Raw genomic sequence first — 144179 nt, 5'->3', positions numbered from 1 at the left:
ATTTGGAAGCAATATCAGCAGTTGATGTAAATGTACTTTGTAGACTGCAAGAACAATGAAGATCTAAGTAATATATTACCACATACTAATATAGGTATATGTCTATTATGATTATAATTACATTACATACATTTTTTTAATCGCTGTTTTAACCGTTGTTGTGGGTAATGATGTACCATTCTAATTGGGCTTGAAAACTGAGAGGGTTGCCTGGGAACTGTACCAAATTACACTTGAAACTTCAAGTGGAAACTTGCAATTCATGCTGAACTTTGTGAATTATTTTCCATTGAAAATGTAGCTGGCAGAAAATTTCCAGTAATTTACCGGTACTCACATGACTTCTGCATCCACTCTCCCCCGTTGGCGTGTGTTGAATTAGTAAACTGGATTTGCACAGATCGTAAGAAAACTTTGTGGTTTTTTTTCTTTGGAGCTAACACTGCAATCTTTTTGTGAGGAATGAGAACAAGCAGTGTAAAATTGGGCAAATTTTCATGTCATGATTTTTTTGTAATGAGAATGGCCCTTTTGTTGAAATCTTCTCAAAATTCAGACAAACATGAAGTCCTTGTGGGCCTCATTGTCTCTGTCTTTCTCTCTTCTTCTTCTCTTTTTTTTTTTTCATGTTTTCTTTAGCAACCAAAGATACCACAAGTCGGATTTATTATCTGGGGGTGTCGTGGCCGCGTGGATAAGAGCGCACATCTCTAAATCACATGATTGTGATATAGGTTCTTGGGTTCGAGCCCCACGAAGCCCGACACATTTGCCCTTCAGCAAGGCACCCTCTCCCCACTGCTGCTCTCCACCCAGGAGTATAAATGGGTACTCCGTAGGGTGAGAATGTTTATGTTGGTTGATCAGCATGTGCGTGCCTGTAAAATGGCGACTGGCTGGACTGCTCCCCAGGGAGTGGAGAGTGAGCACTGTCAGTGCTGGCGGGAAATAATGTATCAAGAGACCGCGATAATAATAGTATGTATGTGCTTTGAGCACTCTATAGAGTGGACTTAGCACAATATAGATTCATATTATTAGTAGTAGTAGTATTATTGTTATACCAGCTCTGTCATATGTGTGTATATACTTGTGTAGTATTTCCAATGTGACATATTGTTTGTTTGTTTTGTTGTTGTTTTTTAAAGTACACAAGTAAAACAGAATCCAGATGATTTTCATAATTTCTCTTTGTGTAGTACATAAATGACAGCTACATGTATAGATTTATGGAATTTATTGTTGTCCTCGAGAAGAGAAACCAATACACGTACTCTGAAAAACCCCAAACAAATTACACCAAACAATGGTGATGACATAGGAGCCTCGCATATTTTAGAAGTGTACCACTAGTTTAACAAGTTAGCTGTGTAGAATTTATGCATGCTTTCTTCCTTCCCCACTAATGCATTCTTATTGATGCTCCTTATTCATATTTGACCGTGCAAGAACTGTGTCCCGAGAAATTAGCAAAACTTCAAAATGTCATATTTTCCTTATTTTTCACCCGATTTCAATCAAAATTTTACTGTTGAACTCATAATATTTTACTCCTTCTTATCAGATCAACTTATATTTGGACTGGATTTCCCCTTGAATAGCTCGAATGTTTTAACGGGTCAGCAGTTGTATGTATAGCCAGGCATGTCAATAGCTGCCACAAAACAAATTTTAATATTCAGTAATAGATCGATGGTGATGCATGTGTCAAGTCTGCTTGGGATAATCAATTTCAGGTTTTGCAATGCCCCAAAGAGAGACCCAACCATTGTGAAATTTTTTTCTTCTCTGTCCTTGTGTGCATGTTCTTTAGCAGAAAGAAGAAAAGATGTTGTTTATTGATTTTGTCCTTTATTCAGTGACTAATCACATCCTTGAACTCTTCCTGAATCTTTGCCAGGAAACAAAGTTAGCATTTTTGTCGCTGTTTGGAAGTGTTGATTTGGTGTCATATACTGTACATTAAAGTTGTCTTGTGCAACGCTGAGAAAAGAACCCCAATGTCGGTGAGATAAAGATAGTGAGATTTATTGCTGAAGTGCAAAATTACATTTGCTGTTGATAAGTTATGGCACAAATCTAGGTACAATGTATCCGTCTTGTTACTGGTGTTGTGAAATGCTTCTTTTTCCCCCTTCATGTCACGCACCCCATGAAGAAAAAAAAAAATAGCTGGTAAATAAAGGTTCTGCATACCATCCAACAATGTGATAGGACCTAATCAAGTTAAACTGTTCAAATATTGTTGTCACGTAGTACTAGCAAACAGTCAAATTTGAGTTGAAGGGACTGTACAGTACTGGTTGAGGTGGGGATTCATGTTTTGAACATTCCCAAGTGAGATAATGAAAAGCCTCTTATGAAATATGAAAGAGCATGTAATTTTAAGAAGGATTCAACGTTTATTTGATGAAAATTGGTTTTCAAATAGCTGAGATATCCAAAAAAGTGCTAATGATAAAAGGTGACATGCCACAACTTTATTAGGATCTCTTTGTTTCACCTTATTTTTGTTTTTGGATATCTCAGCCATTTCAAAACCGATTTTCATCGAATAAACTTTTGATACCCCTTAGAACTGCATGCCCTTTGACATCTCATAGAGTGGTTTCTGAATATCTCGCAGAACATTAAAAGCTAAATCCTCACCTCGACCAGAACTGTATACACCGTTTGATATGTGTAGTAGGTTGTAAATGAGGCCCCTTTAACTAAAAAAAAAAAAAAAAAGGGGGGGGGGGGAGTAAATATATCAAAGATTAAAAGTTTGTCACCAGACCCGAGTTTGATGACTATAGAATGATAGACATGTGTGACTGCTGCCACTATTTTGTACATTTGAATAAACCATTTTCTCTGAATAATGATAATATATATTGTGTGTGAATGAATCTACTGTATACTAGTACCAGACCATTTTTGTTATAAAATGGGCTTTAGAATCTCTGCAATCTGATTGGCCAATTGTCATGCATTGATTTTTACTGATCCACATTGAGCCATGCGTCCGGTAAAATCCGAACGCATGGCTCATGAATGCACCTTTTCACTGAGATTATGTATGAGAGCTGCTGTATGATGTCACAGTATAGGGAAATGAAGTTGCGGGGGGGGGGGGGGGGGTGTTTAGCCCAAGGAGTAGGGTTAGTTTTTGCATGTGACTCTCAGTTGTGTGTGTGTGTGTGTGTGTGTGTGTGTGTGTGTGTGTGTGTGTGTGTGTGTGTGTGTGTGTGTGTGTGTGTGTGTGTGTGTGTGTGTGTGTGTGTGTGTGTGTGTGTGTGTGTGTGTGTGTGTGTGTGTGTGTTTGTATGAAATATATGTCCTCACATTCTTCTTGGTCACTCATAAAGAATGCGATCACTAATCTGACTGTCCGGTGCTTTGTTTCTTGAAACATGCACTCCAGCTTCATCAGGATTGAGCGTTATACAGTGCACTCCCGTTATAACGAAATTCTGGTTACAATGAAGTAAAAATTCAGGCCGCAACACTATCAGCTCTATGTTTTTTATTACTCATTTGTTCACTTTTAACGAAATTTCGATATAATGAAAGAAAGCTGCCTGTCCCGAGGACTTCGTTATAAAGGGAGTCCACTGTAATACGATTTTAGGTTTTTATTACGGAATGACGTAATAATCCAAGGAAATATTAATAGTATTATGTCACCAGAAATAGGCCTGTATATGCGTGTACACTTCCTTCTGTAATTATACATACTACACGGTGATATCGAGAATATTATGTTGACATGATAGGGAAGTGAAAAGACAAATACAAGTTAGATGAATGGATTTGCTTACTTATCAAAGCCCAAACTACGGAATATTGTCAAAATATCCTTCACTCTCATTCCGCATTGTATATTCTCAGCATGCCAGAGAATAAATGCACCAAAACATCGAGTTCATTGGAGCCAAAGACTAACATGAGTTAAGCTGTGGTGACCGCCTTTTGCTCACCTTCCGTCACGTGATTTTAGCTCATCTGCATGAGCCAAAGGCTCAAGTGAGCTACATGTATCCAATGAGCTTATTCATCGTCCGTCGGAAGTCGTACGTAAATTTTTTTGTTGTTGTTGTTGTTGTCATTTTCAGCTTCTTGTTGAAAAAAAAAATCACATTTTCATTTTCTTTAAAAAATACATGGTCAAATTTTCACCAGGCCTTGCCGGCATTCTGTTACGGGACAATGGAATATATAGGCCTATTTGTACAAATGTGCACCATGCCCCCCTTCATGACCCCCAGGGGGCCCATACTCCCTCTTGAAGAGATCCTCTGTGAAACCAGAAATACTTGAGTAGATACAGATAATGCATACACTATAGTGAATTTCTTTCAGGTTTCTGAACGGCAGGCCCAGGAGTGGCCTCCTTGGTGCAGAGATGAGTTTTCATATTTTGTTTTTTTTTTCTTTTCTGTTTTTGAAACGCATTGTCAACATTTTCACAAACAAACTTGACAGGGATTATTGCCAGCGTAACAGAATGGAGTCCATCAAAGTTCCCCAAATAGTCTGCAAGAATGTGTGGAAGGTGAACTTGCGATACTCAGGTGAGCGCGAGACCTCCAGACAATTTATATAGGCCCTTCTGTATTATCTATGATCAACCGATGATGGTCGATTGTAAAACCAAACTCGATCAGCCGGAATGATTTTTAGGAGCTCGTGGATAAGGGATAAGAACCACCACTGGCTGTATGTCGGGCGGAAGCTCGGTAGTCTAGATCTATGGATACAATGCCTGTGTAGTAAAGATCAGGAGCTCGTTGATTCGGGTCCAATCAGAAGTTATACTTCTCGAGCACTTAATCCTGCTAATTTACGTCGAATGAAGGGCAGTTTGTCAATCATTATTGCAATAAATCTACTTTCTTAATATTCAGCTCTATTGTCACATCGTGTTATATTTGAAAGCTGTCACAGAACAGGGAGGTGGGAAGAGATCTCTTCCACCTCCCTGTACAGAATAAGAACGCAAAATGCGTTAGATGCTCATGACGATTACATTAAATGACCGAATATAATGGCAAGAAATGGCTAATTCAATTCTTATTTATAAATAATCAGGTTGCAGGTAAGTATGTTTCCCAAACTTGGTTTACAAGCAGGGATACAAAGCAGTGAGAAGTAAAACATGTCTTCCTAGATATGAAAATATATTTGTCACATCCTCTGCAATTATATACCCTTATCAGAAGTCGATAACCTCTCAACAAACCTGACATCCACCCACACACACAAAAAAAAAAAAAAAATCAAAGAATGACTTAATAAGAAAATTGTATAAAGTGCGCTCTGTGAGGTCAGCTTTGGTGTTGAATAAACACATTCCAGATATTAAATCTATAAAATTGGCGGCACAAAACATCATGAATGGTTCCAATGGGAGAGCATGACCTAGGGACTGAAATCAAATCATTAACTCTCGTTTCTCTTTTTTTGCGTGTGTGATCGATCAGTTCATGAGATCAAGTTCTAGGCCTATAGCATTGCCAAAATTAAGTTTAGATCCTCAAATTCTGTACAATCGGATCATGATATCGGCGTGTGATGCGCAGAGTTTAGTAAACCCATGAAGATTGAAGCACGCTTTATGTCAAGAGCGAATTAATGATCAGTTCACCTTCATATGACCCCCCACATGATTGTGACTTGAATAAAAATACATGTATTCTCCCCAACCAGAAGATTGCATTGCCAGCGCTTTGAACAAGTTTAACCCTCGAGGTACGGAGGTCACGTCATGGGAATATTACCAGAAATTGTCTGGTCCGCATGATAGAATACAGTATAAATCGCCATTGGAGCGTGAAGCCATCATTGTGCATGTGATTCAATGACAATCTTAGAGGAATGGTGTAGTATTGGTGTAGGTGAGGATTCAGCTTATACCTGACCTAGGAGACCACGCTTTGTAATGCTAAAGAGTATACAATTCTAACAGAAATTCAAAGTTTAGTTGAAAATCCGCTTTGACATGGCTGAGATATCCAAAACCAAAGTAAAACAAAGCTATCCTTATACAAGGTGGGTCCCACCTTTTACAAGCATTGTTCTGTTTTGGATATCTCAGCCATATCAAAACCAAGTTTCATGATATAAACTTTAATTTCCTCTTGTATTTATATTTTCTTTCATATTTTATAAAAAGGTTACTCGGTTAATATCACAAATAATCCGAAGCATCATCTCAACCGAAACTGTGTACCACAACCCTTTAATCTCTCAATCTTCTCGAAAGCCAGAAAGAATTTGAATGCCAACGTTTCCGAATGAAGAAGATTAAAGTCTCCAAAATGGTCACGGGTTTGTTTGGTTTTTTTTTCCACGTGTAAGTCATGCAGTGTATTTCTATATTTACCCCCCCCCCCCCCATTCGCAGAGGTGTTACGTGTGATTTGAGCTAGAACAACTTGAAATAATAAGCTCCGGCCTTCACTTTTTTACAATATCAGGTGACACCATGCACGAAGACAGAGAAAACAAAAAGATAATGGAAGAATCCCACCAAGCTCATGGAAGAAAAGTAGAGTAAACGGAGTGTAAAGTAAATAGATTATATCATGTTCGGTCTTCTTTCATGCCGGTCATATTATTCCCTTGACATGGCACAACTCTGTTTACCACATCGAAGGGGCCCTTGTCCATTGACCCAGAAACCAATTTCTCCTTTTTTCCCCTTTTGTTATGTATAATCGAAAGGACGGTCAGGAAGTGAACAATATTATTTTCCCTTTCTATGGACGATTCTGATTATCATAGTTCGGGTTATGTAAATACAGTGAGAGCAAAGAAGTCACTACAGTAGTGGAAATCCGATCAATTATATGCTGTTACTTTCAACAGCTACCCAATATCATATAGGCGTATGGCTTATACTGAAAAAGTGGGTAGCGTCGCATCGCGTCGCGTCGCGTCGCGTTGACTATCACCCACGTTCTCCATTTCTTCTTTGCTTTCCCCTCTTCTGGTATATTATTCATTATTATGAGTATCATTGTTATAATGATTATGAGTATTATTACTATACCGCGGCCCAACAGTGCTATGTAAGCAGTAATCAAACCTTATAATGATATTCCACATCATGTTGAATTGAATAAAGTATAATTTAACAAAATTTAGAGGTTTGATCAAAATTTTGCCTATGTAATAAATTATAGAACGAGAGAGTTACTGAATATTACAATTTGACATGTTCAAACTGGATGAAATAATGCGAATGTCTTTATAGACCCGCAAATCTCACATTGATCATAATGTATTGTCTGCACACAAATCTTCACTGATTTTGCCGTGAAATCAAATACATAACATTTTGCATTTACGGCATCATTTTTTTTTTCTTTGCAGTAGCGTTAAAGGTGCCTGATTACTAACGGGGAGGTCGTTGGTTTTTGTTGTTTTTATTGTTGTTCTTGAGTATTGACCACAAACATGATATCATAGGGTACAGACCAGTGAGTTTTTGACGTCATTTCTCCGTCTTATTTGCATACAGTAATGTTATGCAGCTGGAACTAATTTTGATTATTCGGTGAATATGCATGCGTGAACTTGTAGAACTTTATTCTATCCTTATGTTAGTTTTAATGTCTTTGATTTTGACAACACCTGTGGCATTCAGTTCGCCTTTTTTTTCTATCACTGTCGGTATCAGGTCATGAACATAATGAAGTTAGATCTTACAAAAGTCGGTTGTCTGAACATAGCAGAAAGGGAAGTCTAAAAAAGCATCTCTTTAAAACAGCACCAACTATAGTGACGACGCATTAAAGGGTCGATTGATTCAGCTGCCACTAAATTGAAATACGTGTCAGTCTTTCCCATTTACAGAATCAGTATCAAATCCATGTCTCTGGGTGACAATACCGGATACCGCTCCTATCTATGATACTGTATATCAGAAACATGGGAGATCGAAAGTGAAGAATGTATAGTCGAGTCTTATTTCTTGCTCGATTAAAATTCATTGAACATAGCTAACACACCACCACTAAACTTTGATGTAGTAATCATTTGCAATGGTGTCATTGTACGTCATCATTGAACTGATCATACAGGAGAGGGTGGGCAATTTCTTGAGGAAAAAAAAATATGAAGAAAGCATTATTGTGTAGAACCCGCAGAACGAATAACTTTTGTCATTATCTCCCTATACTGACAGCGAGACATAGAATAGGAAATTTGTTTATTATCTATCTATCTATCTATCTATCTATCTATCTATCTATCTATCTGTCTGTCTGTCTGTCTGTCTGTCTATCTATCTATCTGTCTATCTATCTATCTATCTGTCTGTCTGTCTGTCTGTCTATCTATCTTTCTATCTATCTATCTGTCTATTTATCTATCTATATATCTATCTGTCTGTCTGTCTATATATCTATCTATCCATCTATCCATCTATCTATCTATCTGTCTGTCTGTCTGTCTATCTATATATCTATCTATCTATCCATCCATCTATCTATCTATCAATCTATCTATCTGTCTGTCTATCTATCAATCTGTCTATCTATCTATCTATCTATTTATCTGTCTGTCTGTCTATCTACCTATCTATCTGTCTATCTATCCATCTATCTATCTGTCTGTCTGTCTATCAATATATCTATCTGTCTGTCTATCTATCTATCTATCTATCTATCTATCTATTTATCTGTCTGTCTGTCTATCTATCAATATATCTATCTGTCTGTCTATCTATCTATCTATTTATCTGTCTGTCTGTCTATCTATCTGTCTATTTATCTATCTGTCTAACTATCTGTCTGTCTGTCTATCTATCTGTCTATCTATCTATCTATCTGTCTGTCTGTCTCGGTATCTATTCATTTACACATTCATTTATTCATTCATTTGTCTACTTCTTTATTCATTCATTCCATCTCCTGTAAAAGCGGGACATAGCAGTCCCATCCAGACCCGCAAAAGCCTGCTTTACAATAAAGGGAGCCCTGCATGTGTATTGTCTTATTACAAAGTGTGTTTATACATGCAAAGAAATAAAATAGATAAGTAAATAAAACACGAACATAAATACGAGTGATACAGTTTAATAAAGAATCAAATTTGTAAGAGCATAAAAGCGAACAAACAATCTAAAACGAGAACTTTTTGGTATCTAATTTGTCACTGGATGTTGTTATATCAATGGAGATTGGTGTTTTATACGTTTCTTGAATGTCTGCAATGAAGCGACTGTTTGAATAATATAGGTATTGCGTTTATTAGTTTGCTTGCATTGATAACGGTGAGCATTTCTTGCATTTAGGTCCCACCAGGTTTAGGTATACGGTATAACGTAATTTGCAAGAGATGACAAACGGAGTGGTAATCTGCAACAGAACGTTTGGTCGCGAGGTTAACAGTGTATGATGGAGCTAAATTTTGTAAAAAAAAAAAAAAATGAACACCAGCAACGCAATAACGGTATTGTATCGCATTTTGTTCGAATACACCATCTGCATTGACTACGGTGACAACACGCAGGATGCCTGTACAGATCTGCTGTATTCCTGTCAGCGTTTTTTGCTATATTTTTGAAGAACTTCACATAACTTGGGAAAGCTCTGACTTTCGGTCAGCATTGAAAAGATCGACCGACCACATGAATGGATTATGAGTTGAAGCGTGAATGGAACTGAACAGTCATGTGATGTGCATGGCTGGTCATCATGGACAGCGTTTCTCATGCGTATTACACTTCGCTTTCTCATTTGGAACCGCCTGAAAAGTCTTGTGATTGTGGCCAGTCGCTTGGAAAATTTCTCTTTTTTCTCCGCTCTCTATAATCCCAAGCATAAGGGGAGACGATAATTGAGTTTTCTTTGATGATAAAATGACGTACAAGTATTTTTCTCACGTGGAGAGATGTTTTAAGGGACCACTAGTTAATTCGTGGATTTTTAGGTGTATTTTTTTTTTGTCTGACCGTTGTTTTGTTTTTGTTTTGTTTCGTTGTATTTGGGGGTGTTTTTTCTTGTGATTCTCTTCAAATACTGTTTTGTCAGTCTTTAAAAAAGTTTCAGAGGACTTGTAAAACTCCGTCCCGTCTCCACATCCTTATGATCACACGCCGTGTGACGGTGTTACATGGCTATAATACGCCTCGTTAGTGTCTTTCCTGCTATAACTTTCAGTGCATGTTCAAAGAAATTCCAGTTACGTAACCAAGTAATGGTCGTGATCATGACAACATGATACTCCCCCTGCTTGCGATAATTATCTATACCCGTGATTATGAAACTATTTATTCCACTAAGGAGGAGAGGAAGGGGCAGGGGCTGCATTTTGCCTTAGTTTTTATCCATTTCGTGACTTTCAATATGGGGCCTGTTGTGAAGCAGCGTAAACGTGCAATTCAGTGAAAGAGATTGGCAGGTAGAACGTAAAATCTGAGACGTGTTATGACGCATTAAAAAAAAAAGTGCCTGGATTTTGAAGTCAATGTTTCGAAGATCAAAAGTCTATTATTGCAGTGCATGCACACGTTTGAAATTGTTCGCGGAGTGCCCATGCATGTCATGTGAAGTTCTATGTGAATAAGCTTGCAGTGATGCACTTGAGAGCACAAGTTATTGCTTTGTGTTTCAATGATTTGCAGCAAGAAGTTCAAGGTCAAAAATGTAGAAAAAGATTGGTACAATAATTCAACGATTCAAATTTTATTTTCGCTTTTTTTTTTCAACAGAATGTACAAAGAAATATGAGATATTTGGCATGCGTGTCGTTGAAAATATGCATAACCCACCAGAGATAACAACATATTCATGGTCATGTCTATGTGATTAGTCCCCCAAAAAGGGCATACAGTCGTATTTATACAATTTGCGGAAAATAAAAATTGGAGGTACCCACTAAAAAGACTACGTTAAAGATTTCGAAATTGAGTTTTTTAATGTGAAAACGTTGCACACTCATTTACTGTATGAACACTTTTCATTGTATTCATTTTTTTTTTTTTGGGGGGGGGGGCAATTAGGCCTATAGTGGCGTACCACTGTTGCGCGAAACAAAAGAAGAAATAGTTGGTTATCGCTTGTAAATAGATGGCATTTTCCTCACGAATTAGTAGACGTCTACAGTAATGTTAAAAGTATGTATTGAAAAGATTTTCAGAATAGTTTTCTGTACAATGAAATGAGCTCAAATCCAGAAAGCCTTTATACGTACATGTGCGATTCATGCCCATTGCACAAGTTAAACGAAAATGCGTTGAAATGACCAAAACTTGATAATGCAGCGAGATTCTTTTTCTTTTGTTTAGTTTGTTTCCTTTTCAGAGTAGACAAAGAGCTTTTTTAACAACATGTACGGCAAAGTGAGTTATCAAACCTCGCTTGATCGATAGAGCATCAAAATCGTTGTGCAATGAACGTTTTCACGAAGGTATTGTGTGCTGCCACTCATTACACCCTCAAGTTTTTGATTCTGTAAATTTTGGTCAAACTTATTCAGCACTATAGCTGGTACATTCAAATGTATGTTCTTGAAGGAAATGTATCCAGCCGGCGAGGATAAAGATAGATACATAAAATATCTGATGAACAATATCCGTTATTGCCGAAAAATCAGATACTGGTTAACTTGATTGAGCATATAAATCAGAGAGAAGTTGTCTCGAATTTGAGGAGGAAAAACAGGAATATTTCAGTTTCAGTTTCAGTAAGTTTTATTTCTCCACTTGTACATAGCAAAGGATAAGTATAACAATATCGAATATATTCAAAAGTCATGAAAATATAAACAAAATGTCGCATTACAAATATACAATCATGTGAAATAATACATAAATATCATTTCAGATCTTTAAGTGTACAGGTGGAGGAGACCGTTATCAAAAAGCAAAACGCTTGACTTAGACAACGGCCTCTGAACATAATATGCCTTGTGACAAATTTTTTTTTTATTTATCTGAAGGAAGGAACAGAACAATTATACACACGTAGAACAAATAATGTAGATCTTTAAAGTATTTTAAATATCCTTTGACCATCAAGGACAACATAAGGTGGAATGTATAAAGACGAAAGAAGGACAGAGCAAAACAAAACAAAACCCGAAAATAAGGTACCCAAATAGGAAGAGTAGAGGAAAGATAGAAGAGAAGAGAATATTAGTCTTCTAAAATGCGTTGCCAATTTAAGGAGCTGTTTTGATTCTAGAACGTAAAAGGTTTTTGAGATTCAGCAAATGAATCAAGCAATAATATACAATGAGCATTAGAGTGCTCACGTGAAAGAGATTTTTTTTAACTTCTCCTTGAGAGACAATTACTCTCCTTGCTGAGACACACACGCATCAATGACCTGCAGATACTTGCTTTTACTCCTTGGTCAGTTCAAGGGCCTGTTCTATTAGGAGCAGACAATCTTATTTCCTTCCCCACCCCACCAACACCCAAAAAGATATTAACTACAAGAAATAAGATAGATCAGAAAATCGTCTCGGAAACACCCACTCAGTATCACGCTGTTAACTTGTGCGTTTCCGACAGTCATGTGTCAGCGTCTGTGGTCGTTCGATACAATTCTTTTCCAGAGCTTTCAACCATGGTATTAGTACTCCAACAGTCAAATAACAAAGGACTTTCGTGGGAAAATAGGTTGACCTCAAATGAAACGTCAGCTCGAGAAAAATAGAAATACCGGCTCCTGCTCATCCTCGAATAATGAATGAAGAACAAAACATTTTCTACCTTCCATGTATCCAAATATTCGTGATAGCATCAATCTTCGTGGCAAATGTATTTTACACAGCTCGCTCAGTGAAATACCCCCTTTACTGACCTCCAAATTATGCGCGCGCGCGCAAACACAAACGCAACACACACACACTTTTTGTTCATTTCATCCAATTTGCATGCTGCAATCATGCAAAAGTATATAATGAACAAATGATCAATCAGATATTTTATGTCTATTGTTACTCAAAAATAACTAAGGCGCTTATTGAAGTGATGAATATGCAATGAATGAAAACAATATACCAAATGAAATGTATTATAAAAACAACGAAAGTAAGAATCTCCCCTCCCCAACATCTCCCTTTACACCCACCCCCCCCCCCCGATCTCTCTCTGAGGAACTTTTGATCCTAGGCTGTCTCCCCCTCCCCGTTCTGAAATCCCATGGTTCCCTGCTCATGTCAGATATCTAAAACATCAATAAAAACAAAGAAATAACCAAATCAAACAATCAGTGGAAATACCCCCAAGAAATTCAATACCAATCCTTTATCTTTTAATCGTTTTCACTCTGTAACAAAATGTAAAAAAGTGATTTCAAATATCAAATGTATAACACGACTAAACTCTTATACACGCACACACGCGCACACCCGCATACACACACACACACACACACACACACACACACACACACACACACGCAAGCATTCTCACAAAGTGAAATGCCTTGAATAGTTATCATAATTTTCCTATATGTTTATGACAAAGATCTCTTCTCATATCCCTCACTATCAAAGGTCAGAGGGTAAAAATTCATGCAGGTATCGCGCCTTACCCGTTCTTTTATCAAGATATCATTTTGTCATCTCCTCGCATCTTAACGCCTGATCCAAACCCTGGGAAAAATACGGGGACATGCCATGGGGGAAAGTCAGTCTCATTCGGCAGGGCAGTGCGTGGACTCGCACTCTGAGGGCCCATCACTCAATTGGCATTCAGTCATGCCTGAAACCGAGGGCGCAATAACTCTATTTTTCTATATTTCTTTCTGCCCCCTTGATTTGTATACAAGCTAGGCGCCACAATCACCGTGCGTGAGATACCGTTCTTGAGACGGTTTAATCAAAGGATTCTGCTATTATGCTGCAGGTGCTGTAGGACCAGGGATGGGCTCCTTGCCCCTCCCCACCCCCCCCCCCCCCCCAAAAAAAATACATTTTAAAAAAACAAACACACAGAATTCTTTACTTTCCTCGGATACTGGCTAACCGTTTAGGGTTCAAATACAGTGTACGGATGAACACTGACACGCCATTTTTGTAAAGTTTCAACGCCAAACAGTATTGCAATGGATGTCGACACTATACTGATTTTTTTTATTCGACGTGCTTGCTGTTGAAGTTAATGGAATTCTCAGGCCACAAATGTGATAGTCTTGATATCATTCATCAGCAGCCAAAGTAGATTCCAATAATGACACCGTATTTGTATCAGACAGTACTCTTCAAAGTTGTAAACACGATTCAGTTTCCTTATAAAGGGCTGCGTCGTATGTCTTCTTTCACTTGCTCTTTTTAATCGCAGAATTCATTGTTGGAAATGTTATTGCACTATAAATATAAATGATTTTGAAGTTATGAGGGTTTTCGTTGTCTGATCTGCAGCTTTTATGCCCTGTCACTTATCCTGTAGAATTTGTATTTACTCCTCCTTTACCAAAGACTTTAGCCCAAAGCATTTTAGACGGGAGATTCTCTCGCCTAGACCCTCGGCATACTGACGACTGTAACTGCACGAACATGCGAACAACGTAAACGTATAATCTGTTGAACAATATGTGTTCACGAGCTCACAACGTGACGTTCCTCGCGGCCGGGGACCGAAAGCGGGCCCTGAAAGCTCCGGGGCTTTGAATACTTCTTGATGCTATTCTAGCCCTATTTTTTTAACAATCATGTATGATAAAAACTAAAGTTGAGCAGGAGAAGGCTACATTTCAAAAGCGGGAGAAAAGTGGGAGATACATAGCTAGAGCGGGAGAAATTCAAGCTCAAGCGGGTGGCAGGACATTTTGAGAAAAATGGCCTCAAAGTGGGAAATCTGATGGAGTCTCTGCTCTTCCTATTCATTTTCTTCTTCTTTCCCTGCTCCTCTCCTTCCTTTTTTTTTTCATTCAATCTTCTCTTTGTTGTTTCCTCTTGTTATACACTCTTCTTCCTTTTGCATTTTGAATTCTTGTATTCTTTTTTCCCTCCATATTTTTCCTTTCCACTTCGTCTGTTTGTTCTGCTTCTTGTATTCCGTCTTTTTGTTCGTTTGTTTGTTGGCTTTTTATTGGTGTCCGAGTACGAACTGCGCTTTAATCCTAACTTCTAGAATATTCCTTGTTGTATATATATATATATATATATATATATATATATATATATATATATATATATATATATATATATGAAATGCATGCATGTCATTAATGACACCTTCCCCGTCAATACCGGGCGGAATAAATCAATAAGGGAACTGCTGTGGCTGTCAGAGGCTGTCAGTCATGATATTCCCAGTTCGAGTCCCCTGGCGGCTTGTGTTTGTGCCCCTGGACAAGGCATTTTATCCTCATTGCCTAGTCCTGTACGGGAGGGGACTAAAAGCACCGCTTACTGATGCGATCATACGTTGCTTCCCCATGTAACGGCCACGTGCAACAAGTCATATACTTCAAATCAATCGGAGTCATGTCATACTTCAGTTGTTCATAATCATTCGCCAACACTATACCCGCCGGTTTCATACAATGATTTGCACGTTTGTATACTTTTGCAATGACCCGGTGGCCCGGGGACACTAAAATGTGATCTTTTGGAGACCCGATTAGGCCACTTGCGATTCAAAATGGAGTGTTATGTTTCCGCTTAATTCGGGCCACTACCTTTCTTCTTTTTTTTTTGGGGGGGGGGCACAAAAATTTCAGATTTAAAGATTTTAGTGGCCCGAACGGTCCACCAGAGGAACAAAAGAATAGTGTTGAGCCGTGTTATATATTTATATGCATAATGAAAATTCTGTTCCCTCTTTGCGTTCTTCTCGCGTGTAATTTAAATAGCTTTTCGAAACTCTGTGCCTATACATGCATGTATTTTCAAATCTTTTCCCCAGAAGGAATTGTGACTAATTTCTGTAGGTTTGAAAAGAAAAGAAAAGAAAAAATACGCGTGTGAAACGTCTTCTCGACACTATCACACCTTATTGCTAAATAATGAAAAACCGTTCAACTTCGGTAGTCAGTAGTTAAACTAAGGTCGATTTGTGCTTTCGAAATGTGGAGGGTGTGACCATGTGTGGACTACTGGCGATTGTTCGCAGCTTGTGTCCTTTTTATTCACTCATATTTACGTCTCGTTGCTCTTGACGGAACAAAACACTTGCCTTGAAGCCTGACTAATTTTTCATATAAAAGAAATAAAATGAGAATATAAAAAAGAAGAACAGAAAAAAAGAGAATCGATGAAGGGTAAGATGGATCATGAGTTAGCAGCAAGGTCGACGGGTATTACACTACGTATGAATGATCGTCATAGAGTGCAGAGATGGTATTTCTTGCGCTATGTAGTCACTTCGATTGAGGCCAGGCTGAACCAGGTAGTGAGACAACATTTGCTCCTGCGACAATAATTCGCTCAGGGCCCTGTTTCATAAAGCTATTCGTAAAGTTACGAACAACTTACGAGTGACTGGTGATCAGTTCTGATGTGCTATACTTATCAGAATTTCCATGAATCAGCACAAGTTACTGATCGCCAGTTGCTCGTAAGTCGTTCGTAACTTAACGATCAGCTTTATGAAACACCCCCTAGTCTGATTTCCTCCAAGGAATTAGGGTTAGGGTTATAGGGTTGTGATAGGGTGATAAGGCCCTGTCACACCTTTCTGGGCAAGTCTTGCGTGTGACTTGCGGGGAACAATTTTTGCTACGCGGGTGCGCACGCAAAGTTTTGAGCACGCTCAAAACTTGGCTGCGGGTAAATCGGACTTGCGTGCGCATCTACGGGCGGCTACGTGCTAGGTGTTATCACTGTGTAGGCCATCTGTGGGGAACTCCTGGTAGCAAAAATTGTTCCCCGCAAGTCACAAGCAAGGCTTGCCCGGAAAGGTGTGACGGGTCCTTGAACATGCTCAAACTTTTTCCAGGTCATGAGTCGATGGGATTGCCCGCAGACGTCCACGCAGAACACTAGTAGAAGGGTCGTAGCGGTAGCACCTCGCAGGCAACTCCCACGCAACTAGCCCATAACTATATAACGCGAGTAGAACGTAAGTAGCATACGTCCAGCAGGTAAGACGCACGCGAAACTCGCCCAAATCCTTGTCCGCCCGCAGAATGCGTGCTGGAAAATCCATACACGTAACAAGCCCGCGTAGCTTGCCCGGAAAGGTGTGACAGGGCCTTTACGTTTGGTGAAGTTCACGGTGCTGTTACTGTACATGTCAATACCAGCGTTGCCACATTTCGGTGTGTCGCACTCAGGAGTGGGTGTGGCGTACACAGATTGTTTACTCTAACATCACGTCATAAACAAATGATTTGCATGAAAATCTTGATTTTTACTCCCCCCCCCCCCCCAAAAAAAAAAAAAAAACAACAACAACAACAACAACAACAACCCCACATTCTCCCTTAAAATGTCACACGTATACTTGGACATGCACACATACATACACACAAACACATACAAATCACGAGTATCTGATAACTTGACTACATTTCTTCGATCAAGCTATTAAAAAAAAAAAAAAAAAAAAAAACTTATATTCGTGTATCGTGCTTTAAAGGCATTTTTTACCATTTGCATATGACACAAACACCCAACTTCAGTGCTTCAAAATAGTTCTAAAATGTGCGTTAGAGATAGAAACAACCAGTGTGAAAATTTGAATCAGTATAATCAGTGTTAAGTATTGTTAAATATGCAAAATATGAACAATAATTATAATTTAAAAAAAAAACGTTTCTAGACAAAACCGTCTACAGTTATGGCTTAGTGGGAAAAAACAGTGATATCTCCTTGTATTTTAGGCTTTATTACGAAACTTGTATAATGGTAGGATGTTTTGTGATACAACTGACCTACACATATGCATCAAATGTGATATCTCGACCTTTTTTTAAACCACTGCTCCCAATGGTAAACAGTATACCTTTAAGCTGGGGAATATGACTGATCTTGAACGGAGTTTTATCGCCGAAAGACTGCTAGAGTCCCTTTTATTATGCTACATGTATTTAGGTCTGTAATGATGAGTATTTCGCATTCACGATATTGATAAATGTATCTAAGATAGAGATCTATTTTACCATTTCCGAAGAAAGGCAACTGCGAGGAATTTTACACGGGATTTGTTCGTCGTTGCCCTGATTGTAACAATTTTGACAATGCATGTTGAAGCTGAGGAGCAAAACCCAGTATCTATCCAAACATACAAACACCGCCCACACATGCTGAATGCCTGACTGCATGCATTCATACAAATCATATAGAAAACACAGAACGTCTCTCTACGTAGGAATAAATCTCACCATTCCCAAGAATGATCGACAATGCCATTGGCACTGAGTGCCTGGGATTTCATTTACTTCATTTTCTTCTCCCACACCAGAAAACACAATGGGGAAAAATCACAAAAATAATGATCTTGTGTATAGGCCTACATACGAGTCGACCGTATCATGAACATAAGAGGTAAAGCACACATACATAGTTACATAGTTACAAATCAACATTGTTACATGTTCCATTATCCATGCTCTGACGAAGAAAAAGAGATGGCAAGCACTAAAAAGCAGAGCTAATACATTGTGATCAACTTATACAACCGACTAAAAAAACAACAACAAACAAACAAACAAACAAACAAACTTGCTAAAGAAAAATATATATAAAGTATAATTCTGAACAAGACAGATATTACAGCACAACACAGACAGGACTGAACGAAGTGGTAAGCACAAAAAAAAAAAAAAAAACCAACAACACACAAATACAAAATCACAAGAACATTAACATGACTGTATAATGCCTATACGAGCTGATATCGAGGAAACGGAACAGCGGTGATCAAGAACGTTGCTTGAATAGGTGTAAAACTGTGCTGATAAAAATGAAAAATGTATTCAAGTCTTGCATAGATACATGTCTCAGTCTTTGTCTAATCTGAAAGTGGAGAAACCGGAGTTGAGTAGTAGCGAATAGGTCAATATTTCTGCAACAGTGCAGTATCAAAATCATGATTACTAATTTGATCCCGCATATCAAGAGGTAATAACGTTTTCATGAAAAAGAAAAGATAAACGCTTCAAAGCTTCACAGTGTTATCAAATTTAGCTGGTCATCTGAAGATCAAGATAAGATTGTGCTGCGACTTCTGATAAAGTACCTGATTGAATATTACGACGAAACGATTTTGATTATTGATTTGAAAATGTGATTATCACTGTATCATTACCGCGTTTTGCTCTTTTCTCTTTCCATGTATAAAATGAGAAATTGCATGTAATGATTTGTTTAAAAAATATTTGACACAGGATTTCTTCGTACAAAGGCACTAAAGCTATAAAGTATAATGAGCATATGTGGTTGCCATTACCACTTCCACTAGAATTTAATTCTTCTCCATTCTGACATTTCCTCATTCTAGAGGAAGCACTGCTAATTATTTTCATTTACTAGTATGCAAATTATTTTCATCATTCAATTTGATCTATAACTGCTTCTATAGGCTGCAGTAATATACTATGTGCTACTTCTCTCTCTCAACGGCTATACGCTGTGTCAAAGCTTCTCGGTGTCCTTGCATCAAGTCTGTAAAGCTTGAGTATAGACGGGTTGTTTAAAGCTTTTGTGTGAAATTGTTCTAGAATAGTCGAGGCTATAGAGATTCATCCCCCCCCCCCCCCGCCCCGCCCCGCCTTCCACCATGCCCACACACGCGCACACACACATGAAGACATGAAGTTATTTACTGGAAGGACCTCACATACAACAAAAGTTAAGTTACAATTATTTGTTACATTCGTTGTGTGGTTATTGATGGTAAGCAGAAGGACAATTGATATAGCAGATCGAGTTTCCTCGGTAGCGCGTCCCGTTATAGCTATTGCGACGAATAAGTTTGGGGGCGAGCCCTAATGATAGACCTATAAAGAAGAAACGATCATGCTTTTTCCTCTTTAGAACCCAGTACAAACTTCGATCATGCTGTTGACATGGACTGATCGATAAAGAGGGAGATTTTCACAAACATGGGTATGCTATTCCAAAAAGGTTGTTTAAGAACATATTATTTTTAATACGGACTGGGGGTGTGGTCTAAGTTTTTCTATTATCATGTAAATGTGGGAAAGACTTCCTCAGAGACGTGAAAAACACAGATTATCATGTGCCTTTCACACGTGCACCGGAGCGTTCCATGGGTCTCGGGTATAACTGAAGGAACATGTCGCAGGTTGACTTGTCCACTTTTGATCACCCCACCAGGTAGAGCTCCGAGTCGAACCCACCTGCTTCCAAGACGTTTTCAACGTACATCGTCGCGTCGAGGAAGAAAAGGTCTCTCGTACAGGAAATGGCTAGCCGTCCCGCGGCGTCGGCCGTTTCACTTTTTAATCGATCGAGAGCTTGCGTTCACAGGACGACCTGGTCGGGTGTGGATGGACGGGGCAACAATGGGATCCATCGACGCTGGTCGGGCTCTGCGAAGTGGACGACGAGCACGCAGGGAAGGAGACTGTCCGGAGCGACTCTCCCGGGGGAGGATCCCATAAGGACTGTGTCCACCAAGGTAATTATGTCATGGGCAATATTTTCAGCTCAGGTTGTTTAGTGTTTGAAGACAAGGGAACTATCCGGTTCTCGAAATTTTGTCGCAGATAGTGAAATGAATCACTGCAAAACGTACCAGGTCAGGAAATTAGATTTGAATGACTGTTTGTTAAGTCTTATGGTTGATGAAGATTAATTTCCCCTCAGTACCACTCGACCTGAAGAATTTAAATGTGTCCGATTAGTTCAGCAGGGTTTCGTTAAGCCATGGAATGTAGAAACAATGCAATTTTAGCGAAAATAAAATTATTAGTCTCGCTATGGCTTAAAATTATGATCCCATGAGAAGGTCTTAAATGAAAACCTTCCCTTTCAAAAACATAAAACAAAACAAAACAACAAAAACAATTCTTTTTTTTTTTTTGTAATCCATTCCAGGCATGAATTCGCAGTTTATCTCTAGTATATTCCCATCTTTATTGTCGTTCTACAACACCTAAGATTTGTGTGGAGTTTATTTCGGACAGGCATCAGACCTTTATAGTGATGCAGCTATATATGCAAAATAAAAACGACAATAGACAAAGTTCGAAGTGAGTTGATGTAGAGATAGAGTTAAGGGTAGCGGTAGTAGCAGACCCCCCTGCCCCCCCCCCCCCCCCCCAAAAAAAAAAGGAGAGATATTCAAAACATATAAGATATGCAAGGAACAAGTGGTAATATCGGAGAGTTTGGAAGATTTTGTCATGTATGTAAGTAGAGAGCGAGAGAGAGTTAGATAGAGAGAGAGAGAGAGAGAGAGAGAGAGAGAGAGAAGGGGAGAAATCTTACAGTTGTATGGGTAAGGATGGTACAGCGCCGCAACAGTTTTGAATTCAACTTATATGTTTCACCTATTTTCTTCCTGAAAAATCTTAACGTAGATTAATAACCATCACAACATATTATTGAGAGCTGATTCATCATAATGATAGCGTATCATAACTTCATTTCACGTCTGGTAAACGTGCTGTAAAGTCTGAAGAGTTATAATGTTGCCTATAATGGTAACCTAATAGTTAATTTACAACGGAAATACTGTTACGACCAAATTCGGAAACCATCCGTATGGGAAGTCAGCTGCCCAAGCCGAATAAGCTGTGAGCTACGAAAGACATGGCGTGATTTTTTTAGCAGATGAGTTGAGTTGAGTTTATTTTATTTTATTTATACACGGAAATAAAAGCCTGCTTTCAGCTGGACAGCTGTTTTTCAGCAAGGCCGTGTTTTACATCGAATAACAAAGTATACATACCCACGGCGAAAATGCAAACGAGACAATCTCGCTTGACCCTTTTCAAGTCCCGTCCAGTCCCTACCAGTGGACATACAAACAGGTGTGTCTATTGTCAGTAGGATTTTATATACTAGTAGCCGAGTGGTCCTGAGGGTTTACTCCCTGAAAGATTTACTCCCTAAAGGAGAGGACATGCAGTGGACAGGGTTTGTGGGACGACTCATGCTGCGTTTACACCATGTTCCCGGCGGCCACGGCAGCCCCGTTTGCCCGAAACGCAATGCGCCGTGGGTAGATGAGACATTCCCCTGTTTTTCCCCCTCATCGTATTCTAGTCTTGTTCGTTCCAGTCCTCGCCCCGGTGAACATATAGCTATCAGACGCTGTTCTCACGACGACTGGTCAGGCTAGACTATCAATATTTTCCTTTGCGTTCCACCATACGGACCGCCTCCAAGTTTTGTTTCGGCCTATTACGTGCTGTCGTATCTTGTTGCGTTCACCCCGTTTTATTACGGCATGCAAGGTTTCTCATCAGCATCGGGACTGCCGTGGCAAATATTTTGACAGTCTAAAAATCTGACACAGCATCCACGGTAATCACGGCCTGTCACGTTTGCCTATCCCGTCTCACCGCGTGGTTTCATGTCCATCCTGTTTCGTCCACGGTGGCCTGAAACGTGACTGCCTTGACCGCCGGAAACATGGTCTAAACAGCATTAACAGAGAGGCGGGCAGAGCTGTGGTGATGACAAGGTGCTCGCTGGACTTATATTCAGTTTTTTTTTTCAATCATTCTCTTACCACCTTATCAGAAAAAAAAAATCCAAGTTAACATACTATCGTTCACCGTGGCCATCCCCCTTCCTCACCATATGCCCTAAACCATTGTAAAACAACAAATGACGTTGTGACGTAGATACATGTAGGCGTATACTTTTTGTATTAAAATTGTGTTTTGTCGCTTGTTTGTTGGGGTTTTTTGCGTAGGTTCCAGTTCCTTTATTCTAAGAGCAAATTGGGTTTCAACTGAAAGAAAAAAAAAGAGAGAAGTCACTGGTTAATGAGCGTTCTGTGTTCGATCGACATTTTTTTTTCTTTCCGATAACGTGGGAAAAGTGCTATCGAGGTGAAACCAACAATACCCTGAAATTTATCCCCGTTTCATAACTGTGATTCTAAGATGTCAAAATCAAAAGCAGTCTGAACATTTTGTTTGGATAACTCATAAAACTCATTATCATTGTGTCTATCACGTTTACATTTAAAATCGTCTGTAGATGACGAATTTTGCACGTTTTTTTAACTATCAGTATTGTTACATCTCTTACCGAGAACACTTAGATCTGTCAGAATTCGCACATCGTTGCCTTACCCATATAGCACGGAAGGTGTGCATTTAACAAGATATTTGCAATGGCAGATAGAGAGAGAGAGAGAGAGAGAGAGGGAGGTGGGAGAGAAAATGAAAGAGATTACAAAAAGCAAAAACAAAAAACCGAGGAGACTGATATTCAGATGGCGTGTGGAATGATGATTGTGAATGAACAGGTTTGTTTGCCTTTGCTTGGTTTTTTTCTCTCAGCTCGTTGCTTGATTTATTCCAGGTCATTCAATCATGAAATGCAAAGAAGTAATAAACTTCATTGAATCACTGAAGGATCCACGTGTCACGGATTCGTTTGTATTGTTCGGATGACTTGTTTTATATAATCAACCCGTGATCACGTCTGTACGGTATGGAGTGTACTTGACTGAATTAAGCTAGCAAATACCGTGACGAACATTGATTTCTTGCTTTTCTTTTGTTTGTTTTTTTCTAAACGATGATGCATCTGAAAAAAAAAAGAAATAAGCATGATCTTTTGGAGAGGTTGTATAAGTGCAATATATCTAATAGCGACGTTAATGTAAAAGATGTTTTTGTTTGTTTGTTTGTTTGTTTGTTGTTTTTTCCCCAGTGGAGACAATTTTGGTTGACTTGCCTTGGAATTCGAACGCTGTTCCCAATAATCTTTCTGTAATGCTTAAGCACGAAGAATACCACTTGAGAAGTCAATGAAAAGAGCTTTGATTCACTTACTATTCTGTTGTCATCACATTAAACGTTACTTTTTTTCCTTAAACATCTGTCATCGTGCACGTAACTATTATTATCATCATGACATTCATGTTTGTGCGTGTTTTTGTTTCTTTTACATGCTCTCCTCAATAGATGCTGCCAAAAACCCATGGGCCTGTCAATGACGTCAACGTAGAAAACCTGAACCAACTGCTCATGTCTAACAAGTTCGATTACGTGCGCTTCGAATATTCAGATATGCATGGCCTGGGCAAGTGTAAGCTCGTCCCAATCCATCATTTCAAGGGAAAAATAGACAAAGGAGTCAAATTCTCTCTCAGTCACATGATCAGGGATCCAACGGGCTTCAAAGTACCCAGGACCGGGCTCTGGTACGAAAGGGGCATGGGCGACGCAGTTACGTTCCCGGATCTGACGTCATTCCGCGTACTGCCGTGGCGTGACAACGCGACCCGTGTGATTGTCGACGTCACTGTGGACGGCGCGCCGCTTGAGGCCCATCCGCGCAACATCGCCCTCCGACAAATCCAGCAGCTAGAGTCTATGGGGATATCGTTGCTGGGGGCCCACGAATTCGAATTTGTCGTGGAGGAAGCAGCCTCGAACGATCCCATTTTCTTTGGATCTAACTGCGGCCACCTGCTGAACCTGTCTCGCGCAGAATCACTCGTGCAGCAATTTCTGCAGTACTTGCCGCAGATGGGCCTGAACGTGGAGACGGTCGAAAGCGAGGCAGGACCCGGTCAGCTCGAGGTGACCTATCAACCGACAAACGGCTTGAACATAGGAGACAATGGCTACACGTTTAAGACTTCCATCAAGGAAATCTGCCAGAAGAATGGCTTCAATGCGTCTTTCCGTTCTAAGCATGCCGAGACCGTGACGTCGTCGTCTCATTTCTGTCACTCGCTCTGGGATGCGAGAAACTCGACGCCGCTGATGAGTGATCCGGAAAACCTATATGGGATGTCAGCTCTGGCGCGGCATTGGCTGGCCGGGCTCCTCCACCACGCTCCTGCAATGACTCTCCTCATGTGCCCGACCATAAACTGCGTCGACCGACTCGGGACTTCGCCGTCCACACCAACCACGGCATCGTGGGGCATCGACAATCGCTCCTGCGCCTTCCGCCTCCATCTACCTTCCGATCCCAGTAACGGCGGTGGCATGTTCCTGGAGAATCGCATCGGCGGAGCAGGCGGAAACCCTTACCTGACTATGGCTGCCACCTTAGCCGCAGGCATCGACGGGATAGTGAAGCAACTCCCTCTATCCACGCCGACGGAAGGCGTGGTCCCTGCCGACTTCATGTCCACCCTCCCGACAAACATGTCGGATTGTTTGGACGCTTTTCTGGCCGACGACGTGATTTGCAACGCGATGGGTTCCGACTTCGTTCATTGTTTCACTACCTTGAAGCGCCACGAGATGAATCTCCACCGGGAAGCAGAAAGAAGTGGGGACTCCACGTGGCTTCACACTTTCTTCGAGCACATCTAACAACAGACTTACCCAGATATAATTTCTATGATTTATTCTACGTGGATAATATAGAATAAAACAAAATTCAAACTGGACACGTGGATTGCAAAGTGCATTTAAAGTGATATGTATAGGGTTGATGATTTAGCATTTTATGTTGATGATTTAATAACATCAGATGCAACTCAGGGAGGTGAAGGCGGTGCTAGAGGTCACACAGCTAAAGGTTACATTTTGAAAGATAATTTCAATTTCACAACTTTGAGATTTAGTTGTGTAATTCCATATTTTTTTTTCACTTTTTTATAGATTGTTTTTCGAGAATTAGATCATTAGAGAATTCTAATCCATTGACAATCACATTTGGATAGCAATTTTCTAATGAAAAAAAAAAAACACACACACACACAAATCACTATGAGACATATGAAAGAGGTTACAATGTACGAGCCTCTTTTTGAGTGAAAATTATCAGATCTTTTCCTGTTTCACGTCTGCAATAGTGAATGATGGTATTTGTGAACGAGTTCCCATCACCACTCCTGCATTAATTATTTCAGTTTATTCATTGCCTGCTGTGACCTGCGCATGCTCAGTTGACATCAGGTGATATATCAACTATGGAGTGATATCATCTCCATTGAACGATTCCTAGATTTTTGAATCGATGGTTATCCATCTCAATTTCCACGCGAAATACACAGAAAGTGCGGGAAAATCATGCGTTACTGAAACTGATTAACATATGCCAGGGCCCTGTTTTAACAAAATATATAATCGATTTTAAATTTCTTGACACACAGGCTGCCATAGACTTATGACAGAAATCAACTTTATAATCAATTTTAACTCTTCATGAAACAGGACCCATTTGTGATGAAGGCTTTACGAGACATTTCTGCCTCTTGGTCTTTCAGTCTAACTACATGCACAATTTTTCTTGTCATGCCAGGGTTGGGATTGGGTTGAGGCCTCATAAACTCTCTGTAAGTGGAACAGCGTGAAAGATATCTTATAGTCATCAATGATTATTGTCCATCTTGCCTACCACGATTGCGGGCTTTCAAACTTGCTTCAATGTTCTATTTTGCATACTTATATCAAGGTATTATATAAACAATTATCGTTACGTAATTACTAACTTATTATGTATTATAGCTAATGGTATACAGAGAGATAAGATGTATCTTTTTTATCCGGGAGATTTTATGTATTGCTTTTGTATTCTTGAATAAAAGTTTATACATATATCATATCATTATCAATACTAGAATACCAATAAAATTCTAAGCTATACATTTTATATTTTCATAATCCGTCATTTTCTTTTTATTAGCTTCCTTTCAAAGAACACTGACATTCTTTATTACAATGAACCTTCCTTTGTATGCAATTTTGACACACAGATGAATACAGTAACACACGCACACACACACACACACACTCACACACACCAATATGCACACACACATTCACAATTACATTTGATATATGGAATGTCAAAGTTTCATAATAATATACGCAAATGAATATAAATATATATATATATATATATACATATATATAGTATAATAAATACATTAGTGAAGATCATTCATGAAATCATGATTCCATACGCAACATAGACTACTGTGGCAAAATTAATGACACAAGCTTTCAAGCCTCCTGTTGGTCTATGCGTTGCAGATGATCATGAAATTGTGTTTTCATTGTCTATGTTTAGCATCCCCCTCCTCTAGTAATGAAACTGTTGAGTTAAATACAACTACGGATACGCTAATTTACACATGATATATATGTATGTATGTATATGTATTATATATGTACATATATATATATATATATATATATATATATATATATATATATTTGATTTGATTTGATTTGATTTATATAGATATATCCTTGGTAACACGGTTGCAATATATTGTTATGGCTAAATTTTGTTATTGTTCTGTCAGTATCAACACTTGAGAAAGGGTGCAGAAATAAACCGTTGGTGAATACAGCATGAACTTTGTTCCAGTTTTGTTACTTATCTTTTTATCTTGCCAACACGTGGACAACCTAATCAACATATATCTATATATATATATATATATATATATATATATATATATATATATATATATACATACATATATGGATATATCTCAAAAAGTATTTTACCGATTTTCATAATTCAAACGGGAATGGATAGGGAATTTGATTACTCATAACATGAATGGCATTTCATTGCCACCAGATATCATTAATTCAATTCAATTCAATTCATTTTATTTCCATACTTCTCAATTGTGGACATTATAACAGAAATCAAACAAGTTCTTTCACCTTGTAAACAATGTGCAAAACACAACAATATACATGGTGATAACACAGTAATGTAATAACTGGTAAAATTCGAAATCGAGATGGGGTTGATCAAAGAAAAGTATGGCCAGATATCATTATTGGTGTGAAAAAAAAAAATGTCAAAATGCATGGGAAAAAAGTTGTATATATATAATATATATAAAATCATTATACGCGGGAGGAAGAATTGATTGTCACGTCAACATTTATGTGTGTGATCGTGCGTGTATGTTAGAGTTTGCATGCGCGCGTGCGAGTGTGTGTGTGTGTGTGTGTGTGCAAGTACGTGCGGGGATGACAAAAACATGTCTTAACCAGGCAAGTGCTCTGCAGGGCCAGCATGAAATCTCGTATGTAAAACATTTTTCATCAGAGCAATGTAACAGCCAAAGTATTATTCGTCTTACTATCATAATCTGTATTATCATTATTGTTATTATTGCTTTTATTATTATTATTGTATTATTATTATTATTATTATTATTATTATTATTATTATTATTATTATTATTATTATTATTATTGTTATCATTATTATTATCATTATCTTTTTATCATTATTATTGTTGTTGTTGTTGTTATTATCATTATCATCATCATCATCATCATCATTATGTGTAATATTATGACCAAAGAGGAAAAGAGTGGAATGAAACCGTGACACGACATTATGCTCCACAGACATGATAATCATGCGCATGCTCGGCCGGCAATTGCTGCATCGGCAATAATTGTTCCACCGACAAGCGCTCCGGCGATATAGCATGCCCAGAAGATCCATATGAAGAGTTTTATCGCAAAACGAGCTAACTCCTTTCTTGTCACCTGTAGATATTTAAGCTGCTAAAAAAAAAAAAAAAAAAAAAAAAAAAAAAAAAAAAACGAAGGAAATTGATAAGAACATAAGGAGCTTTTTTAATAACTTCCTTCATATTTTCCTTGTTAGGTTACAAGTTAGATGCCATTGGAAAGACTTTACTTTAAAATGTTTAAAAATGGCGCTTAGCCAACCCTCTATTTGCTAAGGTGAAATTATTGCTCCATCTGCAATTGCTCCCCTGACATCTATACTCGACGGACGTTCCTCCGCCAGCAATTGTTCCGCCTACAATCGGTCTGCTTATTCATTCATTTTTTACTCGTTAAATTTTATCATTTCTGTAACAGGAACATTCGATGTATGTATGTATGTATGTATGTATATATATATATATATATATATATATATATATATATATATATATATATATATATATATATATATCAAGGTTGAATGCATAAATGACATTACAATGTACATATTAAACGAAATTTGTAAAGTTTGCAAAATATCTAAAGTATACAGAAATGCTGGAAAAAAGGAGGATGCTATAAAAAGCAATGGTTGTAGGGTGGATTTCCGTACACGAAGGTAATACAATACATTACATGATTGAATGACAACACAAACTAACTAAGACCGAGATTTGCTTAATTTGAAACAAGCAAAGTAGAATCGTGTTTCAAATTAAGCAAACTTGAGGTGTGAATGGACACTGGAATCACGGAGGATGATTTGAAACTTAATTAAAGTGGTGTTCTAAATAACGGTCCGGAGGTGTTTTTTAATCACGCATTGCCAGAATTAAGCAACGAAACTAGCGTGTGAACATAACTTAAGTGGCATCGTGTTTTGGGGGCGGAGATTTGAAGTAATAATTTTCTTCTTCTGTTTTCTTTCTTTTTTATGTCCCTGTAAAATTCTAAAATTATTTGTCAACAAAGGCGCTTGATGTACCACGTATAATGTGACCAGGAGGTAACAAAGAAAAAATATTGAGCGATGAAATAATGTTATGAAATATTTATATAGTAATTATAAAACATGAGGATAATGTGAAAATTGGCATATATTGATTAAGGACTTCAAATACCACATACTGTGACTAAGTTCACAAAGTCTATATATCCAGTATTGAATTAGACATAAACATGGTTTTCTATGACACCACGTAGTCATGATGATTATGATGAATATTGTGATAGACCGGTGGTATGATGAAAATGGCGTCAACAGGGCGTAGTGCCCGGCGCGCCGGCCACTGCACCCTGTTTAACCCCCCCCCCCCCCCCCAACTTCGATGGGTTCCATTATAGGATAGCAACAGTGTTACTCATAATGCTGGAATAGCAACTTCCAAAAGCAACAGCCAATCAGGAAGCTGGATTCGTGTCATTACCATGACTACCATGACAATTGGATTTATAGCAAGAGTTGCTATCATTTCAATTCTTTTATGAAATGGGGCCCCAGATGCTAATCCAAAAGAAAATCTGTGGATCACATATACAGCGCCCTCACCAAAGATCGACCGACCATCAGGGAGGGTTTGATCCACTTCATTATCACCCAAGAAAGACTGCATGGTCTCTACCGTAGTCTAGCTCTGGACCCTTTTTATCGATCAGGCGGGCAGAAGTTCTCGGGATCGCGCCATCACTCGACTTAACGCTTATAGTCGGCAAAAAAAAAAAAAAGATAAAAAAAGGGTCCATCATAGTAGAGGTCATATTTCTTAATTGAGTTTTTAACATCATAAATGTGTTTTTGATGATATTTGCCCCTACATCATAATGAGAAATTGCGCATTGAAGGGTTGTAAAGCTTCTCAAATGGACACTTTTGAAAATGACGCCCTGTGGGTATTTAAAAAAATAAATCTTGCAGTGTTGATTAGTTCTTCAGAAGATGAATACATAGATGCAGGCAGTTATCCTCGATTAAGGGGGTGTTATCATCACCTTATTGCCTACTTATACCGTAAAGATTTTGATTTATCAAACAGATTAACTTTATGTGTTTTGAGTTGTTTCAGTGATAGCCAAAACAAAGAAATACATTAGAATACCACAATCATACAAAGTTGTGTGATACTGATTATTACTATGTACTAAGATCTAGCACCACAAGAACATAATAAGAAAGCAAATTGTAGTTAAGCAGAGTTGGGGGTAGCGGAGGGGGTGGTGGCAGGGGGGGGGGACGAGAGGGGGGTAGAGGGGGATGGAGGGAGGGATTTGACAGAATAGATCAACATAAACCAGCAGAACTCGTATGGGATGGATACTTCCCATTGAATTGTGTGCATTACATACTCTATAGGGCTCACACAGGTAAATGATTCCCCATGTATAGAGACGTGTGTTAAAATTCAAAATTGAAAAAAAAAAATTCTCTAAAATGGCTAGGAGAAATGTGGTGTACCATCTTCACTAACCTGGATAACTGAGATATACCCTTTCATCCATCAAACTCCCAAGGCAGGTTCTTCAGCTCAAATTCTGTCCAAGGGTCCGCAATGCCAGACTAGGGGTTCTTTTCACTCAAAAAATCACCTATTTTCTGTACATGCACCCAATGAAATATAGTCCCTTGAGAAATTCCATGAGAAAAGCTTTATCTTCCAACCAAAATGCAGTTTGTAGAGGAATTCATACTCAATATCTGCAGCTATGCACTTTTTTTTGCCAAACTGCATTATTGATTTTTGGTTCTTTTTTTTTCCATAATTTATTTAGGTATATTTGGTACGAATTTGTGAAGGGGTCTGGGACATTCCATTTTATTTACAGGTGTGAGCCCTATACTATCTCTACCGCAACTGTGCCAGGCAGGATGAACGCCATCATCGGTAAGAGAGGGGTATTCGCACAAAAATACTTAAATTTCGTGAACTATACGTGACATTAATGATTCTTGAAATGATACATTGCAAGAAGATGTGCTTATTCTGCAAATCCATTGAAAACAACACTTTTCATATGCGTATTATAAATTGCCTCCTATATACATTCTCTCCGGAGACTTTTCATGTTGTACACCAACAGTTTATTTTCAATTTACAAATAAAGTATAATTCTGGACACCTTTTTCCTTTGTCAAGATGATCTATACGATTTGTTTATATGTATAATCAACATGAATCTATGCTTTACTGACGGCATGAAGAATCTTTGTAGGAAGAAAAATATGATTTCAATACAGAAGATATGTAAAAAAAAGTCAAACTCAGTATAGGAGATCGGATTATGTTTAGTATGGACATAATTATGGTAAGATGCAATATGTTTTCGTAAATGGGAGTACATTGTTACACTAATGAGTTTGAGTATGTGCGTAATGACTATGAAAGTTATGCATGGCAACTGATATGTATCGAATAGAACAAGGACAGATGTGCAAAACCTAGAAATTAAGCACAATGGTAACGTTAATATATCTGACACTAAAACCGTTGTTTTTACATTCAATATTTCTAAAAGTATTATAAGATCCAAACTTGCATACAGTTTACCCTAAGCTTATAAACACCAAGTTTAACCAGTTTTTTGCCACACATAGCAAATCGCGTGTTCTTTTTTCTTTCAAACCAATTCATATAAACGAAAATAAAAGTTATACTGTATATGTGAGTTGAAAACAGATAAGAGTCTTTTATTTGATGACATTACTCCTGCGTTTGTAAAGAAGTCCATAGAATCATTTTGTAACACCATTGTGACATACGCAAATATTTGTTTTTCTATGGAAAAAGGTATATTTTCAAGTGATTTAAAAGTAGCTTAAAGGGAAGGTAAACCCCAAGAGCAATGTGGATTGAGTGAAAGCAGCAGCATTAGTAGAACACATCAGTGAAAGTTTGAGGAAAATCGGACAATCGATGCAAAAGTTATGACTTTTTAAAGTTTTGATGTTGGAACCGCTGGATGAGGAGACTACTAGAGGTTATGACGTATGAGTGGACAACAATACCAAGAAAATATAAAGAAAATTCTGCAAAAATCCATTTTTCATGAAAATTACAAATTCCATCAACTTGATATTGACATATGTTAAGGGTAGCAATTATTCCCCCTGCTTTCTGAAAGCGGTTGGTCCATTGCTCTTTCATAATTCTAGAAAAGTGAATTTTTGCTGAATTTCCTTTATATTTTCTTTGTATTGTTGTCCACTCATACGTCATATCCTCTAATAGTCTCCTCATCCAGCGGTTCCAACACCAAAACTTTAAAAATTCATAACTTTTGCATCAATTGTCCGATTTTCCTCAAACTTTCACTGATGTGTTCTACTAATATTGCTGCTTTCACTCAATCCACATTGTTCTTTGGGTTTACCTTCCCTTTAAGTTATACCAATATGTATGAAGGGGGGGGGAGAAGAGTATTATATGAATTTATGGACCCTTTTTTTTTCAATGTCAAATTTTCATTTTCAATGTCAAATTTTCATTTTCAAAGTTTATTTCATTTTTCGACAAAACATATACATTTTACTTCTCTTGATAACAGAGAATAAGGTAAAGAGAACATTGTATAATGAAAAGACTGTATTTTATCTATTTTCTAAAATATTTGAAAAACATGCTCGTACACGTCTTATGGCTTACCTTTCTCAAAATAGCAACTGTATCCCTCAATAAACAACATGTATTTTAACAAACTTAAATGGCATTAAATTGTATTGATAATATTACAAATTACAAGTGTCAATTATGTACGTGAATGGATGCTGCTAAACAAACTCATGCTAAATGACAGTAAGACTGAACTGTTATTGATTGGCACATCCAAGCAAATATCTAAACTTTCTTTTGATGGGATATCGGTTGGAAGTTCTGTCATAAAGTCATCTTCCACTGTTAGGAATCTTGGAGTGTGTTTTGACACGCATCTGAACATGGAAGCACACATCACAAATGTGTGTAAATCATCATACCATATGATATATAACCTTAGACGTATCAGGAAATATTTTGATGAGAACAGTATGAAAATGATTGTCCAAGCATGTATTGTTAGTAAATTGGATTATTGTAATGGGTTATTATATGGACTCCCTGATTCTCAAGTTGGGCGCCTGCAGCGAGTCCAAAACTCCTGTGCAAGGCTTATTTGTAACAAACCTAGGTTTTCAAGGATTACTCCTCTTCTGAAAGATTTACACTGGCTTCCGATTCGTAAACGAATATTGTTTAAGATTTTGTTGATTGTGTATAAGTCACTTATCGGTCAAGCCCCCAGTTACATATCCGAATTATTAGTGTTTAAATCTCATCGACATACTCATAATTTGCGCAGTTCTAAGGACACTTTTCTTTTACAGATTCCAACATGTAAAACAAAAGTAACATTGGGAGACAGAGCATTTGCCTGTGCAGCTCCCAAACTCTGGAATGATCTACCACTAGAAGTCCGAAAATCCCCAACAGTAGCAGTCTTTAAATCACGACTCAAAACACATCTCTTCTTTTAACTGTTCGTTATTATCAAGCACATCAGAAGCTTTTGCAGCGCAGAAGAATATATGTCTATAGGTTTTGCGCTTTATAAATTGATATTATTATTATTATTATTATTATAACTACGATTGAGAATACACAACTGCTGGTAGAAATATCTTTTGATTTGCTGAAAGGTTTTGATTGTACATGTATTAACCATAAGATATTGTTGAGTATTCATTGCAGTTTTATGGGAAAAGATAAAGAACTTTTAGTTATTCTAAGAGTTATCTTTCAAATAGCGTGCAATATGTAACATTAAGTGGGTTTTCTTCCGCCCCCCCCCCCCCATTATCATTGTAAATATCCGTGTATCTCAGGGGTCTGTCTTAGGTCCATTACTTATTATTCTGTACATAAATAACTTACAGCACGCTGGTAAATACTTAGAGTTGATTTTATATGCAGGTGACACCATTTTATTTTTGATTAATTCCACGTAAAGATATTGCAGAATACTTGTGCAATCTTAAGTTGCGAGATCGAGAAAGTTAATCAGTGATTCTCAGCCAATAAATATATAAATCAAATGCAGATAAAACATCATTCTTATATATCTGAACCAAGAAGTAAAGTGATATGTACTGATGATTTTAATACCAAGATGGCTGATTTCAAAATTCAAGTAGTTAATTCTAGAAAATTTCTCGGAGTTATCATCGATGATCATTTAAAGGGATCGTATAGTTTTTGTTGAGCCTTAACTTCAGGTTTTTATCATTTTGTGGTGAGATAGTGAGAAACCTCTTATGAAATATGAAAGAGCATGTAATTCCAAGAGGGATTCAATGTTTATTTGATATATATCCAAAACAGAGCGATCCTAATAAAGTGTGGGACCCACATTTTATTACGATCGTTTTGTGTTACATTGTTTTTGGATGTTTCAGCTATTCCAAACCCGATTTTAATCAAATAAACTTTGAATTCCTCTTAAAATGGTATGCTCTGTTCTATTTCATAAGTGTTTTCTTGGTATCTCACAAAAAAGTTAAAGCCCAATTTTCATCTCTACCAATACTGTATAACCATCCCTTTAACATGGTAATATCATGTCTGATATTCTTTGCACGTACTTTTTATCAGTCCCAAATTAAATGTACATAATAAACACAACGAGGTTGGTAAAACATAAACTCAGAAACGCATTTCACATATCTTGGATATCACCGCAAAGATTTAGGCATACATTATGGATTATAGTTATACACAGGGCTTTCTGCCGGGTTCTTCTGTATAATTGCACATAGAGATTCCAAAAGCCAAAGAACCAAATAAAGATTGAAATAAACCTTTTTTTTTGTGTGGCGAGGTGAAATTAGGCAAACCAACATCCACACTCACACACACACACACACACACATACACACACACACGGAAAAATGGGACATTTACGTCCCCGAGTGCTCAGAGGGGAGGGGAGTGTTTGGTGGAGGTTGGCTGATCTCGAAGGCAGAAGGCGTCACGGAATTCGGAGGTGGGGCGGGAATCTCCTTCAACTGAGGGTCATCGTCTTGTGCCCAATTCCTCCACTGAGCAGGTATCGAGGCATGAGACTTGTCAAAAGGACTCCACATCTGCGCAGCACGGTTTTCAACATCATACTCCTGAGACGAATGATGTGGCTCCTTCTCAAGTCCGCTTGACCACCAGTGCTCACCGGAAAAGACTGGTGCTGGCCGTGAGTTTATGCCGGTGAGCTGACCGGAAGTTTCACTCTGCATGAAGTCCGGGGTATAGCCCAATCGAAGTGGTTGTAGGCGGTGGCGTTTCCGGTTAACATGTTCTAGCTGCACGGGGCCGTTGATATCAACATGCGGACTTTTAACATTCATCTTCTCCGAGTGGATGAGTTTGTACTTGGAGTAGATCTGAGTTGGGCTGTATCCGCCGTGCTGAGATGGGCGTGTCCGATGAGAAGACGCTGGCCTCCTCGGGTGTGGTCCTGGAGGATCTCGCGTCGAGCTGACGAGTGGTTTCGACGGAGGCATGGCGTTCTGCTTCGAAGGTGGCGGCGGAAACCTCTCATGACCCCAGTAGAAAACCTGATCCACACGTTTCTTCCCCAAAACGCTCTCCATTTTCTTTCCTTCGTTTTTCTTCTCCAGCGGGCGCAGTAACCTCTTGCCCTGATGCCTACTCCGTGACCACGTTAAATTGGTAGAATACGCCGCTCTGTCAGGGCCAAATGCGTTCCAACTAGTCGCTTCTTTAAGTTTGACCTTGGTGGTCATCACCTCCGACAGGGTTCCAATATGCTCCTCTGGAGTCTTGAATGGGGGCATTTGTACTCCCCTTGGTCTCAACATGACGTTGGTCTGCATGTCAGCTCGACGAAAGTCTGACTGATACCTGGGTGGCAAATCCTGAAACCTACTACTCCACCAAGACAGGTGTTTACGTGGTTTACGTGGCATTCCTCGCAGAAGTGTTCATCTTTTGATCCTGCATGAAGTTTATCTACAGAGAGACAATCAAGAACGGAGTCAATTTAACAAACCGAAGCGGCATGTTAGTTAAGTTGTAACATTTCTTCATACTCTATGCATAATGAAATGCTTGTGTGATTTCAAGTAGAGGCCTTTCTTTCGAATAGAAGTCGTGAGTGAAGTGGAGTTTACATACTCATCAAAATTATTGATCCAGCACAGGCATGAACATGAATGATGAGAGGTGAAAACAGAATGCTGACCAAAGATCGCTTTTCACTTATATCCTCTATAGATTACCCCCCCCCCCCCCCGCCACCAAATTTGTCTACGACTGTTTGTGAATCTGTTTGCACCTGCCGGAGCATGGTTCGCATTTCAGAAATATTCCTATTTAATCCTGTGTCCAATGCATTGGCAACGGAGGCATGAATTTAATGATAATATCGATTGACGTCTCCCATTCGTGCAGTCGTTTACGGTGAAGAGTATGTAACATGGATACGACTCCGCCTCTGCAGGCATAGACGACAAGGGTCGAAATGATTAGCACACTCTCATCTTCACGATCATCTAACGACAGGTCGACAGACAGGGTGTAATTGTTGAAGCATTGTATGACCATTAAGCTGAGTTTGTCTTTACTCTGGCCACTGTTAGCCATATTACGTAACGTTTTTATACATGTAGTGTGGATCATGTTGGTTCACAAATACATGTCCGTCTGCTCAAACACGACCACCATCGGTAATAACAGCCATGCATGATAATTCTTTAAGCAAGAAGTGGCTCCTCCGTTCAATTCTAATGCGGGCAATTTCCGTATCGAACATCGCTATCTTGATACCTTTCTTTTCTCTTGAACGCATTTAGGGTTTTGCTTTGCTTCCTGTCGGAACAATTATCAATTTAAGCTTCGCGAAAGAGAAATATCATCTGTTATCAGATTTGAGTTGTCGATCATCATAATATTCTTGTTAATTACGTGAAGTATTTTTATCATCACATCTCAATTTATATCAAATAACTGTTAAAAACTATCTGCTGTGTTTATTTCTTTCTCACAAAATGTCTATACATTGGCATCTCAAGAAGCAATCACCCTCAGGATAACTGGGCAAGTGACAATTGATAAACAGGACGACCATTTTGAAACGATTTTGAGAAGCCAGCAGGACAACATGAAGACTACTTAATATCACATAGTGACAGATATACAGTGTAATACCCCATCAGATTAAGTGCGAGATTGCATTAATTTGATATCCCTTCTCCAAATGAAGGTTGAGAGTGAGCCGTTCAACTTATAGTTTTGGTCCCACAACTGAAGACATAAGTATTTCCTTACACGACTCAGCATGTCTCAGGACAGACGTGACAATTCTGTTGGTGTAATCGACAGAGGCGATGTTCGATTTAGCTGATATCATATCATGGAAAGAATTGCATCTACATAATTATCACAACGTGTGTATGCAACCTCGTATTGATTCGCCGATTACGAATGTTTTATCTAAGCAGTGATGGTGACATATATTCATATGCATTGTTCATTTCTCTATTTCATCCCTTAGCTGTTGGCCTCGCTGAAAACTCAGTAGTCTCCACCGAATTCAAATAACTGAATGAAACAAAATGATTAAATAGGCTGATAAACTGTGTGTAACTACGTTCCTGTGAAAGCAAACGTGATACGAACATGAAGGAGACACCGGCAGCGAATCGAATACTGATAGGTCCAGACAGAGAAGGATAAGACATGAAAACGAGAAGATGGACAGATGGACTGACAAAAAATGGACAGAATAACAAACATGCAGTTGCGCGATGAGAATGATACGACACTGTGATGATTTAAGTTGAAATTGTTTGAATCTTGATGCACTTACCATTGAAGAGGTCGGACGTCGATGATGGTAGTCAAATCATCCGGATTGGTATCAAACCGCGAGGACTTTTATAATTAGTTCAGTATCTGCTTTCTTCCAGCACAACAAAAACCTGCATTTAAACATGGAATTCTGTAATATAACGGAGACAAGGAAGAGGAGCGCATCTTCATAATCAGTTAATCATTACGAGAGAAAGCGTTCTCTGCCCGGTCGTTTCGGTCATTTTCTACAGGTGAGGCCTGGTCTCCTATCAAAGCCAGGGAAATCCGATTCGCATGTGGACGCCACAACGGAATTTGCCCGTAACACCACTACGGCGCAGCAAGGATTCGCATGTTTCTTTGCAATGTATTGAAATCCACTGTGCAAACACAGTTGTTATGCAGACTACAGACGCCATGCCGGACTGAAAGACGCTTGTATGGCAGCCAAGGGCCTGATCATATTTGCTCACTGTGCTCGGGACATCTCGGGCTATTGTATGAGTCCTATAAAGTCTTCATGTTACATTTAATTACCAACCAACATGACATTTAAGTACCATAAGCAGACTTTCAGTCAGCTAAGTTTACAGTTATGTGAACACATCATGACACGTATTTCGTCATTTACACTATAACTTGAAGGGTGTTCTGTGTGAAAGCGGCCCAGTGTCCATTAACGTTTATGCACTGGTCATCTTGGATAAGAACAGTGCATGGTAGAGTGATCAGACTCTAGACTTGAGTGCAGTAGACCTCTAGTTCGAATCCTTGAGCATACAACCTCTCAGTGGATTCACCGACTACACGTTCCACGTTCTCGACTCTGGTGAAGTAATGGATATCTGCAGATAACTGAGTAACAAAGGTACTAATGTCAGTTAAATCTATTAATGAGAGAAGAGTGCTCGCTATGAAGACGCTACCCTGAATTAACAAGACTGTAATATTATCATCATCCTTTGTTGTTATATACTCATTCCCAATTGTCGAAATAATGGAAACATTATAAAGCGTACGATTTTAACTGATGTAAGTGAAGGCCAATCCACAGTATTTCTTCAACAAATATGAGTCGCAGTGTCCAGAAGTTAATTTACAGGAAAACTATTTCTCTCCGTCCTCCATGGTCCTGTACTTTCTTCGAAAACCAGACATATCCGGGTAAAGGTTTATATCACCATGACCATCTGGAATACAAACAGAGTCTTTGAACATTACCAACAGTTGGCGCGTTTTGGCCCCTGTTGGCAAAATTGCAAATATGTGTAAAACTGAGAGTATAAAAATGGGTAAGAGGGGTATTTTAGTCTCTCATTATCCCATCCCAGTTTATCAACAGAGTGGTCAATAAGTGGTGTCAGATATAACGAAATGCCATGTGTATTCTCGCAATATTCACTGAAAGGATAATGAATTTGAGTCATACTGGCTCTCAAGATGTTTCGCTTTTATAGCCATTCACTCTAAGTCAAGACTCAACCGTGCCGACGAAGCGGGAATGGGGGGGGGGGGAGCTATGTTCAACTTATCAAGTTTTATTTTTATGGATTTTTCTTTTATTTTTACAAAATGTGAAATATAGCTTAGCATAGCTGAATATGGGCTATCCAGCAATCTTCCATTCCATTCGGCCTCCACTAATAGGCATTGTTTAATGAACAACGTTGTAATCAACTCTTTTGCATAAGTACTCATGAACACGTATATACACAAACATATTATAACATGTACAAAATATGAGAACAATAGGGTCTACTTCAGTTTAATGGCCTAGAATTGAAATGTACAAAAACAAGGCAAGGAAAACAATTACATTGCTGAAAGTACCATAGGGCCTACTAAGATGTGCGTAAACTTTCTTCTTCTTTTTCTTTTAACCTGTTAGACTCAAAGACTAACAGAAAAAAAAAAGAAGAAAACCCTGCAGTGAAATGCGTGATGACATGAAGTGCAATCAAGATTAAAATGAACCAAAAAATTGAATTCTACATCTCTGTCACCAAACTTTAGAACACCCTCCCTGGATGGAGTAGTAATGTAGATTCTCTATCACACTTCATATATTACCTGAAGACTTGCCTCTTTCCCATATATGCATTATCAACAACGATATTAAATCTTTAACTCGGGATAGTGGGAATTACATATCCCAACATCAGAATATTAACTGAACAGTTGGAGTTGAGACACTCTAGATCAAGCGTCGTTAGCGCTTTTCAAAGGCGGATACCGGCGCTATACGAGAAGCCATTATCATCATCATCATCATCGTCATCATCGTCATTATCGGCATAATCATCATCATCGTCATCATTGTCATCATCATTGTCATCATCGTCATTATCGGCATAATCATCATCATCGTCATCATTGTCATCATCATTGTCATCATCATCATCCTCACAAGAAGTATATGACCAATATTGCCAGAATCCAAAAGATTAAAGTCGTTACTGTCTGGATATCGTCATACTGCATTCTGTGCACAATAAAATGATTTATATGTTTGATGACAGATAGGAATAGACTTTGAAACCATCACCGATATCCATGATTTTCTCTTTCATGACTCAACACTGGTTAGACCTGCATTCACCAGAAGAGATTTACAGAGCAATAATGGAAATGATATGTTTGAGCAGGCCACACAAAGATATTTATACAATGGTTTTATTGTCATCAGTGTGATAACAATTAAAAAGAACAAATTTGTATGAGAGTACAGTTTCTGGGACACCTATTTTCCTACGTAGTAATGGTTTGGCCTGTGAGTATACTCTTGAGCATTTGGAGGTACATACTGTTCTTTCAAGTACTTTCTAGCTCATTAATCGATGTTTACGTGGTGGCTGCATTCACAGTTTTTCACGTAAATAACCACGATGAATCTAAATTGGTTTCCATGTCCATGGAAAGTATTATACAACGTGTATGCATTATCTTTATCATGATTGTATATATATATATATATATATATATATATATATATATATATATATATATATATATATTGTTTGCAAAAACCGATAAGTCAATTTTTGAAGATTTTGAAGTACGATCTCTGTCATAAAGTACAAAATAATACCTTTTAAGTGATATATTGGTCACTACATAAAAAGGTATATTTTTTAAGTTATGGTCAAAAGAAGCAAAAATTTTCTTATTATTCTCTTTATTTTTCTTGACCTTTAATAGCAAATATCTCCATTTGACAAATATGGACTTATCGGTTTTTGCAAACAAACTCTTCATATATATATATATATATATATATATATATATATATATATATATATATTATATATATACCTTTTCTTCTTAATTCTAAGGACAATAAACAGTTCCCCGATGATCATTCCCTCATTTACTACTTTTCTGTTGCAGACAAAGATAGAGAAAGATATAGACATGTATATCTCTTTCTCTCCCTTTCTCTATATATTTTCTATAGTTTCGCTATTTGTGTCTGAGCGTGTGTGAGTTTGTCTATCTTCTTCTGTATACCTGCTCCATCCTCTACCCGTATAGCATGCAATATGATCCTATCCAATAATACACTGCACTCTTGCACTGTCACCTTCATGAATATGCTCATTTTACCAAGGTATCAAAAAGAAATGTACGAAATATTGTTACATGAAATAACCCTTTCTTGGCTGTAGATTTTTGACAGCGCATACAACGCTTTGGGTTTTCTGAGCCAATCTGCTCTCAAAACACACAGAGGGTTAATTGAACAACAGAGTTCTATGAAAACACTGCCCTGAACTATACTGTTATGGTATTGTACGCAGACATAATTTGACATGTTTCCCTGTGACAATGTTGTGACTGCGATTTATCAAACGAAAGAAACAAATAGAAAAAAAAATCGCATAAATTATGTTACTGTTTCTGTGAACCATGCGTGTGAGAGACATCTGTGTGTCGACATTGTTCGAAATATTTTCTTGCTTGGACACCCTGAAGTGGTTATTAAACTATATTTGCCGTTTGCCAGAGCGGTCACGTGAGCATTTATGACGAACGTTTGGTGAGAGAATGCTTCGAACATTTTGATTCTAGATACTTCCGGGATCAGACTTATTCGTCCGTTGCTATAGGCATCGAACCCTTTCTCTTTTTCCGTTTTCAGTCGGCAACGTTGTACCATCTTTCTTAATCATCTTCTTCCTGTGCTATTACACTGCGACTGCAGATATAAAGGTGAGTTTTAAATAGTTACGGAGGAACAAATATTGCAAGCAGTGTTAAGGGGCGTCAAACTAGATTGCATCGTTCGTGGAGACCGAAGCTCGACTCTTGCTATCAACACTTTTGCTGCGTATTCCGTATACCGACAGCGTTCTTTGATGTGCAGTATTCTGAGACTTCCCCCCCCCCCTCTAGTTTTTTTTGTATTGTTTTGTTAATATAGTACTAAAAGTAATAACGCCTCCAACTTTTGCATACTGTCTATGTCTATTTCAACTCATATAGTGATTTCATGAAGATCAAATTATGTAAATTACTTGCATTCGTATGTGCTTGTAGATGCATGTATCATACTTTTGTTAAACCATCGTTTGTATTTGTATTTGATTCGTGACATTTCATCCTCTTGTACAAATCGTTAATGCTACTTTGCAACAATTTGTATAAATTGGATATGGAATTGAATAAATGAAATGAAATGATAATGAAATGTAACTGTATCTTTAGATTGCATTCAAGCTCACTCTCATTTGGGAAGGTCCATAATTTATTGCTATGAACGACAACTTGACTTATGCCTGTATAGGATCATCAGGTTGAGCGATGTCACCATGTAGGGCTCTAACGATGTCGTATGATCTGTTTGTATCTTCAAGGATGAAAACTTCCGAAGTTCTGGTCGTCGTTCTGGTTGCCCTGGTTTCCAGTGCTCATGCAGAATCCAACGGTTAGTGCGTTATGTCACCGTATAGCTGTAAAAACAAAAAACATTACATGACCGAAACTTTCGCGAATTGCCACTGGCATTCAAACCATTATATAGACAAAAACTTTCGCGTGCATTTCCACTTTTGCGAATCCGGGAAGGTTTCAGGCCACGAAAATTTCTGGGGTTTACAAAGTATATCCTGTCTTTAGCAAAGAAATGTCTGAGCAAGAGAGAGAGGAAAATATGATAATTGGAAAGTTATGTTCAATTTCAATTCATTTATTTTGTACTTGTCATACAACAGTATTACATCAAAAGTTATAGCACAAATTCTTGTGCCTTGTCAATAATGTATAAACAAACAAACAAACAAACAAACATTATCACATGAACACAGATGAAAATACAGACTAGTAGAGAAAGAGAGACAGAGAAATGCAATCGATACGAAGGGTCAATAATTTATCTTTGGTAAAGTTGTAGATAGCTTTTCCTTGCAAACTTTTAAAGGATGAAGGGTAGAGAACGGAATGAATTTGTTTGACATCATATAACTTAGGATGTCAGAATGACAAAACGCTTATATATTAATGATTAGGTGATGAATATGCAAATCGTGTATTCATAGTTCAGCCGACAAGTCCATTGTGATGTCTTATGATAAAGTTATTGCAAAAGAAAGGACAGCGCTACAGTTTGAAATTGAGTGATCAAATGTAATGTATAGAGATGTAAGAGATGGGTGGTAAATTGATATGATTTTTCATTCACCAAGAAATTGAGAAGATAACACAGGGTTAAATCTTCTCAACTTGACACTGTTTTTCCTATTTTCTGTGCACTGTTAACAGCAAACAAACGTGTGCATTTTAGTGTTTATGCACATGTACTTGAATTGTACTTAATTGCTCAGCTGTACTGCAGATCGCCAATCACCAATGTTAAATGGATGATATAGGTTTGGTTGAGGTGGGGTATTCAGAATTTAACTTTTTGCGAGATGATTAGAAACCACCTATGAAATACAGAGTACGTATAAATTCTAAGAGGTATTAAAAGTTAATTTGATGGAAATCGGTTTTGAAATGGCTAATATATTAAAAACCAAAGTGTTGTAAATAAAGTAATCCCAATAAAAGATGGGTCCCAACTTTTATTAGGACCTCTTTGTTTTTGAATATCTCAGCCATTTCAAAACCAATTTTCATGAAACAACGTTTGAATTCTTCTTAGAATTGTATGCCCTTTCATATTTCATGAGAGGTTTCTCATTATTTCACAAAAATTTCGGAAACCGGAAGTCAAAACTACACCATCCCTTTAAGCGGAAGGGAAATGCTCAAGCCTCTATTGTCCAAAAGCCAAATGAACTGAGGGAGTGATTGGACGAGCCGTGAAAGTTTTTGGTGAGGAATTTGCATAATAAGTCCCATTGGAAACTATAGTCTTGTTTGACGAGGTTTAATCCCCTTTCTGCTTCCGAACGGAATACGCCCAATTCTCCCGTATAGCTTAAAGTCATGGTTTTATCCTATGGTAGACACAAAAACTTCCAGTGTCTGTTTCTACTTTCAACTTCTTTGTCAGCATAAGGAGGGTTTTCTAATGGGTAAATACATTTATATCATAATCATTAGAACGTATCGTTGGTAACCACGTTATGCCTCTCAAATGTCACTTAGTATTTTCTTAACTTTTTTCTTATACACTAATTTGTTATAAGTCTCCTGAAATCGGATCTTCGACTGGTAATAGTGAATTTCTTTGCAAACGATCATGACGACAGGGCGGTTAATACAAATTGAAGCTCAGTTGTTAGCATAAGTATGTCTTGAAACCAATATAACACAAAAAGAACAAAACCAAAAAATCAAATCCATTCGAAATAAAAAGGGGGAGGACATGTCTGAGTTATAGGTCTACCTGATTAAGTAACAGCAAAGAAGCGCAACAAAACGGAGACCGTTTTCACCCTTACTGGCTCTGGTGTTGTTGGGTTGGTTTTTTTTTATCCTCTATCTCTCACCCTCTTTCTCTCACACTCCCTTTTCTTTTTTTAAATCCATTTCTCTGTCTATCCGATAAAAGTTCACATGACAAGTGTACTGTGTGTCTGTCTGTATGTACATACCTGTGTTTTGATATCTATCGTACGTGTGTGCGTATTTTTTTTTTTCTTATTCCTAATTTTGTTCATATACACTTTTTATTTGGTAAACAACCCATTGTTTGCTTATCTACTAACAATGTGATACTCTCTCTCTCTCTCTCTCTCTGTTTGCCCACAACAGATCGTAAGATCTATATTTCTGCCGGGGTTGCTGCTGGCGTGGCCGCCTGCTTCATGATCGTCGGCATGGCGTTTTTCTTCCGCGAGTTCTCGTACCGCGACTACGATAGCGAACGTCGCAACGACGGCACGCGATACACGGAGGTCGAATTCTCAAAGAGCCCGGTTTGGTGACGAGATGAACTGATGAGTCAAACAAATCATGGACGATCACGAGTCTATGAAAGACAGTGGGTTTACTACCTGATGACGTAGTCATTATAGGCGTGGGGGGTAAACGGTGGCCATGTTGTAGGCCCTAAATGACAAATAATGACGAAGATTTGTAAAAGTGTTTTTCCTTTACAAACACTGATTATCTGAGGCTTACAGCCAAACAAGCTTGCTTCCATGTAGGTCCCATCATACTTCTCTTAATTTGTACAACCCCATTTCGATATCGAGCAGTTATCATTATACTTATTGTGTTAATATCATGTACACATGTATGTATTTGTTGTACATTGTTGACAAGGTAAGAAAAAAGAATTTGTGCTGTTATTTTTGATGTATTATTGATATACGAGAAGTATGGAAATAAAATGATTGAAATTGAAATCGGAATTGATTTTTTTTTCTTGGTGACCTCGACGGCGCCATAAAAAAAAAGAATACGCTTACCATCTGACACAATATGAGTGATGCCACTATCCATACTACCTTCTGTCATAATGATTATTGTAGTACGGTCAGATGGATGAAAATGGGCTATAGGGCAACATGTATACCTCTATAACGACAATCCTTCATAATATTATAATAAGCTTATTACAAACATTCTTCTGAATATATACATTTCCACATACAATGACAATTGTGAAGATGAAATCTCTATATCGCTCGCTGTTTTTTTTTTTCTCGACCTTGCTTTGAAATATGTATACAGATTTCTATCACTATTTTCTCTATATAGTTCTGGTGACTGTAATTTTGTCTTATCAATCAAATCTTGCCATCTGTTTATCTTTCTAATTAGTTTGATATGAGAGGAAATTAATGTAACGGTGAATCTGTAACATATCATTGTGTTATGATATACATTGTACAATGAAAGTCGTTTAAATTTATGAATAAAACACTTTAGATAAGTTCAACATTTCAATGAATTTTAGACTTATAGTTTCAAATTATTGTTTGTCACAGCTTTTCTTGAATTGCTTGTTGGCTTTGTGACCCGTATGTTTCTTTCGTACCAAAATTCACTGAGTGGATGATCCTATGTATCCCGTGTACGTTCTTCATTTGAATGACTTTAAACTCTTTGGGTAATTCTTTCTCATTATTCGTCGGCACAATAAGATAATGATCCCACCGCACATCTTTTGATAAAAATGAAATTTGTCGAAGAAAACACTCCCAAATACTTTCGACTGAAGGTACGATAATTGAAACATAAAAGCAAACATTAAAGAAGTAGGCTTTCGACACACAATATTTGTAACAAAATTACTGTGAGCAGGCAACTGAAGCTCAAGAGCGCTACATAGAGACCTCTCACACAATACTAGCCGCAATTAAGTTCAATATAAGAATGATTATCTTATAGATTTATACATATGGTAGAAACGTGTCAATTTCTCGGTTCATTGCTTGAACTATCAACTTGTTCCTGGAATCGCTGGCTTTATAAAGAGAAAGAAACAAAATGCTATAGTATATTGTGATGTTCTGCAACCACTCTGAAAGAGTAAAGAATGGTAGGGCGGGCAGGTCATGCTGCTGGCTTATAGGATTCATTGCGTACCAAACAACTTGCAAGAATATGTTTTCATAGTACATCATGACCAAAGTCTTCTTATCGCTATGTCAATGTGTGATACACAGGAACTCCATGCACTTCAAGTTAGTAGTTTACGTCCTGCAGACTTTGAACCCGGTGGCCCAATATTTGTGAACTTTCCCGCAATCAAACAGTCGAGAGACGAGAGGGAATATTCAGTGGAAGAAGGGGGCTAAGCGAGTCATCAAACTACCCTTTGTTTGGACTTGGAGAAAATAAAAGGCGCTATCGCATATCCTCGCCTCAAAGTAAATCGAGATGTTTGTTATGCTGTAAAACTACCCTCCCAGCATTCTCTAAGCACTCATTGGCTGGATGCAGAGGAGACCTGTAGGGTGCTTCATAAAAAAGGGACTCTGTCTGATTTCTCGGGAGTAAATCAGCCAGATCCCTTCCACTAACATTGATTAAAGACATGCATAATATTCATTCCAATTGCAATGATAATCCCGACTGCCAGAGTAACACCGAAAGAACTGTCACATCTTAGTACACTATAAAATTGTGTTTTAATCACTCTCATCATTGCATCTTTCTGAAGTCTTTCTACTTGATAAGAAAAAAAATTTTGTAGATGGTTCATGTCATCCCGCGCCTTAAGAATTACATTTTTCATTCTTTTTATAGGACATTGGACGCAACAATGAACCTTGTTTTTTAGTCGCCGTGGGCGGTAAAATAAAATTCTGGTTATAACAAATAACACAACTCCCATCCCCTTTGATAGAACTAAAAACATTATGAATGACATCAGCAATATAGCCAGTAAAGTGTGGAAAACATTCTACAGACTGTTCTATAAAAGTGTTTGCTGTCCGATCTCAGTCTCCCGGACCGGTCTCACGCATTTCTTAGACACCGTATACAGTTATGACCACCGCCTTAGTGATACAGGTGTAATAGCACTCTTCGTGTTAGTAGATGAAGAACGTCACGGCTCCAAGCGTCCGCCATACACGTCAGTTCCGTGCAGCTCACTTTTCGAGCCCTTTACAGCTGAACTTACGTCTTGGTTCGTATGTCCATCTCTAGCAAGTTTTTAATGCTCGTCATCTCAGGATAACGTCTGTAACATCTCCCCTGATAACTATCGTTCCACCAAAAAGGATTACTTCGCACCACTAACACCAACCAAACATGGTAAGTCAGACATATTTACAGATGCGATTATTATTGACATCGGTCTTGAATATTAATCTCCTGACTTGCCACTTTTAATGTCATGTTGTAACACTTCTCGACGTGACATTATGAAACCCTTTGAATTTTACTGGACGCTTTATTTCTCCTAAATTACAGATGATGCCGATCGAACACGGACTAAAACATTCTTCATAAACAATTCAGAATATGTTTCCTTTTTCAAGTTTTGAACATATACGAATTCATGATAATTCGTAAAAGGTCCATCGAAATAAGAGGTCAGGGGCAAGTGGCGAATACAGAGGGCAAAATTTAGTGTTGTTGTAAAAGATGTATTCCTTATCAAACATAATGACAATAGTTGTTTAGATTTGAGTCGCTGTCTCCACAAACAGATACCATCGTTACGCATGAGCCACAGGAGAGCGAAGATTTTGACCATTTAAATTCACTTTGTGCAAGCCTAGCATATCAGCCTGTGTTCAGGGCGCATGATCTTATGAAAAGATTCAGGAATGTCATGTAACAGAATCCGTCATTGTCCATTGTGCGTCCAAGTTGACTGTACGTCATGGATTTCATGATCTTTTGTACAATGTACATAGATCTTGTTTGCTTATTACTCCTCACGTATAGTGAGAAGTTTATACAGTAGTTCTGAAGAAAAAAAAATCCATCAGTCGCGCGGCAACGAGTGAGGAAAAGGGTGGTATAAAACCACTGACGAAATGTTCTGGTACAAGAACAGCGTTTGCAATGACGGAGACCTGCTTAAGAGACACTAGCTTTTTATGTGCAACACCAGTAACTAGATTAACGCTTTCGGATATGGACTCCATTCGTTTCAAAATATAATAAATTCATTTCATTTTACGAATGTGATTAAAGGGAAAACTGAATTAATTGCGTGTCTGATTTAAGAAATACGTATGCATTTTAACATTATCCCTAACAAAGTTAGACTGGCTGGAATGACGCTGTTGTCAATTTGATTGTTTTATAGTTGCAAAATTGTATACATGCCATTATATCATACGCTAATCACGAGGGTGTGAACTGGCTGTAATTTGGAAACGTTTGATTTTTCTAACACCTAACAGTTTCTCTGACCACGTAAAAAAAAAAAAAATCACCTTGACATTCTTTCACCTGTATGTCTTATACCTATAATCATTATCTGACACGTCTGACTCATAAAATAATGAACAATCTGATATAGCTCAAACTTTGTATTTATTTCATCTTATTTTATCTAACCTCTCTATTTCTTCATATTTCTTTTCTTTCTATGTTTCAATATTTCCGAACATGCTTATTGTAAAAAAAAGAAAGAAGTAGAATATGAGAATATTTCTCAAATTCATAAAATTCTTCCGTCGAGATGTTTTCATTGCAACTGATTGACAAAGTGCCCCACATCGACAAAAATAAGCACTGAATCAATCAGTGCTTAAGTAGTAGCCATGATTAAAAAAAAAAAAATCATGGGCGTACGTACTTGAGCAGGATTCGAACCTACGACTTCCTGATCACCGGACAGGCGTCATCTCCACTAGACTAAGGGATATTTCTCATGCTAAATATTTTCCCGCCCATATCGTTGCAGATGAAGTCGTCACAAGTTCTCTTCGTAGTACTCGTCGCACTGGTCGCCAACGCGCAAGCCGCGCTAAAAGGTAAGCATTATAGTTGGATTATTAGCAGGTGGTAGACAGCTGGGTGAGAGCAGTTCTCCTTCTTTCTCTTCACCAACTTCTTAATATCTACTTTTGATAATGAACTAAAACTCCCCTAGTAGCAACTATACTTAATAACATCTCTTGTAACACAATTATGAAGGCAGCATACTATACGTTGGCATATTATAGTACTTAAGCATGGATGGTAGCTCAATGATTTAAAAAAAAAGAAGAAAAAAAGATGGATTTCAGTGCAGATATTAATGGGCGTTTCTCTGCAGACAAAGTCAGTAAAGCTAGAATTTCTGTATGTATTGTTTGACGAAGTAGGGGACATCCAAAGCTGTTTCTCTAAAGGTCAATAATGATTGTGTATCTCCTTGCGATCGACAGTATAGTCCCAACTGTAAGTGTTACTTCAATTATTATCTGTGTTTGTCCCTGCTGATGTTTCTTAATTCTGTTGCCTGTATCTTCAGTGTACTTTGAATCTTTCCTTATGATCTCCTACCTCAACTTTCTTCCTTTTCCAACACAATCATGGGCATTGTAAATAGATAATGTGTCATAAAATTCATCGGTCACAAAACATAGTGGGTATCAACTAATCATGTGCGAAGTACAATGAATATAATTGTGTATGCTGCTCCGAAATTATGGAATAATCTTCCTCTGTTTATAAAACAAGCAATTACAATGTACAGAGAGAGTTTAAGATCACGTTAAAAATTCATCTCATGACAATTAATTTGTAATGCGCTGTAGAATCCATCGTTGTAAGTACTGTGTAATGTAACTGTCCTTTGTTATTATTATCATCATTCGCTATCATTATTATTATTACTACTACTATATCATCATTATCGTCATCATTGTTATTGCTATCAGTGTTATCCTTACTCTTGTTATCATTGTTATCATTATTATCATTACTGATAGTGATATCATTATCATTAATACTATTATTATCGTTATTTTTATGACTAGTTGCTTGTTTGTTTGTTTCTTTATTTGTTTGGATATTATCTTATTTGTCTTGTTTTATCATCCTAGATCAATCATTCACCTGGGTTGATGTCTCTGCCGGCGTGGCGGGCAGCGTTGCCATCTGCGTCATGTTCGTCGGCGTGGCGTTTCTCACCTACGAGCTGGGTTGCCGCAACTACGCGAAGGAGCTCCGCAGCAACGGGAAACCTTACACGGAGATCGAATTTGCGAACGGCTCCGTGGCCGATCGCCCCATCACGTCAAAGTTAGACATGGTGGTCGACTCCGTGAACGACAACGGTCCCCCATTGTACCCAAGCCTCACCACCAGCAGTGCTCAAGTAGACATGCCCGATCTGGAGTGAGACATTAACAACTACCCGGTACTATCAAGTGCTTCGATCCTCTATAATCAATAGAGTTTAAAACTTCAGCTTACCTCAGTTTATAGATCCAAATGACGGCAGTTATTTTATTTATTATTCCTATTTGAGGTATATAATGGCAATAAAAACATCTTTTTTATTCAGAACTGATTCATTTTATGTATGGAATTAAGAATCAATTCTTTGTCTCTAGCCTAATATGTTAATGAAATGGATGTATGTCTACTGCATGGCATTCAGCTACAGCTCCTTGTAAAGAGTATGCTTAAAAGAGAGTGCTTATTGGGAGGATGAATTAATATAGTGTCCTACTACTATATCACGCGACACTCACGAGAACATTTTTTTTTTTTTAATTTCCTGCACCAGTGTAACGGTTTAAAATCACTCGTTGTAACATTCTATAATGATGTTTTCAGACGACCTTCTGCCGTCGAATGGTATTCGAATGAATTGGAGGTAATCATTGACATCATATTTATTATTGTGAGTGTGCAGGGTAGCCCCATGACTATCCACAGAATGATAAACTTGTCCTCATGACATTGTGTATGATACATGCACAACGTGTTAGCTGCTCCTTCCTCTCTAGCACACAAACACGGGTATATCCATCTGAAGATGCGTAGTTTCAAATAATTATTGAAAACAGCTGTGATCAATCCAGGCTTCTTCAAACCTACGAACAACTTGTTCCACGAAAACTGATCAACTTTCTTTGTAATGTGTCTTTTAGTCGTAGAAAGAAACAAGCAAAATAAATTAGAAAAGAGACGACTAACCTGACTTGTATGTCTTACCATTGGTATAGTAAGGACTTATAGCTAGAGAGAGAGAGTCATGTCTTTGAAATGAATACACGTTGTATCTGTTGCATTCCATTTAGATTAATTATCAACAAGCTGCAGCGAGAAATACAGACATGAGGATTTAAGTTCGTTGTACACGCATACATTGTTGCCTTGTCCCTTACTTGTGATGTTACAGCTGAAGTAACAATGGAGGGCGCTCTTACGCATTTCGTCTTTTAACCCTAAAAAGGCCGGGGGGGGGGGGGGGTTGAATCAACCCCCCCCTCGACATTTTTCGCGACTACTCCGCTGTGCGAAATTTTTTGACCGCGCCGTTCGCTGACTTTTTACTTTCAAGTCTCGCACATCTTTTGACACCATTTTCGCGAAAATCGCGCATACCGTTACGACGCTGCATAACGTTTTATACATGCCTGTCAGACCGAAAATGGCTCAAAACCGTGATTTTGTGTATAAAGTCTATGCAAATGGAGTTTTCTCTTCTTATTCATAAAGATATGATTATTTTCACTTTCATCGACTGAAACTAATTGATTTTAGCGTAATTATGCTTGAAATAGGTTCTGTCATAAATTTTGCGGAAAAAAAGTGATGAAACAAAAGGTCGAAAAAACAAAGAAATACATAAGAAATTCATAAAACAATAAAATACATAAGAAAATAATTTTGATACCGAACTTTTTTTTAAAGTTCTTTATTAGGAATGCTACAAAGAATGTTTTCACCAAAAATTAGGATTCTGGGAGCTTTAACTTCTGATTTAGAGCAAAATGTATGATTTTATGCATATATTAGCATAATTAATTATTTTGACGAAAATTTCCATTTCTTTTTGTATAGCCTGGTAGATTACGCCACAGGTAATGCACATGCCAAATTTCATGGCGATTGCGCGATCGACGGCCGAGATCTCAAGGGGGGGTTGAATCAACCCCTCCCCGGCCACAGAACACCCAAAAAAGCCCGGCCTGGTTAGGGTTAAATGATCAGGCAATGGAACTTATTACACACACACAAAGAAAAAAGGAAAAAGAAAAGATGAACTACATTTAGTTCTGTGCTAGTCGCTGTTGTTGCTTTTTTTTGCAGGAAGGTTGATTATTAACAATGCTGTAATTACACAATGTATTTTAATCTTTAATCTGTAAAAATACCAAGAACATTTGTGTCTGCTGTAACCAAGCACCCCAGTCCAAACACTCTCATCCAATCACATCTGCACAGTTCAGGATACACGTACTGTATTCACATTTTCTGTGATTAAGCTTATTATGAGTGTGACAAATCAAAGAGTTGTATATATTGCATGAATTAACAGTAATCTGTTGATATTTCTTTTTATTCCACTGATTAGTGGTTATGCTTGACAGTGTGATTAGCATAGAGAAAAAATACTGAAAAAATCTTCGGAAATGACCAATTGCTACTGTAAATACAATAGATCTTTATAACATCCATCCATACGATAGCATGATTTGTATATCGATGAGGTATGTGTTACAGGGTAAATGAGTCAAATAAAGATGTGTCTGTAATCAAATATGTCTGTTTTCATCATGTTTTACCATACATATGATTTAGGAGCAAACAGTACTGATGCAACTTTCTAAGAATGACACTTGTACACCTCCTTCACTTTCAAATGCACAAAATGTTTAATGGGTATATCACACACTTCTGGCGTCATCTGTTATTTACAAATGCATTACAACCAGTAAAACCAGAGCCAAATACAGGTAGCAAGCTCTCACAATCTGCATGCAGTTCACATCCAATTTACATGTACATGTATATACATAAGATCCACGCAGTGTCTAGCATAGCATCAGTCTTTGTTATTAACCACACACTCAATATTACATTCTTCATTAGCACTTTTTGAACAATTTCTGAGCGGTTTCCACTGATGCTGCTGATATGTATTATCATTACAAATGACTCCTCACATGCACAGTGTACATATGATACATATATAGTTAGAGGTGAAAAAGTGTCAAAACCTGTACTAAGCATCCCTTTCTCCAATCAAAGTGGTCGAATGGGGGTGGGGGCACTTGAACAGGCACCAATTTGGATAGCAGAACATTATTTCTTACACTTGTCACGCCGAAGCATAGGAATATTAGGCAGAGAAGAAGTGGATTATACATTGTATACTTGTCATTTTTGGGCAGCTCATAAATATTTTCAGAGTGTTTAGCACTGTAAGTACTACACCAGCAAAGTTCAATTTCAGTGAGGAGGCATACACATTAATAGAGAAAGATCATTACAGTATCACTTGAAATAATGCAAGGACGGATAAGCAGAAAGATTTTGCATTTCTCTTTACAGATGGATCGAGTTTTGACCCATGAACATACAGATTCCAAGAAAGGTTTAAGATTAGAAAACCAGCAGCAACATTTCGAAGAAAAACAAACAAAACAACAAAAATATTGCATTAATCCCACATCATATAATACGGCACAACGAATATTCAATAAAGTAATGTCATGAAAATGGTCCTACTTCTAACAAGTTGCTCTTGCTGAGGAAAATAGTAGTCAAACTTGCCTATTATCCAAAGTCAAATCTACTTGGACTGAAGAAAAAGCTTCGGCTTAGAGAAAATTTGACTTATGAGGGATTAAAATTAATAGAAAATAAAGAGAAGAGGACTTGAAAAGACCTTCAACTCAAGCAATCATTCAACTTATGTGAGGTTGGATGCAAGGTTGACTGTATCATTTTTAAGAATGAGGTACATGTATGAATGCAAAAGATTGCAAACACTGGCCAACAGAATGTCTTCAATACATCTAGTTAGATAAAAACTGGCCAAATCATGAATTAATTACATCTTTGAACCATATGCATGGATCACCAAAAAGAATGTGCTACGGTAGAACATATAGACAGATCACATCATCACATTAAGAAAATCAAAGACAACACAATAACATCCATATGTGTTACCTTCATCCAAGATCATTGTACTAACTCCACCAGGCTAATAATTCATGCAGAAATGACCTGCCCTAGATCTGGCCTCATTCATAGAACATGACTTTACCTGCTAAAGATCATGTCATATGCCACAACAAGCAGAGATGATTCAACAATTGCATCAAATCTAATTCATGCAAACAAAGCATATACACTCTGTATTATGTGCATGGTATTTGCCAAGCATTTACATATTCATTCAATTCAATTAAATTCAATCTATTTCCATTTTTTTTTCTTCAACAGAACACAACATAATACAAGAAAATTACAAATGATTTTGAGTACAGAATGGTTGACTGTATGATGAAAATTAGAGGTAATCAGAAAATTGAAAGCATGCACACAGTTTCTGAACCAAACTTATTATCCATGTTCTGTGAGAGAACAAAAAAATTGAGGGTACACTAAAAAGCAGTGCTTGTACACTTTGGACAACTTGTATCACCAAGCAACTTCAAATTATCTTCTTTTTTTACCACATTCATAAAAGACACAGGAAATTTATCACTGATTCTGAAATTATTTGTACAGACCAACAGCAAAGACAAACAATTACAAAATTTTCTAATACAATTCAACAAAATATATGCACACAAACATGTCCTTTCCAGATTGGGTGAGCCATCTGTAGGTGTATGTCAAATTGCTTGAATAAATGAAAATAACATATTTATGGCCCCAGGGCTACAAGAAAAAAAAAAATGTATCATCTTTTTGAAAGCCCATTGATCTTCACTCCATTTGTTCACAATCTTTTATACTTTGGAAGGGTAGACAATGGGTAGTGAGGGTGCTAAACTTAAAAACCACTTGATAGATCTTGTTCTCTTATGCAGTATTTTGCAAGATCTACGGCAGTGACAAACAGACAGATAGGCAGAAACAAACAAACAGACAGACAAACAAATTAAACAACATTTCAGAACATAAACAGTGCTGATATTATGCAGCAAAAGGGCCGAGCCACAGGTGGTTGTGGATTCCAGATGACTTTTGTGTGTCAAACAAACTGTATTTAGCAAATGAGTTTTAGAAAAATGACATTACCTGATCCAGCAATGTACCTGGATGTACTACTACAAGCCTGAAATTAAATCAATGCAATTAATGTGTGCAATTAAATGTAGTAATGAGTATGAACCTCCTAAAGAAAGAAAAGAAAAAAAGTTCAACTTGTATTGCAGGATAATCTTCATAAAAAGAACTTGAAATAAATGCTATCAAGAAGTTATCAGGATTGCTAGCGGATTTACATACTGGCAATTAAACAACTGATGCACCATTGTTCCTTAATTGGAAAACATTTTACTTGAAGTACAAGTAGCATGCCTCTCTATCTGTAATCAAGTCAGAGGCTCTTCAAGCATACAGCTAAAGGCAAGATTTTGAGGATTTTTTGAGGATTTGAGGATATTTGAGGATTTCTGAGGATTTTTATTTGAAATATTATAATGTTATTTGAAATATTATGATGTTTTATGTGTTCAGAGGAATATATGTTTGATGTAGAATAATAAATATCCCAGTGGGGGAAAAAAAAAAGATTTTGAGGAGGGTGTTTTCTTTGTCGCTGGTACATCGTTAGAGGATCATGTCATATCAGGTCAACAACAGAACACCCATTTTTACTGAATCTTTGTACCACATATCAGCTGAGCTATGTTTACCATGTACTTGAATTCACTGTTAAAAAAAACAAAGGTGTCTCTGTAGAAACAAAGAAAGGGTAGGGAAATGGGAGGGGGGAGGGGAAGAAAGGAGACAGGTGGGTCTAGCTGTCATGCTCAGCTTCCGTCACTGCCTGTATGACCTGGGGTAGGGCCTGGGAATGTCCACAGCTGTGCTGGTGGTTGGACCAGTCCTTGCGCTGGCAGAAGCCGCTGCAGTAGCTGACGCGGTGACAGCCGGTACACTCACTGGTGGCCTCCCGTCCACAGTTTGCACAGGACTGCAATGCAAAGTACAAATACAATATGTGCCTACTGTTCAACGTGTTGCCAATTTGGTGGTAAGAAAATAAACAAAACAGGAAATGATCCACTCACTTTCCCCTGGGGTGGACTACACATGAGGTACTACATGTACAAGGTGATCTAAAAATTACCCAGCATCTTGCATGGTTTAAGTGATGATTTATATTTTGTGCATTTTAATCAGTGTTTTTACAGCACAGTCACCTTGCCTGCCATTCCCTTTTATCCGTCGAGGACGAGTCCCAAGTATACTCGGGCGGGGGTCTATGAGAAATGCGTGTTGTAGCAAAATTAGTCCGTCCTCAATGGGTTAAACCTTCTCCACTAATTTTCTCAAATTTCTGTATATGTGTCTGTTCAGTCTGAGTGGATTGAATTTGCACACATTTGACTGTATATTATGCTATCTCTTATGGAAGGGAAGATGTCATGCATAGAGCGTCTCCTGATATTCGAGACTTAAATGACATTTTCTCTCAGTAGGAGAGATGAAAAGACGAAATGCAAACCATGTGTCTTGATCCTCATCTAACCTTCACTAATATTCAAGAAAATTCACTAAAAGTGTCACAATACAATAAATATCACCCTACCTTAATCAGTTGAGATGACTTGGCCTCAGCTACAGCGTCGATCTTCTCAGCACGAGCCTGGGCCAGTGCTTGGGCCACTGCATTATCTCTTTCTGCCTTGGCCTCCATGAGAGCTCTGGACAGTTGCATCTGGGCATCCATCTTGTAGTCGGCAAGAGCCTGTTGGGAGGTACACAAGTTTAAGCATGTCTCTATCAACATCTGGATAGACACTGGATATTGGTGTTGCTATATGTGCTGAATAAATCATCAAGAGTTTGAGCTGTTTTTCTGAGAGTAATCTGATTGGGTTTTACAAAAAGCACAAGATGTCTGTTATTAAGTTATCTAGTGTGTATGCTGAGGAGCGGGAAATATGTGACAGTCTAAGTGGAGAGAAACAATAAAAAAGTGGATTCGGTTGATTAATACAGTGTCTTGTGACAAGGTAAACTGCATTGGGGATCATTCTGTCCAGAACTTTGTACTTTGCTGTAATCAGCAGGACCATTCAGCTTTGCTTTGGAGTGACGATCAATACTTTAATAATTTTTGGTGTATTTGTGTGATGCTATTGTCACCTTTGCTTACGAATCCAGCATTGTCTTGTTTGCCTAACTAGACACATCCAACTGTATTCCAATACTGAGCTTTTTAAAGCTACAACATAGTTCTCACATGGGCTCAAAATTCATCTTCCATCATTTGGAATTTGCTTGCAATATGTTGGCAAGCTCTACCAGGAAACATGTCTGGCTGATGCAGTTTGCCAGGATAATGAGTTGTTATGGAGTATTTTGAGATGATGATGATCCACAGCATTTGTATAGCACCATAAATCTGTTATAGAAACATTCAAAGGCGAATAAATTGATAGCGCCCAGCTGTATTCATCAGATGTGCGCATGTATGAACCATGGCGTCAAACAGCACAGGTCGCCCAAAACATAGATTGCCCCTGCAGCTCGGAGACAGTTGAGATAGTAGTGTAGAGGGTCAGTTGGAAAAAAAGATGAGATCTCTCCCGACTGTCCCTGCAGTGTGGGACCTACAAATGTAGTTTGAATGCCGGTGACACAAGAGTTAAAACTGGAGAGCTCACCTGCTTCTTCTCAGAATCAAACTGGATTTTGGCCTGGGAGAGGGCTGCGTCCTTACTGTTCTGAGCCTGCCGCTTGGCCTGGTCAATCATTTGCTTCAGCTGCTGGGCTTGCTGTATTAACTGATTTGCCATCTGTGTTACAGAATCATAGGAGAGAGAGAAAAAAGAAACACAAATATGAAGAGATTATGTTGCAATCACAAACACGGGAAAAGTATCTTCTATCCACTCATACAGATATATATTTCGATATATGTGTGTATGTGTGTGTGACAGAAACATGGGACAACTACAATACAGGGATAATAAACTCAAACATTTCTTGCAGACAACAAGCAGTTAAACAATGATTAAAAACAAGACATGCTGAGAAAAAGTAGCGGTGAATTAAACGTCATCTCTAAACTGAATTTCAGGTTACCTTAAATATTTGCAGTTGATTCTACCATAAATGTTTTGTGACAGTGTGTGATTTTGATGAAACTTTGGTCATTCTATTTGATTATAAAGCCTATCTATCAATAATAAAGTCATGATCTGTTAACTGTAAACATAACTGTTTTTATGCTATTAAATTTTCATGCTGAGCAGGTCAATAAAATATACATTACTGGAGTTCTTCAATTTGCACTGCGCAACTGCTCACTTGTATGTTTTCAACCAATTCACAAAAAAAGACACACTTTGATTTGACATTTTCATCCATGATAATCAGCACACACCCATGCTTAAGTGATTACAAAGACATACAAATACACACATACTTTTAGTATTTATCAGCTGACGATGGGCAGGATCCAACTCTTGCAACATGTGCATAGAAAATAAGTGACCCGCTGCAACAAAAGGATCCTTAAGTCGCTGGCGGCTGAGCCGAGAAAATCGAGTTTGAAGTCACATCATCAAAATTGGTCATAATCGGATTTCTGTTTTTGGCATAATTCTGTACTCTAATGTTTTGTCTATCATCTGCTGAAATTTCGAAGCTAAATGATCAAAGGAAAGGCAAGAAATTAGCGTTTTTCTGGGCCATGATTTTCCGACTTTCAACGTAACAGAAACGTGTCCAAAGATTTGCATTTAGCGCCGCAGCTAGACTCCGCCCCTAGCAACGAGGGAGTGATCTTATTGGTCAGTGCGTGGCACCCTGATTACTGATTGGTCGTGCGTAGACTGCTGGCGCTAAGCTAGCCTTTAAACAAGGCGACTCGCTCTGCGTGCCCCCGTATAGCGCGTTTACCCCACAAACCTGTTGGCCGGCGAGTGGAGCGAGCCGCCTTTATCCACTCGTTCAGGGATGTGTACTTTTGTCGTTGTTGTTGCTTTATATTCTTTGACAAATTTGCGTACAAATTTGACGCAGAAAATACACACGGCACCAAGGCAAGCCTCGTTAATATTAAGTAACTATTCTTATTCTACATAGTTACTTAATATTAACGAGGCTTGCCTTGGTGCCGTGTGTATTTTCTGTGTCAAATTTGTACGCAAATTTGTCAAAGAATATAAAGCAACAACAACGACAAAAGTACACATCCCTGAACGAGTGGATAAAGGCGGCTCGCTCCACTCACCGGCCAACAGGTTTGTGGGGTAAACGCGCTATACGGGGGCACGTAGAGCGAGTCGCCTTGTTTAAAGGCTAGCGCTAAGCTTGAATGAACATCGTTGAGGTTGCTAGGAGCATACCTTCTATTGTCAAGGGGTGAAATCTGTCTTGCATCCCCTTGATCATGATAGTGTCGGTAGGATAACTTTGAAGGCGTTTTTCTCGAAATTCTGATATCCTCAACCACTTGGCATGCGCTAATAAACTCATCGATATCTCTGCAACTGAGTACTTTTATGACTTGTGCTATATATGAAATCAAAGTAGAAAAGTAAGGGAATGATGTCATGCAATTTTCAGAAAATTGTCCTCCCCCGACTTTCGGATCTTTTTGTTGTAGCGGGTCACCTATTTTTGCAGGTTTCAGAATTCATTCTAGCTAGTATTAGAAAGTAGCACAAAATCTCTGAAAATTACTGCATATGACGTATATTTAGTGAGTCTTATTTATCAGGATCGAGACTTCTCGTGCAATTACGCGAGAGCATGTAAGGTTATATTGTGATCGTGGAGTACAGTAATGAATGGAGTAATGTAAGCATGCACATCACATTCATGTCAGGATTGGAGTTAATACTTTTGCACGAAGTTAAAATCGGGATTAGACTTCTGAAATTCACGAAAATAAAGACTATGTAAAATATATCTATGGTGCATACAGTAATGCACTGCAAATATTTCTGTGTTTGGAGTATGCTGTGTGCTTTCAGTCACTGTACCTCTTCCAAGTGCCACCAGTGCTGCTGCTCAAGGTCAGCTTTGGGGGTGCTAGGAGTTATGGGCATGGCCTGGGTCAGGGTCGGGGTCAGAGCTTGAGGTATGGGTGCTAGTGCCATCTGGTCACCAATGGTCAGCCCATTCTGACTCTCTAGACTCATGGACCGTCCTTCTTCTGCTAGACTGGCCACTGGATACCAAGAGAGATAAGCATGGGAATAGATTTGTGGTAGATGTTTTCACAGTGCATATCACCACAGTTATGTCTCCTGCATTCCACAGCACATACAGCAGTGTAAATTGAAAGATTCTGACACCATATCTGGTGACCTGGTTTGTTATACCACCATTAAAAAAAAAAAAAAAAAAAAAAAAAAATATATATATATATATATATATATATATATATATACAGGGCTCGACACTAACGGTGGCCCGGTGGCCCGGGGCCACCAAAAATGAAAGTCGGGCCACCAAATTTCAAAAAAGGGCAAATTTGGTGGCCCGCCTCGGGCCACCACAATTTTTTGAAAAGTATGTCAATAAATTCGTAACTTTTTGCGCCGGAAATTAGCAGTTAAATTTGTTTAAAGGATGGATGAAAAGGACTGAATGAGTGCCTGAGAGTGAGTGTTGCAAGTTTAATTTATGAGTAGATATGTCCAACTTTAGATTCTTACTATCATAAAACTTAAATATTTGACTCATTAAAAAAAAAAACAGGACTTTTAATGTTTTTTATTGTTTTTTTTTTCCGGGACACCAAATTTTTCTCTCGGGCCACCAAAAATTTGAAATTTAGGATTTTGGTGGCCCCATCAGGCCACCAAACAAAAAAGTTAGTGTCGAGCCATGATATATATATATAATACATTAATAGGTGAAAATACTATACATGAATTGGATAAATATGCGATTGTCTTTTTACCTCAAATAAATATTTGAGATAAACTTCTCTTCAAGGAGAAATCACCCAAAATATATGATGCAGCAAATATAAAAATATGATACAAAAGAAAATTGAAAGAGAATTCTACAATGCTCTACTTTTCATCTTTAAGCAAATTTTTCCCCTATTTGGTGCTGGCTTGAAATACTAGGTAATATCATTCCAACTGCCTCCTACAAGTAAAAAGTCAGTGCTCTTCCATTATGCTAGAAAAAAAAAAAGTTTAAACCAGGTTGAATTTTCTGAATTCCTTTACAGTGCTCCCTACCATGATATTACAAACTGTTGTAGCCTTCTCATCCAGCGATGATACAAACATGGATTTAATCAAAACATTCAAAACAAGAGATTCATTACTTTTATTCATACCAGGGCTCCAATTCATAGAAAGATGCTATGATAACAGCTCTTGCTGGAATGACAAGTGTCATGGCAACAATAAGAATCCAGATTCATGACTGGTTGCTGCTGTGGAAAATTGCTATACTAGCAAGAGTTGTTATCCTGACATCTTTATGAAATGGGGCCCAGATTGTCCAATTTTCCCCATATTTCACTGATGCCTTCTTCTAATATTATCACAGTTACTCAAACTACATATCCATTTTTTTTTTTTTTTTTTTAAGGGGGGGGGGGGGGTATCTGGATTCCTAAAAGCACCAAATAATTACCATCTTTCAGCTTCGGCATTTTCTTAAACGTAGGGGTGGATGGCAGACTTTCACGCTCATCTCTTCTTCTCCGCTTATACGGCACAAACAGGCGTACTGGACCAGACTGCAAGAAAGAGAGAAAGAAACATTAAGATAAAAAGATAAACGAAACACACATTCTATGGAAAAAGTATAGGATTATTGTATTATATTGCACTTTAGCAAGATAATATCATATGAATGTGCAAGACAAAGATTACACATACAAGAATGCACCAAATATGTAAATTTTGTGCTCACTGATCTGCAGCTCAAATCCAGTCATCCAGTTGTCAAAGCAGAACATCATTACTTCTCATTTCAAGTAAACCCCAAAATATCTCAACCAACAGTGCCATTGCCTGGAATAACTCACCACTCCTTCATCATCACAACAAGAGGCACATGTGCAAGAAGCAGCGTGGGGTTGCAAGATGCCTTCTTCTATTAAACAGTTCAGAGTCCTCCCGGCATAACGGATGCTCCTCTTCCAATCTTTACTGTTTCCCCTTCCACAAAGGGACTCGAACTCGGACGGAGTATACCACTGGTCATCGAACTTGACGCATTTCCCTTTTCCTCCTGTTTGAGTGAGCACAAAACACAAAGAAACAAAAATGGTACAGAATATTCATCACAGTTGCACAGTGCCATGCAGACAAGTTGGCAAAATGGACTTTGAGTCACAAGTGTGATTTGTGTTTGGGAAGCCTTAGCTTGGTAGGAGGTAGGATGATGTTTTGGATACTCTTTTCAGCAGAGCTACTATTGTCTACATTGTATAAAATCTGCATGACTGGCTGCCAGTACAGTAGCAGAGTAGGCTGTAAACCAACCCCTTTTTGGCTTTTATCTTTGCAGTTGTGAAGTTGCTTAGCTTATTTCATCTTCTTATTAACAACTCCTACAGTTCTAGAAATACATTGAACAAAGTTTTAATTAGAATTAATTTTCATTTCTCTGCCCCATCAGCATCTCTGTGACCACGACCTACCTCGCCCGCCTGACAATTGACCAGCCGCCGTGCGTTGACTCCTGTAAACACGTTAACATGGTCATGGATTTAACAATGTGTGAGTAGAACTAGTAGTAGGGTAACATCCCCAGTATTCGGTCACTTAAGCTTTTTTGCAATATTTTTCAAACTAAAATAATACATACATACATCATATCTACAGCAATGTATATGAAATATATCAAATTTCTTTAATCTCAACTTTCATTTCGTTAAATATCTCACAGAATTGCACAAAATCGCGAAATATTTCACCTTGAAAATTCCCCAGTATACGGTCATCGGCTCCAGTATTCGGTCACGCGATGTGCGCGTTCAAAGTCAATGCGTGTTCAAGGCAGCTGAAAAACGCGCGCGTGTGCTACCTTGTTGGCGCAAAATTGCATCGGGGAAGTTGCGGCGACCGTTGGTGACCGAATACTGGGGCCTCGGCACTTGCATTCAACCCTTGTACATTGGGACACTGTATCGGCACGTACGGACATTTTGTTTTTCTTTTGCGTTTTTGAGGATACCATTACACTCCAAGCTTGCGATAAGCAAAAAATCCCGCGAGAGAACGGCGTATTTCTCGATTTTTAGCGCTTTTTCGGCGACCCGTACTCTTAAAACTGGGCCTTATCCGCGCGCGCTTTTGGAAAGTAGCGCCGATTCTGCACTTTTGACGGTAAAATTTAGGATTTTGGATGGATTTTTGGAGGGGGCTAAGGGAGTTTCCTGTTGTGAATGAGTGTGCAAGTATGTGAATTAGTGTGATTTGCGTGTGTTGTGACAGTTGAACTTACTGGCTGGTGACTAGTGATAAGTGACCGAATACCGGTGCCTGACCGAATACTGGTGCCCTTACCCTAGTAGTACAGTGACGACAGGCCTGTTTTTTTGTTTTTTTTTATGCATCTAATTTAGATCTTTATTAGTACAAAAGGATAGGGTCTAGAAACTCTAACTGTTAGACCAGTTAGGGTGTCTATAGACTATAGTATGAGACCGATCTACTATTAATTAGAACACGAGTCTACTCGTACTAGATCCTCTAGACATGACAACAACTTACCGGTAGGTTTTGCAAGCTGATAAAGAGTCAATGGCAAATTTTAAATGAGAAAGTGGAATACAGGGGTGGATCCAGGAATTCCGTAATGGGGGGGGGGGCACCTTTAACAGTTACATTACAATCATGGGGTAACGTTAGGCCCTTAAAAGCGCCCCATTTTTTTTCTTTCTCAGGTCTAGATCTAGGGCCTATTTCTTTTTGTTTCACAAAAAAGAGGGGGCGTGCCCGATGTGCTTCCCCCTCCCTGAATCCGCCACTGAGAATATTATGCTTAATTTCTTGGTTCATGAACACACAAAAACCTACCGGAACCAAGTTTGGATTTGAACAATTCAGCAGAGGTGTTACGGCAGCGCACGGGAAGGACGTCCGAGTGCACCGTGTCATCCCACGTATAGTGCCGCTTCTCGCCCGATGGGGACGAGGGAGTGCAGGGGGTCGCCGGTGTTTTCAAACCATCCACAAGCGCGGCTTCCTGTTGCACAACAGCAATAATTCGTGATTTAAGTTGGCCCCCATCTTGCACCTGCACAGGGTGTCCATTTGCGGTGAAGATTCCCGTAGGTGTGACGCTAGCAGTAAAAACATGTTCTGTTACCGCAGAAGTGCTTATTTGACCAGACGAAACAGTAACTGTATCGTTCGTGAAGGCTGAATCATCGGCACCGGGACTCGGTAGTGCTTCGGAGATGTCGGTGATGCCGACAGTCACTTCGGTAACTTCAGTATTTTCCATTTCTTCTCCGCTATCTCCCATTTATGCTGTTTCTGACTTATCGGAAATTATTTAAGTTTTCTATTTCCTCGTACTGGAGGCAAAAAGACACACAATTATACACTGAAAATTTGAAATAAAAACGTCGTTCAATGTCGTCGGGAAATTTCGTATAACACTCGCAACATGGCCACCAAATTCGTAGTAACATCGTTTCTGCACATGCGTAACATAGGCAGTAATGGACAACTCCATTACAAAAATGAGGATTTGAAATGTAAGACCACTTAAATCACCAATTTATTAAATCTTTAATGGCAAATGTAATTGAGAAATATAAAGTAACAAAAAATAAAAGATGCAGAAAATACAGAATATAGAAATAATCGCCTAAAAGTTATCTTTTGGCAGAGGAAAATCTCAACATCTTTCCAGTTTACCCCTTATGTATAATGTGCTAGTCTATATCTTTCATGATATTTCTCATCGGATATGGGTTTCGAGAATTCAGGGATTCCCGTGCCCGCGAAATCAAGATGACAGACACCTTATTTGGATTCGATGCAGATTTACCTGTGAGTATCATATGAGGCAAAAATGACATTTCACGTGGCATATGATGTGCATTCTGTCAGTGGACCGAACTCTGAAACGTACTCACATTCTTTGCGTAAATGTCACTGCATTGTTTATGGTGAAACGAATAGACAGTCCCATATATTCGAATTCAAGTTGTTACGACTCAGGTGCATGGATATGGCATGGATGATGCATGATGACATTATCATTGTGTTTGCAAGTCGATGCAAATATAGAGTTGTCTATTTTCTGTCAGCTGTCTAGATGATGTGGAATTGGGAATTGTTTGAATATTGTGTTTTGCAAGTGTGCTTAATCGTCATAGGTCTGTAAAATTAAACATTATCATCATAATTCATTGACATGCATACTTATCCCCGATTTATATTCAGTGATTGTGTCATTTTGTAAAAATTCAGGAAACCAGAACTTTACTCAGCGTAGATCATCAATGTAACAGTTGAGTTAGATCCCTACTCAGAGTCGGGGTCTCACACTCACTCACAGTGCAGCGTAGAAGTTTAATTTCAAACAAGCACAGACTAAATCTGTGCTTGTTTGAAATTAAAACTTCTAGTTCTACGCTGCACTGTGAGTGTGAGTGTCATTACATTGACAAGTGCATAAGGATCCCCCCGCCTCATGAGATGAGCACCCTGCCTGGCCATGCTCGTGTCGTGCCATGAGGCCTAGCCCCCGGGGCGAGGCTGGCCCTTTCTTGCCTTGGCTCACTTCTTCTCATCCATCTCAGCTCACATATCATATATGACTGTGCATCACAAAACCAACAAAAAGTCGCACCCCTTGATTTCATGTGAGGACTCATGGGTTATTCTTGGGTTTTTCATATTTTCTAGGAGAACTAGACCCTATTCCTCTTCTGCATCATTCTTGTGTTTGGGACCATACAATGAATGGCAAAGTGTGTTTCAGCAGTTTTTCTGCAACCCTTTTTTCTTTGTAGGATAGTGAAATCATAATCGGGTATTTCTTAAAAGGCCCCTTTTCATTTCATGAAAATCATTTATGCACTCTTCATTTTCAACTATTATAGCTTTTGAAATGATACAGCTAGAGTATACTACTTTGAAAATTGGAATTTTGGACAGTAACTTTGTGTCAATAGAGCATGGATAATTTTAGCTTAATCTGATAATCCCTTCAGTGTCATTGCTCCTGTGGTTTACATCCTGTTTTTTTGTCCAATTCATCACACAGCTAGCATGGTTTTGTAAAGATTTAAGTAAAGTGCCTGAATAGACTGTGTACTTCAGAGTCTTTTTTCTCAGTTCACACTTTCCAGAGTGTGTGTGTGTTCCCCCCCCCCCCCATTGTTTAGATAGGTTAGGAGAGTCCATTTGAATTGAATTACATATCACTTTAAAGCTTAGAGTCTGCCCTTACTATCCCACACTGAGAGTAGGTGGGTACTTGAATTTGTCAGCAAACTAATCACTTTGTAGGTATTACGCGGGTTCACTTTCTTCATGAATTCTGCTGTCCACTAGCCTTTAGGCGCTTTTTGTGCAAGTGTCCCACTGCATCCAGTGTAGACAGTGCGCAAGCCATACAATAAAACGCCATGTACAGATATCTCCTCACGTGCGTGCGCAAGCTCGCCCTGGAAATCTCACAGCTTTGTATGGCTTGCACGCTGTCTGCGCTGGATGTCCCTGCTGATCTTATTTCTAATCTATAGAAAATTGATGGGAGTTGTTGCTTCATGCTGCACAAACACTCATTGCAATTGTATCTTTTGATTGTCTTTGCATAAAAGAATTTCATATTTCTACTTGAACACTAGGCATTGATGATGCAATGCACTTAAACTTGCATGCAGCTTGAAAGTTCATTTGATTGTTACAGTATGCATTATTTTGTTGGGACTGTATTTCATATCAGAGTCTTGGGCATAACACACATGTGTACAACAAAGTTGCTTGATTTATTCTTATTATGGTAATTGTTCGATGACATGTGTGGGGGGTTGGGGGTAGATAGGTCTTGATCTAGGTTAATTTTCATGAGATGTCTGTTTTGAAGGATGGTCACTGGTCCTGCAAATGAATTTAATAGAAAGAAAAGGTTATGATCTCAACAGTTTCCACTAGTGTTACTCACATTTCACTGTGTTCATGAACCTGTGCTAGTAACCTGGTGTGACAGTCATGAGTATAACCTTGAGTCATTCAGTTATCAAATATGAAACTTCATGTTGTGCATTTATATGTACTGTATATTTTCATACTTTGAGTGAATATTTTGTCAGAATGAATTGTACAATGTACGTAGATATGCATCTCTTTTTCTTTTTGTTTGTTTGTTGCTGTTTTTTAATCCCTTTTCCTTTGAAATATTTCAGCCTCTGGATGAAGGCCCAGAGGAGGATGAAGGGGATTACTATGACAACGTCAATGATGACACCTTCGGTGCTGGAGCAGATGGTGAGCTGACAGACCCAGACAGAGCTTGTCACAAAGCTTGGAATTTATTTAGGTTCAAATCTAGTCACCTACACCATTTTGAAGTTTTCTGACTCTACCTGGGCTTAATGATAATTTTCATTGTATAGTGCTCTCAATCGCCAGGTATATGTGCACATGGGTATTTGTCGACTACAGACGACGGTGACAATGTTTTTGTAGCATGCTGCTCCATATGTATGCTGTATTTATTCATTCTTTTTCAATAATTGGGATCTAACATACAAATCATGCCCCGAGTACTAAAATCATCTTTGTATGTGCTGGCAGTTATATCTAGTACTTGCTTACCTTGCTGAAACCCAAGGTCGTACATTTGACACAAAACTTTTAAAGGGGAAATCCAGTCCAAATATAAGTTAGTCTGATAAGAAAGAGTAAAATATTACGAGTTCAACGGTATGATTTTGAATGAAATCGGATGAAACATAAGGAAGCTATGACATTTTGAAGTTTTGGTGTGGTGTTTTTTGTTTGTTTGTTTGTTTGTTTGTTGTTGTTGGGTTTTTTTTTTTGGGGGGGGGGAACAGTTCTTGAACAGTCAATATGAATATGCAATTCGTTAACGGGCCATTAAAGGGGAAGGCTAGTAACTGATCAGTGGGAATCAGTGGAAATGCTGGGAGATGATTGTTCCAATTCTTATGGGATTCCTTCAAGAGTTCATTGTATATCTATTGTTGTGTGAAAATGATTTGCTTCAGAACGGTTTCATATTCAAGTAATGTGCAGATTAATGCTCCGTCACTGACCAGGGACGCTAACCTGGAAGCATTAAACTGCACATTACTTGAATATGAGACCATTCTGAAGCAAATCATTTTCACACAACAATAGATATACAATGAACTCTTGAATGAATCCCATAAGGATTGGAACAACAATCTCCCAGCATTTCCACTGATTCCCACTGATCAGTTACTAGCCTTCCCCTTTAACGATCGCTTTGTCACTATACGGGCATGCTAACCTGGAAACATTAAACTGCACATTACTTGAATTAGAGACCATTCTGAAGCAAATAATTTTCACACAACAATAGATATACATTGTATGTGACCCTGCATCACAAAACGAACAAAAAGTCGCACCCCTTGATTTTACATGAGGACTCAACAAAGGTGAAACAGGTCAACCAAATCAATATTGGGTTTTTCATATTTTCTGATAAAGCTACCCTTCTTCTACATTATTTTTAAGTTTGGGATCGTAAAATGAATTGGAAAGTGCATTTTCAGCAGCTTTTCTACAACCCCTTTTTAGTAGAGTGGTGAGATCAGGGGGGCATTTCATGAAGGAACTTGTCTGATAAAATGTCCGACAAGTCAATTATATCCGACAATTTCAGAGAAATCAGCCAATCAGACTAAAGAATTTCTCAAAACTTGTCGAATATAATTGACTTGTCAGATATTTTATCCGACAAGTTACTTCATGAAATGCCCCCCAGGTATGTCTTTAAGAGTCCCCTTTTCATTTCTTGATAACTCTTTGCCCATTCTTCACTCTCGAGTCTAATAACTTTTGATGGGATAATGCTACTGCTTTGGAAGTTGGCAGTAATCATGGTCAGTTTGTGTAAATAGAGCATGTTTAATTTCAGCCTAATCTGATAATCTCTTCATTGTTGTTGCTCCAGTGGTTTATATTCTACTTTTTTTCCCCATTCATCGCACAGCTAGCACGGTTTGGTAAAGATTAAGCACTTGAATAGACCCTCTACTTCAGAGCCTCTTTTCTCAATTCACACTTTTCCAGAGTGTGTGCTTTCTTTCCAGTATTTAGTCCATTTCAGTTGAGCTATACATCATCTTAAAGCATAAAGTCTGCTCTTTCAGAATCCGCCCTAATGCCCCAGTCACATAGACATCCCGGATCACCCCGGACCACCCCAGATCTGATCCGGGGAGAGATCCGTGTTGATGCCGGGAGGCCAACAAGGCAACTTTTGGAGGTCAAAAACATCCGGCGTCATCCGGGGATTGCCGTGTTGGCAGAGCAATCCGGGGTGGTCCATGTGGCTGTCGTGTAGCTGCCGTGTTGATCTGTGTAGATGCCGTGTTTGTCCGTGTAGACGCCATGCTCTTCCGGCCTTATCTGTGTAGCTGCCGTGTTGATACCAAGTGTACAGTCATACCAAAATCCCGGATCTCCCCGGACGTCCGCGGGTCACCGTGTAGATCCTTGAGCATCCGTGTTTATATGTGACCGGGGCATTAACTAAAAATTCATGTCTGACGACTTTTTGCTGGTTTTGTGGTGCAGGGTCACATACATCATGTATAATGTACTCTTATATGAATCCCACAAGGATTGGAGCAATCATCCCCCAGCATTCCCACTGATTCCCACTGATCAATTACTAGCCATCTCCTTTAAATTTGCGTTTGTGGAGTACTGTACTGAACGGAGAAGAGTACAGTTGTACACGCGTACGTCACATTCACATCGGGATCAGACTCAATATTTTAGCGTGTCTTTAATTTCGCGAATAGCACCTGACTCTCGAAATTTGCAAAAATAAAAACCTCGCGAAATAGTCGGCGTATACAGTACCTAAAATGCACTGTACAGATATCTGTTGCAAGCAGGCCTGTTTCTGTGATAGCATCGCTTTTTCACTTACGTGATAAGCTCTTGTCATCACTGATAATTTCTCTCTCTCTGTGTCAGTTGAATCTGGATGACTCATGACTTTAGAACCAATATTGCTCTACTGTACTGATTGTGTTAACTTCTGCTTCTTGTCCAAATATAGTACTGTTTGCAAAAAGAAAGTATGGCATATCACTACCAATATAAATATGGAATCATATCAGCTACAATGTAGTTCTGTCCATTCTGGACCCAACTGTTCCTGCAAAATGTGTTTCCATCTCAAATTACCAGGTAGATTAGATGGAAGAAATTATTCCATTGCCAATTGGAAATGTGTCTTTTGTTTTTGTGTGACATACAATGTACCGTAATTCACACTTTCACAGCCAGTTTCAATGAAATAAGCAGGCAGTCACATGGAAGTACTTCAAATGATGTATGTTTAATCCTTTTAGAGCAAAAGAAGACACAGCTTGACAACATCAGATGAAATGAAGAGCATGAATAGTATCGCTACTCAGTTGCCAACAATCTTCAGTCATAGATTCAATTCTTCCAGGTATATGTAGAAGGAGAGAGTGATGAGCGAGATGATATGTTTAATCTGGTCAACATACACCGGATTTTCTCATGGCAGCTCATTGCAAAATATGTGAATATTAAATCCACTTTGTGACAGTGTTTGTGATTTTCATAGTTGATTCATAGTGGGGATGGACCCCAAACTGGCGAGGGCGAAATAAATTTCCTCTTGCCCTCCCAGAAAGTGGGAACATGTGGGAATCTCTCTCTCTCTCTTGTCATTATCACTCTTGAGCTTTTCTCACAGAGTGTTCACATTTGTTGACTCTTTAATAAGATTTCTTGAATTCTTGTAAGATATTTGTATGAACTCTAATGTTTCTTCTGAAGGAAATGGACATGCATACTGTGATAAACAATTTTATATAATATATATATATATATTTTTTTTAATGTCCATGGACTACAATGTATAATTATTGGTGGGATGATGCACTTTTTTTTTAGCTGGAGACTGGGAGGATGCCCATGAGCGGATGGCAGAGGACTTCCGTCAAGAAGAGGAGATACCTGGAAAAGGAGGACGGCAAGACGGGGTCCATGAGCTGATTCCATTCTTTGAGGTGAGGCAGTCTTTCGTAGAGGTTAATTAACTGCTAGGGCACAAAGCATATTTTGTGAAAATCTTCCCATACTCTTCCATTGATGTGAACTCCTCGTTTTGGCAATTAATCAATGACATGACACATTAAGAATGCACAATTATGTGGCATTTGATTTTTACGTAAAGTTCATCATTTCAATTAAGTAGCCTTTGCATACTGTGTGAAATAGTGATGGAGACCTGTTGTATTGTACTGTCCTTGTTCATCACCTTGGGAACAAGCTACTCATTCCCCCATGACTGCGTTTGTTTTCATCTAAAGTACAACACATGGGGCACAGTTCACCATGATACATTTTTGTATTGCCACTTGTGGAAATAAAATTGTGATCATACATTTACAATGTTGGTATTGATAGTCACAACTACCATAAGGTAAAACATTACTGTGAGGAGTAGTGCGAAACATGCAGAATGATATGGTTGCTCATTATTCCAAGTGAGCGTGCCTAAAAACCAGGAGAAAACAGATCAGCAAGCGCTAGAGATATATCTGATCAAAATAAGACATATATACGTATTGCAAAAAGCAATGCCATTGTGACAATGTGGCAGAGTAGTGCAGAATGAGAATGCTTACCCATCATGAATTCTATCGATCATTTCAAAGTTATGCATGGAAAACTCTCTCGGGACTGCTGAAATGCAATAACTTTACAAAGATGTTATTCAGTAGCTTTTATGTATTATTTATCTTGATATTCTTCTTCCTCACATGTGTCTGCTGTAGCTTTAGTGATGATGCTATGACAGTGCTGTTGCTCTATGAGAACTGCTTTTATCATAATCATCATGTTGTGATCAATTAACCTGCAAGGTAGAAAGTCAGGATTGAATTAAAGAGCTCTGTCATGAGTAGTTATGCCAGGAAAGTGCAGTGTAAATCATATAGAAAACGTGCCAAGAGCCATGTTATCCTTTCGCCCACATGTTTTATACATAGTACTTTTCAGCTTTGCATTGAAGGTAGTTTTATTTATCTATTTATCAATATTGATTTTGTAAATATGTGATGCAGCATCACCAAACCAACAAAAAGTCGCTGGGCAAGAATATTTAGGTAAGGGCAGATTCTGAAAGAGCAGACTCTAGGCTTTAACTGATGTATACCATGTAACTCAATACAACTGGACCATTTTAACCTGTCTTGGTAAAGAAAGTACACACTCTGGAAAAGTGTTTACTGAGAAAAGAGGCTTTGAAGCTTTGAAGCATGACTGTTTCTTGATGCACTATCACATACAATGTATAACATACATTCTCTAAAATATAGTATTGTCATCTTTCAGCAATTGATATGAATGCATATATGCATAAATAGAGCTGTTATTAGATTAAAAGAACCAATGCATTTGCAGAAATTTGATTTTGTCTATTTGCTTCATTTTACAGGAGGAAGATCTTGAGAAAAGTATCACTCAGCTTGTACTTGATGATGATGATAATTACTATGACCCTGCACTCAAGAAGACATCACAGTCCAAACCTATCTCCATTAAAGTAAGTACAATTGATTATTGTATTATAATATTTTGTGTCAAGTGTAAGTGGCTGATTGCTGTAAAACCAGAACTTTTTGCATGCATGAAATTTTTGCGAGTAGCCAAGATTCGTGAAGTTAAAATGCAAGCAAAGGTTCTTGTCTGCCAATGGATGCTGCAAAAAACGCTGACGACTCCAATTCACGAAAATTTTATGCTGCGAATATATCTGGTTTTACATTATCTGTCAAGAGTCCTGATATAACTGAGAGTATTGCCATCGTATCCTCCCCCCTCCCACCCCCAATGAAAGAAACCAAACAAACAAGCAAAAAACAACAGGTAACAAAAACTCTGGTCCTTACTAGGTGTGTGTGTGTGTGTGTGTGTGTGTGTGTGCATGTGTTTGTTGTAACCCTCATGTGTACAGTGCCTCAGAAAACTAAAATGCTTCTATGTATTTTATGCATATTCATTCCACAAGTCATACCTGGTGAGTGCCAACCTAGCTACCAAGTCTTCTTGAAGGTAGCTAAGTTTTAGGAATATCTATGTACCATAGAATGTGTTTCTTGTGCATACTTGCTCTTCAATGAAATGGATTTTTCATTTGGAAACTGGGAAGTTGTATTTTGTTTTTATTGTGGGGAAATCTGTTTTGTTTCTGTTACTCACTGCAGGGTGCAGGAGAATCCAACATCAGTCAGCTGTTTGGGCCCAAGTCTCCCCCGTCTCTTTTTGACCCCACCAACTTCATGTCCCCGACCCGCAACATCTGGGGATCGCCGGAAGTTGGACAGACGGTGGAGCTACCCAGTCGGCAACCCCTCACGGTGACCTCCACCGAAGATCGGCTGAAGGCCATGCTCAACATCGGGCAGGGAGCCAAGAGCAGACCAAGTGATGCGTGGGAGGTGTGTGATGAATATTTTGATGAGACTTTTGTTTAATGTTCTCTACTCAGGGTCTGTTGAATGTAACAGACATTTAGTGTAGTTACAGGTGCTGCTTCAGTTGTTTTGTTTATTCTTGTGTTTGTTTTTGTTTGTATGCAGTTGTAGAATTTGGTAGTACTTGTCACTTGTTACAGTAAACACAATTGCAGCTCCTCAGAAGCACTACCGGGATGCAGATCATGTCATATGCCAATGGAGGTGCCATAGTGGCAAGATTGTGCAGTCTCTCATATGTACAATAAAAGCAAGAGAATTTGTACAAGTGAAAACTGAAAGTTTTTGTTTTGTATATATAGCAGATATCCATCATCTTGAGGTGCTTTAAGCCCTTTGCAACACATCACTACCCCAGTCAAAGAAATGAAAAATGAAGTATCCAAGCCAGAGTATACTGTAACATTGAGCTCTTAACTGGGTGCCCATTTATGCAATAGGACCCCGCCATAGTTCGTGCTGTGGGTGAGGTCCACCCACCCAAAGTGATATCCCTGGCCGAACTGGAGCAGGAACTGACCGGAGGTAAAGGGACATCTAGCAAGGCCTTGCCCGCCAGGTCAGTGTCGCCGGAGATCGGCTCCCCGCCAGCTGCAATACCCCTGCCCATCGGCACCCCGCCCCGGGGTGCCTCGCACATGCACCAAGCCAGACTTCCAGGCACGCAGCCACAAAAGCTACCGCCGGATCAGCACAAGCAGCTGCCCCAGTTTAGCCATGCACCACCACATGCCACGCCGCCATCGCTTGTACCGCAGCAGCAGCAAAATGTAAGTTCTAGTAGTAGTTCCACGGAAGGAACGGATGCCATTATTATTTTATGTCATCCCACATGATTGTTTCTATATGGTGTTGAACAAACCTCATTTATATGTGCTGTGCCACTCTCACATCGTGGGTGTAGAACAGGAGTTGCTGTTGTTTTGGGAAGTAATGGAAAGAGTAGAATGTCTGGTATTTCCGTGGTGCTGACTGGGAAAAATAGCAGTGCAAATTTATGGAAATTTGTTATTTACTCTAAAAATGATCTTGATATCATTAATTAATCTAGGAAATTTGCACTTTTGGTTGTCATTCATTAACAAATCAATGCACAAAAAAAAAGCAGTGTTTTCATCCAAATGAGATTAGTATACTAGTCTGATGATCACTCAATGTTGGTTTAAGCACGTCATTGATACAGTTACAGAGTGATAAAAGTACAAATTATTTCTGTGAGACTGAAATATCAGAGAAGTGAGGGCATTGATGTTTTATATTCCATTTTTCCTTTCCATGCAGCAGTCGCCTATTGTTCCCATCCACCCCCAACTCCTCCAGCAGCTTACTCGCCAAATCCACCAGTCCATCGGAGGGAGGGTATCCCCTACCCAGATCAGCCAGCTCATCATCCGTCTCCATGCCTCCGGGGGCAGAATTTCGCCCAATAGCATCAGGCAGGCCGTCTTCACCACCATTCCCCCTCCCCGGGACATCCCACGACGGGCCCCTCCCCCGGGCCAGCCGGGCAATATGGCGGGATCGCCGGGCTTTGGGGGGAGCCCCAGACCACCGCCGTACTCTGGGTCGCCACGCATGCCGTACTCATCCTCGCCAAGGGGCATGCCCATGGGGCCGGGCCCGGGAACAAGTCCTAGCTCAAACACCCCTCCCATGCATGCAGCGGGTAGAGGGCGAGGCCCCTTTCCTAGGGCAATGCATGGTTTGACGCCAATGAATCCAAGGTTTGTACACCCTCTATGGCTCTGAGGTATCTTGCATCTCGTCTAAGTCAGGAACTGTGTCTAGTATCCATTGCTATAGCAACAACTTTATGATTAATCAACCTTGTTTCCTACTATTCTATATCTTGTCATTGGTAAACATGGAGTTAGTTGTCATCAGTGTATTGTATAAAAGTCAAAGACCAAAAGAAAAGGAGGAAGAAACAGCCTCTGACAAATGAAAATGATACTGTTTAGTTCATGAATATTTTGGAAACTGTTGTTACTTCAGTGAGTGTGTGACTTTGTTGACCTTGATTGCACATTACACACACAAAAAAAGGTGGAAACCTGCAGCACCATCTAAACCAAAACTGTACCATCCCTTTGATAGTGTATTTATTACAATTATGCATTATCTACACAGGTAAAAGGTAGCCCATTAGGCCAGAAAATTATTTCGTGAGAAATATGAAGGGACAGTGTTTTCTCCATCCAGGAGGCTGAAAATGTAACGATTTATGTCGCAAGAAACACTGATGAGAATCAGTTCAGATATGGAGTTCTATGACTTGTGATTTATAACATGTCTTGAAATATCTGTACAATTTATTAGGAAATAGTGATACAAACAGTCGTGTAGCCAACATGGGTGATTTCTCCCGAGGAAAACTCAAGTTGATATAACTTCAGTGATATGATTTGTGTGTTTGTTTGTTTTTTGCTGTGAATAGAATCCCTCCAGTGCACTCTCGCCCAGATCAGATGGGTATGAACAGACGCTACCCGTACGGTTCCCAGCAGAGAGGGCCTCAAGCCAACATGCAGTGAGTTTGTAGATCTTGTCTTCAAATCAGTTAAAGTTTTTGCGTGGAGTTGTGTTTGTCTTTTCAGTCAGTTTTAGTAGACCTTTTCTCCTTGTCAGTCACAGCAAGATGTGATCTGTAATTGCATATTGCAGTGATAACAACCTCCCAACCACTAGTGCATCAGTTTTTGTTTGTTTGTTTTTTCTTATGTACTTATTAATAATACCTATTGATAAGAATATTGTCTAATGGCTGGCAAGAATTAATAGAGTGGAATTTGTGTGAATATTCATAATGCAGACAGATCAGTGATATCTACTCAAGTTATTGATGGACAGTGTTAGTCATACAATTTTTTTTGTGTGTGTGTGTGTGTATTATTGGTTGTAAACAATTAGAATTTTATTACTTCAACCATTAGATCATGATTGTTCTAACAATCTTCAAAATTCGGGTAGATTTGCTTCTACGGTTTGTCGGTGAAGTCATGGCCTCATTTATCCCCCATTTTGAGAAAAATACAAAATGCAAAATGTATGTTCTGTGGCACTTGCGCAGAGATCTATAACTGTAGAGGTAAAATGTTGCATGACTAATCCAAGGGATGCAAAGATGTTGGCCTCCTGTTTCCCGTCAATTCTTGCAAAGGGTGGTCGAATTAAAAAACAGAAAAGAAAAAGAGTGTAAGGCAAGGGTATCAAGGTTTGAAAACTGATTGCCTTTAACACAGTGATACCTTGTAGGAAATGCATTGCATATTCACAGTGAGATCTGGAACTTTTTATCTCGTGCGCTTACTTTCAGGAAATATGACAGGGGAGATGGGCCTCGAGCGCAACGCCAAATCCGTTTCCAGCGTGGAGGCAACCAGCACCGGGGTGGTAACCGTGGCGACTATGATGAATATTCCTGCCTGATGTCGACCAAGGAGAAGGAGTGGGTGATTAAGATCCAAATGCTCCAGCTGACATCCAACAACCCTGCCGTAGACGACTTCTACTTCCAGGTTAGGCGATGGTGGTAATGATGAGGTGGTTGGTGGTGGAGGTGGTAATGATGATGATAATGGTGGTATTTATGCTATTGATAATGATAACGTTGCTGGTGACTGTCATGGTGTTGATGATTATAATGATGATGGCATTTGTGGTAGTGATGATGATAGTGATGGTGATTGTTGTGATGATACTGTTGATTTAATGATTATTATGGTGTTAATGATAAACATAATGATTATAGTAGTGTTCATGATAAAGATAGGAATTATAATGTTTAGGTGATAAGATACTGATAAAGATAGTGATTGGAATGATGTCACTAATAATCACAACAATAATGGTTCAAATGATGTTTAGTTATGAAGATAATAGTTTTAGTGGAGATAAATGATAAAGCTAATGATTGTGATAGTGCTAATGAAAAAGATGAGTGTAATGGCGTTAATGATGATGAGGGGAGTGGTGTGAATGGGAGATGATTATGGCATTGACAGTAGAATTGGCGATAGCGACAGTTAAGGTGATAGTGGTGATGAGAATGGTGTTAATTATTGTGATGATAGTGATTTCGATGGTGATTTGGATGAGGGTAATGTGGTGATTTTGGGAGACAGTGATGATGATGATGATGATGGTGTTGGTGATGGTGATGGTGATGGCAACGATAGTGGTAACACCAACCTGGCAGTCATTACACTACTACTCTACCAGGTTACTTCTCATTATGATCGTTTTGTTTTCCCTTGTGCTTGTTTGGTTTGCTGATATCGCCAATTCCCAAGCTAGAGTCTTGAATTATTCTCAGTGCTTTTCATTCATCTCATGTTCTTTTCTGTCCCTGATCAGAATTACATGCAGAGAAAAGCTGCCAAGGAGAAGGATAGAGAAGAGAGTGGAAAGAGTCAGCAAGAAGGAGGAAAGAAAGAAAAGAAACTGGTGCTGAAGCCTCTGGAGAACAAAGTTTATCAACCTGGTAGGCTAACTCAAGTGTTTTATGAAAACTTCTTTATCAAGCATTTTTTGGTGAACTTCTTAACCTGTTGAGGACGAGTCCCGAGTATACTCGGCAGGTGTCTATGAGAAATGCGTGTTGTAGCAAAATCAAATCACCCTCAATGGGTTAAAAAGTGCAAAGAGCAAAGGGTTAAAAAATCAGTCTTTTTTTGCTTGTTCAGGTGAAAGTGTTGTACGTAATGGTTGACTTAAGATTAGTGTCGGAGTGAAATGCGATGTCTTGTCTTTGTCTCCATACAGCTCAATTTGAGGGCGCTCTTGGCAAACTGACTACGTCCAGCGTAAACAACCCTCGTCAGATCATCGACATCCACATTGATAATGCTGCAGAAGATGAAGAGGTGAACAAACTTTTAATAGGGAAACAAAGAACAGATTTGATTTTAAATGAGTATTCTGCATATTTGTTCAGTAAAAGTATGAGTAATGCATATATGGTGGCACCGGCTCGTTTTGGACAAGTATGCTTCTTCTACCAAAATCATGCATGATATTATCTCTTTTTCTTTCTCACATCAAAGCACTTTTAGTAGTAACACCAGTAATTACCAGTGATCTGCTCTACCTGGGGCTGCGGGATTTTAACCCTAACTAGGCCGGGGGGGGCCTCCGAGGCCCCCCCCTCGACGTTCCGCGCGATGTATCGCTAACGTGAAAAGCTATCACCGCGACGTTTCATGACTTTTTTCTGTCGAGTCTCCCGCATCTTTTGACACCAAATTTGCAATGCCCGGGCGCGCGGTTCCGAAGTTTCGCATAAATATGTACATGCATGTCAGACCAAAAATTGCTCAAAAACGTGAATTCGTGTACAATTTCAATGGAAACTGTGCTTACAGTCAAATTTCATAAAAGCATGATTATTTTGGGGTTTTATTGATTAAAATCAACTGATAACACATTTTCTCGTTCGGAACAATGTCGTGGACAAGTTTCATCGAAAAAACAATGAAAAACATAAACTCGAAAAAACAAAGAAATACATAAGAAATTCAAAAAACAATGAAATACTTAGAGAAATTTTTTTGAATGGCTGAATTTTTTTCTCTTATATTTGCTTAGGACACTAAAAAGAGTATTTACACAAAAAAATGTGCCCATTTCAGGCTTTATTTAGTGATTTATACCAAATTGTCTGATTTCATGCATCATTATGCATAAATTAGCATAATTTAGCATAAATGACAATTTTTCAAAAATCTAACTTCGTAGTACTTTAGATTACATCATAGGCAATGTGTGTGCCAATTTTCGTCGCGATCGCGCGGTCGACGGCCGAGATCTGGAGGGGGGGCCTGGGAGGCCCCCCCCCCCCGGCTCTATGATCTACCTAAATAGCCCGGCCTAGTTAGGGTTAAGGAATTCAGAAATTTATGCCTACTATGTTGAGAAATGCAAAGTCTTTCCAGTAGCTAACGTCTATGAATTTACATATTTATGCAAACAGTCACAACAATGTGCAACAGTGGAAGAATCTTGATATGTAGCATATGAGTGTTAAGCCATGGAGGTGCTGGAGATGGAGATAGAACTACTACTCTCCTTTGAAGTCATGCTCGGCACCACTGAGAAGTTATGCGCTGAGCTACAAGTGGTACCCATTTTCTTTGACAACAGTGAGCATCAATAATCAGGGCTAGCGCTCTTAAAGCAGAAAAGACCTCCCCCTGTTGCAGTTTGCTCTCTTTTTCTATGTGCTGGCATCAATCTATGCGTGTGCTTTGAATTGGGGCAATGAATCAAAATGCAGTGTAAAAATCACGCTTAACAGCAAAAAGCAGAAAAACACACTGGAACATGCTTTAGTGGAGTAATTGAAAGAATACATATGCCAGATTTACAAAAAAACAACAACAACAAACAAACTAAAAACTAATTTGCGCAAATGTCTGCATCATGAAAAAAATGTCAAGTTCTTAGGAAGACCTATTTTCTTTATGCCTCCGCCAACGAAGTGGCCGGAGGCATTATGTTTTCGGGTCGTCCATCCGTCCGTACGTCCGTCCCGTTTTGTTTTTGTTGATATCTCAAGAACCGTGAGGGGGTTTTGCATCAAACTTGGTATGAGGGTATATCCTGGGGGGATAATACTTTGTTTCGATTTTAGGGTCACGGGGTCAAAGGTCACAGGTTATTTTGTGGAGAAAAAGGTTGAAATTTCATGTTTTTCTCCATTTCTCGCAAATGGTTCAAGGTATCTTCATGGAACATAGTATATATGCATGTACCGATGGGCAGTGATTATCTAGGGAAGTTGGGGGTCATGGGTCAAAGGTCAGGGGGTCAAAGGTCAAGGTTAACTCCTCAAAGTATCACTACTTTCCTTATATTTATGCAATGCCTGAAGGATTTTTTTAAAACTTGATGTATGCATGTATATCCCAATATATATTCTGTGGGAAGCTTCTTGCCAAAAGGTCAAAGGTCAAGTGAAAGTGCTAAATTGCACTTCTTCCTCCATATCTCAAAAGTAACTCAAGATATTATCATGAAACTTACATATTTATGCATGTTCTACCTAACAGTGATTTTCTTTGGAACTGTGGGGTCAAAGGTCAAAGGCCAGGTTTTGATTATACTATTTTACCATTTGATACTGAAATTATACTTTTTCTCAATACCTTGAAAATTACTCAATGCATAAACTTGTAAAAGGGTCAAAAGTCAAGTGAAAATCATCAGTTCCCCCAAATACCTACACTCTGACGTTTTAATCATTCATCCAATTGAACCTAGTTCTAGGAAAGTGAACATTCAGCACATTTGTGGCAAACCTGTCATTTTAATATTTTGCCAATTGTGTGAAACTGTCATCACACATTTTCAAGACATTGTACTATAGACCTATTAGGAGAACCATGCATTATGGCGGAGGCATACACCAGTCGCCGTAGCGACATTTCTAGTTTCATTTAGATTTGTGCATTACGAGAACAGGAACACATGTTTATAGCATAGAATTCTTGTCTTAAACTACTTTAAACATATCGTAGTATTTCATTCAATATTTTGCATTGAAGTACAACTTGATGAAATATTCAAAATTTTTCTTGTAATAAATGCAAACAAAGGGAAACTGACCGGAAATGAATGTAATTTATGAGTGGAAAATTGAGCAAAGAAAATGGGATTCCATCGGAATCGTAATCCTGATTGAATCCCATTTTCTCTCCACTAATTAACTTTTTCTTGGTCTCCAAATTTCGTCTGGGAGATAGAGCAGTGCCGAGCATGACTTTAAAGCGAAGAGGAATTTTAGACATCCCATTGTAACGCCTGAGAACCTAAACTTGTGTTTGCATGAATTATGAAGAAGATGCAACTCCATCTCTAACACCTCCCAGGTGAAACATTACAATGTCATCATTCTTCACACAGAAATCTGTCACTTTCATTGGGGTAAACCTGGTGCTGACTGTGAAAAGAATCTTGATATGTACCATGTGCGTGTGAAGCATTACAATGTCATCATTCTTCATGCAAAAATCTGTCACAGTTTGTGATAAATCTGGTGCCAACAGTGAAAAGAATCTTAAAGGGATCATATAGTTCTGGTTGAGACCTAATTTCAGGTTTCTAACATTTTTTTGTGAGATAATGAGAAACCTCTTATGAAACATGAAAGAGCATGTAATTCTATGTGGAATTCAACATTAATTTGATGAAAATTGGTTTTGAAATGGCTGACATATCCAAAAAAGAGCGATTCTAATAAAGTGTGGGACCCACACTTTATTACGATTGCTTTGTTTTACTTTGTTTTTGGATGTTTCAGTCATTCAAAACCCGATTTTCATGAAATAAACTTTGAATTCCTCTTAAAATGGTATGCTCTGTACTATATCATTAATGTTTTCTTGGTATCTCGCAAAAAGTTAAAAGCCCAATTCTCATCTCCACCAAAACTGTACCACCCCTTTAAAGTATGCACTGTAACATGTGAGTGTGAAACATTGCAATATCACCATTCATCAAACAAAAATCTGCCACACGCAGGGGGGTAAACCTGGTGCCAAAGACCACGGTCGTCGACGTCGGACACTTCTTGCCATCGAGCGCCTCTACGGCATCGTCTTGGTGATCGAGGAGCTGGACCAGCAGGTGGGAGGCCTCCCGGAGTCTGACACGGGTCCCCTTCTGGAGAAGAGGAAGGGGCTCATCTCACAGATGTGTGCTATGCTGAGAGGGGAAGGACTGAAGGATAGGTATGAAAAAGGTTCATCCTGAACCAGTTTCCTCCCAAATAAAGAGAATTTTAAGTAAACATTCAAAGAAAATCACCATTTGGCACAAATTCATATGCTGTGTCTATGCTAGAATCCTGGAAAGGACAAAATGTAAGACTTTTGCTCATTCCACAGCAGGGAAAGCAATAAGAGCAAGGAGAAAATTCATACAATGTCTGTAGTAATGCAAGCGCTTCAGATGAATTCGGGAAAACTTGGGGTTTTACTGATTTCATGAAATGGACAGCAACAGCAGCAGACGATGTGTCACAGCTAAAACACAAATTATAAATGCATCCATTAATGTTGAAGAGGAGGTTGAATTACTTTGAATTACGCTAATTGTGATATCATTGATATGGCATTTATGAAATATTCGTTTTTTGATATCTTTGAATGGGCAGTCTAAGTGTATGCACATTGGCATTTGTGGTCAATCCATGAAAAGCTTCCATTGAGCATTAAAATTGTGTAAGTTCTAGAGCGACCCTTTAGGTTTTTGTGTTATACCCTCAGAGTTATTCTTTTTCTTAAATATTTCAATCTTGTAAGTTTTGTTCAGTTTGTTTTGTTCTGATTCTTTTATTTTCCTCTCTCTCTCTTCTCTTCTCTATCACTACTCCTCAATCTCTCACGCTTCTTTTCTCCATCGTCCTCCCCTGTTACCATTTCTCTTTTTGTACTTCTTACGATGCTGCATCATGACGTGTCCAATTGTGATGCGTGTCTTCCAACCTCGTCCTCTCCCACAGGACTGTCAACTCGCACTTCCACCAGATGTTGGGGATCCGGAAGGGGCGCAAGCTGGTGGGGCGTGTCCTGCCCCTCCTGGGCAAGGAGGAGTCGCTACCCTTGCTGCAGTCCTTTCTTGGCAGCCTCTCCTACGTCTTCAAGCAGGAGGCGAAGGACCTCAAGAAGGATGCCCAGGAGAACCAGAAGGGACGGGTGGAGGAGGTGGGTTGCTAGGCAACAGGAGTGGAGGAAGGAGGAGGCTGTCTGCCACTCCCACTTTAGACCCTAGTGTGATGTGACACTTTGTCTAGCGATTTGTTCAATCAATGAACTTAGTTTACATCAAACATGATAAATGAAATTATGTATGAAATAACTCTGCATTTAATTACAGGAATATTTATAGCTTGTAATGCAAAATCATGAAGTATCAAGATTACAACTTTCACATCAACAAATTCGTTGTGCATGGCAAGTTTAATCTTAATTTAAGATTTCAAAAAAAAGTCATCAAAAGCCAATAGCAAAGGGGAAAAAAATGAAACTGTCGTGACAATGTAGAGCTTCAGTGTGCTGTCAAATGTGTACCCGGTTAAGTATCATATCACTGTGTTAATTGTGTAAATTCTGCCTTGTCCAGATGACTTGAAAAAGAAAAAAAAAAGAAAAAAAATATAGCTGCTAGCAGTTGTATTGACCTAACTAGCATTAGATGAATATCCCAGAGAAACATTCATTATGAAATGTTATTGATTTGTTTTCTTCTGTGTAGACACTACCACAGCTCTTTGACCCCATCAGTCAGGTCATCCAGTCATGTGACCTCGGTGACCTGGCCGCTCTTGTGGAGAATCTCGAGTCACAGCTACCGACCACGCCCACCACGCCACAGAACAAGAGCTCGTCATTCATTCTTAATGCTGTGCAAAACAAGGTGAGGTTAAAAGTGGAATCTCAAACCATGTACAAGCTGGCTATGATCAGTTAGGAGTTAAATAGGTACACCAAACAGGAGAGGATATGTGAGATCAGACCTGGAATGAGAAAGTTAAGAAATTTTTAAATTTCATGTTTTCATGACGCAGCAATATTAGTAAAAATAACATTTTACAAATTAGACAAGGTATTCAAGTCATGGTCATACATGTCTCCCTTGCAAATTTCACACAAATCTTTCATTTTCTATCTTTTTTCGCAACGAAATTATCAAGAAAAAATTGTTATTTATTTTTGTTTAGTGGTGATAATGTTGGAGTGGCTATTAACCCTATTTTAACTGGACTATTTGAGACCAAGTTTTTACTGGGGGGGGGGGGGGGTCAATTTGACCCCCCCCCCCCTTCAGATCTCGGCTGCCGATCGCATGATTGCCGCAAAATTTTGCCTGAAGATAGAGCCAGATGTCAACTACAAGATTACATGGTCATACAATAGAAAAATATTGGCTTTCTATTTTTAATAAATTAATTATGCAAATGTATGCATGAAATCATATTTTCACCTATAACTCCATTAAAAAGACTGAAGGATTGCTAAATTTTTGTGTCAGACTTCCTCACGACACATCAAACAACTTTGTTGTAAAAAAATAGCACAATCAAAATCAATTTCTTTTGTTTTTTATTGTTTTGTTAATTTCTTTTGTATTTTATTGTTTTTTCGACCTTTTGCTTTCTATTGTTTTTTCGACCTTTGCTTTCTATTGTTTTTTTGCCAAAATTTGTTGCAGGCACTTTTTCAAGCTTATCTACATTAGAATTGATTAATTTCAATGGTTAAGAGTTGAAATAATCTAATTTTATATCAATTAAACCCCCCCCAAAAAAACCACAATTTGCATTGGATTTACACACAATATCATGAATTTGAGCTGTTTTCGGGTTGACATGCATATGCTAAACATTGGGTAACTTCAGAACGGTGTACCCGTTGGTCTCAAAATATGCGGGAGACGTCAATAAAAAAAGTCATGAAACGACGCAGCAAAATCTTTGCGCGTTGCGGAATCGTGGCGCGAAATGTCGAGGGGGGGTCAATTTGACTCCCCCCCCCCCAGTTAAAATAGGGTTAAAGGAGAATGAAGCCCAAATATATGTTGTGTGAATGGAGGGAATGCGGCAATATTAGTAGCACACATCAGTGAAAGTTCGATGAAAATGGGATAGTTTGTTACAGAATTATGAATTTGTAAGGTTTTGGTGCTGCCATTGCTAGATGTGAAGACTACATCACTTTGTGACGTGTATAGAAAACAATATGAAGGAGATATAATGATAATTCAACCTATTTTTATTTTTCTAGCATAATAAAAGAGCACCTGACTTACCTTTTCCAATAAGCAAGGGGGATGATATTACCCTCAACATATGTCAGTAACAAGTCGAGGGAATGCATGCTTTTCATTTAAAAAAAAAACAGAGTTATTTTTATATGTGACCATGCATCAAAAAACTAACAAAAATTTGCATGACCCAGTTATATGTGAGGACTCAAAATGGGTGAAATGGGTCAACCTAGACAATTTTTAGCCTTTTATATTTTCTGAAAGAGCAATTCTTCTGCATCATTCGTAAGATGGGGATCATAAAAAGAAAGGGAATTGTGTGTGTGTTGGTTTGTTTTTTTCTGGCACTTTTTTTTTTTTTGTAAGTAATATGGTAAGGCATCTCTTATCATCTCCTTTAATCATTCCTTAAAAAACCTGTACATACTCTTTACTTTCAACTACAATAACTTTTGAAAAGAGGATGCTACTGCATTTGAAGTTGGTACTATTCAGAAGTAGAATATGCTTGATGATTATAGACAATTTCAGCTTAATCTGATAATCTCATTATTGTGGTTGCTACGGTGCTGCATACGCCGTTTTTGTCCCATTCATTGCACAGAGTACCGCTGGGTGAGATTAAGTATTTGAATAGACTCTAGAGGTCAAAGCCTTCTTTCTCAGTAACTGCTTTTCCAGAGGGTGTACTTTCTTTCCATTATTTAGATGGATCAGGAAAGTCATATTAAAGCTTTGAGTCTGTACTTTCAGAATTTCTCTCAGAATCTGCTCTTGACTAAAAATCCACATCTGGCAGCTTTTGATGGTTTTTGTGATGCAAGGCCATATATTTTCTTTATACCATTCTCTGTACGTGACATCACAAACTGTAGTAGTCTTCTCTTCCAGCATTGGCTGCACCAAAACTAAAAACTGATTAATTTCAAACGAACTCTCTGATTTTCCTCATACTTTCATTGCTGTGTTCTACTAATCTTACTGCATTCACTCAGTCCACATATGTATCTGGGTTTCATTTCTCATAAAATGGAACAATTTTTGGTGTGTCTTTTTGTGTGCAAAGAGGACACTATTGCCTCTTAGTGTATGTGTTGACATCAATATAATTTTTTTTTTCTGTGACCACAAGAAATGAGATAATTTCATATTATTTTGTGCAGTAAAAATGTTGATTATTATTATTATGAATAATCTGTTAGATGATTTGTAGATTATAAGTGTTTGTGAACTAAGTAAACGAGGTCCGATTCCAGTGATTATCTAGCTATGAACTCGAGATTACATGCTTCAATTGAGAGACCTATCTTGTCTTACAGTTGTGGAAAATGTGTAAGAGTTGGGTTTCCATAGGGCCAGCCCTTCTACTTGCAGGTACTGAAGTGTATACCACAAGCAATATGTGAAACTTGACAGAGGGTTGATTGTTGTGATGGACAGAAAATAGTCTGTATTTATCTGATTTATGTCCACGAGGGAAGAGGATGTTGATTGACAGCTGTCACTTTTGGTATTGATGCAGCTTGGAGTGTCCATCGTCCTGTGTATGATCAACCATGCTGAGGAGCTGTACACGGTGTCCAAGGATGCCTCAGCAGGACATGCCAACTGGTGAGTGGAATGCATCATTTTCCTTTGGGTGTATGACCATATTGATGGGGATGATGATGATGATAATGGCAATAAGGATTTTTTTATGAGAGTGATGGTGTTAGAGACTGTGGTAGTGATGGTGTCAATAGGATGAGATTTTATGGGAGTGATGGTGTTGAAGACAGTGGTAGAATGTTAGATGGTGTCAATAGGATGAGATTAGATGGTCTCAATAGGCTGAGATTTGGTGAGAATGATGGTGATTAGACAGTGGTAGTGATGGTGTCAATAGGTTGAGATTTGGTAAGAGTGATGGTATCAATATGATGAGATTTGGTGAGAGTGATGATGTTAGAGACGATGGTAGTATGGTGATGATGATGATGATGATGATAATGAATAGTAGAGTGATTGTATTTGTGATGATGATAGTGATGGTGTCATTATGATGATGACAGAGATGATGATGAGTTTTAGTGAGAGTGATGGTGTTGATATTCTTGATAATGTGAGTGATGGTGCCTTGATGGTGATGATAATGAATATTGCTGAGAGTGAGATTATGCTTGTGATGGTAAGAGTGATTATATTTCTGATGATGTTAGCAATTATGTCAGTATGATGATGAGAGTGATGGTGTTGATGATGATGAGGTTTGGTAAGGGTAATGGTGGTTAATGTGCTCTATTTTATCACCTGTTAACCCGTCGATGACGAGTGCCGCGTATACTCGGGTAGGTGCTTGTGGGAAATGCGTGTTGTAGCAAACTCAAACCGTCCTGAACGGGTTAAGGTGTACAAGGTAGAGGTACTTGAAGAGTTTTGTTAAATAGCAATATACCTCCACATATCCTATAGCTAGTAGTACTGATTGATTGATAGTCATGGTGATGATGTCGTTGACAGCTATGCCAATTGTGATGTTAGTCATGATCGATCTGTTCAATTAAATGCATAGCCATGAAGAAACTGAAAGCACAGCGTTTCGCCCTCCAATAAACATTCCCTTCTCAGGAAGTTCAACAGTTGGTGTTGATGCCACTGATTGTGAGGAGGGGGATAAGAATGAGGATGGCACTGGTGGTATTGATACCTTGTGTCATATAACTACACCATGTGCATGCTTAAGGATTGAGGTGAAGATGGCAGATTTAGTAATTGATTTCTCGACATCCTGTGTTGTGATTTTATAGCTGTGAGAAGGCCCTCTGACAACTTGAGGATCTTGTTTAGTTTTGATCAAGTTTTTTTTTTTTTTTTTTTAAATTGAATGCCACAATGCATTGGAGGGACTACAAAGAAATAAATTATGTTCTATTTCTGGATGTGTGAACGTCAACCAGATTCATAACGTTGGGACGCACCTTCGAAGAATCACAAGAAATTTAAGATAACTGTTGTTTTTTCTTATAGAGCATGTTCATAGACACCATAATCCCACACCTTAAGGAAGGATTTGCCAAGTAATTTCAGCTAGGATTATTCAGGCAGAGTGCTAGTGAGAAATTTTGTATTTGTTTGTTTGTTTGTTTGTTTGTTATAATAGGTAGTGCAGAGTGTGCTATGGGCCAGAATATTCACTACATGATGATAGCCCTATTGAAATTTTGGATTTGCATATTGTTGAATGTAAGGTTCACTCATGAACTTTGTCACAGAAAATGCTGCCTGTGATGTAAATTTTTGAGACATTATGCTTCTGGCAATTTTCGTCATATGATCTGGATATTGTTAACTAATCATTTTCAACTGCCCAAATAGATGGGAAATTAATGTTTATCTCCCTGTAAATTTTGTTTCTCTTAGGGCTTAATTATCAAGCCTGATAATTTTGATTTGTTTTGAAAAAAAAAAAAAGTTTCTGGAGGATTCATAGCAATTTCCCTTCTCATCAAGAAGTCATAGGTAGGCTGTTCATTTCTGGGGTATTTGGTATTCATTTTTATTTACGTCTTTGAAAAGTAGAGATGGGATAGTTGGATATTCTGACAAATTATTTAGTGTGTTATGAAGATGCTTTCACTATTAAACCCTGTATCTTTTCCCCCCAAGCTAAGATTCTTGGTATTTCTCTCAGCAAATCTGTGGAACAATTTCTTACGTAAACACATCAGAGAGGTTAATTTGTAATCCGCCTTCACATGCACTCAAAAGACCATGGTGCAGATTTAGGGAATTTAAGAGACACCCCCACATGCCAGGTTTATTTAGGGAAAAAGAACCAAATAGACAAACAGCAACAAAGAGGTCATCCATTTTGGTGTATCATCCATCAAGTCTTGGGGTAAGTTAAATCTGGTGCAGATATTGTCGCCAAAAAATCATCAAATTTGCAACTCTGAATTCTACCAAGTAGCCTTTAGTGGAGAAGGATGATATAGAACTGACTACGGTAAAGGGATGGTATAGTTTTGGTTGAGATGGGGATTCAGGGTTTGTTTTTTGTTTTGTTTTTTGTTTTGTTTTTTGTGTTGTTGTTGTTTTTTTTTTTTGTCGGATGAAGTAGGAGCCACTTACTTGAAATATGAAAGAGCATGCCATTCTAAGAGGAATTAGAAGTCCATTGGATGAAAATCAGTTTTGAAATGGCTGAGAAATTCAGCAAAAATATATCTCACTAAAAGTAAAACTTAATCCCCATCTGAACCCAAACTATACCATCCCATTATTAAAGTACCAGGTAAATTAGATTAAAATGAAATACACACACACACACAAATATGCCAGTGTGAGAGAGAAATACAAATTTACATCTTGTAAATTATAAAATCAATTTTAAATAATCGGTGATGAATTTCAATAGTGAATTGTAGGAGGCTATTGAAAATTCTGCAACCAAAACAAATCAAAATGTATTAAACAACAGAGAGCTTTTATGAAAGACAATATCTACTTAACCATATGGAATACTAAAATTGAATTGTGCAAATTATAGATACAGCCCCAAACCACAGACATTGAATAGTTTCTGGGACTGATGGGCGGATAATGGGACAACAACTGCAGTATTTACATCATAACTTTATTAAGCCTACCTATACATGTACATTTTATGTTTGTGTGTGTTTGCATGTGTGGTATTTTCTTTGTTTGTTAAGTTGTGAAAATGAATTTTTTTTATTTTGCCTTGAAATCAAATACAAAAGCCATCTTAAAAATTCCATTTGAAGTATGAAGTAACAAACAAATGAGCAGAGATCAATTTGAAATGAAAAACTTTTAAAATTGTTTTAACAACAGTGACACTTCCAGTGTTAGACAAAATAGAAATGAGGTATTCTCTAACCTGTTTTCCTCACCTTCCTCGTGTCTGTTTTAACACATGGAAAGCGTAGAACAAGAAAAAAAGTGGGTCAGAAGAGAGCAATTTTTGTTAAATGTTGATGAGGCAAGTAACTTGCTGCTGCCATAAATTTTTGTGTCACGGAGGCTAATGAGAGTATGGCAATATAGGATACTTTAGATAGACACATATTACTCATGAGGTTTGTGTTTCGTAATTTCCTGTCATCAGCAAAGGCAGTTTGCAAAACAAGAAAATAAATCATCTGGGTTATCACATCAGCATTTGTTGCAAAAGTACTAGTACTGGTCCCCAACCTCCCTCTTCTCCCCCCCCCCCCCCATATAAGAAGAAAGAAAAAAAATCTCTGAAATGGTCAGAGTAGAAATATATGGTTGGTACATTTATACAGTTACCATTTCTCAGTCCCTAAAGTTTGACTGTTTTGTGTTTCAGCATTTCTCTGTGAGAAGTGGTTTACAAATTGTTCTTTGTTTCTTCGTGATGTAGAAATTTAAGGCAAACTTACTGAAAACTCACATTCACTGGTCATCAGCATTCCATATGGCATACAGTAAGTATGCAATACCCTGTGGTGCTGTTGCCAAGAAATTGGGATTTCTCTACTGAGAAATGATGGCTTTTGTTTTGCAATGTGCAAGATTACAAAACCCACGTTTTGACACACCAGCGAGAGAAAATCTCCCAATTGTGAGGTGCAGAACAAATGACAAAAAAAACCCCAAAAACAAAGCCACCAAAGGCAGTGACATATCTAGGTGAGACTCGAACACATTCCCCAAACAGGATTTACAGAAAGGAGACCCTCAAGCAGACCGTGTATCTGTTGAGCTAAATTGTAAGTTACGCTATCAAGGAGACACCGACAGGCGGTGGCGCTTTCATCGTGAGAGGCTAATCGTGAAGAAAATGAAGACTTTAATGATGGGTAATGAAGCCGTAGCTTTCGGGGATTTTTCTTTTTCTTTGTTGTTTTTGCAAGAAGTAGATAGTTTAAGCAGTGGCTCCGCTACACCAGGTGCTTCCCAACCGAACAGACTTTGATATGACAGCTTAATTATGAGAGATGGGAGAGCGGAAGCGAGCTTGCCCCAAAGCAACAAGATACAGGCTGTCCCATGATCGTGTCTTCATGCCCTGCACACACACACACAAAAAAAATCTATAGATAATCTTCACATTTCAGAATGTCTGATTGTGAACGTTGTGTGTGTGGTTGTGAAACAGAGCGATAGTGTAGTGAAGCATTTTTAAATTTCCGGGCTGAACGGCTCTCCTCTTCTCACGACTGCCACAAGGATGTGTGTTGTTACCATACACAAGACATATTTCTTTTTTTTTCATTTCTTTTCTTATTTCAATATTCTGACTGGCATAACTTGCTTGGAAAAGTTACCAGATCCCACAGGGTGAAATGTGTTAACATGTTCATGAGTGTGAGGTCGAACTGCAGGTTTTCCCAGATGTATATTGAATTATTATTCTCCAGATCGCACTTTGTCCAGCTATCAGTCTTCAGCCCATATTTAAAAACGGCAATGACATTGCCTCATGCAATTTGCATTAAGCACAATTGGCGAGAGCTACATGCCAACCTGTGTGAGAGATGTGACATTTATTACCTCCGCCAAGGGAGGAGTTTATGTTTTCTTCGGCCTTTGTTGGTTTGTTTGTCCGTGTGCAAAGTATGTAACTCAAAAAGTTGCCAACAGATTTGGATGAAACTTACAGGAAAGTTTGAGAATGACACAAGTAACAGTTGATTAAATTTTGATAGTGATTATGAAGGATTTTCAATATTTTTGCAGGTAGGGTCAATGAACTTGGGAGTTCAAGCTGCGCATTTTTGAAGTTTTCATACGCGCACTTAAGTGCATGATGTGCTCTAGTTTTTGCTAAGGCGAGGCGCACCGTGCAGCTGGAAGTTGATGACGTAACAAAAGGCTTCTATATTGCGAAATCAGGCGACCTTCAGAATGTATACGTATGGGTGGAAATCATTGATCTCTATGAAAGAACAAGATCAGTGCTGTAAATGAACTGCTTGGCAGAGATCTGTGCTCTCAGACTGCTTCTCTAGTTGAAGATATTTTTTTACTGAAAGTACAAGGTCTTTCTCTTAATAATAGTCAATCTTTTTGTTGGCTAGATATTCCATAATGGCTGAATGAGTGGTTTCATTACAGTTGCTATGTTCACATCTTTGTTAGATTTATTACTTTTACAAAAGTACAAGTACTTTCTAAAGGTGATATAATACATAACAAAACTAGCATTGCAAGTGATTGACAAATTGCCCTACATCAACATAAATAAATGATTGCTGTGAATGCTCATTATTCAGTGTTATAGTTACGTAGCCATGATAAACAAAAATCATAGGCATATACACACATCTTTGTTAGATTTATTACTTTTACAAAAGTACAAGTACTTTCTAAAGGTAATATAATACATAACAAAACTAGCATTGCAAGTGATTGACAAATTGCCCTACATCAACATAAATAAATGATTGCTGTGAATGCTCATTATTAAGTGTTATAGTTACGTAGCCATGATAAACAAAAATCATAGGCATATACACACTCAGGTTGGTTCAACCAACTACCTTCTGATATGCTGGACAGACGTCATATCCATAAGACTACCAGCTTCCGCCCAATAGCTAGTGCTAATTCTGATCTCTTACAGCAGCGGTACTGCATATTTATTCAGATTTGTATTGATTCTTGTGTCAACTTGTTTTTATTGCAACTGATTGGTAAATTGCCCTACATCAATGTAAATAAGCACCAATTATTCATTGTTTTTAGCAATAGCCATGCAGATGGCAGAGTACAAAATGCAGTTTGGCTTCTAGTGAAATACTGAATAATTTATCTTTATTTATTAATGTGTATGTAGAACAATTTGTGAGTCAGTTGCAATGAAAACAGTTTGACCCAAGAATCATTAATTCCAATAAAACAAACAAACAAACATTCCAATGATATATGATTTGCCTGTTCAGTGTTTCAACAAAATGCAAGGAGAGACTCTGTGCAGCTTTGCATGGTAAAAAAAAAAACACGTGAGCACGCCAGGGAGTTTTGAGAAGGCGTGATTGGGCATAGAGCTTGTATTAAGGCTTGAACATACAAGATTTTATTAATGAGGTGGTGCAGACTGTCTGATGGAGCCCTGATTGCACCGTATTTGAGTTAGCTTTGAGAGTGTGTGTTACCCATGACAACTGGGTTAATCGCCATTTTCCATGCACCTCAAGCCAAAAGTGCGCCTGCCCGCCTCAGTCAACACTCCAATTCTCTTGCTCGTGAGGCTGTACGGAGTCAAGTCTCCCTCTCTCTATCTCTCTTCTCTCTATCTTTCATTTTACTTCCTCCCCATGTGGCTGACAAGCTTACCCCCGTGCCGAACATTCTCGGAAGAGAATCAATGCGAGCCCGGGTGCTGGATAAACTTCCGATTCGGGGCATCGTCTCGCTGTCCCACCGACAATCTCAGATTGCACACGATGGGCAAGAGGTGCGGCGGGGTATTGATCAAACCTCACCTGCCTGTGGAGTCTGGAAGAGGAATGCTTTTATTTTTCTCTCTCCGTTCCTCCCATAGCGTTGGTTCGATTGTAAACAGGAGTTTGCCAAACAAACCCGTGAAACAACCCACCCATACAGAGTGAGGCTGTTTCCAAAGGTGATTTACTGCTGCCCATAGTGATTTGTTTTACCTCAAAGGTAAACTGTAATCTTAGAACGGGAAGAGGGGGCGGTACACTGTACTCCCCTTACTCAATATTGATCTGGACGCCCTGGTTCCCTATTGCTTGGAGAGAAGATCTAATTAAATGGTGACACACCGTATAAAAAAAAAAGGTATGATAGTGACAACCAATCAGCTTTCAGAATGTCTAATCGTGATTATTTCAGCTGAACTTTAACACAAGCAAGTCTGTTCAATGCTGAGGGTTTGTGGAATACTGAAAAGAAAAGAAGGAAAAAAAAACAAACCTCCTGTTAGTATTTGCCATGATACTAAATGATATCATTACTGTAACTCCAACTATTGACAACAATTGACCCTTCCCCCACGCCCCCCCCCCCCCCCCCCCCCGCTTGTTGCACCTGCACCTTCCTCCTTTGCCACAACATACTGTATACATACGCCACGTATTTCGAGAGTTTTGTAAACGTTTCAGGGTATTCGAACTTCTAAGTCAATTTCGCTAGTGGTGGAACTCTCAAATGAAAACCACTGCGACAAAATGGGAAATGGGTAAATATACCCTTTTCAGTGATTTAATGAAAGTTTCCCATCTCAGAGACAACACACAGCACATTTGTGTTACCAAAGGCAATAGCAAGCTTTAGATCAGCAATGTGAATGCTAAGATGAAACTACCTCCGGGTTAGACTTTAGAAACAGAGGTCTTGTGCATGTTCATAACATTATATTTTGCCTAATTAGCATCGTCTTAGTGTTTATGTTGCGGATCTAAAGCTTGCTAATATTGTCGCAAATCATCAATGTTGCAAAGACAATGTGTCAGTGGGCTTGCAGAATTCACAAAATGACAACACCACAAAGTAGATCTTGTGTACGTCAGTAAACGAGGCTCAGACAATAGCAAGCAAAAGAGCAGGACACTGTATACATCATATGTCTCCCAGGATTTAAATTCTCACAAATTTTGCAAGATGGGTGCTGTACATATGTGCGAATTTATCAACACAAAAGAATATCAACTCTAATCCTGACATGATTGTGACGAGCACATACAATATGCATTACATTTTTCATTTCTCCGTCCATTGCTGTACTCCATGCTTGTGAACTTTTAACCTGCTGAGAACGAGTCCCGAGCATACTCGGACAGGTGTCTGTGGGAAATGCCAGTTGTAGCAAAATCAGCCCGTCCTCAATGGGTTAAGCTAGGATGGAAACTTCATCACCATGAAGAGTAAACAGCTCTACACAAAGCTTAACCCGTTGAGGACGAGTCCTGAGTATACTCGGGCAAGCGTTAATGGGAAATGAGTGTTGTAGCAAAATCAATCCGTCCTCAATGGGTTAAGCAAGGATGGAAACTTCATCACCGTGAAGAGTAAACAGCTCTACACAAAGCTTAACCCGTTGAGGACGAGTCCTGAGTATACTCGGGCAAGCGTTTATGGGAAATGAGTGTTGTAGCAAAATCAGTCCGTCCTCAATGGGTTAAGCTAGGATGGAAACTTCATCACCATGAAGAGTAAACAGCTCTACACAAAGCTTAACTCGTTGAGGACGAGTCCTGAGTATACTCGGGTAAGCGTTTATATGAAATGAGTGTTGTAGCAAAATCAATCCGTCCTCAGTGGGTTAAGCTAGGTTGGAAACTTCATCACCATGAAGAGTAAACAGCTCTACACAAAGCTTAACCCGTTGAGGACAAGTCCCGAATATACTCGGGCAAGCGTTTATGGGAAATGAGTGTTGTAGCAAAATCAGTCCGTCCTCAATGGGTTAAGGTGCACTGCACGGTGTCATAGCAAAACCCATCATTTCAGGTCTCCTGCTCTTGCCTCCAATACCCACATGCTCACGTATTCAATGCTGAACTAATGACAGCTTGAAAATCTTCATACAGCATACATTATGTATTGAGATTGGTTGCACACTGTTTAGTATTGCCTAGTGGAGAAGACATTTTAGTCTGCCATTGACCAGCTGTGATTTGAAAATGACGTGTTGGATTCAACTAGAGGAGACCTCACTCGTTTGTATTGCCAAATTTTTCAGTGACTGCTGCAATTTGGACCCTATATCTGTGAAAAAAAGAAACCCCTTGCCTTCCCCTTACCGAAGGTACATTGTGCCAACATTTAAAAATTAGAAAAAACAAGATTTATAAGAGGACGAAAACGGTATTTCCGACCCCCAAAGTGTTTTGTTAAAAAGGAAGAGATACACATACACACACACACACACACACACACACACACACAAACACACACACTTTTTTTTCTTTTGGTTTTCCAATAATCTTTATTTGATTTTTATAATTTCACATGGCAAAACATTTATCTTGAATATATATAAACACAATCTACAATCGGCAATTTTTTATTTAAAAAGAGAAATTAATCTGTGCCTGACATGATGTTTAATAAACACACACACACACACACATACACACACACACACATCATTCAAATATCATTTAACTTGTTCCATACTGAAGTCTGAAATCCCAATAGACTTGACACACAGGTACCCAGGTTCCTGTGGGGAACGGGGTTAATGCTAAAACACAATCTACAAAGCAGACATTTTCAGATACAAAAGATGTATTAGTAAATGAATATAGATGACAAACTTTATGATGCATCCATCATTGTCATCACTTATTGAAGGTAATGGCTCTCACATACCTGAAAACAATCTTGCTTTAATAGTAATGATATTGTTCTTTCAATCCAACTTGATACAGCAATGGGGGGGGGGGGGGGGGCTGGAGACAAGATACATGTATGCAACCTTTTTAAAAACAAAGACTATCTGACAGTTCAGTCTGATGGAATCTGCAGTTTTACAGTTTTAGCACATTTTACAGTTGCATAGTCCCTTGCATCATTTTAAAAGAGAACTCTAATAGTCCACAAGGCTTTGATCAAACTCATGAATGTTTACTTATGAGCCAGTTTGGGGTTTCAATAGACCATTTCTGCATGGACCTACTATGCAAATGGACTTGACTGATAACGAAGGTCTTTCTTTGATCCCATCATTGCCATTGCCACCTGATTATGTACATCTTAATGAGTGCATTCAGATGTTTGGACAATGATGATTGTGTAGTTGTCCATCATCATTTCCCGGTCTTATTTGGCTGAAGTGCCTTTTTAAACTTGACTGCCTTTGAAAAAAACACCATTGACACTAGGGAGCAGCAAACTTGAAAACATGACAAATTTTGTGTCACAAAATTGATAATTACTGAAGTGGACACTTGTGGACATGCATGTAACGTTGCCTAGTGGTTAGACATACATGTCGTCTACGGCTACTGCTTATGTTAACTACAAAACAATGTGCGAAAAATGGGGAAAATGAGATTACAAATCACAAAACAACTGCTAAAACATTTGTTTTTCCTTGTAAAGTATGTGCATTTGGCAAATGAAATTGCTTGAGCGATGATTTCCCAATCTATGCCACAACTGCACAAAGTTTGTAGCTGAACCACTGTCTGAACGTAACTATTGAAAAAGATGGTTAATACATTCAATGCAAAATAATGAAATGGATGTATACTTTCTCCAGAATGAATAATGACAAACAATTCTGGTCATCTGGTCTATGCAAGTTCATCCTTGTACTTGAGCATAAAAAAGTTGAAAATGAACTTTATAACTTGTTATGTCAGGCAAGTTTATACATCGTGACGCTTTGAAAACGAGCGAAGTGCCTAACCGACTGAGAAGAAAGAAAGATTATTGGTACCCATGTGCACATGAACTAAACTCCGAACTGACTTATTGAAGTGGGCTGCTGCCTTTTTACAGCAATCAAGAACAGATTTGCAGGAAAACTGGTTTGTTAGCAACCAATACCTCACTGATGCTATCCGAGTTAGGGTGTGTGATGGTATGGCATTGGGCAATTCAGGTATAAAATAAGTAGCAGGCCTCCTTATAAGGCTATTAAAACAGTTTCTCATCTGATGCGTTGCTGTGTGCAATGTAGAAAGCATCGGGAGCATGACTTTGGGAAGATAACACATATATTTCTGATTTAGCAATGCACCCTTGATGTTAGCGAGTTCTATGTCTGATCTATACCCTCGAGGGAGATTGCATGGAGAGGGTTTGTCTGTAAGTATGCGAACTCTTAGCATCCAGTGGATCTTCCAAGAATTCAAACCTCCTTTGGACAGAATAAGAGACATCAGCAAAACTAGTCCTCATCCTCATCCTAGGATTTGCAAACATGTGCATACCGAATTACATCGTCCTAGATGTAAAGGAAGTGTGGCCAGAACATACATGTACTGCACACAGATACAAAGTGCTTTTGGATGGATGCAAAGAACCCTGTCTTTTCCTCTATTAGTAAGCTTCCCCCAAGGCAAGAAATACTCGGACGGCATTTTCCAGAATAGATTCTTTGTTACTTTTCTAGGTTGTCTCCGATTGTAGTCCACCAAACTGATCATAGCTCTACTACACCAGATTGGATAGTACAGTGTATAAAGCTTGAGAAAACAAACTACAATGCATGATATCAGATCATGTAAAGAAGGCTCTGTATTAAACTTGTCAATACAGCGGAAGGACTTTTGGAAACCTTCCACTTGAAGTTACAAATTCAGGTGATTGAACAATGGGATGACATTTTGGATGAAAATGCAGCACAGTTTATTCCTGCCTTGAAACTTGTCGACGATTTCACCAGTCTCGTTTTTGTGTTTTTTCGTGAGGACCCTGCATCTTTCACTCACGGCTGAAATTCAAGAGCCAATATGAATGCGGCATTTACTGTAAAACATGATATTTTAGCGGCATGAAATTTTCACAAATTGGAGCCGACGGCCTTTTTCACTACATGAAATTTTCGCGAGGTGCCTTTGGCATTCAATGCTTATAGTGTAGATGATATCCTTTGCCTGCATTTTAGTTTCGCAAATCACGGCTTTCGCGAAATTTGCGAAATTTACGAAATTCAAATGCATGTGAACACTCCTTGTTTTACAGTATCTTGTTTGTGCTTTGTTGTGATGACCCTGCAACTTTAGTCTTGCTCATTGATGGCATAAATCACCTTGCTCAAAGAGTCCAGCAATTCCGAACGAGAACCTAAATGATCATGAAATACGCGTTTACATTTTAGACTATTAATGTTATGTAATGTCTTCCGTATTCATGTATTCTTATACGCTATATATTTATTTTTAGTGGTGGTGGTAGTTAAATGATACTGGTGAGCTTTGAGAGTATACAGTTGTATAGTCTGCCTATCATTAAAAGTCTCACAAAGTTGCACTGTATTCAACCATTTCTTGATGTGTATTAAAAGTGTCAGAATTTTGTTGAAAGAGTTGAGCAAGTCTTTTTTATTTTTTGGTGAATTTCCAAGAAATTGTCCATAACAAGTAGTATGAACTCATGCCTGTATGTGCAATGTGCAGTTGTTCCCCCCGAGGAGATATAAAGGCATGCAATAGTTGGCAAACAGACTGTGTGGGCTGGAGACAGTATTGTAGACAGACCTGGACACTGCTCCATTGTGCTGTAAACGGTTGTGGCACTGTCGTCGGCATTTCACACCGGCAGGTGGTGTGAATGGAGTCCGGCCAGTGGGACCGCCTTTGCACCTGCAAATGGACTTGCTGTTGACTCTGGCCTTTTCTTCATTCGCACCTTGACAGGTGCGCGTAAGCGTCTCTCTTGTGTGTGCAGACCCCTCGGTGTTTGTGCAGCGGCGACAAGTGGGCAGCCAATTTGCCGAACATTGCGCGGTGGAAAAGGGAGAGTCAACAATCGAATTTCGAACTCCCGCAGGTGACGAGAAAGTGATACAGGACTTACGGTGTCATCATCATCACTCTTCCCACTCGCTGAATGCTTTGCCATAGGTATTTTTAGAGTCTTCTAGCATTTGTGACCTTGCATCATGAAATGTCAAACCCACTCCCCCCCCCCCCCACCCCCCACCCCAAAAAAGAAAAAGAAATAAAAAGATAGAAAAATCACATCCTGGGTCAATATCCAGGTAGATATGAAAATATATTTCATGCGGGATTACCATACTTGCCAACTAGTAAGATTTTATCAGATTCAGTAAGATTTTTTACGTTAAAGATAGCAAAATCAGATTTTCTGTCAGAGAAATCAGATTTTTAAAAAATATTTAGATATACCTTTCATGTGTATTTTCTGAAGATTTGACCGAAAGTAAGATTTTTGACTTCAGTTTGCATATATATAAAATAAGATTTTTGCAATCCACGAGTAAGATATTTCATCTTGAAATGTTGGCAGGTATGGATTACCATAAAGATTTTCAGTCTTGGATTTTCTGAGGGAGTAATCCTTTTATGTCAATCTTCTCTTTGGAAACATGAAATGCAGCAAAAGTCCTATTTATGACAGGGCTTATTTTTTTTTTTTTTTTTGGGGGGGGGGGGAGGGGTACCCTAGTTCTTCAGTCTGACATGTTTGTTTTTCTCAATATGTTCTCATTTGGGCAAATGACAGTGTACATTGTCTGTGAAAATGTAGAAAAGATTTTTGAACACTACCAGTAGAAGCACTGATACTGTAATAATAGAATGTTCAAATGCACATTCTGACAAAGCCAGATTTCAGGATATTGTGATAATACTCTTTATTGCAGTTACTATGGAGTTCTAACTCCCTTCTTTGTATAATTGTGCACCAGTTTAAAAGTCAGTTCACTTCAGTGGTCCCTGAACTCCCAAGCCCTTTTTCTTAATGATGGCAATGCTTCAAATTGGATTCTCTCCTTTTGTTCTTCCTTTTCACTTATTTCTGTTGGTGAAAAAACATACTATTCTGATGAGTTACATACAGTATAAATTATATAATTTGAAAGCTTAGAAATACTGCATTTCAAACCTGACTTAAACTTGAAAAAGAAAACCTGCTCCTGTTGTCTTTCTCCAATTTCACTTTAATGCCAAGTTAAATTTTGTGTGTTTTTGCTACCATGCTAGGACAATAGAATGAACTGATGATGCTTCCATATGATTTGAGGCTCATGGAAGCAAGATTTAGTGCCTGGATTGTTCAGTTTTCTGTCAAGGAAGAAGAGCCCATGAACTTTTGCAAAGCCAATAGCATTGCATGATCTTTAAATGTCAGGAGATTTATATACCAGAGAGTACTGATATTCATTTTCAGTATGTCAAGTCATTTGCGTTAATTGGCAACTGATAGACTGGTGATGAATGTCACGTACCTGGTATTCAGTTCATGAGAACATGGTTCCATTTGATGCCAAGACATTCAGGGCTATAATGTTATGTAGAAGAACACTGCATACACACATTGCACACTACATCCCATTCATTGTTGTTCTTTAAAGGTTGTGTGTCCCTTTTGCAATGCTGAGAATTTGATTCATTTCATAAGCTGGTATATATTCTAGAAGAAGGTAATTGGACCTTACCTCAGAATAATAAAACTGGGAAAGTTCTTTATGATGGAGGGGGAATTTATCAGGACCCTGAAAAACTTCCAACCATTCAGATATTCTCGGTACAAAAGAGGAGTGTATTCTCTTGTGACATGGGGTTAGTTCCCATTTCTGATAGACTCTGCGGTGTGTTATACTGTGCGATTTCAAACATGATGTTGGGAAACATTATTCTTCAACCATGCACATTTGGTGACATTTGCAAAAAGGGATATGCAGCCTTTAATGTGGAAAAATTGGCTCTTGACTGAAGTTTGCTGCGATAAATAACATTTCATCATTTTTTACCGTAAAACAAAAGTGCAGTAGAGGAAGTGAGGTCAACTTGTGGTGATGACCCCTGTCTAAAGTGCCTTTGTCTAAAAGCGTACACTTCATACAGGATGTTAGTTTTCTCAGACTGTGATTGAAATTTGAGGATCTGTTGATATGTGGGAGCGGGTACATTTCATGTGTGTGTTGTTTGCACTATCTTGGGAGTGAACTTAAAGACACATACGATGTCTCTCTCACTCTCTCTCACTTTCTCCGTGCATTTCTCTCAATCTCTTTCCCTCTCTATAATAGCTTCAGATGGATATTTTTGTCCCTGTACATTTATAGCAGTAATGTACAGTCCGACCTCTCCTATCCGACCTCCGTTTGACCTAACGTGATCTCGCAGTGATTTTTTTTTTCTCAATCTAATGATTACAGGGAAAAGGGTGATTCCAAACTCAGACAAAATTCCTGCACAAACTCATATGAATTACATATTATTCCCCAAATAATTAATGTACATTCACATCAAGTTTTCATCCAAATAACATCCATTCAGACATTGACTACCCCAAAATCACAGCAAGAACATTGACAGAATTTTTTTTCGGGAAATCAGGGCACGGTACAGGTGATCGTTCATTGAGCAAATTATCAGAAAATTCTGAAAGCAGACAGCTGACGAGGATGTGACATGTTCACGCAAAACTAATACATGCATGTAGCTACCATTGGGTAGGCAGCTGTGTGTATTAAACATTTGGTCTCCTATATCCGGCAAAATCACTTATCCGGATGAGCGCCGATCCCGACATATCTGGACATTAGAGGTCGGACTGTAATTCGAAAAATCAGAAATATGAAGGTTCACATTCTCATTAATGTGTATGATGTTACTGTGTGTATAAAATGTAAACATTATAAATACATGGAGAACTAGGTAATTCATCTAGTTAAGTTAGTATCAAGATTACACAACAGACAGTTTGAATCGAACAATATGATGCATTATAATGAGCAGTTGAATGCCTTAATGTTTAGTTTAATTTTTGTTATATATTCAAAGCTTTGTACAACTACCATGTGGTCAGAGAGGGATCTCCTTTCTTAAAATGTAAAATGTCATGACACTGACACTGACAACACTTTTATACTGTGGCATTGTCATTTCATATAAATAATTCAGGGTGTTGTTCATTACACTGAGCATCCATATATTTCTGCATGAGACACCCACACAACAGTTTTACAGCACAGACTGTATTAATCCCCTCACTGTACAACTGCCCAACACCATTCAAGAAATCAGGCTTTAATTCTTTAGAGTGTGAGCGCAACATGCAAGTGTAACTCAAATCAAGGCTATTACTGTATACTCTCGTATCAGTTCAGATAGGGAATATTCAAGTCGCACTGGGAAATGTTTCCTGTATGTGCCAATCTGTCAATTGAAAGTGAATCAGTTCCATGAGGCTTCTAATAGTGAAGGTTTGTAATTGATCTCAGATACATGATGATTTTGACAGACGTACATTGCTGGGTTGATATTTGCACTGATTTCAATTTTGAGTGAAAATTGAATGAGCCGTAAATTTGTACTGAATTGTACATTGTATGTGCAGCATAAAGTGCTTTTCATTTTCTAAGTTGAACGGCAAAAGGGCATTGTAGCCTTGTTTTTAATATTTGTTGATCATTGTGCCCTTCTGGTAATCATGTGATGATAATGTTATCAGGTCACATGGAATCTTGTTTGTTTAACTGTCATAAACCTGGAGCCATCACATACTATATGTATACACAGGAATTAAGTGTGTCGATTGGCATGAGAATAATGCACGAAATGAAATACTTCAGTCAAGAGTTGCTCTTTATTTATTGAAAGGAGTCATATCATACCGTCAGTTCTGTTTTTAGCATGTTTATTTAATAATGCATAATATTTAAGGCATTCGTATCCTGCCTGGAGGCACTATTACATCCTTATAGCTTAACAGTTTAATCTGCAGCCATCATTATATTTCATTGTGCATGGAATTGATTTCTTCTCCTTTTTTTTTTTGTTGTTGTCTGAATGTATGACTTTGTGTTTCTATACACACAAGATTCAGCAGTGCTTGTATAACTTTCCTATGCTGAAATACAGAAAGTTTCTTAATTCCCTAATTTGGCATGAATATGACATGAGTATGACACCAGAGCCAAACACAATTAGAAATTGATTCTTTTCAGAGACTCCATTCACACAATCAGCAGGCTCTGATATTTGTAAGGACACAAGATGTGAACATTTTTGTCTCAATATTTTGAGCAAATAGTATTGAAATGTTGCATAAGAGTGAATATCTCTGTTGACTGTCAGTTGTCCAAAAATGCACACAGTGTTTGCCCCTACACTTCCATAATTTCAATGATATTTTGTGGAGATCCTGTCCGTGACATACGAAATGTGACTGCAGGTCCGATCTCAAAATCATGGCCAGCCGCTGAACCAGATCCATCCACTTGCCCCAAAGTCTTGATAGTGTCAAGCTGGCAAATCAGGGCCGCATGCATTTTTGCAGGGACTCATGGTGATAATTTATTGAGATTGTCACTCGAGCACCCTTCTGGCGCTGTCCTCGCCATTGCACTGTAGATAGGGTGCAACCCACACAGAGAGAGCGGAAAGAAAGAGAAGATTAATTCTTTTCCCCAGTGCCTTGGAGCGAGGCTGTGTTGTTATTGAGCCAGAGGCTGAAAAAAAGAGGACTGAGAGTTTTTGTAGGAGAGGTGAGCGAAAAACTGGGTGAATGTGACTGTCTTGCATCTCTTCTGTAGCAGCTCATTCACCACCATCTTCCCTTTAATTGACTTTTCTTTTCTTTTCGTATTTTTTCTTTGTTTTTTGTTTCCTAGGGGGAAGGGTGAGAATGGCTAGGAGGAGATGTCTCCCCAGTGGAATCGTTTGCCTCATTTTAGCCAATTTTTATGCTAATTTTTGTCATAGGATACAAATAGGCCTATAGGAGTGAGATTGATGTTCCTTTTTGCATCGTTAAAGAGAAATTGCTGATTTCCATGTGATTAAGGATCCAGAGAAAACCATAAATGCCATTGAATATTTTTACATGTATGTCTTCCCACTTCTGTTTTATTAATGACTCCAATTTCTGCTGTGAAGCAATTCATTTTATTCATTAAAAAAGTTCAACAACAAAACAGAAATGTTGTATAACAAGTATATGAATTTAAGGCCTACTGTAAAGCTAGGAACATTTCTGGCATGAAACTTTTGCAAATTGGAGCCGATGGCCTTCTTTGCAGCATGAAACTTTCACAAATTGCTGACTGGTATTCATTTTATTGTGTTGACAAAACTTTTGTGTTTACTTTTCCGAATCTTGGCTCCTCATGAAATTTGTGAAAGTTTCATGCATGCAAAAATTTCTGGTTTTACAGTATATTAGCAATATTCCAGTCTGAACACACACAAAAAAGCGTTCACACTGGCAAAAGATCAAGACATTTGCAGAGGTGAGGGAAATATCCCTAGTGTGAGTGGGAAGTTTTGCGAGAAGTTTTGTGGGGAATTTGCGGTCACACTGCCATAACTTTGAGATCTTAAAGATTGTGATCTTAAACTTCTCGATCTTTTGCCAGTGTGACTGCAGCTTTTGTATGTATTGGCACTAAACCATGCACTTTATGCAGTGCTTCTCTGAGAGCGATGTGGCATAAGATTGTTCTCATATAGAACTTTGTTGTCTTCAGGGAGACATCAATGTAACGAGAAGAGAAACGAATCCATTCAAGTGATGAATCTATCCTTTTGAGGCATGTTCTGTGCGTTTAGAAATTACATTCCGTAGCTATTGGACATGTCAGTCAGTAGAAATCATGTCAGTAGAGTGCACAGTGAACCCTATAGCCAGTTTTCAAAGCTTTGTGTCAGATGTGTGTGTACCCTTGTATTTGCTTCTTTCATGCTGGGCTGGATAAAAAGGAAATTAAAGAGAACGCATTAACAAATTATGTTGTTTTGTGTACCAGTGTATATAAATGTATGTTATTCGTGTCATCATGTCCATATGTATTCACCTGTAGCACAGCACACAAGTGCATGTAGCACTGCAAAAGTGGAATATTACTTAACCCGTTGAGGCCGAGTCTCGAGTATACTCGGGCAAGCATCTATGGGAAATGTGTGTTGTAGCAAAATCAGTCTGTCCTCGATGGGTTAAATTGCTAGCTACTGTGGACAAAGCTGGGAAAAGGAAGAAACTACAAATGTTCAAAAGAGTTTCTTTCAGTCTGAAGTGTGTTAAAATTGAATAGATATGATACTTAAATACTGAACTTGACATACTATTAAATTTTGACTTTAAACATTGATGGAAGAATTATGATAAGCTGACTGTCATGAATTTGCCAATATTTATGAAAAAGGTCCTAGATACTGTTGAAGTGCTTCAAGTACCGGTAAATGGATGTATGTAAGCTGCTAATATGATTTATTTATAGCTTCACACCGTTTTTCTATTTGCATGAGTATGGGGGATGCCAGATATCTGAATTTCTAATGCTGGCTGGTAAATAAGTCCTTTTTTTTTCTCCCCTTCACTCTGATTTCTATTCTGCAGGGTCGAGAGTGTCCAGTTGATAGCCCAAGCGATCTGTATGGTCAGCGATGCAGCCATTGCCAGGCCACTTGGCCGCTTTCCCAACATACTTGACCACTTCTCTCGCTTCGTCAGCAAGCAGCCCCTCAACGCACTGGAGAAAAGATTGAGGTCAGTTTGATTCATCTTGCCCATAATGGTTTCATATCTTGTGCCCCATGGAATATATGACCTTTAATAGTTCAAATTTTCCCATTAAGTTATCACTGAAATATTAATAATAAGAGAAACGTGGAGGAATTAATTTACTTACTGTACTTTGCAACCACCTGTATATGACGACCATCTTTTTGCCAGAGCCTGCTGTGAAAAAAAAAAAAATCCATGCAGAAATCGTATCAGAAAGAATATATGCACTACATGATCCTCGGCATAACTCAGCCAGGAACGACCGGCCCTGCTTCCTTAAGATGGCCGAATCATGTATACAACCACTTCCTGCGGGCACAACGGGAAAAAACCCAAATCAGATTGTAACAAACAGTGATGAATGCAAAGTCGGTGTGATTGACAAGTTTTCAGACAGACATCTGTGTCAAGCAAACTATAAAGATACAATTGTGCATGAAGGTACTTGAGGTTGCAGTAGTTGTGTGATGTTTTGGTGCTTGTGTCGACGGTACAGTGTATGTGCATTGACATGTATGTATCATGATGTCTGAGGAGCCTTGAGAATCTCTGTGTAAAAATGACTGCCATATCAGAACCAGAAAGTCCACCTGTATGCAGAGACCACATTTTATGTTTCCCTTTGGCAGTCTTTAAAGGCTGGTCTGATTGCATGTGTTAGTGTTTTGTTTGAATACATATTAATCAGCCTGTATACTTCCAGTAAATGCACACTGTATGTTGTTCAGATGCAGTATCTGTACTATCGACCCATTGAGGACGAGTCCTGGGTATACTCGGGCTGGTGTCTATGGGAAACTTGTGTTGTAGCAAAATCAGCCCATCCTCAAAGGGCTAAGGAGAAATGCATTGTACATAGCTTTTTCCAGATCTATTCTGTTTAGCTCTGTTTTGCTGTAAGAGATCAAAACCATCACTGGATATCGGGCAGAAGCTCAGTAGTCTAGTGGATGTGACATCTGTCTAGCAAACAGGAGGTTGTGGGTTCAAATCCCACCTGACTATGTGTGCCCATGATTCTCAGCATAGTCATTTCTCAAACACTGAGTCATCTGGGTTTATTTATGTCGATGAAGGGCAATTTGTCAATCATTTGCAAGTCATGTGATAGTACACACTGCTGTGTTGCCACCGTTATAAAGTTTAAAAAGTATCAAGATCAGAGTTATATTTTGTCATTCGTGATTGAAAAAGGTGAGATATTCAGGTAAAGATAATAGGCCCCTTTTGACTCCAAAGATAATAATGATAATGCACATACACAATTAAAGGTGCAGAAAATACTGTAAAACATGATATATTTGAGGCTTGAAATTTTCACGAATTAGAGCCGGCGGCCTTTTTTGCGACATGAAATTTCGCGAATTGCCACTGGCATTGAGTGCATACAGTGTAGACAAGAACTTTCGCATGCATTTTAATTTTGCGAATCTTGGCACTCACGAAATTAAACTGCATGCGAACATTTCTGATTTTACAGTATATAGACATATATTACAGACCACACACTATTAAAGCAAAATGGTAAATTGTGATAGTTATGATTTCGGCATTTGCTTTCCAGAGTATGTCGTTGTATGCAAAAATCATGCAAGGGTCGTAAAGTTAGGTGAAGAGAGTGGTGCAAATGTTTTCAATATAGATCATACAATTATCGACCCAAAATATGTATGAACACATCATACTGCCTTTGAAAGGACCAGAAATGTAGCCAGACAACATTTCCTATAAACATCCACATCATGCTGATGCACTTTTCAGGATACATATGTCATTTCCAATTGATAATATGTGCAGTTGATGAGGGTGTTTGCATTCTGTTTGGCGGTAATGGAAACGTAGATGATCAGGTCCCTGGATGTTAAAACGTGACTGGAATGTAGCCATAATGTCACCCTGTCCTAAATACATTGTAATTGGTTCACATCTTGGGTTGATGACCTGGGCCCCCATTCCAAGAAAAGTTCTTATAGCATCCCCTGCTGCAATGGGAAGTGCCACGGTCGTGACAAGAATCCATGTTTTGGATTGACTGTTGCTAGAAGAAGTTGCTCTTCCAACTGTTCCGTTATTTATTATTATTATTATTATTATTATCATTATTATTATTGTCATTATTATTATTATTATTATTAGTGTAATAATAATGATGATGATAATAATAATAATAATAATAATAATAATAATAATAATAATAATGATAATAATAACAATAATAATAATAATAATAATAATAATAATAATAATAATAATAATAATAATAATAATAATAATAATAATAATTATTATTATTATTATTACTAATTTTTATTATTATTATTATTATCATTATTATTATTATTATTACCATCAATATTATCATCATTATTATCATTATCATTATGAGACCCTGGTGTGTGTGTGTGTGTTTTTTAATAATAATAATAATAATAATAATAATAATAATAATAATAATATTAATAATAATAATAATAATAATAATAATAATTATTATTATTATTATTATTATTATTACTAATTTTTATTATTATTATTATTATTATCATTATTATTATTATTATTACCATCAATATTATCATCATTATTATCATTATCATTATGAGACCCTGGTGTGTGTGTGTGTGTTTTTTTTCCTGTCAAGCATTGTTCAAGCCCCTCCTAAATAACTTCACAGTGAATTTCGTCACGTTGAGTCCCCAATGCAGTATGCAAGTGTTTATGATTTAAGACAGGGAAAAGGATTTAGGCATTATTGATTTCCAGCACAAAACTTGCAGCTTGTAAACTAAAAACATCAATATGTGATAAGAACTGAAAGAAAATGTGAAGTGATATTTTTCCTTTCCAAATGTATATTGAAATAAATTGAAAGCCATTATAAAAGACAGTGGATTAGGACATGTTTTGACACCAGCTCTTCACATAAAGTCTTGGCGTATTGTATTTTTTTTTTCTTTCGCTCATCTCTTAAGTGAATAAAATTTTGTTGTTTTTTGTTTGTTTTTTGTTTGTTTTTTGTTTTGCCTAGTTAACCTTTCCAGAACTTATTTGCAAAAGAGAACTCTCATAACAAAACCTACTTTAAATTTATGAGCAAGACCATTGTTAAATGTTCTTTGAAACATTTTTTTTTTTTTTGGGGGGGGGATGTGGAACAGACTTTGATTGAATGCGTAATTTGCTCCCACCACCCTCCCCCCTTCCAAAGAAAAATGATTAAATTCTGCAAAATTTCTACATAAATGATTGAATGTTTAGCTGAATCATCATAGATACGTACATACATACACAAGATTAATCATTTGCAAAGGGCAACTTGAAACTACCCATAAAGGATCTTGACTGATGATGTGAAGACTCATTTTACATATGTGACCATGCATCACAAAGCCAACAAAAAAATTGCACCCCTTAATCTTCTGTGAGGACTCAAAAAAAAGGTGAAATGGGTCAAGCAAGTTAATTTGGGGTGTTTTTTTTTTGTATTTTCTGAAAGACTTATTCTTCTACATTAGTACTAAGTTTGGGATCATAAAATGAATGGGAAAGTGTGTTTTCAGCAGTTTTTCTACAGTCCTTTTTTTTTGGTAGAATAGTGAGATCAGGTATGTCATAGAGGCCCCCTTTCATTTCTTGAAAATCCTTTGCACAGTCTTTGCTTTTACCTCTAATAACTTTTGAAGGGATAATGTCACTGCTTTGAAAGTTGGCAGTAATAATGGACAGGGTGTGTTAATAGAGCATGGTCAATTTCATCTTAATCTGATTATCTCTTCATTGTTGTTGCCCCAGTGGTTTACATCCTGTTTTTTTTGTCCCATTCATTACATAGCTAGCGCGGTTTGGTGAAAGATTATTTAAGGCTTGAATAGACCCTAGACTTCAGAACCTCTTTTCTTGGTTCACACTTTTAAAACAGAGTGTGTGCTTTCTTTCCAATATTTAGATAGGTTAGGAAAGTCCATTTTAATTGAGTTATGCATCATTTTAAAGCTTTAACTAAAAAAATCCCATGTCTGGCGACTTTTTGGTGGCTTTGTGATGCAGGGTCACATATGTCCGGAAGAAAAGAAATGGCAGAATCACCTAGCTTCGTTTGTCCCCAAAGCTTTCTGTGGAATTAGAATGCATGGGAACATACTGTGTTTTGCCATGAAATTCAAAGGTGCATCAACTTGTCGCTGGAGTTTGCATCTTCTTTAATACATCCATTTGAGGGAAGGAAAAGGACATGTTGCGTGACGGTTTCCTCCAAACCTGATCTGCCATCCTCGTGGAGCATTTGGTGATCATGAGAGTGGCGAGACTTCTGTCTTCTTGTTGTGCTCTGAATGCATTTTAATCAAATGCTAATCTCTCCTTCGGAGGGGGCCCCCCGAGCCGTCGTTTGTTATTTATGTATTCAGCTATACCTTCGATGGGAAAGAATGGTCTTGATATGGAAGGGAAAAGGTTGCCTGGTGCTCCCAGGGATTCTTTATTTTTTATCCCCCTTCCCCCTCCCCTTCCCCTCCCTCTAATTCTTGGTTTCGGTTTTTGTAGAGCATTGTATAGATATTAACAGATATCTGGCTATGTGGAGTCAAAAATGCAGGAATTGTAAGGAAAGCCGTCTCTACAAAAGTGGATTTGGTTACATTTACAGGGCATTTAAATATACATGCTTTAGAAAGACTGTGACAGCATTAAGCAGCTTTGTGAAAACCCAAAAATGTATGGCTCTTACAGACGGAAAGTGAAGACAAAAAGGTAAAGATACAGCCTCAGGGAGGTGTAAAGCACGTATGCAGATTATTTAAAATGCCGAAGGACCTGATGTTGTAAGCCTTTAGAAAAGACCCCTCCCCCCTCAAAAAAAGAACAAGAAAAAAAAAATATAGCTTGTTTTAAAGGGAGTTATTGTCAAGTGAGCAATACTTTTCACAAGCAGAAGTAGGTAGAACAGAGTTGTGAAAGTAGGCAGAACAGAGTTAGTGAATACAGAAAATCGAGAGATGATAAAATGATGACTGCATTACTCCAGTGTCATGTGGGGTAGGCGAGGGGTGTGAGTTGGTTTGTAAGTTGGAAGAAACATTGAAAACGAGAGGTTGATGAGGAAGATTTGTGTTCAGGAATGTGATAGAGGAGAGGCTCAAAATAGATAAAGATATGGTGCAATGAAAATACCCTAGATGCATCCTTGGGTCTATGTACACCTGGATTCTGTTTCATGAAACTTGTCATCACTAACTACTGGCACATTTCTATGACAAATTTGCTCTCAGCCAATCAGATGCATGGATTTCAGTAGCTTATAACAACTATCGTAACTTGTTATTGATAACAAGTTTCATGAAACGGGGCCCTGGTGTTGACTTATGAGAAAATATGGTAAACGTTCGCCAATTTCTTGGGTCTGCGATTACCTCGTACATGCCAGTTGGTATGAGTTCCACTTGTAAGAGAGCCGTGCAAAGATACAAACATGGTTTTATTTCTCTCCATCGTCATGTCACAATGGAAAGTTGACCTACATCCACTTCCGTTACCCCTCTCGCATCATTGGATGCATTCAATCTCTCGGTCGTAATGGCACCCTTGGGGTTAGGGAGGCGGGTTATACCTGTTGATGGAAGCAGTCTCTAGAAGCACGCTGTGAATGTCTAGGAGGGTGATGGAGTACCTCGTTGCCAAGAGGAGGGTTGGGATGTCGATCTATCATGATCCCGTTGCCGAAGAACGCAAGAGAAAGTTTCGGGGAAACTCATCAGCGGGGGTCACGTGCCATTCAGACAAATTAAAGCATTCTGTGTTAATGCGTATCCTGTTTCGTGTTGCAGAGACCCTGGAGCGAAAGATACAATTGAGTAGGAAGAAGTGAATGTTTCTCAGAGATCGTGTCAGATACGATGATGTCAGAGTTAGAAAGAGAAAAGAACATACAGTGTATATATATGTGTGTGTGTGTGTGTGTGTGTGTAGATATGGTATCATGAAGACTCAACATTAATGGTAACCTGGTAGTCTGAGCCACCAGAAATATATGTTGGACTACCACTTTTAAAGAAATGATATGTTTTACAGTAGATTGGGGCACCAAAAACAAAACAAAACAAAATGTGACTGTGTATATTGTTTTTATGTGTTTAGATCACACAGGAAAGGGGAGAGACACAATTGACTTACAGCAAAATTGTATTTATTCAATAATAAAAGTAGGTGCAATTGTATGATACCCTTATGTTTCATAATTATGATCTATTTCATGAACATGCAGTTTTGTGGAAAGTTTTGCTTATGCCTCAATTCAATATTGAGTGCGGTAGACAGTATTGACCGATTCGGGTTCGTTGAGGGCAGCAGACATTTTACGGCACAGGGCGCAGCCATAGTGGGTGTATCAGCCGACCCCCCCTGCTCTCCCCCACCCCCGGGCAACATGTTTATCACGCACTTGTAACAAAGGTTCGCGCACTAAGCAAGCATTCGCGCACTAATTACGAGACGCCCATTGGCTAAAGCAGTTTTTCATTCTGCGCGCGTGCTAATGTAGGGAGAGGGGTGGGGGAGTGCGGAGGGGGGGGGGGGGTCGGCTGATACACCCACTATGGCTGCGCCCATGCCAAAAATGCACATAGCGCGTCACAGAATCGGTCAATATGAAGACCTTTATGGTAAAGGTCTTCATATACTTAACTGTCTAACATTTATTATCATACCTGCCAATTTTCTCACAATTACTATGGTTTATAAAAATTTTAGCGTTTCATTAAGTTATTTCATTTTTTCTTTTCGACTTCTTATTCACTGTACTTGATGTTTGAGTCACTTCATCGTACTCATCAATTTTAACATAAGGTTCATGTTTGATCAAGATATTGTAATGTTTTAGTAAATTATTTCATTTTCACTTTATGTCTGTTTCATCTTTTCTCCTTATTACGGAAGGGAGGGATACTGGTGGCTCCACAACATATGATGCCACACATTCTGACAACAAAACAAATTACCACCACCGATGATATCAAACTTTCCAACGTGGGTCGAACAGGCCACACCCACTTTGTACAAATGCATATTCATGACATCCTCTTTATTTATTTGGGCCACCAAACAAAAAAGTTTGTGTCAAGCCTTGTACACTGTATGTATAATGTGTGTATAGAAAACATTGGATGTATATATATTTTTTTTTCTTCAGAGAAATTTAGCCTTCTTACTCTGTTGGTCTGCCTCTTAATGTCACAGGTGCTCTAAAGACAAAGCAAGTGCAAAGTAGTATGTTGTAAATATTTGGAGGGGAAGGAGTCTCCTCAAGCGAAAAGGTATATATATCTGTCCATTTCCCCCGCTGCGATGTGATAATGACATTCAAGGGAGCATCCCCCAAGCCACTGACAATCCTCGAGACATTGTCCGCTCCCTCCATCAAAGACAAGACGAAAACCGGCACATTGTCGGAACGTGAATTTGTCGGTCGGAATGTCTGACAGTAGCCTTGGGCAAGGTGTAGATGGAACCCTTTGGAGTCATTGTGTGAAATGATGGACGTGATACTTCCTCGATGAGGGGCGAAATCCGCAAGGTCCTTCATCAGCTCTTACTTGGGATGTTTGCAACAGATGACATGCTCTTTATTTGGTGACTGCTGTAATGAAGATAGCCACATTTTACAGTATCTTTTTTTTTCCCATTATAATTGCAAGAACAATATTTTAAAAATGTCAACATTTTTTTATGTGGAGCAAGTGTGCACAGATGGCTTTGTCAGTAATACAATCACATGGGAACTATTATTACCTCCGCCAAGGGAGGAGATTATGTTTTCGTTACTGTTGGTTTGTTTATTTGTTCGTTAGTTAGTTAGTTTGTCTGTGTGCAAAATAACTCAAAAAGTAGTGAACGGATTGGGATAAAACTTGCAGGAAATGTTGAGAATGACACAAGTAACAAACGATTAACTTTTGGTAGTGATCCGAAAATTTTGGGGGAATTTATGAAGGATTTTTGATATTTTGGCAGGTAGGGTCAATGAACTTGGGAGTTCAGGCTGCGCGTATTTGAGGTTTGCATGTGCGCACTAAATTGCGTGCTCTAGTTTCTGCTATGGCGAGGCGCGCCGTGCAGCTGAGGGTTTATGACGTATCAAAGGCTTCTGTATTGGGAAATCGGGCGACTTTCAGCACACAATGCTATAAGAACATATGGGTGGAAATCACTGATACAGTATCTCTAATGGAAGAACAAGATTAGTGGTGGAAAATGAGCTGCATGCTTGGCGGAGGTCTGTGCTCTCAGAGTGCTTCTCTAGTTGTAATGATAGTTACAGCTGATTGTTGTTGTTTTTTGTTCATTTGTTAGGACTTAAGTTGCAGTCATTAATGTTTCCATAATCATTGGCATTATCATATCACAGAGTAAATAAGATGATGCATAATTTTGGAATGTCATTGCTGGGCTAATTATTAGCATCATTGAATACCCATGGTATGTTTGTCACATCTTCAGAGATACTGTCACTGTCATCACTGGTAGCAGTGAAACAAGTGTTGCACAGAAGCGTTTTTCATAAGATGCTTGATGGCCATGCCAACTGCTTGTCTAATGTGGTGTAATACAAGGACGTCTGGGCCCTGTTTCATAAAGCTGTTTGTAAAGTAATACGAACGACTTTACAAGGTACTATGGCAGGCCAAGTGGGTTTCCTAATCACTGTTAATTTCAATAGCTGAAGTTGAAATTTGCTGATAATAATGATTATTCTTACATGTTTACACACATTTTACAAGTTGAAAGTGTGTTTTTGCCCCAATGTAGATGAAATATTGACATACAGTATACTTTGTTATTAAAATGTAAGAAAAAAATGGGCACACATGTTGGCACTGCATGATCCAGTCGTTCGTAAAGTCATGTGTAACTTTACAAACAGCTTTATGAAACAGGGCCCTGGTCTGCAAAAAACCTTTTCAGCAGATTTTACCAGCATCGCATAGTGGGTTACAGCAACTTCAGGCACCATTGTTTTTATTTACATACAGATATTTGTAAGAAAAAGAATTGTCTGTCCTGCCATATATGAAGACAAATTTTGTTCCCTGCCTGATAAGCAAAGAAGCACGATTGTATTGGCATGTGTATGGTCAAATGCAATGTGTTATTATCCCTCAGAAGTTAAGACACACACACACACACAAAATCATGTATATAAAGTATAGGGGAAACAAAGATAGATGAGTATTATTGAAGTGATGTCGCTGTCCCCTAACCCAAATAACCTTGTACCTCCAGCAGGATTCATGTTTAGTTTATACACATACAGGAAAAGGGAAATATTTTATTTTTTATTATTTGGTCAATGTTGATCAGATTTTATCTGTTTGGTTGCCCGCATTCTTGCACCGCTGAAGAAGAACAAACTTCCTGGCAGGAATAATATCACCTCATAGGTGTTTTGTGCTTACATTTAAAGGGCACTGCGAGGTGTGAAAACGACAAGAAATATATATATTTTTATTTCTCGTTCTATTGCCCAAATGCCCAGCAGGCCAGTGCTCATGCATTCTCGGTTTAATCGTATAGTGAGTTTGGATGGCAAACCAGCATGTTGGTGCAAAGAACCCTGTGTGGTAATATTCAGCCTGGGAGAAGAAGTGCTTGGATGTTTTCTGGAAAAAGAAACTCAGTTGATCACGCATGGTGCAATAAACCTGGAGAGAGAGAGAGAGAGAGAGAGAGAGAGGGGAAAAAAGGTGAAGGTGGGTCAAATTAAAAAAAAACAACAATTTAACAAAATATAACACACACACACACAAATGCCCTGGGGTATTAATGTGAATTAGGGCAAGATGCATGGTTGCTATGTTTGGCTGATATAATGTTGAGTGATAATATCATTACTTGTTGAACTATTCCCTGTACTTCCTAACCTTGTATATCTATTACAGCTGCTCCATGTGTCATTGTGTGTGTAATCCTTGATAAGAAGGACAGCCAGTTCACATTTTGAACTTCAATTTGGGACTTTCTGCTGTCTAAATATCACACAAGTTTCAGGATATCCATATTTTGATAGTTTTCCATCATTCAGTCATGTGAGAGTACAGAGTTTAATCTGATTTCACAATTTTTACTCTGTCCAAATTCCACTTTTCAGACTATTTGGCAATTCAAATGCATTAAAATATTCACAGTTAAATGCACTTCAGACGTTCCTTTTTTTTTTTTTTTTTTTACTATGTTTCAGATTTGTCAGATTTTTTTTTAAATGTTATTCTGCAAGTAGTCTCATACCCCAGATCATTAGAGAGACATCAACAACAAATGATTTTTGCTGAAAAAAAATGGGAACAGCAGTTTTGATAGGTATTAAAGGTAGGGGATACCTTTTACAGACCTCCCAAAATGCAGCAAAACATTAAATATGAACCTCAGGGGACTTGTTTAGGCCACTGCTGAGAAATTTGGAAGTCAACAGACATCTACAATTTGAATAATGCACAAAACTCAACTACTCAGTAGTTCTGTGTGTCAGCCACACTTAAGCCTTTTTGTTGCAGTCTTCTGTATTTTTTTTATCTATAAACACAAATCTGAAAGTATAAGAGCTGATGTAATAACATATAGAGTGTGTGGCAAGAATGTATATAGAAATGTTTGTAAGTTTTGATGAACTTTCTTCACAAAATATACATGATGGACACACATGCAGTGCGTGGGTCTGCAAAGGTAGCCTAGTAATGTACTGGAATTTACGATGAGCCCCGAAAAAATTCAATTCAAAATCTAACGGTCAATAAAAATGTACTAAATGTTACCTTCCACTTTCAATACTTTATGGGAGTTTCTAAAATGATACTCTCTTCAACATACCACTGTATTTATACAACTCTTCATTTAAGGCATGCAAATGGGATTCCCTACCTTTAAGCTTAGATTGAGTCAGTACATCCAAAGCAAAGGTTGCTGTTAACCTTGCCTGTATGAAATGGGGATTTGATCTAATTTTCCGATGAATCATGAGACGCATGTAGGATAAAGTGCTGGAAAATTGCCATTTCATAAGGCCAAAATTGTTTACAAGTACTTTTGCAGATGCCTATAAATGTGGGAAAGAGTGGAAATTAAACTTGCATTAGGGTGAGTGAAATGCCTACAGAAAGATTTGAACTGCAGTATTCCTGGTCTTGAAATGTAAAAGAGATTCATTTTAAAAGAATGAGTGGGGAAAAATTAGTGCAGAAAATGTGTTTTCCATGAATTCATCATGCCACCAGCATTTGCTACTTCCTGAAGATGCACCCATCCCCCACCCCACCCCCTCCTACCCCACCACTCCCCCCCCCCCCCCCCCCCCCAGCCCCTGGAAAATGAAATTTGTTAATCCTCACCCATCAATTTATGGACATTTATAAAAATAAAAACTAAAAATATATGTAGTTTGCCTTAGTTTGATCAGTTTAAAATGTTAGATACTCAAATATGTAACTATTCATTTTTCACTGCTATAAGATGATTGCATTTTTTTTTTAATGTACAACAAATCTTGGACTCCTTCCATCTCTGCATCATCACCTACTTACTATTAATGGCATATCCTGTGTTGCTTTATTTTTAAACGTTTCCCATAGGTATAGTTGCCCGTGTCAAGATACATTAGATTTGGAGCTATTGGATAAACAAAGTGTAATTGATTTACAGCACCCTTCTGGGTTTTTTTCCATATTCTTGGGCCTAGAAATGTTTTTACAATCTCTGAAATCGCTCGACGAAACAATTTGTCGTTAAATGCTGCAGGGAAGTGAGAAAAGTGGGACAGGTAAATAGAGTGAACTTTTTTTAGAGCTTTTCTAAAGGTACCTCTTATTGTTTCTTTAGTATCCCAACAAAATGAAAAAAATGAAAGATCTACTTCTCTTAAAGATCAGATATAATCATTTGATTTAATCAAAATTTTAAAGAGTTCATGGAACCTTAAAATAGAGCTATTATGTTTAAAATAGAGCTATTATGACACATGTATGGAATGAATGCTGATAATTGATAAGATTAAAACATTTTTTTTTCTTGCCATTCTGCTGTGCCTTCTTTTTTTCTGAGTAGAATGCACACTGACCTTTCTGTGCACTTAGAGCTTTATTTATTTTTATTTTTTTGCTTGAATTGTTTTGTTTTGACTCAGGCGAGACACTCTTTGGATTAATAAGGGGTTCTAAATATATATTTAATTGTGCATGTTAGTTGTTTAGGACTGTTTTTTCTCACAACATCAGTACAGGGTATGCAACAAAGTCAAAGTCATTTGCAAAATAGTCAGATCAGAAAAAAAAAGTGGTAGAACTGAAAATCCACAGATTTCAAGCTGATGATGAATAGAGTAAAACAACAACAACAAAACTAACCACAACAAACAAACAAAAAAAGTTTCATTTATAATCAAGCATACAATAGAAAAATACAACTCATCACTAATTTTGTGATGTTTTCCATTTTGCTGGAAAAGCAATTCACATGAGGACAAAGTGTCTGAGAAGTTGATGGCTGGAAGTAGTTCATATTGTTACACATAAAGCCTGCCAGGCAGTTTAAAAGGACCACCAGCCTAAGTCTATTGTTAGTAGGTATGGGAAAGGTTGATGATGAGGATAATTCATATACATATTGTATTTGAATCATCAATTTATGAGTCATGAAACTTCCATAAATTGCAACTTGCATTGAATGCATTATGTACCGACAAAACCCTTGGCATGCATTTTACGTGAAAGGAAACCAAAACCCAAGGAGCAATGAGGATTGAGTGAAAGCATTGTTAGAACACATCAGGGAAAGTTTGAGGAAAATCGGACAATCGATGCAAAAGTTATGAATTTTTAAAGTTTTTGTGTAATATTGACTGGATTTGTAAGGAGACTACTTCAGTTTATGACATCATGTATGGACAACAATATAAAGAAAATATAAAGAAAATCCAACATACTTTCACTTTTCTAGCTTAATGAAAGAGCCCTTGACTAACCTCTTTCAGAAAGCAGGGGGAATGATATTACCCTTATTAACATATGTCAGTAACAAATTGATGGAATGTGTAATTTTCATGAAAAATGAATTTTTGTGGAATTCTTCTTTTATTTTCTTTATATTGTTGTCCACACCTGACGTCATAAACTCTAGTAGTCTCCTTATCCAGTCATTACAACACCAAAACTTTAAAAATTAATAACCTTTGCATTGATTGTCTGATTTTCCTCAAACTTTCACTTATGTGTTCTACTGATGTTGCTGCTTTCACTCAATCCATATTGCTCTTTTGGTTTTGGTTTCCTTTAAGGAATCCTTGCTTCTCACAAAATTTGTGAAAGCTTTATGCAAGCAAAAATTTCTGGTTTTACAGTATGTTAGTAGAGTAGGAACGGTGAAAGATAAGACTCACTGTCAGAGGTCATTCTTAAATGTCATTGTCTAGCTGTGAGAGGCTAGTAAGGAATGTCATGTGTATTTTCATACTTTGCCTTCTGCCATGTTGTTGCCATTTATAATTTTGTGAGATGCAAATAGATATATGAGGTGACTAAAAGTGGACATGATTCAGTATATAATGCCAGAGTGAACTGTCCTGAAATTGTGTGCTGTTCTGTTTATTGGATTCATATGAGCACCCATACTGTTTTTGACAAAATGTCATCAATGCTCACTACATTTCTACTTTGCGGTTTGTAATGGTGCTCCTGCTCAGTGCATTTCAAGAGTGAATATCACCATTTATGTAGGTTAGTATACAAATAATGCACAGGTGAGAGAGTGTTAGTGGAGATGCAGTGCACTTGAGGGTATTTACAATGGTGAAACATGCATGAGGCGCAGCTGAGTGCATGTTGGATGACATTGTGTATACCCGAGAGTGGAGTTGCAACTCCGCTAACGTCACAAGCTTAAACCTGTGCATTATTTGTTTTATAGAATGGGTAAAAAATTGATATTTTTTACAGATCACTTTGGGTGAATACCAATCAGCTACATACAATCAATGTAGAACTTGCTCAAAAGCTAAGGTGTCCAAAGATATTCATTCCAAATACTCTACACACATGAACTAGAAGTTGTTCATGGAAATATTGTGACTGTGATGCAGTTGGAGAGCGGGCTACACGCTTGTAACAACTGATCGAGTGCGCACTGCATAAGTATGCATTGTGACATGCTTTTTCGGTAATGTCCCATAGGATAACACGCTATGCTGTTATGCTTTTTCGTTGCACCCTTTTTGCACGGCCGTGCATGTTAGTAAGAAAATAAAGAGTGCACATGTGACTCTTTTCAGCGCCTCTGTTCTATGATTGGCTACATTCTTGAACCCATTCTATAATTGTTTTATATATATATATATATATATATATATATATATATATATATATATATATACATACATAAGTTGAATGGAGTGTTTGTGATGAAGCCACTACTAACAAGAAAGGCCAACAGTAGTCTTTTTTCCATTCAATACATTAGCCATTCCAACTCAATGGTTGTATGTTCTCTCTCTTTTGTGTTTGATATTGTCATGTCTGCAGGAATCTGATTGACAACGAGGAATAAGTTCATTGACTGATTCTCTGCACCACTGCCCCACCTTGGAATGCTGACAAAACTTGGAAAATGCCATGTCTTCACCGCAGCACCCCCAGTGTAATGGACTAAAGTGTGCTCTCTGGCTGGAGTCCTCAGTATGGAAAGCTGTCTGACGTCGGTGTATGGCAAGCCATCCTGTGTCATCCTCAATTTCCAGCGGAACTCTTGCGAGACAATTGAGATGCTCAGTGGCTCATGAGGGAAATTCCAGGAATCATGTCAAATGCCAAAATTATAGGAAAAAGAAATATATATTCTCTTATTCTGCTTGATAAATGATGGCGCTCTGTCAGCTTCTATTGCAAAAAGTATGAGGACAAACAGCAACTTATCTTTTACAACGTCACTTTACTTTCAGAGGCATTAACAGTGAAGATGATTGATGCATGTGGGTCTTTGAAAGTCCGACACGGAGGAAAGCAATTTGCTTGCATTGGATGTATTTTTGTTTTACGTTGTAATTGTGAGATGGATCAAGTGCATGTCTATGTATGTGCCAAGTATTAGGTGAATGCTTTATGATTTATTTCTTGTTTAAATGTACATGTATGACCTATTCAAGCACGCTGGGTGCAGTGTTTCTATGGTACGTGGGTGGATAGGTATTGCAAACTTCAAAAACTTGTAAAAGGTTTGTAGTTACTTGGTCTAAAACCAGTTGGTCTTATTCCCAGATCATCACGCAGCAATACATCTAAAACCATTTGTTCTACTATCAATGTGGTCTAATGGCCATTAGGTGTTAATGATCATTTGGGCTAGTATCCACCTTGGCTAATTGTCATTTCATCTAATGAAGAAATGGTTAATGAAATGGTTGAATTGCCACCAGTTCTATTTAGAATAGACGTAGACTAAGCGTTAATAGGCCAAGTAGATATAAGACAAAATTGGGCATAGCCTGACTTGGTGATTAGATGAAATAGTAATTAGGCCAAGTGGCAATTAAGACCAAATGGTCATTAGAAAACATATGGTTGATGAAACAGGAGTAGACTACATGGTATAAGACCAAGTGGCAATATACCCTGTGAGGTACCTACAGTGTAGTCATGTGTGTTTTATGGAAGGATTTAGGACAGGGTTTGACTGATTATTTCTCATCATTTTTATCTTTCTTGTACTGAGATGGAAAAACGGTGACATTTTGACAAAGGACAGTAGAAAGTGGCAGGCCATGCTTGCTGCAAATCATAATATGCACCAAATTATTCAAAATACTATGGTGATGTTTATGCCTTTTTATCAATGCTTGCAAAATGAAAGTCCCAAAAAGAAATAAACTCACAGTAACGAGGATGATGTTTTCACTCGTAATTTCGTAAGGAACGTCCCTTTAGCCATAAGCAAAGATGTGGTCAATGTGTAGAGATCTATCCCCAGTGGAGTTCTTCTTTGCCGTTGACATTTTGAGTATAATTACGCTATTTTTTTTTTTTCATTTGATCTGTTTTGTATTCTACCGTAAAGACAGTACAGGTTCCCTCATAGATCTTACATTATCAGCTTCCATAATGAGAAAGATCAGGTTGTTTCTGCATGACAGTGTTACATTTGTAGGTTGATATTGCTTGATTGAATTAGACTCGAAAGAACAGTAAATGTGATTTTTTTTGTTTTCCAAATATGAAAGGAAATTGCATTTGACATTACTGTATACCCCCCCAAAAAAAAAAAAAAATGAAATTTCAACAGACAAATGAGATAAATGTCCTGTAGTTCATCAGCCTAGTTCCACCTTTTCAAAATCATGGTTGTTCAACCCATTTCCCCACAAAATACATGCATACTGAATACATTTACACATGTGCTCACACATTTTATACAGATATGTACTTACTACGAATGAGCCAATTATATCAAAGTATGATGGTGCCGACATGTGCTGATCACATCATTTCAAGACCAAACATAGTGCTGAGGGTGGTTTCTCTGTTAGCAGTGAGGAAAAACAATACAGAGAAAGTGGGGCGCATGTGGTCACACTTTAACAAGAATATCTGCGGTTCTCATATCTGTTTCAGTTATTCAAGCCATCATGTAGGGAATGAAATACATGTGGAATGTTTTTCAGCAGTTTTCGGCTGTCACGCTTTTACAAGAATATCTGCAGTTCTCATATCTGTTTCAGTTTAGATTTAAGCAGTTTTTTATCTAGGGAATGGAAAACATGGAGTGTTTTTAGCAGATGGAATTTAGTGGAAGTCCATGGCTTCAAATGAGATTTCTGTGGGATCTCAATCAGCAAGTGGCATTCATGGTCAGCATAAAGTAAATGTCGGTCACAGTTGAGTCTGTGTTTTCTATCCATGTGAAAGACAGAAAAAAAAAATACTTGATTATATTTCCTTTATCGTAAAAATGTAAAGAAAATTATTTGTATTCTTTTCGTCATCTTGATGCTTTGATTTGCCATCTCGTAGGAACCTGTTAAATTGTGTTGTTAGATCGATACACCCACAAACTTGAACCTGTCAGTGTTCTCATGTTTTCTTCCTGGTAGTTCCATCATTTGACTCTCATAGCAAAAACAACTTTGATTTCTCAAACTGCTGTCAGATTTGGACCTGCTGATGCAGCGTGCATGGATGTGAGTTGTTCCTGTACAGTGTATGCGGAATATGTAACAAAACAATGGATGGTTTGTTTTATTGCGTGCCCCGGAACAATGGTTGGTTTGTTTATTGTTTGACCACCAAAGCAGTAGTGTTTCGGAAGCAACAAATCAGAACTTTCCTGTCACCAAGTTTTGTGGCATAGGTAGAATCCGTCCCTCCTGTCCAGAACCTGGGGTAGAAATTCCACTGCTAAATATTTTGTTGTTCAGATATGTTTTGCTTGTAGTGAATACAGTGTATATGTCATCCTTTGCAATATTTATGTGATCATATCCTGTCCTCAGATTTGAGGTGACCATCCGTGAAATAGTGGTCTGATAGGGGTGGGGTTCATGAAAGAATCAATGCAAACAATCACTCTCCCCATGAATGATGAAATGCAAATTGACATCTCTGTGTGTATCATGGGAATGGCTTTGCTGGACTGAAAACGAGAGGCATCCTGTGTGTTGCCTGCAGCCTTTCCTCATACTAAGTGTTGTGATCTGTGCTACGGACCAGCCCCCTGTACATTCTCATGGGCATTAACCCGTTGAGGACGGTTTGATTTTGCTACAACACGCATTTCCCATAGACACTTGCCCGAGTATACTCGGGACTTGTCCTCAACGGGTTAAAGGTAGGGGATACCTTTTACAGACCTCCCAAAATGCAGCAAAACATTAAATATGAACCTCAGGGGACTTGTTTAGGCCACTGCTGAAAAATTTGGAAGTCGACAGTTATCTACAATTTGAATAATGCACAAAACTCAACTACTCAGTAATTCTGTGTGTCAGCCACACTTAAGCCTTTTTGTTGCAGTCTTCTGTATTTCTTATCTATAAACACAAATCTAAAAGTATAAGAGCTGATGTCATAACATATAGAGTGTGTGGCAAGAATGTATATAGAAATGTTTGTAAGTTTTGATGAACTTTCTTCGCAAAATATACATGATGGACACACATGCAGTGCATGGGTCTGCAAAGGTAGCCTAGTAATGTTACTGGAATTTACGGTGAGCCCCGAAAAAAATTCAATTCAAAATCTAACGGTCAATAAAAATGTACTAAATGTTACCTTCCACTTTCAATACTTTATGGGAGTTTCTAAAATAATACTCTCTTCAACATACCACTGTATTTATACAACTCTTTATTTAAGGCATGCAAATGGGATTCCCTACCTTTAACAGTGAGATGTTTCTTGCCATTTGTGAGGTAGCTGTAACTGCTGGTATGAGATAACCAGATAGCTATTGTATATGCCATATATTTCGCGAGTCTAAATTTTCACGAATCAGGAATTCCCAACGATTTCACGCGTGGTTAAATTCGCTATCGTGGAGTCTTGTACTGAACGGAGAAATGTCATACGTATGCAAACATCACATCCACCTCGGGATCGGAGTCAATATTTTCGCATGTCTTTAATTTCGCGAATAGCACCTGACTCATGAAATTCGTGAAAATAAGAACCTCAAGAAATATTTGGCATATACAGTAACTCGAAATTGGTCATTCTCATTGTAGTACCCTCCTGCTACTTGTTTGAGTACAGTTGGGCGTTTCAGGCCTAGATTGATTCGGTGCCAATTTTGTGTAAAGGTTGAATGCATCACATTGGGTGATTTCAAGTTCGGTGCTAGTGCTAGTGCTAGTGGTGTGTCAGCACTGGCACCGGTGGTAAAACTGAACTTGAAATCAGTCAGTGTTGGGAGGGTGACCTCAAAATTATGATGTATTTCTGGTAGGTGGTGTTGGGCCTGGTGTTGAATGTTGTCTGCTGAACCGAGGTCTGCCGTTTGTGTTGGTGATTTACGTGCTTTTTACCCCCCATGTGTGGCTAACACTAGCCCCTTGAGATTATCATCTTTGTCATTTCAAGTTCGGTGCTGGTGTTAGTGTTGCTATGCTAGACCCTTATTCATGTCCGTGAGTGATGCATGTTGTACATGCAAAGTCTGTGCTAATGCAGCGGTCGTCCACATAGTGTACAGAAACACTCTAGACCTGGCTACATAAATCTGAGCTTGTGAACAAAATTTGATTGTTGAATCTTGGAGAAGGGATGAAATTTTGTGGCATTTTAATCCGTCTTCCTCATTATGTGTCTCAGACTGTAAAGTATCATGACTGCATCTTTTAATATTTGACTTTTACTATGTGCCATCACTGTCTTTTGTCGTGCATTTCCTGCAGATTTCATGGTAGTTTGATGCCAGCACGTAGTGTTAGAGATTATGGTGATCAGTATCATCATGTTTATCTGACCGTCAGTGTTTGAGCTCGATGTAAGACAGCTGTTTGGAGATAGCACTAGCACTAGCACCGAACTTGAAATCACCCATTGGTAACATACAGATACAAATACAAAAGACACCTGAGGAAACATCCACAGTTTATGTCTTATTTTTTTTTTTTTATTGTTCTGTACTTTTAACAACCTTCTGCAGAACAACTAGTAAACAACTTAGACTGACTCAAAAAAGAAAGTTGTGAAGAAAACCCAAGGGGGATTTGAAGTGGGAAATTAGTCGTAGTTGCGAAGTAGATGTCATACTACCTTCAGTAGGAGGGTCTGGTGGAAATTTGTTTTGACGTTGGCTGTCCCTGCAGGAAATTGCATCCAGGTCTAACAACTGGATAAGAGTAATGAGGGAATCTGATCTGTAATGTTCGGTTACGGTATGGAAATAATTGCAGGGTGTGTGTGGATGTGCGTGTGAGTGTGTGCATGTGTGTGTGTTTGTGTGCGTGTGTGTGTGTGTGGGTGTGTGTGATTTGCCGCCAAGGTGTCCTTGCACTCTGGTACGTTGAAATTGATGAGCTGTCAGCTTTGCAAACATTTTTCTGCCATAGGGAGAGAAAGAGAGCGCCCTCGCAATCAATCTTCCCCCGATGCCACTGTGGCCACATCAGCGTGGCCAATCGTAATATGTGTCAGGTGTGATTCTCACTCTGCCTTGACTTCACATCATTAAAGGTAGCAGCCATACTTTTTTATTCTTTTTTTTTCTTGTTCAGCCAGCACAATCCAAGTCCTTAGACAAATCTTTCTCTAGACAGCAGTTGTTGAAGTCATTCTGTTGTGTTTTGATTCTGAAATGTCCCCGCCTCCTCACCCCACTGCACAGTCTGTCGGAAGCATTAGTTTGTCAAATTTGCCCTCCAGTTATTGGAGAAAAAGACATTTTGCATGTATATTTATAGTTATTTCATCTCATTGAGTGCTCATTGGGGGAATCTGCAAGTTATCATCAGTGAAATTTGCAGATGATGTGATGTGACCAGAAACTCTAATCCCAGTATTGCAGAGTGCTTGTACTTTTGTTTAAGGAATTTTCATTTTCCAGTGTCACTACATTACATCGCCCTCAGAAATCCAACACTGCAAAGCTCAACTAATACAAGAAGCTACCTTTAATCATGTTTGCTCTGTCACCTTCTCCTCCCCCCCCCCTTATTTGACAGCCAATTTAGCAGTGACTTTGTTTATTTGTCAGACCACACAAGAATAATGGGTTCACCTGTTTGAGGCAAGTTCAGCAAATTTATGTACATCCCATATCCCTCCACATGTTGGCTGCATGCTCTTTGTTATAGTTTACATTTCCTGCTCAAGACATATGAAATATATCACTTCTTTGTGAAAACACAGCATGGTGTTTAATGAGGTATACTTGTGATTATAAGAATGGATGGCTGCTGTGCCGCCTTCTCATTGGAACGTTTAAATAACTGCCAGAACAGACCCCGTGAATATTGTAACTGTTAATGCATGGACTTTTATGGCTTTAAAATCATGTATTGCATTTGAGATGGGGTGAAAATATGCTCTGTGACAAAAAATAGAATTGATTAAAAGATTTGGAAGTGGCTGTAAATTAAAGAGAGAGTGAAAATAACACATGCCAGAAATAAGATTCTATTTACCCACAGCCTGTCAACCAAAGGGCAGAACATCTTAACCTGGAATCCGAATTCACAAAGGTAGTTTCAATTTTGTTTTTGTTATTGAATGGATTATGCAAATTTTGATGGCGGTAATCTACTGCATGTATCATATTTGCGTAACCAACAGACATCAAATGTTGAAGAGTTTGACAAGGGGCCATGATGTCACAGATTTTTCTGGTGTGAAATTTCTGCTTAAATTTGGTCCATGTTGTCAAACCTCGTGGACTTGTGTGGAGTGAGTAAACCATGAATTGATTTTGTGCCAGTTCCTGTGTTCGTGGGTTGATAAGTGCTGAAACTGTGTCCAGGCACGTACCATGCAACCTTGTGCTATCATTATTTATGTCCTTACCACAGTTTTGTTGGAAAAGAGACTTTTTTCTGAAAAGAATAAAAAAAATAAGATAAAAATACAATTTATATGAGAAATTAAAGCTTTCTTTCGTAAACCGAACAAAAAGAAAAAACAACAAAAAACAAAACAGCATAAATACATGTACATTTTTGTGTCTGTATTTTCATAGAACAACAATGGCATTTGTATTGCTTTTTCATGGCAGTTGTGATTTAGTTCTGTGTTTGTTTGTTTGTTTGTTTGTTTGTTTTTGTGAGATCTATCCCACAAGAGTTGAAAATGCTGAAAGTTCAGTTTTCGGGCATTGTCTGTCACAAATGTAATCAGGCAGCATTTGGTTCGGCAAAGGAAACCATGCGTAGGCTGGTAACACATTCTTCATTTGCGAATAATGTAATGGTACAAATCATCGCAGAATGTTGTTGCAGCTCATTAAATATGTGGTGCCTGGCAAGTTTATCGCCTGCGTATAAGGGTCCTTTAGGCACTTTAAGATGCATCTCTGAGGAATTTAACTTTATGGATGAGATCTTTGATACCACGACAGAAAAATCCCTCGGGTGCTTACATGCCTGTCAAATCAAGTTCACTTGTGACTACTTTAGGAAAGCGAGAAAATTTAGTGGCACTAAAGGACATTCTTCCTAAGTATTCTATGATACCATGGGGATTACTTCTCTTTGCGCAGTCAAGTAGGTGCATTAATGTGCTCTGTTATATTTGAATTTGCATTTAAAGAAGTCTTTGCAGCAGACTCTGAAGAAGATTTGCAATTATCAGTCTTTGCTGTGAGAGGTAAGAGATTCAAGGGTATTTTTTGCAATGCCTGCTGTAGTTTTCCGAAAGCGTCGGTGTCAACGCGGGTGGATGACTTGCATTCCGATTCAAGTTCACCGAGATGGAACGATTGTCTAATACGGTTTGAGGATAAAGCGAAAGTGATAGCAGTATTCAGGAGACACTTTGTAGTTCAGATTTGTTCGTAAGAGATGAAGTAACATTGAGATTATGCATACATTCATAATACTGAGGATCAATTGAAGACATTTGGCTGATTAACTTTTCAAAGGAATTCATAGAAAGCTGCCACCCAAGCCTAATATTTGTAGGAAATGGTTAGCTTAGTTTCTCTTGTCTATAAGGACTCTTGTTTGTTTCCTTTTCTTTTTGTCTCCCCCTCTCCTTGTAATTAGGTTCAGTTGGCATAAGCTCAAGTTGCTTTCCTATTACCAGATACAACATACTTGAGCACCCTCCACTTAGCTGTCCTTATATTTGTTTGGGTTTTTTTTTTTTCTACCAGTATGAAGAGCTTTGCTTGAACAGAACTCGTATTACAGTCCATCTCATTGCAAACAAGGAGAGACCCAAAAATGTCCATCTGCTTGCAGGATCTTTCAGCCACTGCAAACCTGTGCTCCACTTGGAAATGTTTGGACAGGTTTGAATTACTTTTCAATCAGTTAAGAAGGTAAATAGCCCTTCAGTGAATGACACCCGACTGAGGAGATATTCCCCCGGTGTGAATGAGCCATTACACTTGTATTTTACCAATCCTCATCGGATCGCAAAGCTAACATTACCTAATTGGTATGAGACGTCAATACAGTTTTGCGATACTGTGTTACACGTGCCATCATTCCAGACGTGACTGAAGCGCTATTTGTATGAAACAAAACCTCGTCTTGAAGTGCCAGGCCTTTTGGTGACAGAGGTTTAACTAGGTGGAACTCATGACAACTTGCACCCTTTAAATGGATGCTTTGTTTTGTTTTGTTTTGTTTTGTGTTATTTTGTTTTGTTTTGAGAAGAGCGGGTAGCATGAAACATGGTGTGTATCTGTGTTCTATTTTTTTCCCCTGGTATTGTAGCTATCTCTCTCTGTGGGTATCGCAAGAGTCATCAAAATAAAGAATGCCATTATGATATTAATTTACAGAAATTTCAAGTCATGATATTCAGTTCCTAGGATTTTATTCGGAGGCACCCTGATGCCAGCACAAGCAAACAAAAATAATTTAGAAGTGAAGAAATCTTCTTGTTTTTTTTTTTGCAGCCAAAGCAGAAGATAGCATGATTTGAGTTTTGATTAATGCTTTTAAAAATGTTAAGAGAGCTAAGGCAGGGGTGCAGATGTTGTGTCTTGTCCCTTTAGGGTGACATCTAGTTTCTATGGATATGCCAAACAATGTTCAGCCATCTCGTCGTGGAAATGCCAAGTTGTGGCTGTAGCTTGAAGATGATCTGTCGTCATGGTAATGTATAGTCTGTCGTTTATCTGTTTACATATCGCAGACAATGGCTGTCACTTCGAAAGATTGCAAAGATGACAAACCACATCTTGGGAATTTGAAATGTGCATTATGCATGCAGGGGGGGGGGTGGGAATACACATACATTTGCAGGGTGGAGCCACGTTTGAGCTGTGTTGAGCATTAGACAAGGGATTGACTCTCATAGCGATGACAGTAATCAGCTTTGTTAGAAAGAATTTGTTGTTTTGCTAATCAAATTCATGAGATTGTGCGCCACAAGTCAGCGACATGTGGCAGATGAGGCTTCACAGGGCATTACACACAGACACCACATTACCTTGGTCAACTACACAAGCAGTTACAACTGGTTAAAGGTAGGTTCATGGGTTGTCACCGGACAGACTGCCCGTTGTCGTGCCTATAGCCACAACTCGATGGGTCATCAATGACCATTGCAAGACTGTCATCATTGTCCATGTCACACTGGTCACTTCGAAGTTTTATGACCCCTCTTTGCTTTCACTCAATGATCACCCCCAAGGGCTGCTGGGTTTAAACAAGCGCAACGACTTACACTGTTCCCCCCCCCCCTTCTGTGCCCACAAGCCACCAGGAGATACTTTTTGAATGCACGCAAGACCAGTGATGTGTCTAAACTTTGCGTTTAGGCGCGGTAGAAGGTCGTAAAATATTTGTGCCCTGTCACATCCCGAGATGTGAACAAACGGCCCCGAGGAATTGCGGAGCAATGATGCATCGAGGATTGAGTCACGCATTCTTTTAGGGGCATTCCTGTCCTCATCTTTAATTCAACTGGCTTGCGGTTCACTTTGCGGCAGTACAGGTGCCATTTTCGGCTCTTGATCAAGCAAAGTGGTAAAAAAAAAAATTTTTCTTGTGTTTGATGCAGATTGGAGACACACCCGTGTCTTGCTACTGATGTACTCAACTTTTTTTATGTCAACCAGAACAGAATGTTTCCTTCTGTGTGTCTTTTTTTTTTTTTTTTTTAAGGGGGGGGGGGGGATGGAGGGTTCTTATACACCTTTGGGTATCCTATCCTTGTTTTATGGTAGTGTGGTAAACTGGAGTCCCAAGGCTTTTGTTGGGTCAGATAGTAATCAGCCTTGATGTTGTGTGGACATGCAGGATGTTTATGGCATTTCAGATGGTCTCACCTTTTCTATAAATAGGAAAGATGGAAGCAAAGTGACTGAAGTGACCACATCACCGTGTGCCAAAAATTAAATCTGTCGGAAGACGATGCATACATTTGCATGGTTGCCTCCAATGTCGGTCTCGCAGTGCATGTTTAAATTTACACTTTCATGGGGTCGTGACAGCGACTTGTTGACAAATACTTGAGACCCCCCAAGGAACGAAGGTTGCGATGATATTAGCTTCCTGCATTGTCTCCAAGTCTTGGTTTCTTGGAAGGAACATATGCATGTATTACAACCAGATACCCTCCACCTATTAGGGAGTTAAGTAAAAATGAAATATGGCTGACTGTAAAATCTGCATCAATCTCAAACTCTTTTTATCTGTCATAACTGTCAAGTCACATCACGTCAAATGACTCTCTGCTCCATGCCAATGAGGTGTTACAATTTCCGCAATCAAACATGTTATCTGTTTCTTTCATTTTTTTTTAAACTCAATCTGGTACTGCAAAATCTGTAGGTACCAGATAAGTTTAAGGATTCTTTGAAAAAAAAAATATCAAGGTTAAAGAGATTATGTCTGCAACTAGTTGTTTGAAGATGAGATTAATTTACATGTTGTATTGTTAGCAGTGCTTTCAGTATGTGAGCAGTCCATTTTATTGCACTGATGTTTGATTTCCGTGGAAATGTTAGATTTGCCGCCTCATCCATCTGCCATGTAGGGGAATTGGGAATTGGCTTGGCCTACAAGAAGAGAGAAAGAGGAATGTATGCATGAATTCCGGGTAATATGTTCACTTCCACTTGGAGGATTCTTGCAGTGTTGGGTTCCGTGCATACAGTCTTATAATGGATTTGATGGCAAACAAAAATTCAGTGCAAGAAAAAAAAAAATAAGTGAGTGCAGTTAGTCCAAGGATTGAAGATCTAAAGAGAGTTACATATTTAGGTTACTGTAAAAGAATTCAAGAGTGTGAAAAAAAGGTAAAAACCTCTGAGAGTTTTGGGGCTAAATGAGGGACCATCCTAAGTGCAAAGTCTACATTTTGAACAAGAGGTGATGAAGCATGGAAACAAACGTGGAAATGTTAAAGGATGTCCCAGAGGTGATGAATTTCTTAAAGTGCATCTGGATGAGGGGAAAAGAGATGATAGAGAGAGAGAGAAAAAAAAAAGGCAGCAGATAATGGGACAGTATCCTTGTGAGCATAGATTGCTGCTGATATGAACACACACCTGTCGTGTGCCTTACCTGTGAACCATCTGGAGATGAGCTTATCGATTGCACTAACTGTCAGGAGAAGATTCCGTGCGCCTCGTCTGCCCCGCTCGCGCTCTGAGTGACGAAATGGGAGACGGTTACCATGGCGCATACCAGGGGGATTCTCAGCCATTCAGTCGACCGTTGTTGGGCATGTAGCCTAAATCAATCCCATCTCCTTCTCTTCATCCCATGTGGTTTTTGTTTTCATCAAAGTTTGTTTATTCATGTGTTCCTGTACTTTTTTTTAAACACAATGCATTGTACTTTGCTTAAGAAAAAAAAGAGAGAATGCTTAAATGTCAAACATTCAAGCTGGTGTCGGGCATGGTGTGATGAGCTCGTCTATCAGTGTATCGAGGCATTCACAGCAGAGGAGAATTGCGGGGCTGCGTAGAAATCTGCCTAAATTATGTAAGATGTAATGGTATTAGTATCCCAGTGTTTCTGGCCGAGTCTGTCCCATATGTTGACAGAATAGTATTAAAGCCAGGTATATAGGAACTGTTGCGTACAAAAATCGGCCACATAGCAGTGTGGAAGCAAGGTATATTGTAAATTCCTATTAGATTTGATATAGAACTTTGGCCACCTGGAAGAGTAGACTTATGATGGTGTGATATGAAGTGAAGGAGTAGAACCACAAATACTAATCACAGTGATCAGATCAAAATAAAGATAGAAGTGTATGAATATAATCACCCTGCTGGTGTACCCGTTCATTCAAATATTATGTGTAGATGTTTTGAAATTATGAAATGATATTTGATTAAGATTTAAGGAACGTTCTTATACTTTAGATCTATTCAGGCCGAGCACTATGGGCAAATTATACTTGTATTTACCCCAAGATGCCAATACATCCTGCTCCAAACAGTGCATAATGTACTACATCATATACTACATAGTAGTGAGCTTGTATAAGGAAAATACTACATGTATACGAAAGAAAGATAGCTGTGAAAACGTGAGAAGTGTATTGGGAAAATAGGAGACTGTATTTTGCTTGTTTGTTAAAGAAAGAAAGAAATATTATGTCATTGCATTTCCAATATTTTTTTTCTGGAGCTGGAAAAGCTTTTATATACAGCAAATGATTAAAATCAAGATTCTGATATGAGATTCCCTGTAGTACTGCTGTAATTTGAAGCTCTTCAAAGCAAAGTGACTACTTGTATCTATTTGTCTTTGCATGGATGATAAAAGAAGTGGTGTAGAGAGTGATAAAGAAGATTACTGGCTATGCAAGGTATATTACAGAATATAGATATTAAGAAATTATGTCAAAAGCTGTATCTCGGTATAGTCTCTTGTGGTATTGTGCATTTCCTTGGACTACAAATGTAGAAACTGCATGTCACACTTCAGTAAAGTGGTAATTTTTATATTGCTGGTCAGGAAAATAAATGACACCACTATCTTTGTTACTGCTGTTCCATTTTTTTTTTCTTTTGGTCCTTTTCTTCAGATTGAGGATGCCACCTCAAAAAGTTTTAAGGACTTCATCTGTCTTGTCATGTGTCATAGAGCACTGATAAGCGTGTCTTGCTTGTGGGCACGTTTTCCATTGTGTTTGTGCTCGAGTTTTTTGTTCCGTCTTGTTTCAATTTGTTTAGATTTTAGCCAGCCCTTACGGCTGGCACTCGCAATAGAAGATTTATGATGCTATGGAAAAGGGAATCCAAGCGTGAGGTTGGCTTCATTGGTTGAGTCATTTACCCCGATCTCGCGGAGGTCTCAGAAAGTTCACGTCAAATTACGCCAAGAAGTATGAGGATTGGACGATTTGTGGAATACAAGTATAAAAAGACTTTTAAAAATGTTGTTGTTGTTGTTGTTGTATCCCTCCCTTAGTATTGATACCTCTGTAAGCCATATACTAATACTGCTTTGTTGCTTATTTTTTTTCAACACTGATTTTATCAGTGCTTATTTACATCGATGTAGGGCAATTTGTCAATCAGTTGCAATGCTGGGTTTTGTTGGTTTACCTCTCATTTCTTATACATAAGATCTTGTGGTTTCAAGCACCCTTTCAGTGCCGGGGTGTATAACGAGGCAACTATGAACCCAAGGTACGCAATTCTCTGTATTCTCCACCTGATTGTTCTTGGCTGTGTTTGTTGTTTAGTTGTTGTTGTTGTTTTTTCCTTTCCCTTTAAGGGAAGATGTACCCCTGCATCAAGAGTTGCATAGGGCACTATCTATTTCAGGAGTGTTAAGCTGATACAGGAATAATTTTGCAGGTATTAAAGCTTATGATGAAATGTCTATTAGGGTTTGGGAGTTTTGGGGGGTTTTACGTTATTAAATGTGGGAGGCTGTGTGGAAGGGAAAATTTATTATGTAAACCTGCATTCAGCGCATGCAGTTAAAATGGTTGCATTTGATATCGAAATAAGATATTTTTAGGGAGTTTGGTAGAAGTTAAAAGGGGATACTTTTGTTTTGTTTTGTTTTTGTAATCCTGTTCTTGTTTTCAAAATGCTTTCTTAATTCTTGGGCTTTTTTCACAAGAGGATGGGCCATTTGGTTATTATGCTAATTTAGTTACCGAGAGAGGTCTGTATGTAACATTCTTCTTTTCCTTTTCTTTTGGGTGATGCTATATTCTAGAAATGTAGTGGACTCTAGATGGACTACATTTCTTTGGGCACAAGTCCTGATTTGCCCTTAGTCCCATGCAGTCATATTAAGCTTTTGGTAAAGAAGAAGAAGAAGAAGAAGAAGGAAGAAGAAAATGTACTTTTTTTTTTGGCAATGAGCTGAATTAATTTGTCATTTGTCCCCAGGAATGGAGAGACAAAAATGTTCCGTACATTTGCTTCTAAAGGAACTTATATCACTTGTGAAATAAATTTTGATATGATTTGGACAACCGGATTATCTTGTTATTTTCATATTGTCTGTGTGCATTGCTTTTCTTTCCTTTTGAGAGAGGAGATGGGAGTATATTAAGTGTATCTATACTGGTTTGTTATGATGCTGGAAGCATTGTGTATTCAATTTATATTTTGTGTGTCTATTTGTAGCTGCTCATCCTGGGTGGGCTCTTGATCAGTTGTTTATTCTGTATCATTATTCTGTCTGCCTTTCCGTCCACTTGAACGCCGAGATTATATTACCGCATATTATGGATATCCGGAGAATGCCCTTTGAGCATTAATGCAGGTGTGTGTAGCACTCTGGTACATACTGCCAGATGTATGTTCGTGGATTATGTGTCCCCACCAACAGTAGCTGAAGGAGGCAGAGGAAGCTATAGAGTGCGGGGGGGGGGGGGGGGGGGGAGTGGGGGTCATCTCGGTGGATTGTGAGTGCTTTAGGCAAGGAGAGAGTGTGGTAAATCGTACAGTGAATGAGACCCTGCACTTTCTGAAGCAGAGCATTATTAAAGGGATGGTATAGTATTGGTGGAGATGAGGATTGAGCTTTTAACTTTTTGTGAGATTCTAAGGAACCACTTATGAAATGTTACAGCGAATACCACTCGAAAGAGAATTTAAAGTTTATTTGATGAAAATCGGTTTTGAAATGGCTGAGATATACAAAAACAAAATAAAACAATCCTCATAAAAGGTGTGTCCCATCTTTTATTAGTATCACTTTGTTTTGGACATCTCAGCCATTTCAAAACCAATTTTCATCAAATAAAAGTTGAATTCCTCTTGGAATGGCATGTTCTTTCATATTTCATGAGATCTTTCTCATTATCTCACAAAAAAGTTAGAAACCTGAAGCCAGGGCCCTGTTTTATCAAGAATAAAAATTGATTATGGCAGCCTGTGTGATAAGGAAATTTAAAATCAATTTCATCTTATGATAAAACGGGGCCCAGGTCTCAACCTGAACTATGCCATTCCTTTAAGCAAGGTTGATATCTGTGGACCTGTATGGAAACAAGCTTTGCTGATCAGGGTGTTACTACACCCCATGATGTGGAAATAAATAGAAGATGGAATTCAGTTCAACCCGTGTCTTGGTTATTTACAAAACAAGTAGTCTATAACTATTATGTTACTCCTAGAGAATATAAGAAAAGTGTGGATACTTATGCCAGTATGTAGTTTCAGCCACAAAAGACTTGCAGTTGGTTGTACAACTTACCATCAGTCAAGTGGTTAGTTGTGAATGCTGTGAGCAAATTCAACAGCAATTATGCAGGTAATTGATTGTCAGTTCAGTTGATTAGGAACTTAATTCAACCAGGAGCTGTAGATCTTTTTCTATACCTCAGTAGCTTTAAAGGGATCATGTAGCTTTGTTTGAGACCTAATTTCAGGTTTCTAACATTTTTTTTGGTGAGATAATGAGAAACCTCTTATGAAACATGAAAGAGCATGTAATTCCATGAGGAATTCAACATTTATTTGATGACAGTTGGTTTTGAAATGGCTGAGATATCCAAAACAGAGCGATTCCAATAAAGTGTGGGACTCGCCTTTTATTACGATCGCTTTGTTTTACTTTGTTTTTGGATGTTAAACCCAATTTTCATCAAATAAACTTTGTATTCCTCTTAAAATGGTACATGTATGCTCTGTACTATTTCATAAGTGTTTTCTTGGTTTCTCGCAAAAAGTTAAAAGCCCAATTCTCATCTCCACCAATACTGTACCACCCCTTAAACATAGCAGCACGAGCCCTTTAACTTTCTGTTGTCGGTATAGTCAAGAAGTCTGTTGCCTGCGGTATTAATATTTGTTGAATATTGAGAATGATTTCATGTAATCAATATGAAAGTATTCTATGTTCAATATCTAGGCCATGCCACAGTGTACCAGAAATGATACAGAAACTAGCTGCGTATCAGTGTTATGAAGAAGCAATGCACATTATGATATTCTGGTTATTATCATTTTAGGAGTTTATATACACGCACACACACACATATAGGTCTACCTTTCAGAAACAGTGTATAGAAAGTATGTACTAAATGCCAGGTGTAAAGCATGGATTTAATGTGATACAAAATACCTTGTAGGTGAAAGCATTTAGAAGACACAAAGTTGTCTCTTTAAAGGTCTAATGTCTCTTTAATACACCAGTAAGCATATAAGGTCTCCCTAAAGTACCTCCAATTATGTATGTATAAATGAGAGAGAGATAATTAGTAATGTATGATACCGTCTAATTATACAAGAGGAGATAAAGCATTTTTTTTTTATCATTGTTAGTGTCAAGAATAAGAGCACTTCAAATTTTCTGTCAAAATGCAGGAATTTTTGTTTTTACAATGCATCAAAATTCTATTTTCTGCCATCTCCAGTATTTCTATTTTTTATTTTTATTTTTTTGCAGATGATAGAAAAAATATTGATGACTAAAAAAATAGAACAAAGGTTGGTTCACCTTGCTAGCGACAGATTCATTCATCAAATCAGACATTATCTTGATATCAGAGGAGAAGATGATAAAGCTCTTGATGACACGTCGCATCGGGAGCGAATGCACGGGGATTGGGTCGGAGGAGAAAACATTAGATAATTTATTACCGGATGCGTTGGCTCACCTGGGCAGCGGAGAAAGAGAGAACTACAGCTGCGATGATGTCTCAAAGTTAAAGGTCTTCTCGCTGGGGAAGAGAATTGAAACTGGCGTCCCGGGTGCCCCTGTGAGCTAAGCACATGCTATGACATGCCTCCGGAGGCATGCGTGGAGAGGTGACGGGCAAACAGCCGGGAAGAGTGCCGATTGTCCTGAAGGAGAACCATCTAATCCTCGTGTTTCTCGCACTCCGTCGTACCAAAGGGTTATCACAGAGTAAAATTAGGAAAGCAGATAGGTGTATGTTTCTTCTTTTTTTTTCTTTTGATTTAAAACCTCACGTCACTCTTTGGTAACTCCCTGACATTACGAGACAAGAACTGAACATCAAAGCTTTCGAAAGACCTACCCTTCTGCACAGTTGAAATTCTACTCAGCTACTAGGAACGAATGCAATGGAGAAAGAGTAGGTCTATAATGATAGTTTGAGTGTTTGAGTAAGATTTCCTTCTTGAGAACACTTTTTCCCTCAGTGATTTTATTTCTAATTCCATACAATACATATTAAATTTACACAGTCACTTTTTTTTTCTAGGTTAACAAATCAAACATGTCACGACAAAAGGTACCTGAAAATATTTCCCCCAAATTCGGTACTGAATTATTATTATGAGGTGATGACGTAACTGTGGAATTCATTATGTTAAAACGGAAACTCTCCCTGCCCACAGATACACACACATACACACACACACATACACACACACACATACACACACACACACGCACACACGCACACGCACACACGCACACACACACACACACACTCACACATTACATTAGTAGTATTTGCAGTAGTGCCTGCAGCAAATTAATCAAATACATGTATCGAGCACTGAACTCGCTGACTCTGACAAGATGTTTAAACATTCCATGGTTTCGTAACATGACCATGCATGTCGTATAGTCTAGATGGTCTTTCATCAATATTCTACGGGCCGAGGAGTAAAATAGAGATAAAAGGGAATGTTCAAAACACATCAGATTTTGACGGTTACGATATAAAGTGAGCAGGGCGATGTGCACTACATTTACTTTATCACTTTCTCAGTAAAAGCCTTTCCAACGACAGGAGAATATAGAAGTTAGTGTTATTTTTCCGCTTTTAAGGAGCCTATGGATAAGTACGCTCTTGGGATACGTTCGTCCGTCCGTCCGTCCGTCCGTCCGTCCGTCCGTCCTTTCCCAGATCATTATCATCGCAACTAAAAGAAAAATCAAATATCTTAGAGCAATCCCAACAGGTGAATTTTCTTGAGCCTCTCGGCGCAGACCTGCTACGTGAATTTTAGATGTGCTGATTACATAAGTTTGGTAGTAAAACTTCATTTTGATAATCATTCCTGCGAATTTTATTGTTAAAGGTCTGAGGTCACGATAACAGATTCATTGATCTTTGACTAAGAATACGTATTTCTTGTAGCCATACATTCACCTATATAGGACTTTCCAATAGTAATTTGTACAAAAGTAAAAGTATAGAAAAAGAAGGAACACACCATCGCATTACACAGTCATTTAGAAGAAATGATGTAATAAACGATAAGTAAAAGCCAAGGGTCACTGATTTGCGCAAAACATCTTAAAGAATAAATCGGCTAGTAAATGAGATAGACAAGAACACATCATTTATGCATATCCGTTTTCATTGATATAATTTATATTCGTATGGTATATATATATATATATATATATATATATACGTATATATTATATTATATTATATTATATCATATTATATTTTAATGTATGATATTATATGATATGATATATTATATTATATTACATTATATCTAAAGACTTATGAAAGTGTGGGTGTGAGTTAGGGCATGTTTGTGTCCATCATCATCCTGTTTGCAATTTCCTTTTCAATACTGAGATCATTGCCATTAATGCATTTTATCTCTTTTGGCAGCCTGCAGAGGGTACTTAGTCTTTTAAATCCCATCATTGAATATCAGCGCTTTTGATTGTGCCTTCAGTAAAAGAGCTAGGCGAATCGTAATCGGTCACTTGTAAAGAAATTTAAAGAATGAAAAAAGGCAACAATCGCTATCTGTCCACTTTTCACGTTTTTTTTATTCGTCTTGATTGCTTATTTGCGCAAGCGATGAATATTAATGTGCTACTATCCTGAATCGTCCTACATTCATTAAACAGTGATGAGAGTTTCTGTATAATTCCATGATATCATCGCCGAAAGTAAGAGGAAGTCATTTTCCTCCTCTCAAACGTTCTTTCCTCCCAAATCTGTGTCTGTCACCATGAGAATCATAATCAGATTTGAACGCCACTCAAGAGATAATTCCCATAGTCCCACGTGTGAGATTGCCTGGCGGGTTTTCACGTACTTCCTGTCTACCCGCTCTCATGGCGCACTTTGTCTGAGAGGGAGGCATACGAGGAGTCTGATCTAATTCACTTGGGTCCGGAAGGATGTCTTGAAGAACAAGTGAGATATCTTATCTCCCAGTATGCACTTTTTCATTTTTTTTTTTAAACTCAAGCAGACACACAGTGATCCACACACACTTATACTAATGTGTGTATAACTATTGATATATATATATATATATATATATATATATATATATATATATATATATATATATATATACATACACCTGTATATACACGGGTATAACATCACTCTAAAAAATGAACTGGTATAAATCAACATTCTAAATGTTGTCATTGCGTTAAATTCAACGCTCGAAATGCTGAATTTACCATTTCAAAATAGTTGTTCAACTTTTTTTTATTGTAAAATGTAACATTTGGAGTGTTAACAATTAAATATTTAACAAAAGGTTGGAGGAGTGACAACATTTTAAAATGTTAACTTAGCATTTTAGTTTTTAGAGTATTTTATACCTATTCTCATTAATAATTATTTTGTTTTATTCATACAGAGAAGCTATGTTAGTCATCAAGCACTGTTTTCTTTTGGGTCATCAAACAAGTAGGCCTATTACTATATTAAGCATAACAATACAATATGAGATGATGCTTGCCTCCAAGGGATTGGGGTAAACCGTCATCATTATTTTTCTCTCTCGGCTAGTTGCTTAATTGATGCAGAGATTTGGAATCACGTTACCCGACACCTAACAGGTGCATTCAATGCATAGAACAATTCGGGGACTAAAAAGGTCGCCACGCATCTTCCTACGACGATTAGGCAAGGCAGAAGAGTTCGGCCCGGTCACGGAAAGGGCGACGGAGAGGAACGTGAAAGATGAGGTGCGATTCGGTTTGGGGTATATTCTTTTGAGGTGAGATAAAGGAGGTGAAAGGAACGGAACTTGATCTAATCAAAATTGATGACGGAGAAGTGACATAATCGACACCGATGAAACAACAACAACAACAACAACAGCAAAGACAGAACGAGTGGCAATGAAAAGTGAATTTTATGGCCGCATATACACAGAGCGACTATTAAATATTCATATCCAAGAGCAGTCAGCCCCATCTGTCGTACGCATCAGGGTTACGGTCCGGCCGTGTAAATTCGTGTGATTTCCTTCATGTAACACAACTCAGCCTATCTTTGCCACATAACAGTGTATTATCTACTGAAGGAAAGCTTCATTGCGCTCCCAGCGGGTATTCTTACTCTGATATCTACACCGGTTTTCGACTGTCATACACGCAATAGGCTCCGGGACACTGTGCCATTTACGATGCAGTGAGATGATGCTGACAGATTTAAACCAATCCCTTTGAATCTTATACGTTCTTCACCGGAAGAAAAATGGCGATAGATGTGGCTTATTGATAATCAATAATGCATTAATTATGTCAACTTATACATTTCCGCGTAGCTGGAAAACGGGTAAGATAAAGAGGTGTCAAGAATAAAGATATATATATTTCAAGTATGATAATGGGATCCCCAAGGCTGAAACCTGTCGACATCTTAGGAGACATACAGGCAATTCTGGAACAAGATGTACATAAGAGGTTTCTCAAGGTTTCAAGCTATCTAGACAAGGCATAATCGCATTTAATTTTTAAGACTATCTTGACCTATTCAGATATGAACAAAGATAATGTGATATCGTTTAACTGTTTTGCAGACAAAGCGGTCTCTTCGATTAGATATTGCAAATGTATGTGACAACTAATGAATGGACAAGAATTGACTGGGATCGTGTTTATTTCAGTGTATTTCTTCTTTAGCAGTCCAGTTCTACCCAAATCACATTCTTACCAACGAGAAAAGGTTCAGCTACAGGCCTGCTCACTGATCTCTATAGGCATTCCCTATATAATATAGGTTTTCCCATTGATTTTCGCACTTTTGTCATTCAGTTTCAAAGATTTATTACTCAATTTCGTCCCGAGAAGCACGTGGACCGCAAATCCTAACTTCAATTTCGTCAATTGTCATTGTAATTCGTTTTTCGTCAAACATTTTCGAAGACATAGCATTCAGAATCGTCGATTGTCATTCAAATTCGTCTTTGTTCACACAATTTCATTAATGTTTC

The 144179-nt window shown here is 38.3% G+C and overlaps 3 protein-coding genes across 3 annotated transcripts; 2 read left to right on the top strand and 1 right to left on the bottom strand.

Moving 5' to 3' along the window:
* Positions 1-24416: 24416 nt before the first annotated feature.
* LOC140228375 (lengsin-like) lies at positions 24417-25373 on the top strand. Its single transcript, XM_072308599.1, has one exon. The coding sequence runs from the start codon at positions 24417-24419 to the stop codon at positions 25371-25373; it is 957 nt and encodes a 318-aa protein (XP_072164700.1).
* Positions 25374-57084: 31711 nt separating this feature from the next.
* LOC140229255 (deformed epidermal autoregulatory factor 1 homolog) lies at positions 57085-65788 on the bottom strand. Its single transcript, XM_072309533.1, has 7 exons — positions 65338-65788; positions 63339-63544; positions 62942-63047; positions 61324-61511; positions 58996-59127; positions 57915-58073; positions 57085-57296 (listed from the first exon to the last, which is right to left on the bottom strand). The coding sequence occupies exons 1-7, from the start codon at positions 65786-65788 to the stop codon at positions 57120-57122; spliced, it is 1419 nt and encodes a 472-aa protein (XP_072165634.1). The 3' UTR covers positions 57085-57119.
* Positions 65789-66237: 449 nt separating this feature from the next.
* LOC140229254 (protein PAT1 homolog 1-like) lies at positions 66238-125250 on the top strand. Its single transcript, XM_072309532.1, has 17 exons — positions 66238-66321; positions 68688-68769; positions 72436-72551; positions 73985-74092; positions 74754-74987; positions 75464-75793; positions 76305-76747; positions 77461-77553; positions 78340-78541; positions 79380-79506; positions 79788-79888; positions 83544-83752; positions 84526-84727; positions 85278-85439; positions 88312-88400; positions 107763-107912; positions 122483-125250. The coding sequence occupies exons 1-17, from the start codon at positions 66283-66285 to the stop codon at positions 122505-122507; spliced, it is 2712 nt and encodes a 903-aa protein (XP_072165633.1). The 5' UTR covers positions 66238-66282; the 3' UTR covers positions 122508-125250.
* The last annotated feature ends 18929 nt before the right edge of the window (positions 125251-144179 follow it).

This window comes from Diadema setosum, chromosome 5 (assembly GCF_964275005.1).
Source record: "Diadema setosum chromosome 5, eeDiaSeto1, whole genome shotgun sequence".
NCBI classification, from domain to species: Eukaryota; Metazoa; Echinodermata; class Echinoidea; order Diadematoida; family Diadematidae; genus Diadema; species Diadema setosum.
Note: the sequence above shows the minus strand (reverse complement) of the source record. Positions and strands in the feature narration are given on the sequence as shown.

Bases quoted from the DNA above. Each gene is read 5' to 3' on its own strand.
- LOC140229254 (XM_072309532.1), top strand. From the start codon at position 66,283: ATGACAGACACCTTATTTGGATTCGATGCAGATTTACCT. The intron at 76,748-77,460 runs GTTTGTACACCC...TGCTGTGAATAG, and splicing joins TTGACGCCAATGAATCCAAG to AATCCCTCCAGTGCACTCTC. The intron at 79,507-79,787 runs GTAGGCTAACTC...GTCTCCATACAG, and splicing joins GAACAAAGTTTATCAACCTG to CTCAATTTGAGGGCGCTCTT.
- LOC140228375 (XM_072308599.1), top strand. From the start codon at position 24,417: ATGGGGATATCGTTGCTGGGGGCCCACGAATTCGAATTTGTCGTGGAG.
- LOC140229255 (XM_072309533.1), bottom strand. From the start codon at position 65,788: ATGGGAGATAGCGGAGAAGAAATGGAAAATACTGAAGTTACCGAAGTG. The intron at 63,048-63,338 runs GTGAGTTATTCC...TCTTTCTTGCAG, and splicing joins GTTGTGATGATGAAGGAGTG to TCTGGTCCAGTACGCCTGTT. The intron at 58,074-58,995 runs GTGAGCTCTCCA...ACCTCCCAACAG, and splicing joins TTGATTCTGAGAAGAAGCAG to GCTCTTGCCGACTACAAGAT.